We start from the raw sequence: 140346 nt of genomic DNA, 5'->3' as shown, positions 1-140346 counted from the left end.
GTGGTTTTAACCAATCAGCTTTCAGGATTAGACCCAACTGTTGTATAATATGTCATAAATAATTGTAATATTATAGAATAATGGGTAAAATGCAAAGAAATAATAAGGAAAATATGAATTTGCAGTATGTAAACCTAACATGAACAGGAATTACATTTACTCTCACGGGTGGCCAATAGGATCTCTCTGAAAGCCACACCTCCTGAAAATAACCTATGGATTACACTCAAAAAGACCCAGCTGCTGGGTCAACCCAGCATGAGAGTCAAAAATACACAATTGATGGTTAAATTAACCCATGTTTAGGTAATTCCAACAACCCAATGTATTGGGTTATTTACGTAACCAAGCTGGCTTGGTCAAAATAACCCAGTGTGTGTTCTATCGAATATTTACCAAATAACCTAAATTGGGTTGGTTTTAAACTAGCCTTTTTGTGTGTGAGTGTCATAGGTATTTGGACAAATTCAGTTATACGTGTAATAAAGTGAGAAAAGTGAGAAAGTTACAGAGGTATGAATATCATGTCCCCAAAAATGCTAACCTCCCCTGTTATTGGAAATTGTGAGAGGTTAGCATGTCTTGGGGTATGATATTTATGCCTCTTTAACTTTCTCCTTCATCGTTATTCACAATTCATGACTATCCGTAACCATGGTAGCATCCACATTAATGTAGATGTGTTCAATAAAATGTATTACAAAATTACACAATGCATTATTTACCATTAATTTCTATTAGGCACAAAATAATCTGAAACAGAACCAAAGCAAACAGCAAATGCATCCAACAGTATGTAGAATCACAAGCTTGATTTTGTCATTGTGTACTAGGAATATGGGACCAAATAGTAAACTTTTGACTACTTTAATACACATACGTTCATTTACACATACATTAATTTGTCCAAATACTTATGATACCTTCAAATGGGGGGACTAGATCCACAAACTGCTTTAATGTCTAAACGGTAAAACAGATATGAAAATACCCTCAAATTAAAGGTGACATTCTGTACTGTCACCTCATATGAAACATTTGATCTCAAATCCAAAATGGTGGACAATAGAGCCAAATTGAAAGCTATATTTTCACTTTCAAATAAATACATATAGGTGTATCCCAGGTATAGATAATGGTAACACACACACACACACACACACACACACACACACACACACACACACACACACACACACACACACACACACACACACACACACACACAGAGTGAGCAGAGAACAATAGGTTGGCCTTGAAGACTGATGATGTAGTGTGGTTGTGTCTGACAGTGGCGCAGTGAGGCGGGAGAAGGGGTCAATTTTATTCGGGCTTACTGTTGTTTTCATCAGGGACACACCACCTGTTATTGCTCTCTCCATCCGGAAACAGCATGACCCCCTCTGATCAGGAAAATTACCCTTACAGACACCTGACCTGTCTGCCCTTTCCTGAAGGAGCTTTTAAAAGAGCGAACTAATTGGAAATTAAATCATAACCAACTTGTCAAAATCTATACTTTGTGACTGGAATACAGAAGTCCAATGGTGTTGTGCACACACTTTCTCCATAAATTGGTAGATTACTGCTCAGGTAAACTATTTCCTCAACATCATATTTACGCATTTAATCAAGTTAATGTCCTATGTAGCATTATTAGCCTACTATAAATGTACAGGTGAAAAAGATTATGATCATGAGACCCTTTTCATGAGATTATATTACTCCATTTTCCAGCCTGATTTACAGTGCATTCGGAAAGTATTCAGACCCCTTGACTTTTTCCCAAATTTTGTTAAATTACCGCCTTTCTCTAAAATTGATTAATAAATACTTGTTTTCCCTCTTCAATCTACACACAATAACCCATAATGAAAGAGCAAAAACAGGTTTTTGAATTTCTTTGCAAAATTATTACTAATAAAAAACAGAAATATCTAATTTACATAAGTATTCAGAGCATTTGCTATGAGACTCGAAATTGAGCTCAGGTGCATCCTGTTTCTATTGATCATCCTTGAGATGTTTCTACAACTTGATTGGAGTCCACCTGTGTTAAATTCAATTGATTGGACATGATTGGAAAGGCACACACCTGTCTATATAAGGTCCCACAGTTGACAGTGCATGTCAGAGCAAAAACCAAGCCATGGGGTCGAAGGAATTGTCCGCAGTGCGCCGAGACAGGATTGTGTCGAGAGACAGGATTGTGTCGAGGCACAGATCTAAAGAAAGGGTACCAAAAAATATGCAGCATTGAAGGTCCCAAGAATAAAATGGCCAACATCATTCTTAAATGGAAGAAGTTTGGAACCACCAAGACTCTTCCTAGAGCTGGCCGCCTTCAGGGAGGTGACCAAGAACCTGATGGTGACTCTGACAGAGCTACAGAGTTCCTCTGTGGAGATCCTCCCAGAAGGACAACCATCTCTGCAGCACTCCACCAATCTGGCCTTTATGGTAGAGTGGCGAGACAGAAGCCACTCTTCAGTAAAAGACATGACAGCCTGTTTTGAGTTTGCCAAAAGGCACTCTCAGACCAAGCGTCACGTCTGGAGGAAACCTGGCACCATCCCTATGGTGAAGCATGGTGGTGGCAGCATCATGCATTGGAGATGTTTTTCAGCAGCAAGGACTGGGAGATTAGTCAGGATCAAGGGAAAGATGAATGGAGCAAAGTACAGAGAGATCCTTGATGAAAACCTGCTCCAGAGCGCTCAGGACCTCAGACTGGGGCGAAGGTTCACCTTCCAACAGGACAACAACCCTAAGAACACAGCCAAAATAACGCAGGAGTGGCTTCAGGACAAGTCTCTGAATGTCCTTAAGTGGCCCAGCCAGAGCCCAGACTTGAACCCGATCGAACATCTCTGGAGAGACCTGAAAATAGATGTGCAGCGACGCTCCTCATCCTACCTGACCGAGCTTGAGAGCATCTGCAGAGAGGAATGGGAGAAACTCCCCAAATACAAGTGTGCCAAGCTTGCAGCGTCATACCCAAGAAGACTCATGGCAGTATTCGCTGCTAAAGGTGCTTCAACAAAGTACTGAGTAAAGGGTCTGAATACTTATGTAGGCTGTGTCATTATGGGGTAGTGTGAAGATTGATGATCGAAAAAAAACAACTATTTAATCAATTTTAGAGAAGTCTGTTAAATAACATAATGTGAAAAAGTAAAGGGGTCTTAATACTTTACCAATTCACTGTACATTAAAAGGGCACCTTGGAGATCAAATTAGAGAGTAGTCGAAATTTATACAATTGTTTTCCAGGAGGAAAATGGAGGAGGCTCATGCTATATTTAATTTCAGTCACAGGGGATGGTTTAGTATTTTTTTATTTAGTCCAGGGGTAGGCTCATGTCATTTGTAATCGACTAATTGTCATATTGCTTAGTGTTAGAGAATTAGTTGCTTATTGTATCTTGATATTTGCCTCTCATCCCTGATTCTCTGCTCTGCGCACAATACCAAGTGTGCCTAGTTTGGTCTCAATCAAATTATGCTCGGAGAAGCACAGGGCAAAGTTCAATTTCTAATAAAATGTACTTCCTTTCCCAAGTTTTTTGCTCTGCCGGGATGGTGTATAAAAAAACAGCCTACACTGCATTACACACTGCAGTGGATAGGCTATCCCAATCATGAGCCCCGGCCTGCCCAGCTCTTGCTGGTGTAAACCCTTTGGTGCTGCCTACCCAATGACTACACTTCAGGAGGTAAATCAAAGGCTTGTTCTGAAGAAGAAAAAAATATGTCTGTCAAAAAATGTAATATCTGTGCGAATGGACTAGGCCTACTGATGTTCTGTCCAGTTTGAGAGGGAGAGCGTGAAGAGGAGAAGGAGGACCGGAGGTAAGCTTGCTACTGCTATAATTAATTTGAATAAAAACAATATATTTCGTCACCCGTAATGAAGTTATTTGTCAGAGTTATTGTCCTCACAGTTAGCTATATTCAAGTAATTTATATAAGATACATTACTACGAAGCGGCATCAGCGGAAAAGGACTGTGCATGGGTGCTGAACGTAGGCTAATTCGAGAAGGCCTAATTCATTTAAACTGTCTTCATTTTAATTTGACTTTAGGCTACTAACAACAAGAGGGCTTTGTGTTGGAGACAATTTCTTCCTATTCAAGAAATAAGAGGTAGGCCTACCTGTTTGACAGACTAAATTATAGTCTACTATCCATAGATTTTGTCAGCCAATTCCTTCAGTCACCATGCACTCGAATTGAGGGGCTATGTGAGGCTATCGTTGCTAAAAGCATAGACCTACCCTTTGTTAGCATCAGATTTTTTTTACTTATTAAATGGACTAGATTATATAAAGTGACCTATAACGACACTTTAGTCCGCAATGCTTTATGCTAGAAACAAACTACTAAATGCAGGGGAAAGACGTGACTCCAATGCATATGGGATATCTTAAGTTTGTCTCTTTGACAATCAGAGGCTGCGCTACAACTTTCTATAGCCAAGGAGACAAAACATGTACTTTTCTTGGGAAGAAGGATAATGTGTGATTCTGTCACTATCACAGGCGGCCAGTGACACCTTATTCGGGGAGGACAGGCTCATAGTAATGGCTGGAATGGAGTCAATGGAACCGTATCAAAAACATCAAACATGTTTTCCATGTGTTTGATACCTTTCCATTCACTCCTTTCCAGACATTATTATGACACGTCCTCCCCTAACCAGCCTCCTGTGCTTGCTAGCAATTGACGTTTGACATTTCAACAGGCTATTAAACAACATACTAACTCTAAATCAGTCACGTGCAAGCCAGGTAGCCCAAGAAGGAATGAAAATGTATGATTTAGGCTATATTAGTATTATGCCAAGGCTAGGCTATAGCCTGCAATTTGATAAATGAATTGTGAAACATTTGTAGCACACTACAGACTGGCAGGAGCACTCAGCATTTCAACAACACATCAGCATGTCCATACATTTCACATTTAAGTGGTATAAAAGAACATTTTTAAAAAACTATTACTTATAATGAAATAATAATGAAATGAGAAATGCCTTATTAGGTTACACAGTGCCTTTGAATTCACTTTTAGAAACACGAGTTTGACCAGTCTATGTTTTGAGGATCATGTGGTGAGTTATGCATGACTACAGTAGTTTGTTAATGTAGCCTAGCAGATGCTCTTATCGTCCCACGCCCTAATCACAGTCAACACAAATCTATTTTGTGACAACAATATCATGGAATAAAATAGAATACATTTGAAAATGATAGTTTCCCAAATTAAGATAGAATACCTGGTGATATGCGCCTGCTGTGGTAAAAAAAATATATATATAATATTTTTCTCTAATCTATTGGCGATCAGATACTTCAGTCATAACTGGCTCTGCTGCGCTCACATTTTACAGTTGAAAGACATTTTACAGTTGAAAGACAACTTTAGTATTGTTCTAAACAGACTGTCCTCTTTTTAAAAATAGCCTGTGTAGACATCAACACGTTTCATGTGCTGCTGCATGCGCTCATTCATTGTCATGCTCTGTTTTCGTACTAAAAAATATTCTGCTTGTCTCCATCATGTAACAGTAGAACTGCATGAAATGCGTTTATAAAAGGCAAAACAATTCAAAGACCACAAATAAGATGATAGATTCACACAGTGGTCTGCGAACCCACAACCTTGACTAAGTTGAAATGTAATGCTTACAAAATGATTTTCTCCAGGTATCTCTCCTTATAAATAATGTACAGTCCCTTAGCGATGGAGACAAGTCACTGTTGTGTTAATAACCCCGAATTTATGTGCGTAAAAGTGTCCCGCGCTCTGTCCTTGAAATGGGCGTTGTAAACATTTTACAATGAACTATAATGAATCTGTAGAAAGTGACTGCTGTTGAAGGGAGGAAGGCTCAAAATAATGGCTGGAATGGAGCGAATGGAATGGCATGGTTTTCATGTGTTTGATGTATTTGATACCATTCCACTAATTTCCCGCACCAGCAGTTAGCACGAGCCCGTCCTCCCCAATTAATGTGCCACCAACCTCCTGTGGTAGAAAGTCGACACTCAATTAATCTTCGTTAAAGAGTTTACCTTGCCTGCTAAAAATCATGCATGAAATTCAGCTTCTTGTTTCGCAAATTATATGTGATTTATTTTGTCACCTCTCATGGATGAACGCAGAATGAATTAAATGCAGTGTAGGCTACTATGCAGTGTACTATATGTAGTGTTATGTTTTTATATTTAATGCAAGACCCACGAGAGTGTGACTGGGGAAGAGTTCGATGACTGACGTCAGGAGAAGCCGAGAGAAGCAGAGGTAGCGCGCGCAGACCGATATCGCCAACGTTAACACACAACCTGCACCGGTGCGCTTCACTAGCAAACTAAACTGCTACGTCTTTTACAACTTCTCCACCATAAACACAAGACTGTTACAACAACGGAACGACATCGGAGAGGCTCTACACGGCGCGATGAACCACAACAGTACTGTTAACCAGAACGTCAGTCTGCCAGCTCCAAACAGCGGCTCGGGGAGCATTGTAGATGAGCTGGTTATCACCTCCACCTTCGGGACCTTGTTGTCGGTCGTCTACATAGTCGGCGTGACGGGGAATGTGTACACTCTGGTAGTGATGAGTCATTCTATCCGCTTCGCCACCTCTATGTACATCTCAATCATTAATCTAGCGCTAGCGGACCTCCTGTATCTCTCCACCATCCCGTTCGTGGTGTGCACCTACTTCCTCAAGGACTGGTACTTCGGAGATGTGGGCTGCCGCATTCTCCTCAGCCTGGACCTGCTCACCATGCACGCCAGCATCTTTACCCTCACTGTGATGTGCACGGAGCGATACCTGGCCGTCACCAAGCCCCTGGACACGGTCTGGCGCTCCAAGAGCTACCGCAAAGCCCTGGCCTGGGGGGTCTGGCTTCTCTCCCTGGTCCTCACCTTACCCATGACGGTCATGGTCACAGAGACCACCAAGAGCGCGCCCGACGGAGCAGTGAAGAGGATGTGCGCGCCAACCTGGGCACCCCGGGCGTATAAGATCTACCTGACCGTTTTGTTTGGCACGAGCATCGTGGCGCCTGGGTTGATTATCGGCTATCTGTATACAAAGTTAGCCGGCACTTACTTAGAGTCCCAGAAGAACTCAGTCGTCAACAAAAGGAACACGCGCTCCCCGAAGCAGAAAGTCTTGGTAATGATTTTCACTATAGTTCTGGTGTTCTGGGCGTGTTTCCTTCCGTTCTGGATATGGCAACTGTTCCCGTTGTACCACAACAAACCGTTAAGCCTAGCCTCTAACACGCGCACCTGTATTAACTACCTGGTGGCCTGTCTCACCTACACCAACAGCTGCATTAACCCTTTCCTCTACACCCTCCTCACCAAGAACTACAGGGAGTACCTGAAGAACAGACACAAGAGCTTCTACCGCTACACCTCGTCGTTTAAGCAGCGTACTCCCAGCTTGTATTCCTGCGGGAAGTCGGCATCCTCCTCGAATCAGTTTGAGTTTAACTCGGAGACGCTGGTGATGGGGACTGTGAGGGGACAGTGAGCGTTACAAAGGGAGAGTGTTTTTTTTAACCGCAAAAGGTAACCAGTCTATCTATTATCGTCCCTTTTACGAACGAATATCAACCCGTTTACGCACCTGTCAAGCGCAAAAAGTAATTTGCTAAGCTTTACATTGTGATTTGTCTGGATATATTATGGTTGCTGTGTTATCCTAGAAAAAAAGGAATGTCAGCAACTCTAGTATGGTATTTTATCAGACACACAAACAATACAACATTTTGATCCTAGTTGGATCTTTGTCAAGTCATACACCTTATACATAGCAGCGGGAAGTAGGGGTGCTACAGCACCCCCTGAGAAATCACAATAACAAAATATATATTAATAAATAAATATTTATTTATTTGGGGAAATAATACTTTTTTCACAAAAGTAGTGCACTGGGCCTTTAATAGTACTGTATGGACCGAAATAGTCTCCTGTGAAGAAAAAAAAATTGCAGCCAAAAACAACTTCTGTTGTATTTTCCTTCCTTCCTTCCTTCCTTCCTTCCTTCCTTCCTTCCTTCCTTCCTTCCTTCCTTCCTTCCTTCCTTCCTTCCTTCCTTCCTTCCTTCCCTCCATTTCTTTCTTTCTATCCCTCAAGTTAGATATGGCTGGACAGTGGACAGGTCAATCAGGGCCCGTGTCAACTCAGGGCAGAGCGAGGACGTTTTACATCTTTTTGAATCTGACTTTCTTGTGCTATATTCCTCCTGTTGTCTTTCAACGTGTAGTATCCGTGGCTCCAGTGAATGGCAGGTAGACTCTAATAAGTACTTTCATTGAATACCACCAGGGAGGAAGACACACTGTGGAGGTGGTAGATACAGCTCAGTAGACTCAACAGACAGGTGAAGTGTAAAATATAGAGGTAACTGCCAAAATAAACACCAGCATAGTGTTTTAATAAGGCATTGGGCCACCACGAGCCAGAACATCTTCAATGTACCTTGGCGTAGATTCTACAAGGGTCTAGAACTCTATTGGAGGGATGAGACACCATACTTCCACAAGAAATGTGGTGTTTTGTTGATGGTGGTGGAAAACGCTGTCTCAGGCGCCGCTCCAGAATCTCCCATAAGTGTTCAATTGGGTTGAGATCTGGTGACTGAGACGGCCATGACATATGATTTAAATAATGCTCATTAAACCATTCAGAGACCACTCGTGCCCTGTGGATGGGGGCATTGCCATGGTAGCCAAAATAATGGCCTTCCCAGCATTTCTATACATGACCCTAAGCATGATGGGATGATAATTGCTTAATAAACTCAGGAACCACACCTGTGTAGAAGCACCTGCTTTCAATATTACTTTCTATCCCTCATTTACTCAAATGTTCCCATTTTGTTGGCAGTTACCTGTTGATCAGTAGACTGAGTCACACAGGAGTAAAAGCACTTCCTCTCTCTGCCCTGGATTGTTGCTGTCTGTCTGGCTGAGAAGAACGGGTGCAACTCAGTAGTGGAACATAGCTTCATATTCAAACATTTCATTCCCAGCTATGAGGCAAGCCCGCAGCCTGCTCCAATGCATTACAGCGTAAGTCACTGTTGGAGTACACCTCTCCATCTCTCAATATTGGCTATTTGAGTGATATACATTTTTAAAAAGTGTACTATACCTGACAAGTATGTATGGTTTAGGTTTATGTTCCATTCATTGTGGGTTCTTCCTGTCAAGCAGCAAAAGGGCGCATTTGCCCATGTATCGCAGATAGAAAATGTTTGCAAGCTTGAGACTTTTAAAGGTCACCTAAAAATGACGGTAAGTTATTTGTACTTTTTTCCCTTCAGTGGGCCCCCATAGATTTTGTTTCTCTCACTCATATCATTAACATGGCATAAGTCTGGGCAAAATGTGTAGAATTGCAGGAAATTAAATTGAAAACCAAAAAATGTTCTCTCCGCCCTCAAGAGGCCACTAAAATGTTTTGCCCTAAGCAAATTAAGGCCCCCAAAAGTCTAGGGCCACCCCTGCCTTCTCTGATGAAGCAAGCTAAATGACACAAGTTTGCTTAGCTACATGTCAAATTGATCTGCTACATAGCCTATCTGAAATAGCATGAACACCGGTACTGTATGAACACTGGCCTTGGTGCTGACGGTCAGAATTTCGGAACACCGGTACTGTATGAACACTGGCCTTGGTGCTGACGGTCAGAACTTCGGAACACCAGTACTGTATGAACACTGGCCTTGGTGCTGACGGTCAGAACTTCGGAACACCAGTACTGTATGAACACTGGCCTTGGTGCTGACGGTCAGAACTTCGGTACACCGGTACTGTATGAACACTGGCCTTGGTGCTGACGGTCAGAACTTCGGTACACCGGTACTGTATGAACACTGGCCTTGGTGCTGACGGTCAGAACTTCGGTACACCGGTACTGTATGAACACTGGCCTTGGTGCTGACGGTCAGAACTTCGGTACACCGGTACTGTATGAACACTGGCCTTGGTGCTGACGGTCAGAACTTCGGAACACCGGTACTGTATGAACACTGGCCTTGGTGCTGACGGTCAGAACTTCGGAACACCGGTACTGTATGAACACTGGCCTTGGTGCTGACGGTCAGAACTTCGGAACACCGGTACTGTATGAACACTGGCCTTGGTGCTGACGGTCAGAACTTCGGAACACCGGTATGACCGCTGGCCATGGTGCTGACGGTCAAAACTTCGTAGAATGACTGCTGGCCATAGAGCTGAAATCTACGTGTTTAGCTTGGTTTGTTTACATCGGGCCTTCTACACATCACCACAATTCTCCTTAATCCTGATCATATATCAGTGTTTCATTGATCATCAATGGATGATCATCCTATCAGGGTGTGCTCCAGAAATGATCTGACTGGATCAATATCTTTGTTTCATCCAATATTTATGTATTTTACATTTTAAACTATTCATCAGGACAGGAGCGTCTGTTCTGGCTGTCCTCGTGGCAGCTACGATGGATAAATCATACCTCATGCTTTATGTACAGCACGGAATCTCGTTCGGTCCAATCTGCTTCATCAGGAACCGTATCAGTGTCACTTCACACCACCATCTGCCTTCACATCGCTAACCGTATCAGTGTCACTTCACACCACCATCTGCCTTCACATCGCTAACCGTATCAGTGTCACTTCACACCACCATCTGCCTTCACATCGCTACCCGTATCAGTGTCACTTCACACCACCATCTGCCTTCACATCGCTAACCGTATCAGTGTCACTTCACACCACCATCTGCCTTCACATCGCTACCCGTATCAGTGTCACTTCACACCACCATCTGCCTTCACATCGCTACCCGTATCAGTGTCACTTCACACCACCATCTGCCTTCACATCGCTACCCGTATCAGTGTCACTTCACACCACCATCTGCCTTCACATCGCTACCCGTATCAGTGTCACTTCACACCACCATCTGCCTTCACATCGCTACCCGTATCAGTGTCACTTCACACCACCATCTGCCTTCACATCGCTACCCGTATCAGTGTCACTTCACACCACCATCTGCCTTCACATCGCTACCCGTATCAGTGTCACTTCACACCACCATCTGCCGTCACATCGCTACCTTCTCAAACTCACTGATCGCCCACAGGGACTTTCCTGCCACTGAAACCCTTAGCTGGGCCACCTAACATTTTTTACTGTCCGAACAGTCAATCAAAATTAAAAAACATACTTTTCTTTTTATGATACATTTTCGTGATGGGAAAACGCTTTCAGTGTAAATTTAAACGACCAAAATCAGATATAAAAGTGTCTAGAAAATATAATGGACCTATATCTTTTCCAATAATCTAATCTTTGAGAACTAACAAGCACCAAAATAGACAGTCAAGGAGAATTGAAAATGTCTAAAACCATGAAGAAATGGCTTAAAAATGCTTACGTTTCTCTACACCGCCAAGATGGGGGCCTCTAAGATGTTTGTGTCCATGTGCTGACTGCACCCATTGCCACGCCCCCTTCCACACACACACCACCTAAGCCCCTTCTTGATAACCCCCCCCCCGAAATAAAAATACAATAAATTACATACACTTCCTTTCACACACCTGCATGCACACACAGGAACACTCTCTTTCTCTCTCTTTAAGTAACCACTCCCTCCTTATCTCTGGCTCTCATGCTCTCCCTGCCACTTCAGAAGACTCTCTCATTTGCATATGTCCTCAACGCTGAGGGAAGTCACAGCTCATAACTTATGACTCCCAGAATTAAAACCTAAACTGATTTAATGCACACTAATCATATGGAAATGACATCATATGACATCTGAAGCAGCTGCATTAGAAAGCACTATATGTCAAGACCTGAAAATCTCCCCCTCCATCCCCCCCTAATAATGGTCTAGTGGCCATTTACAGTGGCAGACACTCCTGATGTCCTTTCATTAAACATGGATTAGCTTGTCAGATCGCTGAGTCAGGCGGTCAGAGAGAGAGAGGCAGCGGTCACTGTGCCACTTTACCTCACAGAGCCGCCTGGCGCGCGCTCATCAATAGTAATGATCCAAATTAGTCACAGAGAATAATATACTAGGCCAGCAGACACCACCGGAGCCTTGTTGAATGTTTCTCTGATGTCATACTCTCAGATTGCAAGGTGTATTTTCCCTATATACTACTTTTGATTAGGGCCAATAGAGGAAGGGGGAAAAAAGTAGTGCATTAGATAGGGAATAGAATGCTATTTGGAGCGGAGCAGAGCCGAGTGGTTGCCTATCCCCCATCTCCGTTTGTTATGGCGGCGCAGGGCGAATAGGAAATTAGAACGCAACGCATCTGCCTCAATTGTAAACACTGGGCTGCGCTTTAGCCAATGAAGGCTTGTGTTACTCATAGCGCTCCAGAGACGCTGGGTCCAGCCCGTTACATACTCGGAGCAGGAATGAGAGACAGTTGGAGGTTTTACATTTGGAGGTTTCTTTTAATGACATTAAAGGGAATGGAAACATTAGAATTTAGAACGTGAGGTTTATTTCCTAAAGTGTTTCCATTCCCCTTTAAGGAAATGAAACTGGACTTACAGTGCATTGGGAAAGTACTCAGACCCCTTGACTTATTCCATGTTGTTACATTACAGTCTTATTCTAAAATGTATTCAATTGTTTTTTTGCTCATCAATCTACACACAATACCCCACAATGACAAGGAAAAAAACGTTTTTTGGTCAGTTTTGTAAATTACTAAAAAAATAAACAGTACTTTGTTAAAGACCCTTTGGCAGTGATTACAGCCTTGAGTCTTGGGTATGACGCTACAAGCTTGGCACCCCTGTATTTGGGGAGTTTCTTCCATTCTTCTCTGCAGAACCTCTCAAGCTCTGTCAGGATGGATGGGGAGCGTCACTGTACAGCTATTTTCAGGTCTCTCCAGAGCTGTTTGATTGGGTTCACGTCCGGGCTCTGGCTGGGCCACTCAAGGACATTCAGAGACTTGTCCCAAAGCCACTCCTACGTTGTCTTGGCTGTGTGCTTAGGGTTGTTGTCCTAAAGAAAGGTGAACCTTCGCCCCAGTTTGAGGTCCTGAGCGCTCTGGAGCAGGTTTTCAAGGATCTCTCTGTACTCCATTCATCTTTCCCTCTATTCTGACTAGTCTCCCAGTCCCTGCCGCTGAAAAACATCCCCACAGTATGATGCTGCCACCACCATGCTTCACTGTATGGATGGTGCCAGGTTTCCTCCAGACGTGACTCTTGGCATTCAGGCCAAAGAGTTCAATCTTGGTTTCATCATGTTCTGAGAGTCCTTTAGGTGCCTTTTGGCACACTCCAAGTGGGCTGTCATGTGCCTTTTACTGAGGAGTGGCTTCCGTCTGGCCACTCAATCATAAAGGCCTGATTGGTGGTGTTGAAGAGATGGTTGTCCTTCTGGAAGGTTCTCCCATCTCCACAAAGGAACTCTGAAGCTCTGTCAGAATGACCATCGGGTTCTTGGTCACTCTCCTTGTTCGGGCAGTGCTCGGCGGTCGGCGTCGCCGGCCTACTAGCCATCACCGATCCATTTTTATTTTTCTGTTTGTTTTATCTTTGGTTCATTCACATCTGGTTTTCATTTGCTTTAATTCCTGCGTGTATATTTACCCCTGTTTCCCCACTTAGGTTTGTGTGGGATTATTTTCAAGTTGCTTGTGGAGGCTTTCCTCAGTTTATTCACGTGTGTTTATTATAGTAAGAAGCGTTGGGTTTTTTTCTCCTTCCATGAGTAACTGTGAGTTCCCATTGTCTCTGGCGTTTTTTTTTTGTGATTGTACCTGTACCGGTTTTGGACTTGCCTATTAAAATACGCTACATCTACATCTCTGCTCTCCTGTGCTTGACTCCTTACCTACCTTCAGAACGAAGACGCAACACATGGGGTATTGTGTGTAGATTGATGAGGGAAATCCATTTTAGAATAAAGCTGTAATGTAACAAAATGTGGAAAAAGTCAAGGGGTCTGAATACTTTCCGAATGCACTGTATGTTTATCTTCCACTTTAGGGTCAAGTAACCGCAATAACTTTTTCATGGGACATTTTTAACCACTGATGGAGCTAAATCTAAATTAAGTTGATATTTTATTATGGAAAAATGATGATCAAAAGAGATTCATGATGAAATCTTTTGAAAACACAGCAATGTGGACAGCTGCTCTAGCAGGGTGGTGATGGTGGCCTTCAAGGTCCAGTCTGAACAGTCAGAATGTTTAAGTTTGTGTTTATTAAACCTTATATTATTTTGGTATTGATCAAAGTCCCTGTGTAGGGACACATTGAACTAAGTATTTTCAAAAACACTCTTCAAACAAGAGTGCATTGAATATAACTACTGAATCCCACAGGTTTCCTGTGTGACAACGTGGTAGATGTTTTATCTCTAAGGTGTCCTCAACTGGTTTTGTTACCAAAGATCAATTCAACAGACTTAAAGGAAACACATTCCCTAGTGTGAGCCACAAATGTTATGCACAGCACTTCACCGCCTCATGTCTAACTCTACACTTTCCACGGTTTCTTTCACAGTTTACTTAACATGTTTTTCCATCCTGTTGTTTCTTTCTTCCGGTCTCTCCTAATGTCACACTCCTCCATCCTCCCTCCCACTCCTCTCATCCGTCTCTCCTCAGAGAGGATAGCTGGCTCTAACGGGCCCCATATGAAGTGCCTGGGGGGTTGGGTTACACACCTACTATCATGCACTAATGAAAAGTACACTTCTATCCACTAATCAGAGCTTAAGGGAGAGATTTGTAGGTTCTAACTTCTCAGTAAGACACTCACTAACTTCAAACTTTCACAATGTTTATAACTAATACTGAAACGTGCAGTTCTTTTCAATCATCACTGTATTGATGTTTTCAACATGGCTTCCTGACAAGACAACAAACTGGATGCATCTGTTGTCCAAGACAGACAGACAGACAGACAGACAGACTGCTCTGATTGAGGATGAAATAAACTGACAGATGGGGAGCTGACTGAGGATTTAAGGATCAAGTTAAGACATAATGGGATTTAAACCGTGCCAAAAAAGCTTACTGGTCCTGTGTGCCAGCCTTCTGCTACGCAACCAGACAAATAGCAACAAATAGCGCTCCCTAGGCCACAGGAAGTTGGCGACACCTTCATTGGGGAGATTGGGCTCGGGGTACTGGCGGGAGCCGTCTACACCTCAACAGAGTACATGGTCCCTGGTCTACACCTCAACAGAGTAAATGGTGCCAGGCCTACACCTCAACACAGTACATGGTCCCAGGCCTACACATCAACAGAGTACATGGTCCCAGGTCTACACCTCAACAGAGTACATGGTCCCAGGCCTACACCTCAACAGAGTACATGGCCCTTGGTCTACACCTCAACAGAGTACATGGTCCCAGGTCTACACCTCAACAGAGTAAATGGTCCCTGGTCTACACCTCAACAGAGTAAATGGTCCCTGGTCTACACCTCAACAGAGTACATGGTCCCAGGTCTACACCTCAACACAGTACATGGTCCCAGGCCTACACCTCAACAGAGTAAATGGTCCCAGGCCTACACCTCAACAGAGTAAATGGTCCCAGGCCTACACCTCAACAGATTAAATGGTCCCAGGCCTACACCTCAACAGAGTAAATGGTCCCAGGCCTACACCTCAACAGAGAAAATGGTCCCAGGCCTACACCTCAACAGAGTACATGAGGTACCTGTGCCTTTGTCCTTTCCTTACTCTGCACTGAAAAAACAGCGGATGCATTTTTCGGTCAATTAGTGCACAAAGGACAAGATAAAGATGAGACACTTTCTAATATTTATATTTATTAGGATGCAGCCTGTTTAGAATGTACAGTGTTTTATGTATTGATTACCAACTGATCAATGTCATTATCAAATGACATTTGAGTTGGTTAGATTACATGGTTGTGGGAGTGGTAGGGACACACATGACACAACCATGAAATCTAACCAACTCAATTGTCTTTCTATGATGAAAGCCAGTTGATTATCAATATGTTGATATTTGGAATATAAAAGTGAATCTTCGGGAAATGTGCAGGAATTTCTGCTTTTTGAATTATGCCAACTGGCCTGGATTATAAGGCCCCTGAATGAGCATTACTTCTCCCTCTAATGGAACAGATCCGTATGCATATTCATGACTATTCATGACTCCTCCGTGTCAATATCTGTGGCACATGGAGCGCGATATACAACTACTGAATAAACACGATACATGCTGTACAGGGAAACACACTCATTCATCTTTCCCCGGTAAGATTTGATCTCAAATTGGTTGGGGAGTAAGTGGATGGAGGGGTGAAGAATAAAGAAGGGCTGCTGATTCGTTAAGGGGAGAAGGCGTCATAAACAGATGCATGAACCATGTCCCTAGCTACAGATTGGAAACACTGTGTCTTGTCCTGAGCGTCTGGGCGTAAAATGGGAAAAGGCTCGACATCCTTAAGAGCTTAATGTGTTTCAGAAAGCTAAGGGTGAGTCATAAGCCCAATTCCAAAAACAGGTTACTTCAGGACTTTTTATTTCTTCCAACAACAAAAAACAAACACACAGAGAGAATCTTCTCCTCTCACAGACACATCCCATTTGATCAATGATAAGCTTGACATATAAAATAGACAAATTGCTTTTCAACTGTAGCGTTTCTTCTCAGAAGAAAACACATGGTCCCTGGTGCCATTCCCTGTGTTAGGGAATGGCATGGGAGTGCTTCAACAGATTGATACTTACACATGAGGATTACCACCAGTCCACCTCTCCAAAACCCATTTCTCTAAAGCCTCTTTTTACTCTGAGCCATTCGGTATCTTGTGGTGCTGCAGAGCATAGGAATGGTCACAAGTGTAGAAAAACCATTGGTGCACAAACACAAAGAGACAAGAGAAACAACGAGATAGAAATAGAGGACACAGGCATTTGACCCATTCTGCAACACAATGAATACAGAGATACCAATGGGATGGAGACGACCCATTCTGCAACACAATGAATACAGATACCAATGGGATGGAGACGACCCATTCTGCAATATAATCAATACCGAGATACCAATGGGATGGAGACGACCCATTTTGCAACACAATGAATACAGATACCAATGGGATAGAGACGACCCGTTCTGCAACACAATGAATACAGAGATACCAATAGGATGGAGACGACCCATTTTGCAACACAATGAATACCGAGATACCAATGGGATGGAGACGACCCATTCTGCAACACAATGAATACAGAGATACCAATGGGATGGAGACAACCCATTCTGCAACACAATGAATACAGAGATACCAATGGGATGGAGACGACCCATTCTGCAACACAATGAATACAGATACCAATGGGATGGAGACGACCCATTCTGCAACACAATGAATACAGATACCAATGGGATGGAGACGACCCATTCTGCAACACAATGAATACAGAGATACCAATGGGATGGAGACGACCCATTCTGCAACACAATGAATACAGAGATACCAATGGGATGGAGACGACCCATTCTGCAACACAATGAATACAGAGATACCAATGGGATGGTAGACGACCCATTCTGCAACACAATGAATACAGAGATACCAATGGGATGGAGACGACCCATTCTGCAACACAATGAATACAGAGATACCAATGGGATGGAGACGACCCATTCTGCAACACAATGAATACAGATACCAATGGGATGGAGACGACCCATTCTGCAACACAATGAATACAGAGATACCAATGGGATGGAGACGACCCATTCTGCAACACAATGAATACAGAGATACCAATGGGATGGAGACGACCCATTCTGCAACACAATGAATACAGATACCAATGGGATGGAGACGACCCATTCTGCAACACAATGAATACAGAGATACCAATGGGATGGAGACGACCCATTCTGCAACACAATGAATACAGATACCAATGGGATGGAGACGACCCATTCTGCAACACAATGAATACAGATACCAATGGGATGGAGACGACCCATTCTGCAACACAATGAATACAGATACCAATGGGATGGAGACGAACCATTCTGCAAAACAATCAATATCAAATCAAATCTTATTGGTCACATACTGTATGTGTTTAGCAGATGTTATTGCAGTAATATCTAACATTATCACAACATATACCCAATACACACAAATCTAAAGTAAAGGAATCAAGAATATATAAATATATGGATGAGCAATGTCAGAGCGGCATAGACTAAGATACAGTAGAATAGGATACAGTATATACATATGAGATGAGTAATGCAAGATATGTAAACATTATTAAAGTTACTCGTGTTACATTTATTAAAGTGGCCAGTGATTTCAAGTCTATATACAGTATATAGGCAGCAGCCTCTAATGTGCTCGTGAAAGTCTGATGGCCTTGAGATAGAAGCTGTTTTTCAGTCTCTCGGTCCCAGCTTTGATGCACCTGTACTGACCTCACCTTTCTGGGTGATAGCGCAGTGAACAGGCAGTGGCTCGGGTGGTTATTGTCCTTGATGATATTTTTGGCCTTCCTGTGACATCGGGTGCTGTAGGTGTCCTGGAGGGCAGGTAGTTTGCCCCGTCGATGTAGATAGGGGGGTGCTCCCTCTGCTGTTTCCTGAAGTCCACGATCAGCTCCTTTGTTTTGTTGACGTTGAGTGAGAGGTTATTTTCCTGGTACCACACTCCTAGAGCCCTCACCTCCTCCCATTCTGCAGCACAATCAATACAAAAATACCAATGGGATGGAACCGTGACACAGAAGAACAAAAAGGATAAACATTGCATAAAACCTATTTACTTGTATATAACTTTATTTAGACTGAAGTACATACTGTATAGTAAGTGGAATGTGATGGAGTAGCAGTACAACCTTGTTTCCTTTGCCACTGATAAAACTGGCACGTAAAGACTGATCCAGAGACAGTTTTGGTTTTGTAGCCCATGATGAAGGAGGGTGGAACTGGAGTATGGAAAACTGACCAGTGTGTATTAAATAATTTTCATGATGTCCTCTCCTTTGTCCTTCTCCTCGCCTCTACCGTCAGTGATGTGATCAGCACCACATAAAAAAGTAAAAAACATACATTTCTGCTTTAATAAGACGCTATACAGTGGGGCAAAAAAGTATTTAGTCAGCCACCAATTGTGCAAGTTCTCCCACTTAAAAAGATGAGAGAGGCCTGTAATTTTCATCATAGGTACACTTCAACTATGACAGACAAAATGAGAAGAAAAAAAATCCAGAAAATCACATTGTAGGATTTTTAATGAATTTATTTGCAAATTATGGTGGAAAATAAGTGTTTGGTCAATAACAAAAGTTTATCTCAATACTTTGTTATATACCCTTTGTTGGCAATGACAGAGGTCAAACGTTTTCTGTAAGTCTTCACAAGGTTTTCACACACTGTTGCTGGTATTTTGGCCCATTCCTCCATGCAGATCTCCTCTAGAGCAGTGATGTTTTGGGGCTGTTGCTGGGCAACACGGACTTTCAACTCCCTCCAAAGATTTTCTATGGGGTTGAGATCTGGAGACTGGCTAGGCCACTCCAGGACCTTGAAATGCTTCTTACGAAGCCACTCCTTCGTTGCCCGGGCGGTGTGTTTGGGATCATTGTCATGCTGAAAGACCAAGCCACGTTTCATCTTCAATGCCCTTGCTGATGGAAGGAGGTTTTCACTCAAAATCTCACGATACATGGCCCCATTCATTCTTTCCTTTACACGGATCAGTCGTCCTGGTCCCTTTGCAGAAAAACAGACCCAAAGCATAATGTTTCCACCCCCATGCTTCACAGTAGGTATGGTGTTCTTTGGATGCAACTCAGCATTCTTTGTCCTCCAAACACGACGAGTTGAGTTTTTACCAAAAAGTTATATTTTGGTTTCATCTGACCATATGACATTCTCCCAATCTTCTGGATCATCCAAATGCTCTCTAGCAAACTTCAGACGGGCCTGGACATGTACTGGCTTAAGCAAGGGGACACGTCTGGCACTGCAGGATTTGAGTCCCTGGCGGCGTAGTGTGTTACTGATGGTAGGCTTTGTTACTTTGGTCCCAGCTCTCTGCAGGTCATTCACTAGGTCCTCCGTGTGGTTCTGGGATTTTTGCTCACCGTTCTTGTGATCATTTTGACCCCACGGGGTGAGATCTTGCGTGGAGCCCCAGATCGAGGGAGATTATCAGTGGTCTTGTATGTCTTCCATTTCCTAATAATTGCTCCCACAGTTGATTTCTTCAAACCAAGCTGCTTACCTATTGCAGATTCAGTCTTCCCAGCCTGGTGCAGATCTACAATTTTGTTTCTGGTGTCATTTGACAGCTCTTTGGTCTTGGCCATAGTGGAGTTTGGAGTGTGACTGTTTGAGGTTGTGGACAGGTGTCTTTAATACTGATAACAAGTTCAAACAGGTGCCATTAATACAGGTAACGAGTGGAGGACAGAGGAGCCTCTTAAAGAAGAAGTTACAGGTCTGTGAGAGCCAGACATCTTGCTTGTTTGTAGGTGACCAAATACTTATTTTCCACCATAATTTGCAAATAAATTCATTAAAAATCCTACAATGTGATTTTCTGGATTTTTTTTTCTCATTTTGTCTGTCATAGTTGAAGTGTACCTATGATGAAAATTACAGGCCTCTGATCTTTTTAAGTGGGAGAACTTGCACAATTTGTGGCTGACTAAATACTTTTTTGCCCCACTGTATATAGTATTTCAGGTGTTCTCGAATTATCAGAAAAATATTTCAGATGTTCCCGAATTATCAGGAAAAATCTGACCCCTCTCTCCCTCCCTCCCCTCCCCTCCCTCCCTCCTCTCCCTCTGTTGTAGGAGTCCTCCAGGTCTACAGGTGACACTGGCACACAGAGGTGATGGGCATGGCGGGGTCTGCGATGGCGTGGGCGGGGTCACAGGTGAAGGAGACAGTGATGGCGTAGAGCGTTCCCCACGAGACCTGCTCTACGTGGTGAAGGTTCTCTGACCCCGAAGAAAAGGATACGCACCCTGGAGGAGGAGGAAGACAAGGGAGGAAGAGAAGAGAGGGAAGGAAGAGAGATGGGTTGATGTCTCTCTGACCCTGGAGAGGAAGAGAGGACAGATGAGAGATGGGTTGATGTCTCTCTGACCCTGGAGAGGAAGAGAGGAAAGGAGGTAGGAATGAGGGATAGAAGAGAGGTGGGTTGATGTCTCTCAGACCCTGGAGAGGAAGAGAGGAAAGGAGGTAGGAATGAGGGATAGAAGAGAGATATAGGCTGGTGACCATCCTTGGAGAGCAGTTGTTTAGACAAGAGGGAGAGTTAGACCAGAGGGAGAGTTAGACCAGAGGGAGAGTTAGACCAGAGGGAGAGCAGTTGGTTAGACCAGAGGGAGAGTTAGACCAGAGGGAGAGTTAGACCAGAGGGAGAGCAGTTGGTTAGACCAGAGGGAGAGATAGACCAGAGGGAGAGTTAGACCAGGGGGAGAGTTAGACCAGAGGGAGAGTTAGACCAGAGGGAGAGCAGTTGGTTAGACCAGAGGGAGAGTTAGACCAGAGGGAGAGTTAGACCAGGGGGAGAGTTAGACCAGAGGGAGAGCAGTTGGTTAGACCAGAGGGAGAGTTAGACCAGAGGGAGAGTTAGACCAGACGGAGAGTTAGACCAGAGTGAGAGCAGTTGGTTACACCAGAGGGAGAGTTAGACCAGAGGGAGAGTTAGACCAGAGGGAGAGTTAGACCAGAGGGAGAGTTAGACCAGAGGGAGAAAGGAAAGAAGGATGGAAGAAACAGTGGATTATAAGGGAAGCGAGACATCGAGAGAAAAGGGTTCAGAGGACAAGGAGAGATGGGCTATAGGTAAAATATGGTATAGAAGCAGAGAGATAAGAGAAAGATACATTGGAGAAAAACAGAAGAGCCAAGAAGTTGAGATGGGGAACTAGATGAGGTGACAAGAAGTGGCAGAGAGGAGGTAACAATCTAGTAGTATGGAGAGATGAGGACTGGTGCAGAAGTTAAATAAAGGTAACATTTTTTTTTTAAGTATAAAATAGTAGTGAGCTCCCAAGCCAGCACTTTACAAGAAACAGAAAACACAGATGTTCTTGAGATGTCTGAACATAGACATAGTCACATGAGCTGGTTGGCCAACAGAGCTGATTGGCTGGGTCAGCTAACAAGAATTAGGCCTAGATGCAGGAGAAAGTAAAATGATTTAAAAGCTCCTTAAAATAGTTGATCCACTCCTACACCGTTTCTGCTACAGACTGTGCTGAGCTGTTTGCATAACCATGCAAGTGTGATTCTAGGGCAGAACTTTGTGTTTTTGTAAAAAAGTGAGTGGGTTTTGTCATTAAATTTTTAACATAAAGCTGAAATTGTTTTCTGGTTGTTTAAAAGAGCATTTCCTGGGAGGAAGGTTGTGTGTGTGGTGTGTGTTCTATAGAAATACCCCTAGCTGTCTAGCAAAGGATGGCAGGGGAAATCAGTGCCAGGCGTTAGGTAATAGAATTTACGCTCTGAAAAACAACACATTGAGAAAAAGGACAGAAACAGTAAGGTGACAGCTAAAAGAGACAGAGACAGAGAGACAGACAAATACAGAAAGACATACAGAGACAGAGAGACAGACAGAGACAGAGAGACAGACAAATACAGACCGAGACAGAGACAGAGAGACAGACAAATACAGAAAGACAGACAGAGACAGAGAGACAGACAGAGACAGAGAGACAGACAAATACAGACCGAGACAGAGACAGAGAGACAGACAAATACAGAAAGACAGACAGAGACAGAGACAGAGAGAGACAGACAAATACAGAGAGACAGACAGAGACAGAGAGACAGACAAATACAGAGACAGACAGAGACAGAGAGACAGACAGAGATAGAGAGACAGAGAGAGAGACAGAGACAGAGATACAGACAAATACAAAGACAGACAAAGACAGAGAGACAGACAGAGACAGAGAGACAGACAGATACAGAGAGACAGACAGAGACAGAGAGACAGACAGGTACAGAGAGACAGAGAGACAGACAGAGACAGATATACAGAGAGAGACAGAGAGGCAGGCAGATACAGAGAGAGACAGAGAGACAGGCAGATACAGAGAGACAGACAGAGAGAGACAGAGAGACAGGCAGAGACAGAGAGACAGACAGAGACAGAGAGACAGAGAGACAGACAGAGACAGAGAGAGAGAGAGAGAGAGAGAGAGACAGAGACAGAGCTAGTGGAAACACAATGACAAGAGCTATAATAGACAAACGGTTGCTTTTCCCTTAGCTGAAAAGGAGGGTATTTCAGCATGGCAGAAATTAATACATTCATAGTATTAGTCATAGATAATGGTAAAGAACACTTTATTGGAGAGTAATCCCTCGAGTCTGGGAAATGCCAAATATTCCTAAAAGTAATAAAGCCCAGAACACTCATAAGCTGCTCCACATACCTTTATTCATAAACAAACAGCCCAGAACACTCATAAACTACACCACATACCTTTATCCATAAACAAACAGCCCAGAACACTCATAAACTACACCACATACCTTTATTCATAAACAAACAGCCCAGAACACTCATAAACTACACCACATACCTTTATCCATAAACAAACAGCCCAGAACACTCATAAACTACACCACGTACCTTTATTCATAAACAAACAGCCCAGAACACTCATAAACTACACCACATACCTTTATTCATAAACAAACAGCCCAGAACACTCATAAACTACACCACATACCTTTATTCATAAACAAACAGCCCAGAACACTCATAAACTGCACCACGTTTCCATCCTGCAAGGATCTTGGTCAGAAATTAATAAAGGGGTGTGGTGAAGAAAGAAAGAAAGCATATTTCGCTAGTCTGCCCTGGCTAAACTGAAGGAGACAATGGCTGAGTTTACATAGGCAGTCGAATTCTGGAACCTTTGCCCAATTATTGGCAAAGTATCTGATCTGATTGGTCAAAAAGACCCAAAATTGGGCAAACGATCAAAATTCGGCTGCCTGTGAAAACTCAGTCATTGAACATGAAGGAGATAAGTGTTCTGTCTGACAGATAAAGTACAAAGGTGCATCTCAAAAGTGTCTGTGGTCTCTTCATCTACACTCATATGAACAGACCAAATAGGAGCAAGCAGTGTGGATGTAGAAAAGGAGACAAAGGAAGGAGGAAGAGAGCCTACTTCAGACTATTGACAGGCCGGTGTATGACTCATCTAACCATGTAGATAGTAGATGCTGCTTAACCTATCACCCTAACACCAGCCTATCATCCTAACACCAGCCTTATCACCCTAACACCAGCCTATCATCCTAACACCAGCCTTATCACCCGAACACCAGCCTTATCACCCTAACACCAGCCTTATCACCCTAACACCAGCCTTATCACCCTAACACCATCCTATCACCCTAACACCAGCCTATCATCCTAACACCAGCCTTATCACCCTAACACCAGCCTTATCACCCTAACACCAGCCTTATCACCCTAACACCATCCTATCACCCTAACACCAACCTATCACCCTAACACCAGCCTTATCACCCTAACACCATCCTATCACCCTAACACCATCCTAACAGACCAACACAGCCTATCACCCTAACACCAGTCTATCACCCTAACACCAACCAATCAGCCCAACACCAGCCTTATCACCCTAACACAAGCCTATCCCACTAACACCAGCCTTATCACCCTAACACCAGCCTTATCACCCTAACACCAGCCTATCACCATAACACCAACCAATCACCCTAACACCAGCCTTATCACCCTAACACAAGCCTTATCACACTAACACCAGCCTTATCACCCTAACACCATCCTATCATCCTAACACCAACCTATCTCCCTAACACCAACCTATCACCCTAACACCAACCTATCACCCTAACACCAGCCTATCACCCTAACACCAACCAATCACCCTAACACCAGCCGTATCACCCTAACACAAGCCTTATCACCCTAACACCATCCTATCATCCTAACACCAACCTATCACCCTAACACCAGCCTATCACCCTAACACCAGCCTATCACCCTAACACCAACCTTATCACCCTAACACCATCCTATCACCCTAACACCAGCCTTATCACCCTAACACCAGCCTTATCACCCTAACACCAGCCTATCACCCTAACACCAACCTATCCAACTAACACCAGCCTTATCACCCTAACACCAACCTATCACCCTAACACTAGCCTTATCACCCTAACACCAGCCTATCATCATACCACCAGCCTTATCACCCTAACACCATCCTATCACCCTAACACCATCCTAGCACCCTAACACCAACCTATCATCATACCACCAGCCTTATCACCCTAACACCATCCTATCACCCTAACACCATCCTAACAGACCAACACAGCCTATCACCCTAACACCAGCCGTATCACCCTAACACCAGTCTATCACCCTAACACCAACCAATCACCCTAACACCAGCCTTATCACCCTAACACAAGCCTTATCACCCTAACACAAGCCTATCCCACTAACACCAGCCTTATCACCCTAACACCAGCCTTATCACCCTAACACCAGCCTTATCACCCTAACACCAGCCTTATCACCCTAACACCAGCCTATCACCCTAACACCAACCTATCCAACTAACACCAGCCTTATCACCCTAACACCAACCTATCACCCTAACACTAGCCTTATCACCCTAACACCAGCCTATCATCATACCACCAGCCTTATCACCCTAACACCATCCTATCACCCTAACACCATCCTAGCACCCTAACACCAACCTATCATCATACCACCAGCCTTATCACCCTAACACCATCCTATCACCCTAACACCATCCTAACAGACCAACACAGCCTATCACCCTAACACCAGCCGTATCACCCTAACACCAGTCTATCACCCTAACACCAACCAATCACCCTAACACCAGCCTATCACCCTAACACCAGCCTTATCACCCTAACACCAGCCTTATCACCCTAACACCAGCCTATCATCCTAACACCAGCCTTATCACCCTAACACCAGCCTTATCACCCTAACACCATCCTATCATCCTAACACCAACCTATCTCCCTAACACCAGCCTTATCACCCTAACACCATCCTATCACCCTAACACCAGCCTATCATCCTAACACCATCCTATCACCCTAACACCAACCTATCACCCTAACACCAGCCTTATCACCCTAACACCAGCCTTATCACCCTAACACCAGCCTTATCACCCTAACACCATCCTATCACCCTAACACCAACCTATCACCCTAACACCAACCTATCACCCTAACACCAACCTATCACCCTAACACCAGCCTTATCACCCTAACACCAGCCTTATCACCCTAACACCATCCTATCACCCTAACACCAGCCTATCCAACTAACACCAGCCTATCACCCTAACACCAGCCTTATCACCCTAACACCAGCCTTATCACCCTAACACTATCCTATCACCCTAACACCAGCCTATCCAACTAACACCAGCCTATCACCCTAACACCAGCATAACACCATCCTAACACCAGCATAACACCATCCTAACACCAGCCTATCCGACTAACACCAGCCTATCCTACTAACACCAGCCTATCCGACTAACACCAGACTATCCGACTAACACCAGCCTTATCACCCTAACACCATCCTATCACCCTAACACCAACCTATCACCCTAACACCAACCTATCACCCTAACACCAGCCTTATCACCCTAACACCATCCTATCACCCTAACACCAGCCTATCCAACTAACACCAGCCTATCACCCTAACACCAGCATAACACCATCCTAACACCAGCATAACACCATCCTAACACCAGCCTATCCGACTAACACCAGCCTATCCTACTAACACCAGCCTATCCGACTAACACCAGCCTATCACCCTAACACCAGCCAATCAGACTAACACCAGCCTATCCTACTAACACCAGTCTATCCCACTAACACCAGCCTATCACCCTAACAGCACCCACCCATGCTCTCATCAGCAGAAACATATCGATATCCTTCAGACAATGAATCTATTCCTCTCACACCGCCATCATTAATTATCCCCCATTTTGTTTTCTTTCTCCACAAACTGTCGGGTGAGTTAGTCATCTGATTTTAAAGTTTACCTCTCTGAATCCCATTAATATATTTAAGTGTTTGGGTTGAATTATGTGTTAAAGTAATGGACTCTCGTTCTCTCCTTTTCTTCTCATCTTCCTTGCCCTTCAAAATATTTACCTCTCCCTCTTCCCTCCATCCTCCCTTCAATCTCTCTCAACCTGTTGCGGTTATCTGGTTGATCACTCTCTTTCTGTCGTGCTCTCTACCCCCGCTCTTCGCCCTTTCACACTCTTCTTCACTACACTCCCTCTCTTCCCTCCCTCCTCCTACCTCTCCTCCCTCCTCCTCCCTCTCCTCCCTCCTCCTACCTCTCCTCCCTCCTCCTCCCTCTCCTCCCTCCTCCTACTCCTCCCTCCTCCTCCCTCCTCCTCCTCCCTCTCCTCCCTCCTCCTCCCTCTCCTCCCTCCTCCCTCCTCCCTCCTCTCTCAACCTGCTGCTGCTATCCATTTGATCCCTCCGGTTTCTTCTCTTTCTGATTGCCTGTAGTCATAATTAAACTCTATTCAGCAGCACTACCTTCTCAAACAACCCTATTTATATCAGTGTGGGGTTCACAGCCTCATCAGACCACAGAAAAGGAGGGGTTATGGTCGTTCAACACAATGGCACGAGTCTCTTCCACGTCACCCACTTTGAGATTGTAGAGTTTGCTGTGATGTAATGTGGCATGGTTAGCCAACTTCCTCTCGTCAAGGCAGGAGGAAAAATAACTGTCAGTCCACCACCTCACCTCAAGGTGCCACTTGGATAAATCTGGTTATGAATCTCGGTCGAAGTGGAGGTGAAATTAGGAGGAGGAAAATAACTGATCCTGTATAACATCATGATTTATGTATGGCTTGACTCTCCTCTCCCTCTTTTTTATCCTTCTTCCTTTGTATCTCTCTTCATAAAGCAGTGGCACACTGACACTCCAAATCCCAGCGGTTCAGTTTCACGTTCTGCTCCATCTCATCTGTCATATGGAGATTCTCTCTTTAATAATGTGGCTCAGAGGACCTGGGAGGACTCTGAAGGTGTGCAGAGAAGGTACACAGCAGTCACTCTTCCAAACCGTTCAGGGCTCTCCCTCTCTTTTCTTCCCCCTTCTTTCTTTCTTTTCCTCCCCCTTAGCAGAGAATACATTAGATGTTATAGATACTCAATGCGCGGGCCTGATCTGGACCCAGAATGGGGACAGGGACTGGGACCCGGGACAGAGGGAGAGAGACGGGGACAGGGACATAGACCCGGGACAGAGGGCGAGAGACAGGGACAGAGGGAGAGAGACAGGTACCAGGACCCAGACCCGGGACAGAGGGAGAGAGACAGGGACCGGGACAGAGGGAGAGAGATGGGGACAGGGACTGGGACAGAGGGAGAGAGATGGGGACAAGGACAGAGAGAGAGACGGGGACTGAGACAGAGGGAGAGTGATGGGGACAGAGAGAGAGAGACGGGGACTGGGACAGAGGGAGAGAGACGGGGACAGGGACATAGACCCGGGACAGAGAGAGAGAGACAGGGACCGCTTTTAAAAGTGTGTTTTTTCCCGCGACTACATTAAAAACGTTGTGCATTGACTGGGCATGGGTGTTCATCTCCCTGTGCCACTCGCAATTAGAAAGCGCCTCTAGATGTATATTACATTCTCGCATAGAATGTGACAAGCTGACCAATTGAATAGGTCAACTATTATTCTATGGGTTTGTCTGCTGTTGATTGGCTGAGGAAATAATCATGTGTCTTCTGGATGATCATGGACAAAGTTCTGAATAAAAATCACACTATTGTACATTAGTTTCCCCATGTCTTCCTGTCAGACATTAGATTAGTCCTGGGCTGTAGAGAGAACAGTCACATTGCAGCAGAGAGGCCAGGGGTGTATGAATCTACCTCAGCAGTGTGATCGATTGGGGAGAGAACCAAAAAGACGCCGAAAGCCATTTACATTTAAATTAGGTTGGGCCAAATACACCTAGGATGGCGGAGGGGGAAGGGGATTAGGGGACAGATGGGGGAGAAGGCTGGGGTGTTTAGGATGACATTTTGTTTCTCCAGCTGTTGAGGAGCCGAGCGAGAGCGAGAGAGAGAGAGAGAGAGAGAGAGAGAGAGAGAGAGGGGATAAGGTGACATAAATTAATATTGCGGCAGACTCAGAGGGGATATGACCAGAAATGATTGAGGCACCAGAAAATAAATAATGGTGAGAAATACAAATGAACAATTCCCAGAGACACACACACAAACTGATGATGGAGCACTATCAAATGAACAACGCTCAAAGATGGTAAAACACACACGTTAGCGAACAGATAAGAAACATTCAGACATATCCTTCGGGGGCCGTTTTCTGTAGTGTTCAACGTGGATAAAAAGCGCTAACAGTCCTATAAATTGAATAACCCAATGAATTTCAAAGTTTGCTTTGCTGAGGTCCACAGTCGAGACAGGAAAAACAAATGGGAGGAATCTGGTATGAAATGATCGCTTCATTCTATTGCCCTGCTGGCTAAACAGTAATGAGATGCATTCACGTGGTGCAATCAAAGCCGCATTCAATCTCACAGAAAATACTGAACTTAGGATGACCTATGAACCTACCGTCAAGACCATATTTAAAATCACTTTATGGTGTGAAAAAAACCTAAACGAATGAGAAGTTTTACTCTTCCCCTCATCACATTTAATATGTTTTAGTGTTCATTCCATACGATTTACAAAGTCATTGATACTGAACTACTGTACAAAACAGTTTCAGCTTATTTACATGAATATCAAATCTGTTTCATAAATATTAAAGGGGATATTTAAACACAGCTAGGAGGAAGTGTTGCCTTTGGTTTAGAAGAGTCTGGCTACAGCCAGAGTGTCAGCTATTGTTTGAAATAGAAAAAGGGGCCTTCATTGCATTGTGGGATGCTATGAGGCTTGAATCCTTCTTGACTTCAAAACGTAAAGGTAATTCATGACACAGGATAACGCAGAAAAGTGTGTGTGTGTGTATGATATGTATAAAACCTTACCTTCTATAATATTATCTTACCTTGTCTATGTGAGGGTGCCAGTGCTCGTCATGCTGTGTCTTGGCCAGTGTGCTGTTGATGTGTGAGAAGAAGGTGGGCTTGGTGAGGTACAGAAGAGAAGGGTCCAGGTCAAACGTCTCTGCCTGGATAAGACCACACACCTCCCTGGAGGGTGGAAGTAGTCAATCAATCCCCAAATCAAATCAACCAATGAACCAGTCAGTCTATCTATTAAAGAAAATTGTATTTTATACAGGGCTTCTTATAAATGTGTTGAACAGTAACCTGGGCCTGTAAATTGTATTCACAGACACACACAAACAATTGAAATGCGAAGGAAACCAATTTCCATCGAAACTTTATTAATTTTTTATTTATATTCAGTAAATTTAACTGTAAAAGTAATTTTATGTGCACTACATCAAGACTCACAGACTTTTATTAGCAACAAGTCAATTTGATGGAAACACATATCTGGTTGGAAAATGAGCATTTTGTGTTTTATGCATATTTTCGAATATTCTCATTAAAATCTGTTGCAAATTGAATGGAAACCTAACTACACACACACACACACCTGTAGAGTCGGAAGTCCTTTTCAGAGAATACATCCATTATCTGCTCCCCAAAGTGCCTGTCACCAGCCGCCACCAACCACCAGCCAGCCAGAGAGAACAGAACAGGGATATTAGCATCTATTACCATCCAGCAACACAGACAGCACAGTGCACAATTACCCAAGAGGACATGACAGAGAAGCTATCCAAACAGAGCAGGATAAAGAAGCAGGCAGATTGCTATGCAGGAGATGCCACTGTTATGGAAGCCAGACGGAGTGAGTGACATCATTAATGGTTAGTTAGGGGAGAGAGAGAGCGAGAGACCTGTAGATGTTGACAAACTGCTTCCCCATCGACAGAGCCCCAGAGTGCAGGTCCAGGATGGAAGCCTGGCGAGGCCAAAAAGAGAATAAGAAAACAAGCAAACTATTAGGACTTATTTCAGTCTACCTCTCTGTCCTTTACTTGTTATTGTTGTTTTGTCAGCTACCCAGGGATACGCTGCTCTCTCTCACTAACCAGTAAATAAATCATGGTTATTTATTGTTGTTTTGTCAGCTACCCAAGGACACGCTGCTCTCTCTCTCACTTACCAGTAAATAATATATATATATTTTTTTAAATGTGCCCTGCTGCTTTCCCTCACAACAGTATCTTAACAGGCCATGAACAACAGGTCTACATAGGGTGGAGGGGAGAGAGGACGGAGAGGGGTCAACTAAGCAGCCAGGAACGATAGTATTACACAGGAACTACATCAGCCCATCGGAACTGAACTTTGGATATTGTGCTCATAGAACTATAGTTGAACAACCCTGACCTCTAGTGGAGATGGAGGAAAGATACAACTGGAGTCTGAGCAACGGTCTTCATCCTAGCTCTTCCCTGGTCCTGTTTAAGATCAAATATTTCTTACTAAAAGTAGATACTCACCCCTCCATCTGAACAACCTAAAGGAGTAGATAGATAAGTGACAGAGAAAGAGAGAGAGAGAGAGAGAGAGAGAGAGAGAGAGGGGGCGGGGGGGTGAGAGAGGTGGGGTGTGGAGAAAGAGATAGGAGGTGAGGGATTCTGAACTGAGGGCCATGGCCTCCTCCCTGGTCACTGAGTTGTCTGTGATGGCTCGGCCACACGTATGAGGTGTGCATCCTGGGGGGAAAGGAGTATCTTACATCAGCTGCAACATCCCAGTAGAAACTTCCGCCTGCCTGTTCATCTTTGTTCAAATCACCACTAGAGGGAAGCCAATGCAAAGGAATGGCAGAGCAGTTACAGTGGCAAGAAAGAGTATGTGAACCCTTTGGAATTACCTGGATTTCTGCATAAATTGGTTATCAAATTTGATCTGATCTTCATCTACGTTACAACTATAGACAAACACAGTGTGGTTAAACTAATAACACACACATTATTGTATTTTTGTGTCTGTATTGAATATATAATATAAACACTCACAGTGTAGGTTGGGAAAAGTATGTGAACCCCTAGGCTAATGACTTCTCCAAAAGCTAATTGGAGTCATGAGTCAGCTAACCTGGAGTCCAATCAATGAGACAAGATTGGAGATGTTGATTAGAGCTGCCTTTCCCTATAAAAAACACCCACAAAATTTGAGTTTGCTATTCACAAGAAGCATTGCCTGATCTGAACCATGCATCGAACAAAAGAGATCTCAGAAGACCTAAGATTAAGAATTGTTGACTTGCATAAAGCTGGAAAGGGTTACAAAAGTATCTCTAAAAGCCTTGATGTTCATCAGTCAACAGTAAGACAAATTGTCTATAAATGGAGAAAGGTCAGCACTGTTGCTACTCTCTCTAGGAGTTGCCATCCTGCAAAGATGACTGCAAGAGCACAGCGCAGAATGCTCAACAATTAGGTCAGGAAGAATCCTAGTGTCAGCTAAAGAAAGACTTACAGAAATCTCTGGAACATGCTAACATCTCTGTTGATGAGTCTTCGATACGTAAAACACTAAACAAGAATGGTGTTCATGGGACACCACGGAAGAAGCCACTGCTGTCCAAAAAAAACATTGCTGCACATCTCAAGTTTGCAAAAGTGCACCTGGATGTTCCACAGCGCTACTGGCAAAATATTATGTGGACAGATGAAACTACAGTTGAGTTGTTTGGAAAGAACACTATGTGTGGAGAAAATAAATAGTACAGCACACCAACATCAAAACCTCATCCCAACTGTAAAGTATGGTGGAGGGAGTGTCATGGTTATGGGGCTGCTATACTGCCTCAGGGCCTAGGCAGCTTGCTATCATCGCCGCAAAATGGTATTCCCAAGTTTATCAAGACATTTTGAAGGCTAATGTTAGGCTATCGGTCCGCCAATTGAAGCTCAACAGAAGTTGGTTGATGCAACATGACAACGACCCATGGCTTCAACAGAAGAAAATACACATTCTGGAGTGGCCCAGTCAGAGTGCTGACCTCAACCCGATCGAGATGCTGTGGCATGACCTCAAGAGAGCAGTTTTATAAAGGTTTTCAATTACAAAAAAGAAAATGCAATTGAAAACATTCCTGAAAGGCATCAGGTAAATGAATCCATGAATTTTGCATATTTAAATGACCATATTCATAGAGTATTACAGATTTTATTCTAGCCTTGCACTAACGCATCTAACTCAACTCTTTATATGGCATGCATAATTTACAGATGGCTTCAATACAAAACTGTTGTTTTAAACCCACCTGGGTAGCGTTTGTAGTTCTCATAGTCCTCAGAACACTCTACAGTGTAGACCCTGGGCTGAGCAACCACCTCAGCATGTCTGACCAGGGTCTCTGTGACATAAGGCCAGGTAGAGCCAGGAGAAGGTCCCCACCACAGCCAGGGCTGCCACCATCCCTACTAGCAGAGAGCCTAGTGGTTAGAGCGTTGGACTAGAAACCGAAAGGTTGCAAGATCAAATCCCCGAGCTGACAAGGTAAAAACCTGTCATTCTGCCCCTGAACAAGGTAAAAACCTGTCATTCTGCCCCTGAACAAGGTAAAAACCTGTCATTCTGCCCCTGAACAATGTAAAAACCTGTCATTCTGCCCCTGAACAAGGTAAAAACATGTCATTCTGCCCCTGAACAAGGTAAAAACCTGTCATTCTGCCCCTGAACAAGGTAAAAACCTGTCATTCTGCCCCTGAACAAGGTAAAAACCTGTCATTCTGCCCCTGAACAAGGTAAAAACCTGTCATTCTGCCCCTGAACAAGGTAAAAACATGTCATTCTGCCCCTGAACAAGGTAAAAACCTGTCATTCTGCCCCTGAACAAGGTAAAAACCTGTCATTCTGCCCCTGAACAAGGTAAAAACCTGTCATTCTGCCCTGAACAAGGTAAAAACATGTCATTCTGCCCCTGAACAAGGTAAAAACCTGTCATTCTGCCCCTGAACAAGGTAAAAACCTGTCATTCTGCCCCTGAACAAGGTAAAAACCTGTCATTCCGCCCCTGAACAAGGTAAAAACCTGTCATTCTGCCCCTGAACAAGGTAAAAACCTGTCATTCTGCCCCTGAACAATGTAAAAACCTGTCATTCTGCCCCTGAACAAGGTAAAAACATGTCATTCTGCCCCTGAACAAGGTAAAAACCTGTCATTCTGCCCCTGAACAAGGTAAAAACCTGTCATTCTGCCCCTGAACAAGGTAAAAACCTGTCATTCTGCCCCTGAACAAGGTAAAAACCTGTCATTCTGCCCCTGAACAAGGTAAAAACCTGTCATTCTGCCCCTGAACAAGGTAAAAACCTGTCATTCCGCCCCTAACAAGGTAAAAACCTGTCATTCCGCCCCTGAACAAGGTAAAAACCTGTCATTCTGCCCCTGAACAAGGTAAAAACCTGCCATTCTGCCCCTGAACAAGGTAAAAACCTGTCATTCTGCCCCTGAACAAGGTAAAAACCTGTCATTCTGTCCCTAACAAGGCAGTTGTCCAGCACCTCAATCTGTTTACATTGATATGTGTGTCTGCTGCAAGTCGCTCGTGGATTGTAGCCGGGGGGCGAGTTCATAGCTAGTCCTGGTATCAACTTTCAAATGTGTTAGTAGCAAGCTTGATAACGGATAAAGGCTTCTTCCATGGTTGACCTGTGAATCATTTATAGAACAAAAATTATTTCATGATTATCAAAAAGCTACTTTAATTCCCTTTAATTTTTTTTACCAAAAAAAATGCACAAATAAATGTATGAACATTTTTAAAAAAGAAGGTAAATCAGTACCTGCAGACATCCAGCAGAAACTGGACACATAAAAAAAAAAAAAAACTTACAAATCTCTCATTCATCGTCTTTCTTTCAAGCAACACAAGGCGTCGTCACTCACCTTCCTCTCATTAACAGACACAGTAGTTAATACTGTCCAGATGCAATGTAATACAGCATTCCTGTCAAATATACACATTATTACTAACACATTACAGTCTATGGACAGGAATGTTACCTGAGACAATCTGTAGCGTTCTCTATGAATATTAAACCATGTTAGATTAAGTCCTTTCAAGAGGTTTTTAAAGGTTTTGCCTTCCCGGATTCTGTTCGGCCCTGGCAATAAGACCTATGAATGCTGACAGACACATGAACATGCAAGTATTAACGTTCATAAATATTCTTAACTGATCCCTGGAAATCCTTCATGCTTGATTATAGTTTACGGTCACATGCATTCAGATGGATGGTTGTAGTGAGCAGAGTCATGCACTTGGGTGGTCTCAAACACACCAATGTGTTGCCTATCCTGTTGGCATGTTTGAATGAGTTTTTCCACACAAATACTGATTACATTTAAATAAAAGGCACTGTAACTATAAGGATAGGTGTGTAATGTAGATACTATACAGTAATGATCATTGTTTTTTTAAGAACAGGCCAGACACCAACCTATGATTTAGTTGAAATCTTCGGTGGAAAACGACCACTCGAGAGTATTTAAGGACATTTACAGTATCAGGGATAATACTACGAAATTCTGTAAAATATGTTTGTGTGCATTTCAAGTCTACAGTGGTTTCCTCTCCTCGTCACTACTGCACTGGGGGTTCAAAGTCCCCCTCTTCTTCTGAGTCAGTGCTGGGGTCCAGGTCATCTTCCTCCTCTTCCTCTTCTTCCTCCTCTTCCTCCAGCTCCCAGCGACACTGGAGCTCCTCCAGACCCAGGAAACGCTTGAGCAACGAAGCCAGTGCCTCCACATCACTGACAGAGGGAGAAATAAAATGATCAAACAACTAGTTTGTGATCAAGAATAGACAGCATGGCTGATTACACTTCTGCTCCATACCATTCTTGGAATATTCTACAATATTCTCCTATCCTGGGAAACCTGTGTTCTGATCCTTTAACACAACATCTTCCATGTTAGGTCTATTACAAGACCCTATCTCTTCCCCCTCCAGAACCCAGTCGTACCTGCGTCCCCCCATGGTGGCGCTCTGTGTGAGGGGGTAGGAGAAACCTGTTGTCAGCCGCAGCACCAGCAGGTAACCCTTTCCCAGGTAGCGCACCTTCTCCTCCTGAACACACACGGCACGCAGGTGCCTCATGTCCAGCACCACTGAAAGACAGAGACAGGATGAGGGGATGGGATGGGAAGGAGAGAGAGGCAGGGGATGGAGATGGGAGGATGGGATGGGAGGGAGACGGGAGGAGTGGGAGTGGATGGGAGGAGGTGGAGGGGGATGGGGATGGGAGGGAGACAGGAGGAGGTGGATGGGAGGGAGACGGGAAGAGAGAGGGTGAGTTTGTGGAGCAAAATTCCTGTAGCTCTCCAAGACCAGGGCTGAAGTCCTCTGGGTTTACCGGATCTGAAAATTCATCCCATCATCCTACCAGGGCTGAAGTCCTCTGGGTTTACCGGATCTGACAATTCATCCCATCATCCTACCCTTATTGTTAAAGGGGAGTGATAGTACAGGACACATTACGTGATGATGTTCCTCACCTTTCTCCTGGCCTCTCCTCCACATGGTGAGAATCAGAGTGTACAGACTGAAGGTCTTCAGCTCTATCACATTCTTGGTTTTATCAAACACTGCCTCCTCCCACTCCTCCATGTTCTGCATGGCCACGAACAGACAGCCCGTCACGTAGAACAGCTTCCACAAAATACTGTCTGGAAAGACAAGAAAACAGAGGGATCAGAGACAGGCAGGAAATCTGTCTTAATTATGTCAATGATGACTGGCCTAGGTACCAGACTGTTTCTGTATTCAACTAAAGCAGTGACAGGCTGACACTGTAAATTGGGTTATATCTGAGCTGTAGTATGGTGATGCCTGTAAATTGGGTTATATCTGAGCTGTAGTATGGTGATGCCTGTAAATTGGGTTATACCTGAAGTGTAGTATGGTGATGCCTGTAAATTGGGTTATATCTGAGCTGTAGTATGGTGATGCCTGTAAATTGGGTTATACCTGAAGTGTAGTATGGTGATGCCTGTAAATTGGGTTATATCTGAGCTGTAGTATGGTGATGCCTGTAAATTGGGTATATCTGAGCTGTAGTATGGTGATGCCTGTAAATTGGGTTATACCTGAAGTGTAGTATGGTGATGCCTGTAAATTGGGTTATATCTGAGCTGTAGTATGGTGATGCCTGTAAATTGGGTTATACCTGAAGTGTAGTATGGTGATGCCTGTAAATTGGGTTATATCTGAGCTGTAGTATGGTGATGCCTGTAAATTGGGTTATATCTGAGCTGTAGTATGGTGATGCCTGTAAATTGGGTTATATCTGAGCTGTAGTATGGTGATGCCTGTAAATTGGGTTATACCTGAAGTGTAGTATGGTGATGCCTGTAAATTGGGTTATATCTGAGCTGTAGTATGGTGATGCCTGTAAATTTGGTATATCTGAGCTGTAGTATGGTGATGCCTGTAAATTGGGTTATACCTGAAGTGTAGTATGGTGATGCCTGTAAATTGGGTTATACCTGAAGTGTAGTATGGTGATGCCTGTAAATTGGGTTATATCTGAGCTGTAGTATGGTGATGCCTGTAAATTGGGTTATATCTGAGCTGTAGTATGGTGATGCCTGTAAATTGGGTATATCTGAGCTGTAGTATGGTGATGCCTGTAAATTGGGTTATACCTGAAGTGTAGTACGCAGCAGCCAGGCCAATGGACGCAATACCTGTAATCAGAAAAATTACCAAGTGCTGGGTCAATTAATTTTATTACATTGCATTCAAATAAATAAATATTTACACAGAATGTGCGCACGCGCACACACACACACACACACACACACACACACACACAAACACCCTACCTACAAGCAGCGACCAGGAGCGGATGCCAGGTGACCTTTTCAGATGTAACATGTTGGAATTGTGCTCCTCTACCCGCATATACCCCATCTGACAGACAGACAATACAGTTGTATACAGGAAGAATAGGCAAAGGTAATATAGAAGAACCGTTGCTTACACTTGAAATTCTATGATAGGTCAGTGGTTACTTCAAGGAAACAGGGAGATGTCAGGAGTATGGCTTTTTGTATTTCAGATCTGCTTCCACATTCCCTCATCTCTAACTATTTCCCGGTTCAAACATCCGGCATTGCATTCATATGTTATCATACCTTATAATTCATATTAAACCTACATCCCCAGCGGGTAGTATCATTTTGTGTTGTTGTGCCAAAGCCTTAAAAGACAACCTTACCCCAAAGTATCCAAGTACCGTATGGTAGACTATTTAACGTTACGATCAATCATAATCTCGCCTATATGATACTTTGAATTAAATAATGTGCATTCATACCTATTAATTTCTGTCTTACCTTAGACTCTAAAACGAAATTCCTGAAAATGATACACACCGGAAACAATGTAACAAATCGGCTTGATGATAGTGAAATTTACAATTTTTAGAGAAGTTTCAATTCATTTCATTTTACAGCAACAACACACGGTGGGTGGGGTGTTGCTTCCTTCCGGGGTAAGTCTTCACTGATTGGATGTTGCAATGAGGGGATTCGATTAGTGTTTCGCGGGTGGCCGGTTAGGCGTGTCTGGCACCGGGTGAAGTTGATTGTATTCGTTTTGGAACCGAGATGCATCCCGGGCGTGAGTCAGGTGCCCCGTTCAAGAAGGCGAAATAAATCCATAACAAATGTACGTAATTAAGCACGTGTAGTAATGAGAAGGATTATGTGTTTTCAGGTGCAAAATGTATTGCTTTTGATAAAAAAAACGCTTTGACTGCCTTCCCAGTGAAACTAGTTCGAAAATTCTAACACATTTTATGGAAAAGAGACCTATCTTCCCGGACAGTGCACCATGCTGTCGTGTTGACAACATGACTGAGCAGGGCAAATTACTGTTCCATTTGAAACGGGCGCTCCCAAAGACAGTATAGTATGAAGATAGGCTAAAACTGCTTCTCCAATCACACTTGTAGGGGACGTTGGCAAACTGAACTCTTGCGTAGGTCATCTACACGTTTAACAGTGGTCTCAAGCCAAAGTGCGCATGTGCAAGCCATCCAACTAACTCAAAGGCACTCTTTCATAAAATGTTGTTTTAAACAAAAAATGAAAACGTGTAAGTTTATCACTTTCACGAGACTCGAGTAGTAACATGTTCAACTATTTAAGACATTGGCTTGAATCTAGGTCGTGCCTTTAGATTTTGAGAAAATTAACAAAGGAATATTTTTTCTCTCATTGATTTGTCAAAGGCTAAAAAGCAAACATGGTCTGTTTGGATTGTTTCACAAGCGTTCCCGGAAGTCTCGCAATATTGCGCCTCTGGGATTGAAACTGTGGCGCTCCTCCCTCGCCGCTTTTGACCGTTCACTTCACGCGCCATAGACCGTCGCATCGTAACACAATCGAATCGGCCCAATATTTCTAACACCTTGTGTCTCTGATATTTTAAAAATCACACAAAAACATAGAAGAAAAAACGCGTCGTCTCTTTTATTTTCTGTTTATTTGATGAAATACTATTTATGTCAAGTCTACGCATACAATTTGATGCATACGTTGGAAATCCAACGTGCAACACACAGAACACGCTACCACTGCTTCTGCAACGCAATGATGCAGGGCAAACGCAGCGTTCCATTGGATATGAATGTATTTCTTGTGTACCAAAAAGCAATGACGATATCTGTCGAGGTCGAGGTTTTACGCATGCGCTCTTCAATGACCGGTGAACACAATGGAGTCACGTATTCTGAAGTCAAGTCGTCGTGAAAACTTGTCTGGAACCCCCGACTCATTTCAACATTAGCTGGTCTTGTGACAGAAACCGTGGCCGAGTCGCATGTTGACCGTTGTTGCCTTTCAGCTGTATCGTAATCGCTCCAAATATTGCTGAGCAAGCTGTATGAGATCACCTGCTATCTAGAACACTGTTCTAACTCCCCCGTTCTTGAAATGTTTTTCAACTATTGTGTTTAAAGGCAGAACAGTAGAAAACGTCCAACCGGTGAGTGCAATGATATAATATTCACCTATTTATTGAAATTTACAATTTTACTAATACGTGGCTGACGATGGACCCTGGTATAGACGTCATAGATGTAGCTTGTGTTGCCTTCATATACGCTCGGGTTCTGGAGAGCAAGGTTGTCTTTTAGGCAAGCAAGAAATTACACATTTGATGATAAGAAAGGAATATTTTTCTCCTGCCTCCAATTACTGTTTAGTTAGGGATTTAAAACTTACCAGAAAGCATAATAATTTATCCTTTAACCATATTACCTATATAAAAATAGCAATTTCCAGCACAATTGCTGTTTAAATTTGTTCCTGAAAATAGGCCTATATGTCCTCACAGATGCTTCAACCGTTATTTACCATTTATTACATAATATATCAGACAATTATAATAGTAGATTATTATTATATATCGTTATGTTATTTGTGTCTATAGTTACTGTATGATATGTAAGCCAATATTGAGTACAGTAGCCCAGGGTTCTCCATCCTTTTCTAGCACGAGAGATACTTTATAAATAAATGAAACATGTGGCGAGCTACTCATTTTGTTGTTGTTTTAGTAGCCTACCAAGAGCACAGATGCTTTGGGTCTTCATCGACGTAGTTATCATAATGTACCTATGTAATAGCATATAACAAAAATAAGGCTTTATCGCCTGCCTATTCGCACATTTGGTGCAATTATGTGACGACAGAACACTGTTATGTCGCAACAGGCAGTTTAAAATCATAACAATATGCTGCTGTTGAGATAAGAAGAATGGTCCTGATTGGTTAGGACAGGGTTAACAATGTAGAAGTTGGGTGGACTTGAGTCACACACAGAAACAAATACTAGCAATTTAGTTTGGATCTTAGTAGTGGGCATGTCCAAGGAGAATGTGTAGAAGTGTTGTGAAGATTCAAGGTCTACTGTTGAGTTGGATGGATAATGCAGAGTAAGGTCTACTGTTGAGTTGGATGGCTAATGCAGAGTAAGGTCTACTGTTGAGTTGGATGGCTAATGCAGAGTAAGGTCTACTGTTGAGTTGGATGGATAATGCAGAGTTAGGTCCACTTTTGAGTTGGATGGATAATGCAGAGTTAGGTCTACTGTTGAGTTGGATGGAGGATGGATAATGCAAGGTTAGGTCTACTGTTGAGTTGGATGGAGGATGGATAATGCAAGGTTAGGTCTACTGTTGAGTTGGATGGATAATGCAGAGTAAGGTCTACTGTTGAGTTGGATGGATAATGCAGAGTTAGGTCTACTGTTGAGTTGGATGGATAATGCAGAGTAAGGTCTACTGTTGAGTTGGATGGATAATGCAGAGTAAGGTCTACTGTTGAGTTGGATGGATAATGCAGAGTTAGGTCTACTGTTGAGTTGGATGGATAATGCAGAGTTAGGTCTACTGTTGAGTTGGATGGCTCACTGACCTTGCTCTTGTGTTTGTGTGAAATCCAACAGTCATATCATATCATAAAAATGTCAGAAGTGAACATGGGAAGACGAAAGGAGAAGTGTGAGAATTGCACTAAACAGGTAAGCCCATGTAATGTTTGTGGTTTCACTGTGTAGTGCGGAAGTGGCTCTCTGCCACAGAAATTGTCATTCCGATCATATCTGGTGTTGCTGAGTGACTGTCCCAGTTGTTTGAGTGTGTTACTTCTAGCATATGATAGTCAAACATTTTATATTGTGTCCAATTCTAACCTTGATTGATGTATTGATTGATCATTTCCAGTGCAACAAGAAGCTGAGTGGTGAAGGCGTTAGCTCCCTTCCGGAGGAAGATGTAGCCAACGGAGAGGTCCCTGCCTCCTCGCCTCCCCTCCAGCAGCAGGTGTTGCTGAGTGCCTGTCTGTCCTGTGAGGGTTGTGTGTCAGAGGAGGAGAGCCTAAAGATCTCTCAACAGAACCTGGAGGAGGTGGCCCGGGTCCTGGGCCAAAACAAGGTACTACTGGACCACTAACCAGGCTACCAGGGTCATATTCAATAGGCACCAAACGGAAGAAAAGTTGCGGAAACAGGGAGGGACTACCTGGACTTATGAAGGAAAAAGGAAACCGCACACCGCTCTTGATAGTATCACTGATATTTAATAAGCTTTCGTATCGGCCTCACGGCCTTCGTCAGAGCGTTTGTGATTTTTTTTAAATGAGCACCCTTATGTAGACCTCGCCCCACCCACATCCGTTCCACGCATCGAAAGGAGTTGGAGGCGAAGGAAAAACAAATAAGTGCTACCAAATAGGTAGATTTTGTAGCATAGAGAAAGTTAAGATATCAGACAGGGGAGGTGATATTAATAATACTCTGAGTAAAAGAGAATGTTTTGTGATTTTCACCCTCCAGACATTATTTCCTAAAGGTTTTTAATGATGAAATGCCTATGTATATTATGTTGTGAATTTGAACATGAATTATGTCCCTATTTAAGATTACTCTGATGTTTTTCGTACGATGTACCCAATGACAAATGAAAACTTGCTATGTCCTCATTGTGGTTTTACAGACGTGTTTAATATGTCTTATTTATACACTTTTGTAATATTTATGAAATGCATACTGTTATATTTGGTAGCACTTATTTGTTTTTCCTTCACCTCCAACCCCTTTCGATGCTTGTAACGGATGTGGGTGGGGCGAGGTCTGCATAAGGGTGCTCATTTTTTTTAAATTCACAAAAGCTCTGACGAAGACCGTGAGGGCGATACGAAAGCTTATTAAATATCAGTGATACTATCAAGAGCGGTGTGCGGTTTCCTTTTTCCTTCATCTTGTTCAACTGTTGTCATGCACCTGCAAAAAAGATTGCTCAGATGTGTGAGTGCCTTTTGAATTTTGAACTATCTGGACTTATGAAATAAGAACCACTATGTTCCCCTCTTCTTTTTTACTAAATGTGTTGCTGAGATGGCCCCTAATGAAGTCAACCCTGGACACCTCGCATGATTAGTCTTCCTAAGCACTTGGGTCGTCATTAGTTACCACAGCCAAAAAGTCACAAACCTCAGCAATTTCTCTTCTCTTAATAAAATGTCATTTTAAAAACATAACCTTATAAGTGCAATATGCAGAAATCACTCTGCCATTTCCTGATTGCTAAAATTCTAATTGTTCGCCTAATTTCAGTTTGTGTAGATAATCATTGTACCATCTAAAATGCTCTGAAATAATATATTTTTTAAACCCCAAAATATAGTATTTTCATCTGTTTTAAGCTGGTGTACAAAACCAAAAGTAAAAGATGCAAAAAAGAAACAGGAAGCATAGAAATATGGCACATAGAACAGATCTACAAATGTTTAGGCTTGCTTTCAATGAGACTTTGTTTCACTTCACTGAAATGTATGGGGCATTGAATGTGGATGTCAGGAAAATGGTCTCTCTCTTCCTGGACGAAGTGTGACATCACTCTCTCCCTCTATGTACTATTACAGAAGTGTGACGTGTCTCGCCCTCTATGTACTATTACAGAAGTGTGACGTGTCTCTCTCTCCCTCTATGTACTATTACAGAAGTGTGACGTGTCTCTCTCCCTCTATGTACTATTACAGAAGTGTGACGTGTCTCTCTCCCTCTATGTACTATTACAGAAGTGTGACGTGTCTCTCCTTCTATGTACTATTACAGAAGTGTGACGTGTCTCTCCCTCTATGTACTATTACAGAAGTGTGACGTGTCTCTCTCCCTCTATGTACTATTACAGAAGTGTGACGTGTCTCTCTCTCCCTCTATGTACTATTACAGAAGTGTGACGTGTCTCTCTCTCTATGTACTATTACAGAAGTGTGACGTGTCTCTCTCCCTCTATGTACTATTACAGAAGTGTGACGTGTCTCTCCCTCTATGTACTATTACAGAAGTGTGACGTGTCTCTCTCCCTCTATGTACTATTACAGAAGTGTGACGTGTCTCTCCCTCTATGTACTATTACAGAAGTGTGACGTGTCTCTCTCTCCCTCTATAGACTATTACAGAAGTGTGACGTGTCTCTCTCTCCCTCTATGTACTATTACAGAAGTGTGACGTGTCTCTCTCTCCCTCTATAGACTATTACAGAAGTGTGACGTGTCTCTCCCTCTATAGACTATTACAGAAGTGTGACGTGTCTCTCCCTCTATGTACTATTACAGAAGTGTGACGTGTCTCTCTCTCCCTCTATGTACTATTACAGAAGTGTGACGTGTCTCTCTCTCCCTCTATAGACTATTACAGAAGTGTGACGTGTCTCTCCCTCTGTACTATTACAGAAGTGTGACGTGTCTCTCTCTCCCTCTATAGACTATTACAGAAGTGTGACGTGTCTCTCTCTCCCTCTATGTACTATTACAGAAGTGTGACGTGTCTCTCTCTCCCTCTATAGACTATTACAGAAGTGTGACGTGTCTCTCCCTCTATGTACTATTACAGAAGTGTGACGTGTCTCTCTCTCTATAGACTATTACAGAAGTGTGACGTGTCTCTCTCTCCCTCTATGTACTATTACAGAAGTGTGACGTGTCTCTCTCTCCCTCTATAGACTATTACAGAAGTGTGACGTGTCTCTCCCTCTATAGACTATTACAGAAGTGTGACGTGTCTCTCTCTCCCTCTATGTACTATTACAGAAGTGTGACGTGTCCAAACACCAGGTCCTGGTGGTGTCAGTGTGTTCCCAGTCTCTGCCTTTCTTCGCTGTCAAGTTCGGTCTGGACATTCCTGAGGCCACACGCAAACTCTGTGGCTTCCTCAAGAGCCTCGGTAAGGGAGTGTGTATCTATGTCTCTGTGGTAGATTTCCATTGGCATTTCCAGAGACAAACCCTATAGTTGCATTGGAGTGGGTGTGTGTGTGCGTCCGTTTTACTATAATTCTGACCAGAAGTCCTCATCAGAATAGTAAACCAAGGAGAAGGCTGACAGTTGAGGACATGTTTCCAGTCCTCACAAGGAACACGACAATTTTAGGTTTAGGGGTTAGGTTTAGGGTTAGGGGTTAGGTTTAGGGTCAGGGGTTAGGGTTAGGTTTAGGGTTAGGGATAAGATTTAGGGTTAGGGGTAAGATTTAGGGTTAGGGGTTGCTATTTATTGTGTTTAACTGTTATTTATACAGGGTGGATCACCAGTGTGTCATTCACAAGGGAGCCTTGTGAACATGAACATACACAATTTAATACACATCATGTAAGATGATACCAATACAATGAATACAACATGATGCATCAAATCAAACACAACTCTCATACATCCCTTATACCTGATCTGAACTGGCCAATGGAAAACAGCAAGTCTCATTTCAAGGTGGCCTTAACCTTAACACGGAACCCAAACCGGCTGCACGCGTGCGCCATCGTGCATACATTTATTTTGCCCCCCCACCACACCAAAACGCGATCACGACACGCAGGTTAAAATATCAAAACAAACTCTGAACCAATGACACTAATTTGGGGACAGGTCGAAAAGCATTAAACATGTATGGCAATTTAGCTAGTTAGCTTGCACTTGCTAGCTAATGTTAATTTGTCCTATTTAGCTAGCTTGCTGTTGCTAGCTAATTTGTCCTGGGATATAAACATTGAGTTGTTATTTTACCTGAAATGCACAAGGACCTTTACTCCGACAATTAATCCACACATAAAACGGCCAACCGAATCGTTTATAGTCATCTCTCCTCCTTCCAGGCTTTTTCATCGTTTAAATTATATGGTGATCGCATCTAAACTTTCATTGTATTACCACGACTACCGGCAAAACAGTTCGTCTTTCAATCACCCACGTGGGTATAACCAATGAGGAGATGGCACGTGGGTACCTGCTTCTATAAACCAATGAGGAGATGGGAGAGGCAGGACTTGCAGCTCGATCTGCGTCAGAAATAGGAATGAGTTCTATTTTAGCCCTTGGTGTCGCAGACGCTCGTTTGCGCTCGCGCAATAATTGAATAACATGGATTTCAAAATGTATTTTGCGACGTGTCCGATCTGGTCAGTATGTAAGGTTGATGTCCGCGCCCCGCGGAAATCCATTTGGCATAATACAAAAGTCTCCATAAAAATCTGTCAGTTTAAGCTAGAGATATGTCTTTTTTGCATTGGATGCGTCTCAATCCACCGCATCTGCCTATTTCACACTTCCGCGGTGAAAGATGACTGCGCTCGAGCGGTGTTTGTCAGAGCATGAGACACCCTGAAAATCAGTCTTCTCATCAAATCGTCTGCAGCGTCCGAACCTTCAGACGAGTCACAAGACTCGTCTGAATGTCCCGCGGTACCAGTTGAAAACAGTTACGGAAGTATACAGTACCAGTCAAAAGTTTGGACAGACCTACTCATTCAAGGGTTTTTCTTTATTTGTACTATTTTTTACATTGTAGAATAATAGAGAAGACATCAAAACTCTGAAATAACACACATGGAATCATGTAGTAACCAAAAAACAAATCAAAATATATTTTAGATTCTTCAAAGTAGCCACCCTTTGCCTTGATGACAGCTTTGCACACTCTTGGCATTTTCTCAACCAGATTCACCTGGAATGCTTTTCCAACAGTCTTAAAGGACTTCCCACATATGCTGAGCACTTGTTGGCTGCTTTTCCTTCAACTCATCCCAAACCATCTCAATTGGGTTGAGGTCAGGTGATTGTGGAGGCCAGGTCATCTGATGCAGCACTCCATTACTCTCCTTCTTGGATGGCGTATCGCTGCAGAATTCTGTGGTAGCCATGCTGGTTAGGTATGCCTTTTTAATTCCAGATAAATCACACAGTGTCACCAGCAACGCACCATCACACCACCTCCTCCTCTATGCTTCACGGTGGTAACCACACATGCAGAGACCATCCGTTCACCTACTCTACGACTCACAAAGACACAGTGGTTGGAACCAAAAATGTCAAATTTGGACTCATCAGACCAAAGGACAGATTTCCACCGGTCTAATGTCCATTGCTCGTGTTTCTTGTCCCAAGCAAGTCTCTTCTTCTTATTGGTGTCCTTTAGTAGTGGTTTCTTTGCAACAATTTGACCATGAAGGCCTGATTCACACAGTCTCCTCTGAACAGTTGATGTTGAGATGTGTCTGTTACTTGAAATCTGTGAAGCATTTATTTGGGCTGCAACTTATCCTCTGCAGCAGAGGGAACTCTGGGTCTTCCTTTCCTGTGGCTGTCCTCATGAGAGCCAGTTTCATCATAGCGCCTGATGGTTTTTGCTACTGCACTTGAAGAAACTTTGAAATGTTCCTGATTGAATGACGTTCATGTCTTAAAGTAATGATGGACTGTTGTTTCTCTTTGCTTATTTGAGCTGTTCTTGCCATAATATGGACTTGGTCTTTTACCAAAGAGGGCTATATTCTGTATACCACCCCTACCTTGTCACAATACAACTGATTGGCTCAAATTCGTTATGAAGGAAAGAAATTCCACAAATTAACTTTTACAAGGCACACCTGTTAAATGTAATGCATTCCAGGTGGCTCCCGAGTGGCGCAGCGGCCTAAGGCACTGCATCTCAGTGCTAGAGGCGTCACTACAGACACCCTGGTTCAATTCCAGGCTGTATCACAACCGGCCGTGATTGGGAGTTCCATAGGGCGGCGCACAATTGACCCAGCGTCGTCCAGGTTAGGTCGGGGTAGGCCGTCATTGTAAATAAGAATTTGTTCTTAATAACTGACTTGCCTAGTTAAATAAAGGTTAAATTAAAAGAAAAAGAAAAAAACATTACCTAATGAAGCTGGTTGAGAGAATGCCAAGAGTGTTCAAAGGGTGGCTACTTTGAAGAATCTCAAATATTGAATATATTTTGATTTGTTTAACACTTTTTTGGTTACTACATGATTCCATATGTGTTATTTCATAGTTTTGATGTCTTCACTATCATTCTACAATGTAGAAAATAGTAAATATAAAGAAAAACCCTGGAATGAGTAGGTGTGCCAACTTTCGACTGGTGTGTGTGTGATGTGTTAATGATTCTGCAATAACTGGGGAAGAAAGCTACAGCAAGAAGGCATCATGTAAGTCAGCCACAGTGGATTGTTTTACATCGATCTTCAATAAGGCACATAGTACATCATAGACATCAAATGAGCAATGTGTATCTGGGAGTGTATCGTTCTCTGCAACCTGGCTCGAGGTGAGTAAAGGACTCCCTCTACTGGAATCAGAGTTTTCAAAATATATTTCATCAAATAGGTGGCCCGAAGAGGCAGAGTGGTTATTAAATGCACCACAAATGTTAATCTTATCTGTTACGGGACCAGAGTCTGTCATAACCAGCTGGGGTAATGAGGGCGTGGAGTTTTGTTTCAGAGATTTGACTACCTTCTAGAAGGCAGCTGGATTCCCACCATTCTCAGATACACAGTTGAAGAAGTATGTCAATGTTGCTTTACTAACCAGGGATAGACCTCAATATGTCTGAAGCATCTGAAGGACTGCCAGTCAAACGTAGAATCAGTCAGGCTGAGCCCAAGCTAAATGCTTCTTCTGAAGTTTCTCTGGCAGTTTCATGTGTGAACCAGGAAGTATCTCTATCTTTCAGTTTCTTGAACGGTGCTTATCTGCAATAGAGTTGAGCAAGGAAGTTAAACAATTTAGGGCCTGATCCGAGTCAGATATCTGACACCCCCTCATTCTCAGACAGGAATTGTTGAAATTCCTGTAATTTCTCTTTGTAATAATGCGAGGGTGAGATTTAGGTAGCTTTTGCATCTCTTATGCAGGAAACGGAACAGTGGTCACTGAACTCATTAGCAAAAATTCCATTGGCCGTATACTCATGAGGGTCGTTTGTCAAAATAACATTTAAAACAGCTTTAAGCTAGGGGTATTTTTCAGGGTGTTTTTAAAGTTGGGACGGGTTGGTTGAGTTAGGCTGACAGATTTTGCTCAATGCAGATATCTATCAGAAGCTGGCATCAACCAATTCAGATTTAGATCACGAAGAATTCAGAATTCAGATTTAGAATTCAGATTTAGCGTAATTTGATAGGAAGTCAGATAATTGACTAAGAACACATATTGAGGCAGAGGGAGGGCGATAAATTCCCACTAGCACAAGTTAGGCATTATTACCAAGGCCCACATTTTAGGACTAGACATTAGGGTTTAGGGAAAATAGCATCTTGAGTGGGTATCAATTGTTGGTCACCAAAAATCCTCACAAGTATAGTAAAACAAACGCGTGTGTGTGTGTGCGTGTGTGTGTGGTGTGTGTGGTAAGTGAGAGATTCTGTGTGCGTCTGACTTAGTACAACACAGCGTGTGACTTAGTACAACACAGCGTGTGTGTGTGAAATATATGTGTGTGGTACATTCATAGGCATCTACCAGATTAATCATCATCTTCCCCTCCCTCTCCCACTCTGCTTCCCTCTGTAGGAGTGCAGTATGTGTTTGATACCACTCTAGCTGCAGGCTTCAGTATTCTGGAGAGCCAGAGAGAATTTGTCCAGAGGTACCGTGATAACCAGGCCCTACCCATGTTCACCTCCTCCTGTCCAGGTAATATTTACACCTTTACATATTTACAGTGTAGGGAGACATTGAACCATCTAAACCGCTGTGTTTGAAGCTGGTGTACAAAACCGAAAGTAAAAGACACAAAAATGAAACTTAATAACAGGAAGCATAGTAATAGTGTGCATAGAACAGATCTATCGCTTCTTAGACTTGCTTTCAATGAGAATGACAGATCTATAACTCACATTTCTATGTGAAAATGATCAGGTCACCCAAAAAGTGACATATTGCAGCTTTAAGCTACAGGTATTAATCAAATCAAATGTATTTATAAAGCCCTTTTTACAGTAGCATATGTCAAAGTGCTGTACAGAAACCCAGCCTAAAACCACAAACAGCAAGCAATGCAGATGTAGAAGCACGGTGGCTAGGAAAAACTCCTTAGAAAGGCAGGAACCTAGGAAGAAACCTAGAGAGGAACCAGGCTCTGAGGGGTGACCAGTCCTCTTCTGGCTGTGCCAGGTGGAGATTGTAGGAGTACATGGCCATTACGGCCAGATTATTCTTCAAGATGTTCAAACATTCATAGATGACCAGCAGGGTCAAATAATAATCAGTGGTTGTAGAGGGTGCAACAGATCTGCACCTCAGGAGTAAATGTCAGTTGGCTTTTCATAGCCGAGCATTCAGAGGTCAAGACAGCAGGTGGGGTAGAGAGAGAGTCGAAAACAGCACGTCCGGGACAAAGTAGCACGTCCGGTGAACAGGTCAGGGTTCCATAGCCGCAGGCAGAAAGTTGAAACTGGAGCAGTAGCATAACCAGGTGGGTTGGGGACAGCCAGGAGTCATCAGACCAGGTAGTCCTGAGGCATGGTCCTAGGGCTCAGGTCCTGCTGGAGGAGAGAATTAGAGGAAGCATTCTTAAATTCACACAGGACACCAGATAAGACGGGAGAATTACACCAGATATTAGACTGACCCTAGCCCCCTGACACATAGATTATTGCAGCATAGATACTGGAGACTGAGACAGGTGTGGGGGGGAGACGACGACACTGTGGCCCCGTCCGAAGATATGCCCGAGCAAGGCCAACCAGGCAGGATTTAACCCCACCCACTTTGTCAAAGCACAGCCTCCACACCACTAGAGGGATATCAACAGACCACCAACTTACTACCCTGAGACAAGAATGAGTATAGCCCATGAAGATCTCCTCCTCCGCACAAACCCGAGGGGGCGCAAAAAACGGACAGGAAGATCACGTCAGTGACTCAACCCACTCCTAGGGACGGCATGGAAGAGCACTAGTAAGCCATCCACAGGAGACGAACTGTCAGAGTGTGCGCAACTGGTCGAAGGAAGTCAGGTGCAGGAGGGCAGAGATGAGTGAACAGGCACACTTTAATCAGGCAGAAGAAAACAGCCGGACGCAACTGCGTCACAACACAACGGTCCAAGGAAAAAGCAATAGCGCACAAATCACACAAATAGGTACAAAATATCAAAACCACAGGTTACAACAATACCCGGCGCAAAACCAGCCTGTAGCGTCACACACGTAACGAACGAACAATACCACACACAGACATGGGGGGAACAGAGGATAATATACATGTAGAGTAATGAGGGGATGTAAACCAGGTGTGCGGGAAAACAAGACAAAACAAATGGAAAATGAAAGGTGGAGCGGCGATGGCTAGAAGACCGGTGACATCGACCGCCGAACGCCGCCCGAACAAGGAGAGGGACCGACTTCGGCGGGGGTTGTGACACGAACTGATATTTTTCCTACAGATAAGATCTAAACCAGGCAAGAACTTGTCCGTGTAGACCAATTAGGGTTTCCAATCTCTCCAAAAGAATGTGGTGATTGATGATGTCAAAAGCGGCACTAAGGTCTAGGAGCATGAGGACAGAGCCTTGGTCTGACGCCATTAAAAGGTAATTTACCAGTGCAGTCTCAGTGCTATGATGGGGTCTAAAACCAGACATTGCGCGTTTCATATACATTATTTGTCTTCAGGAAGGCAGTGAGGAAGACAGTTTTTTTTTTACATTTTGTTGAGGAATGGGAGATTTAATATAGGCTGATAGTTTTTACATAAGGGTTGGACCCAGCTCCCATTTGAAAGTAGAGACAGCTGGGCTGGGAGGGAGCGAGACCGAGATGGGAGGGAGAGAGAGAGAGCTACAGAAGGAGAGACTGAGCTGGGAGGGAGGGAGCGGGAGATTGGGCTGGGAGGGAGGGAGCGAGAGATTGGGCTGGGAGGGAGGGAGCGAGACATTGGGCTGGAAGGGAGGGAGCGAGAGATTGGGCTGGGAGGGAGGGAGCGAGAGATTGGGCTGGGAGGGAGGGAGCGAGACATTGGGCTGGGAGGGAGGGAGCGAGAGATTGGGCTGGGAGGGAGGGAGCGAGAGATTGGGCTGGGAGGGAGGGAGCGAGAGATTGGGCTGGGAGGGAGGGAGCGAGAGATTGGGCTGGGAGGGAGGGAGCGAGAGATTGGGCTGGGAGGGAGGGAGCGAGATAGATTGGGCTGGTAGGAAGGGAGTGAGAGAGAGAGAGAGAGACTGGGCTGAGAGGGAGGGAGGGAGCGAGAGAGAGACTGGGCTGGGAGGGAGCGAGAGAGACTGGGCTGGGAGGGAGGGAGGGAGGGAGGGAGTGAGAGAGACTGGGCTGGGCTGGGAAGGAGGGAGGGAGGGAGAGAGAGGGGCTTGGAGGGAGCGAGAGAGACTGGGCTGGGAGGGAGGAAGGGAGGGAGTGAGAGAGAGAGACTGGGCTGGGAGGGAGGGAGCGAGCGAGCAAGCGAGAGATTGGGCTTGGAGGAAGTGAGAGAGAGAGATTGGGCTGGGAGGGAATGAGAGAGAGAGAGAGAGAGAGAGATTGGGCTGGGAGGAAGCAAGAGAGAGATTGGGCTGGGAGGGAGGGAGCAAGAGAGAGAGAGATTGGCCTGGGTGGAAGCGAGAGAGGGAGATTGGGCTGGACTGGGAAGGAGGGAGGGAGAGAGAGGGGCTTGGAGGGAGATAGAGAGACTGGGCTGGGAGGGAGGGAGCGAGCGAGCGAGCGAGCAAGCGAGAGATTGGGCTTGGAGGAAGTGAGAGAGAGAGATTGGGCTGGGAGGGAATGAGAGAGAGAGAGAGAGATTGGGCTGGGAGGAAGCAAGAGAGAGATTGGGCTGGGAGGGAGGGAGCAAGAGAGAGAGAGATTGGACTGGGTGGAAGCGAGAGAGGGAGATTGGGCTGGGAGGGAGGGAGCGAGAGAGATTGGGCTGGGAGGGAGGGAGAGAGAGATTGGGCTGGGAAGAAGCAAGAGAGAGAGATTGGGCTGGGAGGGAGCGAGAGAGAGAGACTGGGCTGGGAGGGAGGGAGCGAGAGAGATTGGGCTGGGAGGGAGTAAGGGAACGAGAGAGACTGGGCTGGGAGGGAGAGAGCGAGAGAGACTGGGAGGGAGGGAGGGAGGGAGGGAGCAAGAGAGACTGGGCTGGGAGGGAGGGAGCGAGCGAGCGAGCGAGCAAGCGAGAGATTGGGCTTGGAGGAAGTGAGAGAGAGAGATTGGGCTGGGAGGGAATGAGAGAGAGAGAGAGAGATTGGGCTGGGAGGAAGCAAGAGAGAGATTGGGCTGGGAGGGAGGGAGCAAGAGAGAGAGAGATTGGACTGGGTGGAAGCGAGAGAGGGAGATTGGGCTGGGAGGGAGGGAGCGAGAGAGATTGGGCTGGGAGGGAGGGAGAGAGAGATTGGGCTGGGAAGAAGCAAGAGAGAGAGATTGGGCTGGGAGGGAGCGAGAGAGAGAGACTGGGCTGGGAGGGAGGGAGCGAGAGAGATTGGGCTGGGAGGGAGTAAGGGAACGAGAGAGACTGGGCTGGGAGGGAGAGAGCGAGAGAGACTGGGAGGGAGGGAGGGAGGGAGGGAGCAAGAGAGAGAGAGAGAGCTGGGAGGGAGAGAGGGAGAGAGACAGAGCTGGGAGGGAGAGAGACAGAGCTGGGAGGGATGGAGGGAGAGAGACAGAGCTGGGAGGGATGGAGGGAGAGAGACAGAGCTGGGAGGGATGGAGGGAGAGAGTCAGAGCTGGGAGAGAGAGAGACAGAGCTGGGAGGGAGAGAGGGAGAGAGACAGAGCTGGGAGGGATGGAGAGAGAGAGACAGAGCTGGGAGGGATGGAGGGAGAGAGTCAGAGCTGGGAGGGATGGAGGGAGAGAGACAGAGCTGGGAGGGAGAGAGATATGGCTGGGAGGGATGGAGTGAGAGAGATATGGCTGGGAGGGAGGGAGAGAGAGAGAGAGCTAGAGAACAAGGGAGGGAGGGAGAGAGAGCTAGGAGGGAGAGAGAGAGAGCTGGGAGGGAGAGAGACAGAGCTGGGAGGGATGGAGGGAGAGAGACAGAGCTGGGAGGGATGGAGGGAGAGAGACAGAGCTGGGAGGGATGGAGGGAGAGAGTCAGAGCTGGGAGAGAGAGAGACAGAGCTGGGAGGGAGAGAGGGAGAGAGACAGAGCTGGGAGGGATGGAGGGAGAGAGTCAGAGCTGGGAGGGATGGAGGGAGAGAGACAGAGCTGGGAGGGAGAGAGATATGGCTGGGAGGGATGGAGTGAGAGAGATATGGCTGGGAGGGAGGGAGAGAGAGAGAGAGCTGGGAGGGAGGGAGAGAGAGCTGGGAGGGAGAGAGATATGGCTGGGATGGACAGAGAGAGCTGTGTGGGAGGGAGGGAGGGAGGGAGGGAGAGCTGGGAGGGAGAGAGATATGGCTGGGATGGACAGAGAGAGCTGTGTGGGAGGGAGGGAGAGAGATATGGCTGGGAGGGATAGAGGGAGAGATATATGGCTGGGAGGGAGAGAGAGAGATCTGGGAGAGATAGAACTGGGATGGATGGAGGGAGAGAGAGAGCTGGGAGGGAGGGAGAGAGAGCTGGCAGGGAGGGAGAGAGAGCTGGGATGGACAGAGAGAGCTGATCGGAAGGGAGAGAGAGAGAGCTGGTAGGAAGGGAGCGAGCGAGAGAGCTTGCAGGGAGGGAGAGAGAGAGAGCTGGGATGGAGAGAGAGAGAGCTGGTAGGAAGGGAGAGAGAGAGCTTTGAGGGAGAGAGCAGGAGAGAGAGCTGGGAGGGAGGGAGAGAGAGCGCTGGGATGGAGGTAGAGAGAGAGTGAGAGAGCTGGCAGAGAGGGAGAGAGAGAGATCTGGGAGGGATGGAGGGAGCGAGAGGGAGAGAGAACTGGGAGGAAGGGAGAGAGAGCTGGGAGGGATGGAGGGAGCGAGAGGGAGAGAGAACTGGGAGGAAGGGAGAGAGAGCTGTGAGGGATGGAGGGAGAGAGAACTGGGAGGGATAGAGAACTGGGAGGAAGGGAGAGAGAGCTGGGAGGGAGGGAGGGAGAGAGAGAGAGAGAGAGAGCTGGGAGGGATGGAGGGAGAGAGAGAGAACTGGGAGGGAGGATGGGAGAGAGAACTGGGAGGGAGGATGGGAGAGAGAGAGAGCTTGGAGGGAGAGAGAGAGAGAGAGAGAGAGAGAGAGCTTGGAGGGATGGAGGGAGAGAGAGAGAACTGGGAGGGGGATGGGAGAGAGAGAGAGAGAGCTTGGAGAGAGAGAGAGAGCTTGGAGAGAGAGAGAGAGAGAGAGAGCTTGGAGGGATGGAGGGAGAGAGAGAACTGGGAGGGAGGATGGGAGAGAGAGAGCTTGGAGGGAGAGAGAGAGAGAGAGAGAGAGAGCTTGGAGGGATGGAGGGAGAGAGAGAGAACTGGGAGAGAGAGAGCTTGGAGGGAGAGAGAGCTTGGAGGGAGAGAGAGAGAGAGCGAGCTTGGAGGGATGGAGGGAGAGAGAGAGAACTGGGAGGGAGGATGGAGAGAGAGAGCTTGGAGGGAGAAACAGAGCTGGGAGGGAGGATGGAGAGAGAGAGCTTGGAGGGAGAAACAGAGCTGGGAGGGAGAGAGAGCTGCGATGGATGGAGGGAGAGAGAGAGTGACAGAGTGGAGGGAGAGACACATAGTCAGCCTGACGCCGCTCCCTTCCCTGGAGACAGGACCTGCAGGAAGGGAGTCGCTCTCCCTTTCCTGCTCTCTCATTCGCTCACTCTTGCACTCATCCACAGTTTCACATTTTGTCTGTTTTACTCTTGCTCTACATTTTTCTCTGACATTAATTAACCCTTTAGAAAAACATGAGCTTTAGGACTCAAATGAATTTCAGAAGGCTTTATCATGTATTCTATTTCTTCCAGGGTGGATCCGATACGCTGAGCGTGTCCTGGGCGGTCTGGTCACTCCTCACATCTGTACGGCCAGGTCTCCTCAACAGATCATGGGCTGTCTGGTCAAAGACTACTTCACCAAACAACAGGTTAACACTTTAATCTGTTATAACAACCCATCCAATATGATTCAATGAAACTCATTACAACATGTGAATACTGATTGACCCCACACTACTCATGTGTTATACCAGTGTTATATCACCTCACACAACAGGTGAATACTGATTGACCCCACACTACTCATGTGTTATACCAGTGTTATATCACCTCACACAACAGGTGAATACTGATTGACCCCACACTACTCATGTGTTATACCAGTGTTATATCACCTCACACAACAGGTGAATACTGATTGACCCCACACTACTCATGTGTTATACCAGTGTTATATCACCTCACACAACAGGTGAATACTGATTGACCCCACACTACTCATGTGTTATACCAGTGTTATATCACCTCACACAACAGGTGAATACTGATTGACCCCACACTACTCATGTGTTATAACAGTGTTATATCACCTCACACAACAGGTGAATACTGATTGACCCCACACTACTCATGTGTTATACCAGTGTTATATCACCTCACACAACAGGTGAATACTGATTGACCCCACACTACTCATGTGTTATACCAGTGTTATATCACCTCACACAACAGGTGAATACTGATTGACCCCACACTACTCATGTGTTATACCAGTGTTATATCACCTCACACAACAGGTGAATACTGATTGACCCCACACTACTCATGTGTTATAACAGTGTTATATCACCTCACACAACAGGTGAATACTGATTGACCCCACACTACTCATGTGTTATAACAGTGTTATATCACCTCACACAACAGGTGAATACTGATTGACCCCACACTACTCATGTGTTATAACAGTGTTATATCACCTCACACAACAGGTGAATACTGATTGACCCCACACTACTCATGTGTTATACCAGTGTTATATCACCTCACACAACAGGTGAATACTGATTGACCCCACACTACTCATGTGTTATACCAGTGTTATATCACCTCACACAACAGGTGAATACTGATTGACCCCACACTACTCATGTGTTATACCAGTGTTATATCACCTCACACAACAGGTGAATACTGATTGACCCCACACTACTCATGTGTTATACCAGTGTTATATCACCTCACACAACAGGTGAATACTGATTGACCCCACACTACTCATGTGTTATAACAGTGTTATATCACCTCACACAACAGGTGAATACTGATTGACCCCACACTACTCATGTGTTATAACAGTGTTATATCACCTCACACAACAGGTGAATACTGATTGACCCCACACTACTCATGTGTTATACCAGTGTTATATCACCTCACACAACAGGTGAATACTGATTGACCCCACACTACTCATGTGTTATACCAGTGTTATATCACCTCACACAACAGGTGAATACTGATTGACCCCACACTACTCATGTGTTATACCAGTGTTATATCACCTCACACAACAGGTGAATACTGATTGACCCCACACTACTCATGTGTTATACCAGTGTTATATCACCTCACACAACAGGTGAATACTGATTGACCCCACACTACTCATGTGTTATACCAGTGTTATATCACCTCACACAACAGGTGAATACTGATTGACCCCACACTACTCATGTGTTATAACAGTGTTATATCACCTCACACAACAGGTGAATACTGATTGACCCCACACTACTCATGTGTTATAACAGTGTTATATCACCTCACACAACAGGTGAATACTGATTGACCCCACACTACTCATGTGTTATAACAGTGTTATATCACCTCACACAACAGGTGAATACTGATTGACCCCACACTACTCATGTTATAACAGTGTTATATCACCTCACACAACAGGTGAATACTGATTGACCCCACACTACTCATGTTATAACAGTGTTATATCACCTCACACAACAGGTGAATACTGATTGACCCCACACTACTCATGTTATAACAGTGTTATATCACCTCACACAACAGGTGAATACTGATTGACCCCACACTACTCATGTTATAACAGTGTTATATCACCTCACACAACAGGTGAATACTGATTGACCCCACACTACTCATGTTATAACAGTGTTATATCACCTCACACAACAGGTGAATACTGATTGACCCCACACTACTCATGTTATAACAGTGTTATATCACCTCACACAACAGGTGAATACTGATTGACCCCACACTACTCATGTTATAACAGTGTTATATCACCTCACACAACAGGTGAATACTGATTGACCCCACACTACTCATGTTATAACAGTGTTATATCACCTCACACAACAGGTGAATACTGATTGACCCCACACTACTCATGTTATAACAGTGTTATATCACCTCACACAACAGGTGAATACTGATTGACCCCACACTACTCATGTTATAACAGTGTTATATCACCTCACACAACAGGTGAATACTGATTGACCCCACACTACTCATGTGTTATAACAGTGTTATATCACACAACAGGTGAATACTGATTGACCCCACACTACTCATGTTATAACAGTGTTATATCACCTCACACAACAGGTGAATACTGATTGACCCCACACTACTCATGTTATAACAGTGTTATATCACCTCACACAACAGGTGAATACTGATTGACCCCACACTACTCATGTTATAACAGTGTTATATCACCTCACACAACAGGTGAATACTGATTGACCCCACACTACTCATGTGTTATAACAGTGTTATATCACCTCACACAACAGGTGAATACTGATTGACCCCACACTACTCATGTTATAACAGTGTTATATCACCTCACACAACAGGTGAATACTGATTGACCCCACACTACTCATGTTATACCAGTGTTATATCACCTCACACAACAGGTGAATACTGATTGACCCCACACTACTCATGTTATAACAGTGTTATATCACACAACAGGTGAACCGTGTTTTCTCTGTGTGCATGTAGAAGCTGAGCCCAGACAAGCTGTACCACATGGTGGTGGCCCCGTGCTTCGATAAGAAACTGGAGGCAGTCCGAGAGGAGTTCTACAACAGTCTACTGGACAGCAGAGACGTGGACTGTGTCCTCACGTCAGGTACTGCTACTCCATCATCTCTACCTCTCTATCTATCCTCTCTACCTCTTTATCTGTCCTCTATACTAATATCTATCCTCTCTACCTCTCTATCTATCCTCTCTACTAATATCTATCCTCTCTACTAATATCTATCCTCTCTACTAATATCTATCCTCTCTATCTGTCCTCTCTGCTAATATCCACCCTCTCTACCTCTCTATCCTCTCTACTAATATCTATCCTCTCTACCTCTCTATCCTCTCTACTAATATCTATCCTCTCTACCTATTCTCTCTACTAATATCTATCCTCTCTACTAATATCTATCCTCTCTATCTGTCCTCTCTGCTAATATCCACCCTCTCTACCTCTCTATCCTCTCTACTAATATCTATCCTCTCTACCTCTCTATCCTCTCTACTAATATCTATCCTCTCTACCTATCCTCTCTACTAATATCTATCCTCTCTACTAATATCTATCCTCTCTATCTATCATCCTCTCTACCTCTCTATCTATCCTCTCTATCTATCATCCTCTCTACCTCTCTATCTATCCTCTCTACTAATATCTATCCTCTCTATCTATCATCCTCTCTATCTATCCTCTCTATCTATCATCCTCTCTACCTCTCTATCTATCCTCTCTACTAATATCTATCCTCTATCTATCCTCTCTATCTCTCTATCTGTCCTCTCTACTAATATCTATCCTCTCTACCTCTTTATCTGTCCTCTACTAATATCTATCCTCTCTACCTCTCTATCTGTCCTCTCTACTAATATATATCCTCTCTACTAATATTCAATTCAATTCAAGGGGCTTTATTGGCATGGGAAACATGTGTTAACATTGCCAAAGCAAGTGAGGTAGACAATACACAAAAGTGAAACAAACAATACAAATTAACAGTAAACATTACACATACAGAAGTTTCAAAACAATAAAGACATTACAAATGTCATATTATATATATACAGTGTTGTAACAATGTACGAATGGTTAAAGCACACAAGTTAAAATAAATAAGCATAAATATGGGTTGTATTTACAATGCTGTTTGTTCTTCACTGGTTGACCTTTTCTTGTGGCAACAGGTCACAAATCTTGCTGCTGTGATGGCACACTGTGGAATTTCACCCCCAGTAGATATGGGAGTTTATCAAAATTGGATTTGTTTTCGAATTCTTTGTGGCTCTGTGTAATCTGAGGGAAATATATGTCTCTAATATGGTCATACATTGGGCAGGAGGTTAGGAAGTGCAGCTCAGTTTCCACCTCATTTTGTGGGCAGTGAGCACATAGCCTGTCTTCTCTTGAGAGCCATGTCTGCCTACGGCGGCCTTTCTCAATAGCAAGGCTATGCTCACTGAGTCTGTACATAGTCAAAGCTTTCCTTAAGTTTGGGTCAGTCACAGTGGTCAGGTATTCTGCCACTGTGTACTCTCTGTTTAGGGCCAAATAGCATTCTAGTTTGCTCTGTTTTTTTGTTAATTCTTTCCAATGTGTCAAGTAATTATCTTTTTGTTTTCTCATGATTTGGTTGGGTCTAATTGTGCTGTTGTCCTGGGGCTCTGTGGGGTCTGTTTGTGTTTGTGAACAGAGCCCTAGGACCAGCTTGCTTAGGGGACTCTTCTCCAGGTTCATCTCTCTGTAGGTGATGGCTTTGTTATGGAAGGTTTGGGAATCGCTTCCTTTTAGGTGGTTGTAGAATTTAACGGCTCTTTTCTGGATTTTGATAATTAGTGGGTATCGGCCTAATTCTGCTCTGCATGCATTATTTGGTGTTCTACGTTGTACACGGAGGATATTTTTGCAGAATTCTGCATGCAGAGTCTCAATTTGGTGTTTGCCCCATTTTGTGAATTCTTGGTTGGTGAGCGGACCCCAGACCTCACAACCATAAAGGGCAATGGGCTCTATGACAGATTCAAGTATTTTTAGCCAGATCCTAATTGGTATGTTGAAATTTATGTTCCTTTTGATGGCATAGAATGCCCTTCTTGCCTTGTCTCTCAGATCGTTCACAGCTTTGTGGAAGTTACCTGTGGTGCTGATGTTTAGGCCGAGGTATGTATAGTTTTTTGTGTGCTCTAGGGCAACGGTGTCTAGATGGAATTTGTGGTCCTGGCGACTGGACCTTTTTTGGAACACCATTATTTTGGTCTTACTGAGATTTACTGTCAGGGCCCAGGTCTGACAGAATCTGTGCAGAAGATCTAGGTGCTGCTGTAGGCCCTCCTTGGTTGGTGACAGAAGCACCAGATCATCAGCAAACAGTAGACATTTGACTTCGGATTCTAGTAGGGTGAGACCGGGTGCTGCAGACTGTTCTAGTGCCCGCGCCAATTCGTTGATATATATGTTGAAGAGGGTGGGGCTTAAGCTGCATCCCTGTCTCACCCCACGACCCTGTGCGAAGAAATGTGTGTGTTTTTTGCCAATTTTAACCGCACACTTGTTGTTTGTGTACATGGATTTTATAATGTCGTATGTTTTACCCCCAACACCACTTTCCATCAATTTGTATAGCAGACCCTCATGCCAAATTGAGTCGAAGGCTTTTTTGAAATCAACAAAGCATGAGAAGACTTTGCCTTTGTTTTGGTTTGTTTGGTTGTCAATTAGGGTGTGTAGGGTGAATACATGGTCTGTTGTACGGTAATTTGGTAAAAAGCCAATTTGACATTTGCTCAGTACATTGTGTTCATTGAGGAAATGTACGAGTCTGCTGTTAATGATAATGCAGAGTATTTTACCAAGGTTACTGTTGACGCATATTCCACGGTAGTTATTGGGGTCAAATTTGTCTCCACTTTTGTGGATTGGGGTGATCAGTCCTTGGTTCCAAATATTGGGGAAGATGCCAGAGCTAAGGACGATGTTAAAGAGTTTTAGTATAGCCAATTGGAATTTGTTGTCTGTATATTTGATCATTTCATTAAGGATACCATCAACACCACAGGCCTTTTTGGGTTGGAGGGTTTTTATTTTGTCCTGTAACTCATTCAAGGTAATTGGAGAATCCAGTGGGTTCTGGTAGTCTTTAATAGTTGATTCTAGGATTTGTATTTGATCATGTATATGTTTTTGCTCTTTATTCTTTGTTATAGAGCCAAAAAGATTGGAGAAGTGGTTTACCCATACATCTCCATTTTGGATAGATAATTCTTCGTGTTGTTGTTTGTTTAGTGTTTTCCAATTTTCCCAGAATTGGTTAGAGTCTATGGATTCTTCAATTACATTGAGCTGATTTCTGACATGCTGTTCCTTCTTTTTCCGTAGTGTATTTCTGTATTGTTTTAGTGATTCACCATAGTGAAGGCGTAGACTCAGGTTTTCCGGGTCTCTATGTTTTTGGTTGGACAGGTTTCTCAATTTATTTCTTAGATTTTTGCATTCTTCATCAAACCATTTGTCATTGTTGTTCATTTTCTTTGGTTTTCTATTTGAGATTTTTAGATTTGATAGGGAAGCTGAGAGGTCAAATATACTGTTAAGATTTTCTACTGCCAAGTTTACACCTTCACTATTGCAGTGGAACGTTTTACCCAGGAAGTTGTCTAAAAGGGATTGGATTTGCTGTTGCCTAATTGTTTTTTGGTAGGTTTCCAAACTGCATTCCTTCCATCTATAGCATTTCTTAATGTTACTCAGTTCCTTTGGCTTTGATGCCTCATGATTGAGTATTGCTCTGTTCAAGTAGACTGTAATTTTGCTGTGATCTGATAGGGGTGTCAGTGGGCTGACTGTGAACGCTCTGAGAGACTCTGGGTTGAGGTCAGTGATAAGGTAGTCTACAGTGCTACTGCCAAGAGATGAGCTATAGGTGTACCTACCATAGGAATCCCCTCGAAGCCTACCATTGACTATGTACATACCCAGCGTGCGACAGAGCTGCTCTATCTAGCTGCTATCCTCTCTATCTGTCCTCTCTACCAATATCTATCCTCTCTATCTGTCCTCTCTACCAATATCTATCCTCTCTACCTCTATCTATCATCCTCTCTATCTATCCTCTCTACCTCTCTATCCATCCTCTCTACTAATATATATCCTCTCTATCTCTCTATCTGTTCTCTCTGCTAATATCTATCCTCTCTACCAATATCTATCCTCTCTACCTCTATCTATCCTCTCTACCTCTCTATCTATCCTCTCTACTAATATATATCCTCTCTATCTCTCTATCTGTTCTCTCTGCTAATATCTATCCTCTCTACCTCTCTATCTATCCTCTCTATCGCTCTATCTGTCCTCTCTACTAATATCTATTCTCTCTACTAATATCTATAATCTCTACCTCTCTATCTGTCCTTTCTATCTATCATCCTCTACCTCTCTATCTGTCTTCTATACCTCTATCCATCCTCTCTACCTCTATATATCTAGATCCATCCTCTCTACCTCTGTCCATCCTCTCTACCTCTCTATCCATCCTCTCTATGTCCTCTCTACTAATATCTATCCTCTCTACCTCTCTCTGTCCTCTCTACTAATATCTATCCTCTCTATCTATCCTCTCTACTAATATCTATCCTCTCTACCTCTCTGTCCTCTCCACCCATCCTCTCTAGCTCTCTATCCATCATCCATTCTAGCTCTCTATCCATCATCCATTCTAGCTCTCTATCCATCCTCCCTACCTCTATCCATCCTCTCTACCTCTCTGTTCATCCTCTCTACCTCTCTATCCAACCATTCTAGCTCTCTATCCATCCTCTCTACCTCTACCTCTCTATCCATCCTCTCTACCTATATATCCATCCTCTCTACCTATCTATCCTCTCTACCTATCTATCCATCCTCTCTACCTCCATCATCTCTACCTCTCTATCCAACCATTCTAGCTCTCTATCTGTCCTCCCTACCTCTGTCCATCCTCTCTATCTCTGTCCATCCTCTACCTCTCTGTCCATCCTCTCTAACTCTAAATCTATCCTCTCTATATCTTTCCTCTCTACCTCTATCTTTCCTTTCTAGCACTATATCTATATTTTCTAGCTCTATATCTATCCTCTCTACCTCTACCAATAGCCATCCTCTCTACCTCTCTATCCATCCTCTCTTCCTCTACCAATATCCATCCTCTCTTCCTCTACCAATATCCATCCTCTCTTCCTCTGTATATCTATATCCATCCTCTCTACCTCTATCCATCCTCTCTACCTCTCTATCCTCTCTACCTCTCTATCCATCCTCTCTATCCATCCTCTCGACCTCTCTAGCTCTATATCTATCCTTTCTTCCTCTACCAATATCCATCCTCTCTACCTCTGTATATCTATATATATCCTCTCTACCTCTATCCATCCTCTCTACCTCTCTATCCATCCTCTCTATCCATCCTCTCTACCTCTCTATTCATCCTCTCTACCTCTGTATATCTATATCTATCCTCTCTACCTATCTATCCATCCATCCTCTCTACCTCTCTATCTATCCTCTCTATCTCTCTATCTATCCTCTCTATCTATCTATCCATCCTCTCTATCTATCTATCCATCCTCTCTACCTATCCATCCATCCTCTCTACCTATCCATCCATCCTCTCTACCTATCCATCCATCCTCTCTACCTATCCATCCATCCTCTCATATATAAAAAAGTATTTAGTCAGCCACCAATTGTGCAAGTTCTCCCACTTAAAAAGATGAGAGAGGCCTGTAATTTTCATCATAGGTACACTTCAACTATGACAGACAAAATGAGAAAAAGATATCCAGAAAATCACATTGTAGGATTTTTAATGAATTTATTTGCAAATTATGGTGGAAAATAAGTATTTAGGCAAACAGCTTGGTGAGAAGGCAACAACTGTTGGTGCAATTATTAGAAAATGGAAGAAGTACAAGATGACGGTCAATCACCCTCGGTCTGGGGCTCCATGCAAGATCTCACCTCGTGGGGCATCAATGATCATGAGGAAGGTGAGGGATCAGCCCAGAACTACACGGCAGGACCTGGTCAATGACCTGAAGAGAGCTGGGACCACAGTCTCAAAGAAAACCATTAGTAACACACTACGCCGTCATGGATTTAAATCCTGCAGCGCACGCAAGGTCCCCCTGCTCAAGCCAGCGCATGTCCAGGCCCGTCTGAAGTTTGCCAATGACCATCTGGATGATCCAGAGGAGGAATGGGAGAAGGTTATGTGGTCTGATGTGACAAAAGTAGAGCTTTTTGGTCTAAAGTCCACTCGCCGTGTTTGGAGGAAGAAGGAAGAAGAAGGATGAGTACAACCCCAAGAACACCATCCCAACCGTGAAGCATGGAGGTGGAAACATCATTCTTTGGGGATGCTTTTCTGCAAAGGGGACAGGACGACTGCACCGTATTGAGGGGAGGATGGATGGGGCCATGTATCGCGAGATCTTGGCCAACAACCTCCTTCCCTCAGTAAGAGCATTGAAGATGGGTCGTGGCTGGGTCTTCCAGCATGACAACAACCCGAAACACACAGCCAGGGAAACTAAGGAGTGGCTCCGTAAGAAGCATCTCAAGGTCCTGGAGTGGCCTAGCCAGTCTCCAGACCTGAACCCAATAGAAAATCTTTGGAGGGAGCTGAAAGTCCGTATTGCCCAGCGACAGCCCCGAAACCTGAAGGATCTGGAGAAGGTCTGTATGGAGGAGTGGGCCATAATCCCTGCTGCAGTGTGTGCAAACCTGGTCAAGAACTACAGGAAACGTATGATCTCTGTAATTGTAAACAAAGGTTTCTGTACCAAATCTTAAGTTCTGCTTTTCTGATGTATCAAATACTTATGTCATGCAATAAAATGCAAATTAATTACTTAAAAATCATACAATGTGATTTTCTGGATTTTTGTTTTAGATTCCGTCTCTCACAGTTGAAGTGTACCTATGATAAAAAATTACAGACCTCTACATGCTTTGTAAGTAGGAAAACCTGCAAAATCGGCAGTGTATCAAATACTTGTTCTCCCCACTGTATATATATATCCTCTCTCCCTCTATATATCTAGATCTATCCTCTCTACATCTATCTATCTAGATCTATCCTCTCTACATCTATCTATCTAGATCTATCCCCTCTACCTCTATCTATCTAGATCTATCCTCTCTACCTCTATCTATCTAGATCTATCCTCTCTACCTCTATATATCTAGATCTATCCTCTACCTCTATATATCTATATCCATCCGCTCTACCTCTCTGCTCATCCTCTCTACCTCTCTATCCATCAATTCTAGCTCTCTATCCATCCATTCTAGCTCTCTGTCATCCTCCCTACCTCTATATATCCTCTCTACCTCTCTATCCATCATCTCTACATCTCTGTCCATCCATTCTAGCTCTCTATCCACCCTCTCTACCTCTCTGTCATCCTCCCTACCTCTGTCCATCCTCTCTAGCTCTCTACCCATTCTCCCTACCTCTGTCCATCCTCTCTACCTCTGTTCATCCTCTCTACCTCTCTGTCCATCCTCTAACTCTAAATCTATCCTCTCTATATCTTTCCTCTCTACCTCTATCTTTCTCGCTCTAGCACTATATCTATATTTTCTAGCTCTATATCTATCCTCTCTTCCTCTACCAATAGCCATCCTCTCTACCTCTATCCATCCTCTCTACCTCTCTATCCATCCTCTCTACCTATCTATCTATCCTCTCTACCTCTGTATATCTATATATATCCTCTCTACCTCTGTATATCTATATATATCCTCCCTCTCAATATATATACACTGCTCAAAAAAATAAAGGGAACACTTAAACAACACAATGTAACTCCAAGTCAATCACACTTCTGTGAAATCAAACTGTCCACTTAGGAAGCAACACTGATTGACAATAAATTTCACATGCTGTTGTGCAAATGGAATAGACAAAAGGTGGAAATTATAGGCAATTAGCAAGACACCCCCAATAAAGGAGTGGTTCTGCAGGTGGTGACCACAGACCACTTCTCAGTTCCTATGCTTCCTGGCTGATGTTTTGGTCACTTTTGAATGCTGGCGGTGCTTCACTCTAGTGGTAGCATGAGACGGAGTCTACAACCCACACAAGTGACTCAGGTAGTGCAGCTCATCCAGGATGGCACATCAATGCGAGCTGTGGCAAGAAGGTTTGCTGTGTCTGTCAGCGTAGTGTCCAGAGCATGGAGGCGCTACCAGGAGACAGGCCAGTACATCAGGAGACGTGGAGGAGGCCGTAGGAGGGCAACAACCCAGCAGCAGGACCGCTACCTCCGCCTTTGTGCAGGAGGAGCACTGCCAGAGCCCTGCAAAATGACCTCCAGCAGGCCACAAATGTGCATGTGTCTGCTCAAACATGTGCAAATGTGCATGTGTCTGCTCAGAAACAGACTCCATGAGGGTGGTATGAGGGCCCGACGTCCACAGGTGGGGGTTGTGCTTACAGCCCAACACCGTGCAGGACGTTTGGCATTTGCCAGAGAACACCAAGATTGGCAAATTCGCCACTGGCGAATGTCATGCAGTTATGCAACACCCAGTTGCTGTGTGAAAAAGTAATTTCCCCCTTACACTTAATAACTGGTTGTACCACCTTTAGCTGCAATGACTCCAACCAAACGCTTCCTGTAGTTGTTGATCAGTCTTTCAGCTCGCTGTGGGGGAATTTTGGCCCATTTCTTCCATGCAGAACTGCTGTAACTCAGCGATATTTTGTGGGTTTTCAAGCCTGAGCTGCTCGTTTCAAGTCCTGTCATCTCAATTGGGATTAGGTCTGGATTTTGACTAGGCCATTCCAAACCCTCACATTTGTTGCTTTTTAGCCATTTTCATGTAGACTTAATTGTGTGTTTTGGATCATTGTCTTGCTGCATGACCCAGCTGCACTTCAGCTTCATCTCCCTGACGGATGGCCTGACATCCTCCTGTAGAATTATCTGATACAGAGCAGAATTCATGGTTCCTTCTATTAAGGCAAGTTGTCCAGGTCCTGAGGCAGCAAAGCATCCCCAAACCATCACACTACCACCACCACCTCCATGCTTCACCGTTGGTATGAGGTTCTTACTGTGGAATGCAGTGTTTGGTCTTCGCCAGGCATAACGGGACCCATGTCGTCCAAAACGTTATACGTTTGACCCATTTGTTCATAGAACATTCTTCCAAGAGTCTTGATGATCATCCAGGTGCTTCCAGGGGCTTTTCGGCAAACTCAAGTCAACTTTTTGGATGTGATGGGTTCCATTTATGTCTGATAAAAATCAAACACTGCATTCCATATAAGTTGTCTGTTGATTTAATGTGAGACTGAATCGGTGTGTATTCCAGGGGAGGTGTTCCTCATGATGGAACAGATGAAGGTGTCCGTAGCAGACCTGGACTCTGTTCCTCTAGACCACCTGTGAGTGTTTCAATGTTCACTGGGCTCTTAACCAGGAAGTGTTTGTCAGTGCTCAATGTCAGGCTCATTGCTCAGTGAGGTGGTGATGTGTGTCTGTGAGTGTATTTCTGTCTGTTAGGTTCAGCTACTCCGAGTGTGTAATGTTCTTCTCTTTATCTTCATGTTAGGCTGAGTGAGGCAGGGGGCCAAGCCTTGGTGAGACATGAGGGCAAAGGATCGGAGGGCTTCCTGGAACACATCTTCAAATACGCTGCTACGAAACTGTTTGGTCTGGATGTAGACGAGATCACGTACAAGACTCTCAGGTGAGTAGGGGAGAGAGATGGAAGACCTTGAACTGAGACCGTTGGAGAGGGAAGAGCGCTGACCTGGGTTCAAATACATGGTTATTTGATTATTGTTTATTTAAATACTTATTTTCTGTGTCTTTTTTTATTTTATATTTCGATAATGTGGCCCGAATCAATGACATCTATTGAAAGCATTTTCAAATACATTATTTAAAACAGCAAAACAGATCTGCGCCCGCATCCACAAAGCGTCTCAGAATAGAGCATTGGCCCCAAGCGCTGAGAATAGAGACATTTTACTCTTCTGGGTCAAATAAAAAAACAGCTATGCATGAAGCCTCTTTAGTCATAAAAGTCACTCCAAGTCAACAGATATTTAGGAGAGAGCTGCCCTAACCAGTTAAGAGTTACCAGCAGGTGTCTTGGTCATAGAAAATCAGTGATTCCTGCATCACATGCAATTGCTTTTGAGTTGTTAAAATGATATTTCATCAATCCATAAATAATCTAGACCTGTAACATATCTCTTGTACTTTTGACAATTTCACAAGGCCAATTTCACATGATATGCCTAAATACTTATAACCACCAGGCTAATAAATAAACATGTTTTTCTTTTGATTATTTAATGACCTACTTCATGTTATTTCAAGTTATCCATTTGGAACGCAACATCACATTGTTTAAAAAATATCTCTAAATTGAGCGTACCTATAAATTGGGAATTGAAGGCATCTATAGTGTTAACTTTGATAGTGTTAGATGAAAATGACAGCTCTTTCAAAACGTTGCAGCGTTATATGCAACATTATGGGCAAGTGACTTGATGCCTACTGTGCCAAAGCCATTTAGAGTAGTTAAACGGGAGTGACGACGAGTGTGGTTGACAACGGTAATATTATACAAATTCTGCTTTTAACAACGTTCAAAATTTGTATTATCAAAAAAGGTTATGCATGCCAACATGTTAGGCAATAATTAAGAGTAGGCAAAGTGATCGTGTCAGGCAGAAATGATATCTAACTTTTTACCGTTACGTTTGATGTACAGTCACATTCACTGTAGTTGTCTGGAGCCTGCTATTGAGTTCACAGCTGGCGATGCCTCATCGTGATTGGTTATTCCCCATCATTTGCAACAATGTCAATGCACGTCATCACTATCTTTCCTTTGCGGCACCTCAAACTGTCGTGATTACCAGCTGAGATATACTTTTATAAGTCCATTTGACTCCTGGCTGGTAGTTTGGGAGTTTTTGTTGTTGTCTTAAAACAGGTTTTAACAGGATTTTTCTGATATGCTTTGTGGATACAGGCCCTGGCCCAAATGCATGGGAGTATATAAATACTTATAAATACTGTTTATTTGAGTATTTTCAAATACATGCCAATATTCAACTACTTGTGTGGTCGAATAAAAAATATCTGAATACTTACTTCCAAATGTCTTTGAAAGTAATTGAAATACCCTAAATAGTGTTTGAACTCAGGAGAGAGAAGGATGAGAGCAGAGAGGGGTAGAAAAGAGGGTACAGGAAGCAGGCTGTAAAAGAGGGAGTGAATATTTTTAAATATCCTATCTCCCTCTCTCCGACCTCCCTGCCTCCCTCCATCTCAACCCTTTCACCCCCGCCTCCCTCCCTCTCTCCGACCTCCCTGCATCTCAACCCTTTCACCCCCCCCTCCCTCTCTCCCCCCGCCTCCCTCTCTCCCTCCCTCTCTCCCCCTTGCCTCCCTCCTCTAGGAACCGTGACTTCCAGGAGGTGTGTCTGGAGCGGGATGGGAAGGTGCTGCTGCAGTTTGCATCCGTCTACGGCTTCAGGAACATCCAGACTCTGGTCCACCGCATGAGGACAGGAAGCATCCCCTACCAACTGGTGGAGGTGCTGTCATGCCCAGGAGGTAGGTCACATCTACTTCCTGGTCCTGGTTTGGTTTTGGGTTAATGTGACGAGGCAGCTGTCAACCTGTTTGTGTTGAACTGAACTGGATATAGAAACTAGAAAAGGGATTTAGTGTAATCTTTATTTTTGTATTTTATACTTTGACCGCCGTTCTCCCCCTCTCTCTCCCCAGGCTGTGTGAGTGGTCGTGGGCAGGCGGAGGGAGAGACAGGGGGTCGGGTGGACAAGGCCTTGGTTCAGCAGATGGAGGAGGCCTACAGCAGTCTAACAGTCAGGCTGCCTGACACCAACCCTGACCTACTCATACTCTACCAGGATTGGCTGGAGGGACAGGACTCCACGCACGCCAACACACTCCTACACACACAGTACACACAGCAGACCCCCAGCCAGACACAGACACACATACAGTGGTGAGACAGATACACAGAAACTCAAACACACCTTAACATCCAAAAGCCCAATCAATCACTGACTCTCTGTCTTCTACGGACCCACTGCAGTGGTTTCCATAGGAACCATTGTATAGGCGGGGATGGCCAGAGGGTCTGGATGCTGTGTTTGTGTTCCTTTGCACCCTGCCTAAAGAATCATCTCTGGAAAATACCCATATATCCAAGAGACTTGATTCTGAACTTCCTTAAATCAACCAGAAGGTGGTGCTGTTATTCCATACGATATACTGCTCTAGAGTGCTTTGGAGGCTGATCCACTGCTTTCACCATGGAGGGGAAACAGAACATATTTGTGCTACGTTCCAGAGGGACTTCATTATGTGACAGACACATTTGTGACACGGGAAAACAATTGTATCTGCCGGCAATAACCCTAAAATGAATAGTATTTGATCCAAGGGGATGAAGCAGGAAAACTATCAAACAAACTGTGTCCTGTTAACATGTAGTGAATGTGAAACCTGTAAGTAGGACGAACAGCATTCTTAGAAGTGATCCAAACGGCTCAAATAAAACCAGTTGTACTTGTTTCAACTGTGAAATGTACACATTGTTTTGTCTCCTGTGATTCCAACATGCTAAACGATCAATCAAGCGATTGAAAATGCTAGCTCTTCTCACGAATAATGCTGGTAGTGTGGCTGCCATTTGCAATGCACGTGTTCACCCATGTCATGAGCACTGGAATTATCTTAGCTATATGATGTCCATATGAGATCCACTCACTGGACAGTTTATTAGGTACACCACCCCGTTCACAAAATTGGATCACTTCTACAGACAGTGAGTCACGTGGCCTTGGCTTGCTATATAAAGCAGGCAGACAGGCATCGAGGATTTCAGTTACTGTTTGATTGAACGTTAGAATGGGCAAAACGAGTGACCTAAACGACTTTGAGCCAGGCACACCGGATTCAGTATCTCAGAAATGGCCGCCCTCCTGCGATTTTCCTGCACCATAGTGTCTAGGGCAAAGCTCTGCAACAGGTCGATCGCGGACTACCAGTAGCTCGCAGCCCACCTACCAGTAGCTCGCAGCCCACCTACCAGTAGCTCGCAGCCCACCTACCAGTAGCTCGCAGCCCACCTACCAGTAGCTCGCAGCCCACCTACCAGTAGCTCGCAGCCCACCTACCAGTAGCTCGCAGCCCACCTACGAGTAGCTCGCAGCCCACCTACAAGTAGCTCGCAGCCCACCTACGAGTAGCTCGCAGCCCACCTACCAGTAGCTCACAGCCCACCTACGAGTAGCTCGCAGCCCACCTACCAGTAGCTCGCAGCCCACCTACCAGTAGCTCGCAGCCCACCTACGAGTAGCTCGCAGCCCACCTACAAGTAGCTCGCAGCCCACCTACGAGTAGCTCGCAGCCCACCTACCAGTAGCTCGCAGCCCACCTACCAGTAGCTCGCAGCCCACCTACGAGTAGCTCGCAGCCCACCTACCAGTAGCTCGCCAAACAATTCCAAAAGTATATGAAATTTTCCATCGCAAGCTGTTTTAAACAAATCTCACAAGTATTCGACACCACAAGCTCCCAGCTACTGTCTAATCAACTCAACATTTACTGTGCATTCGGAAAGTATTCAGATCCTTTGACTTGTTACACATTTTGTTACATTGCACCCCATTATGTCAAAGCAAAAACAAGTTTTTAGAAATGTTTGCTATTTCTTTTTTTTTAAATCATACAGAAATATCACATTTACATGTTTTTAGACCCTTTACTCAGTAATTTGTTGAAGCGCCTTTGACAGCGATTACAGCCTTGAGTCTTCTTGGGTATGACGCTACAAGCCTGGCACACCTGTATTTGGGGAGTTTCTCCCATTCTTGTCTGCAGATCCTCTCAAGCTCTGTCAGGTCGGATGTGGAACGTTGCTGCACAGCAATTTTCAGGTTTTTCCAGAGATGTTCCTTACCTCCTCACTTCATTTGCACACACTGTATATAGACATTCTTTTTTTTCTATTGTGTTATTGACTGTACGCTTGTTTATTCCATGTGTAACTCTGTGTTGTTGTTTGTGTCACACTGCTTTGCTTTATCTTGGCCAGGTTGCAGTTGTAAATGAGAACTTGTTCTCAACTAGCTTTCCTGGTTAAATAATGGTGAAATAAAAACATTTTTAAATAAATGTTAGATCGGGTTCAAGTCCAGGCTCTGGCTGGGCCACTCAAGGACATTCAGAGACTTGTGCCAAAGCCACTCCGGACAGCTCTAGGGAGAGTCTTGGTGGTTCCAAACTTCTTCATGAACCAACATCCATGAGGAACGTTTTTGACTTGAAGAATCCATGCCCCAAAGATTTCAAGCTGTTCTGGAGACAAAGGGGTGTCCCATCCGGTACTAGATGGGTGTACCTAATAAACTATCTGGTGAATGTATAATCAGGGCCATGAGTTTTACCTGTACAGGAGCAACTCCTGATTCAGGCTATTTAGTGTAGCTAGCTCTTCAAAGCGATACAAAACACGTTTAAGTTGTGTTGTGTTTCGTTCATGTTCAAACAAGGAAGACCAACTTGTTTTTTAAAAGGGGTAATTTGCAGTTCGGACAATAACAAAGCCGCCACTGATTTGGTAAACAGATGAGGAATGGGGATGGAGAAATTGAACCACTCATAATATAACAATTATAGTTTTAACCATGTTTTGATATAGAGATTTTTACGTGTGCTTTGTTAACAAATAAATAAAACAACCTTATATTTGGAGTTCTGATGAGGTGTGACAGTTGAACTAAGCTCATGCGGCATCTATAAGTTATATTCTTCAAGAAATATTGGGTAGATTTCAATAATTTACAAGGCCAATAACAGAGGTACCAATTGCAGAATGCCATTTTTTTTAAAGTTTACTTATGGTGTCATTGTCACATGTTGAGCATTAATACAATTTGAATTAATTCTGAAATCAGACGGGGAATATCTCGCTCTCTCTCTAATGCTATAGAATCTAGATCCTAGAATTGAGAAAATGTATGGAAAATCATCCACATCAAATCAAACACCTCTGCTCTGACAAAAGTAAAGCGATGTAAACATTGCATTTTAGTAGTGTAGTCTGGGGCTCTTTCACCTCTGGAAACTCCACTTTAGTCTGGGGTTCTTTCCTGTTTGTAAAATCTAGCGCAGCCTAAGAAAAAGTCCAGGGGAAAAACCCTTGGTGAAAGTGAAATCACTAGCTTTGTCCTCCCTCAGTGCCCATATTAGGACTGTCGGGGATCTGTCAGGACAGAGAGAGAGAGAGAATGTGTTGCATGCCTTCTCCACAAGTAGGTTAGAGGTTGTGAAAGGGAGTATCCACTGTCTCCACTGAATCTCTTCTTCCACAGGTATTTTCTGGGACACTGCACTATACAACTTTATTTGATGGCAGAACATTCAGAGGCTGTAAGCTTGTAAGTACAGTAACTTATCTACTTAGATTATTGTGTGTGTGTGTGTGTGTGTGTCTGCCCTTAAGACACGCGTGTCAGGATTTGTTAGTCACGTCACCTCGACGGACATCTCATGATTACTCTCAGGGTCTCAATCTCAGAATGTTATTTTGTTTTCCTCAGCGCTAATGACAGTCTGTGTTAGATGGTGAATTCAGCTGAACTCTGGGTGTTTCTTTGGTAGGCCTACTAAGGCTGTGGAGAGAGGAAAATGCATAAATGTGAAAATTATTTTGGTGTAGTGTGGAAAAGTTCAGGCTTGCAGATTGCATGCAGGGGGGAAGAGTTTCGGGGCAGGTGAGCCCCAGGTTGCAAATCAGACCCCATTTTACAACGCCAAAGTATTTTTTTAACTCATTGATTTTCGCAGTTAAGTCTAAAAAGCTCTATTTTGCTCAATGTCGATTTTACAGCTTAAGTGTGTGTACATTACTGTATTTATACTTGGGATATTGTCTTTCAACTGGAAAATAAAAACAAACTCCTTGAGTGGGACTTTAAAACTATTCAGATTCACCCAGAATTTATCCTGACCTGTTCTTAAATATCACTACAACTCCACAGTTGCCATGACTACAGATCAGGGCTGTGGTTAATTCCAGTCCCTTCAAGACATAGACTGTATGATTCAAGCACTAGGCCTATGTCCAATCTGATGTAGGTTAATGTACGTTCATGTATAAGCTATTCATGTTTTGTGGTATTTGTTCTTTGTGCTTTAGGACACATGGCAAAATGCTTCTGCTGTTTCTGAGTCTCGGTTTGGTCACTTCTAACGTCCAGTCAGGAAGACAAGGTAAACTGCACACTTCATACATTATTATGGTTGTTATGAGTGAGAAAGTTACAGAGGGTCAAAGAACATACCCCCAAGACATGCTAACCTCCCCTGTTATTGGTACTGGTGAGGGGTTAGCATGTCTTGAGGGTAGGATCTTTGAGTAGCCAATTGTCATACAAGTAAAGATGCCTTTTAATAGAAAATGACTGAAGTAAAAGTGAATGTCACCCAGTAAAATACTACTTGATTAAAAGTATTTGGTTTAAATTATACTTAAGTATAAAAAGTAAAAGTTTAAATAATTTCACATTCCCTATTTAAGCAAACCAGATGTCACGATTTTCTATTATTATATTTTATTATGGCTAGCCAGGGGCACACTCCATCACTCAGCATATGCATTGGGGTAGAATTACCCTCTTACATTTTTGTGCATTGAATAAGGGGGGGTTACTAAGCTACAGTGCATTCGGAAAGTATTCAGACCCCTTCCCCTTTTCCACATTATGTTACGTTACAACCTTATTCTAAAATGACTTAAATAAATAAAAAATAATAATAAATCTATATACAATACCCCATAATGACAAAGCAAAAACTGTTTTAAATATAATATCAGAAATACCTTATTTACATAAGTACCCAGACCCTTTGCTATGAGACTTGAAATTAAGCTCAGGTGCATCCTGTTTCCATTGATCATCCTTGAGATGTTTCTACAACTTGATTGTAGTCCACTTGTGGTAAATTCTATTTATTGGACATGATTTGGAAAGGCAAACTTTTTTTATTGATTTTTTATTTCACCTTTATTTAACCAGGTAGGCCAGTTGAGAACAAGTTCTCATTTACAACTGCGACCTGGCCAAGATAAAGCAAAGCAGTGCGACAGAAACAACAACACAGAGTTACACAAACGTACAGTCAATAACACAATAGAATAATCTGTTTCCAGTGTGTGCAAATGAAGTAAGGAGGTAAGGCAATAAATAGGCCAAAGTGGCAAAGAAATTACAATTTAGCAATTAACATTGTAGTGATAGATGTGCAGATGAGGATGTGCAAGTAGAAAATACTGGTGTGCAAAAGAGCAGAAAAAAACAAAAACAAATATGGGATGAGGTAGGTAGTTAGTTGGATGGGCTATTTACAGATGGGCTGTGTACAGCTGCAGCGATCGGTAAGCTGCTCTGACAGCTGATGCTTAAAGTTAGTGAGGGAGAAATAAGTCTCCAACTTCAGTGATTTTTGCAATTCGTTCCAGTCATTGGCAGCAGAGAACTAGAAGGAACGGCGGCCAAAGGAGGTGTTGGGTTTGGGGATGACCAGTGAAAGTGTGCTACGAGTGGGTGTTGCTATGGTGACCAGTGAGCTGAGATAAGGCAGAGCTTTGCCTAGCAAAGACTTATAGATGACCTGTAGCCAGTGGGTTTGGCAATGAATATGTAGGGAGGACCAGCCAATGAGAGCATACAGGTTGCAGATGTAGGTAGTATATGGGGCTTTGGTGACAAAACGGATGGCACTGTGGTAGACTGCATCCGATTTGCTGAGTAGATTGTTGGAGGCTATTTTGTAAATGACATCGCCAATGTCAAGGATCGGTAGGATAGTCAGTTTTATGAGGGTATGTTTGGCAGCAAGAGTGAAGGAGGCTTTGTTGCGAAATAGGAAGCCGATTCTAGATTACATTTTGGATTGGAGATGTTTAATATGAGTCAGGAAGGAGAGTTTACAGTCTAGTCAGACACCTAGGTATTTATAGTTGTCCACATCCACAAGTCAGAACCATCCAGAGTAGTGATGCTAGTCGGGCGGGCGGGTGCGGGCAGCTATTGGTTAAAGAGCATGCATTTCGTTTTACTAGCATTTAAGAGCAGTTGGAGGTCACGGAAGGAGAGTTGTATGGCATTGAAGCTCGTTTGGAGGTTTGTTAACAGTGTCCAAAGAAGGGCCAGAAGTATACAGACTGTTGTCGTCTGCGTAGAGGTGGATCAAAGAATCACCCGCAGCAAGAGCGACATCATTGATATATACAGAGAAAAGAGTCGGCCCTAGAATTGAACCCTGTGACACCCCCATAGAGACTGCCAGAGGTCCGGACAACAGGCCCTCCGATTTGATACACTGAACTCTATCTGAGAAGTAGTTAGTGAACCAGGCGAGGTAGTCATTAGAGAAACCAAGACTGTTGAGTCTGCCGAAAAGAATAAGGTGATTGACAGAGTCGAAAGCCTTGGCCAGGTTGATGAAGATGGCTGCACAGTACTGTCTTTTATCAATGGTGGTTATGATATCGTTTTGGACCTTGAGCGTGGCTGAAGTGCACCCGTGACCAGCTCGGAAACCGGATTGCATAGCGGAGAAGGTACGGTGGGATTCGAAATGGTCAGTGATCTGTTTGTTCACTTGGCTTTTGACGACTTTAGAAAGGAAGGGCAGGATGGATATAGGTCTGTAACAGTTTGGATCTAGAGTGTCTCCCCCTTTGAAGAGGGGGATGACCGCGGCCGCTTTCCAATCTATAGGAATCTCAGACGATATGAAAGAGAGGTTGAACAGACTAGTAATATGGGTTGCAACAATGGCGACGGATAATTTTAGAAAGAGAGGGTCCAGATTGTCTAGCTCAGCTGATTTGTAGGGATCCAGATTTGCAGCTCTATCAGAACATCAGCTGTCTGGATTTGGGTGAAGGAGAAGTGGGGGGGTGCTTGGGCCAGTTGCTGCGGGGGGTGCGGAGCTGTTGGCCGTGGTTGGGGTAGCCAGGTGGAAAGCATGGCCTGCCGTAGAGAAATGCTTATTGAAATTCTTGATTTTCGTGGATTTATCGGTGGTGACAGTGTTTCCTAGCCTCAGTGCAGTGGGCAGCTGGGAGGAGGTGCTCTTATTCTCCATGGACTTTACAGTGTCCCAAAACATTTTGGAATTAGTGCTGCAGGATGCAAATTTCTGTTTGAAAAAGCTAGCCTTTGCTTTCCTAACTGACTGTGCATATTGGTTCCTGACTTCCCTTAAAAGTTGCATATCGCGGGGCTATTCGATGCTAGTGCAATACGCCACAGGATGTTTTTGTGCTGGTCAAGGGCAGTCAAGTCTGGAGTGAACCAAGGGCTATATCTGTTCTTAGTTCAATTTTTTTTGAATGGGGCATGCTTATTTAAAATGGTGAGGGAAGCACTTTTAAAGAACAACCAGGCATCCTCTACTGACGGGAGGAGGTCAATATCCTTCAAGGATACCTGGGCCAGGTCGATTAGAAAGGCCTGCTCGAAGAAGTGTTTGACACTGACGAGGGGTGGTCGTTTGACCGCGGACCCATAACGGACGCAGGCAATGAGGCAGTGATCGCTGAGATTTTGGTTGAAAACAGCAGAGGTGTATTTGGAGGGCAAGTTGGTCAGGATGATATGTATGAGGGTGCCCATGTTTACGGATTTGGGGTTGTACCTGGTAGGTTCCTTGATAATTTGGGTGAGATTGAGTGCATCTAGCTTAGATTGTAGCACGGCCGGGGTGTTAAGCATATCCCAGTTTTGGTCACCTAACAGTACGAACTCTGAAGATAAATGGGGGGCGATTAATTCACATATGGTGTCCAGGGCACAGCTGGGGGCTGAGGGGGGTCTATAACAAGCGGTAACAGTGAGGGTCTTATTTCTGGCGAGATGGATTTTTTAAAGTAGAAGCTCGAACTGTTTGGGCACAGACCTGGATAGTATGACAGAACTCTCCAGGATATCTCTACAGTAGATTGCAACTCCGCCCCCTTTAGCAGTTCTGTGTTGACGGAAAATGTTTTAATTGGGGATGGAAATTTCAGAATTGTTGGTGGCCTTCCTAAGCCAGGATTAAGACACGGCTAGGACATCAGGGTTGGCGGAGTGTGCTAAAACAGTGAATAATGCAAACTTAGGGAGGAGGCTTCTGATGTTAACATGCATGAACCCAAGGCTTTTACAGTTGCAGAAGTCAACAAATGAGAGCACCTGGGGACACACAGGGCCTGGGTTAACCTCTACATCACCAGAGGAACAGAGGAGGAGTAGGATGAGGGTAGGGCTAAAGGCTATTAGAACTGGTCGTCTGGTGCATTGAAAACAGAGAATAAAAGGAGCAGATTTCTGGGCGAGGTAGGATAGATTCAGGGCATAATGTACAGACAAGGGTATGGTAGGGTGCAAGTACAGTGGAGGTTAACCTAGGCATTGAGTGACGATGAGAGAGGTTGCATCTCTGGAGGTGCCAGTTAAGTTAGGTGCGGTCTCCGCATGTGTGGGGTGTGGGACAAAGGAGCTATTTGAGGCATATTGAGCGGGACTAGGGGCTCTGCAGTAAAATAAAACAATGAGAGCTAGCCCAAACAACAGTCTGCAAGGCATATTGACATTAGAGAGAGGCATAAAGCAATCCCAGGTGTTGATTGGGAGAGTTAAGACAACAATGGGTAAGACAACAACGGGTAAACAGCTAAGACAACAACAACGGGTAAATGGCGATGAATGGGCAGAGAGGGTCAGTTAGCTGCACACAGGGCCTGAGTTTGAGGCTGGGGCCGACAGAAAAACAAAATGAAGTACCGTGTTAATAAACAGTCCAGCAGGCATCAGCTGTGTAGCCGAGTGATCATAGGGTCCAATGAGCAACAATAGATGAAACAGGGAGCCGTTCTATGTAAGGTCCCACAGTTGACAGTGCACAGTGCATTTCAGAGCAAAAAACAAACCATGGGGTCGAAGGTCCCCAAGAACACAGTGGCCTCCATCATTCTTAAATGAAAGAAGTTTGGAACCACCCTTGACTGTTCCTAGAGCTGGCCGCCCGACAAAACAATCGGGGGAGAAGGGCCTTGGTCAGGGAGGTGACCAAGAAACCGATGGTCACTCTTAGCTCCAGAGTTCCTCTGTGGAGATGGGAGAACCTTCCAGAAGGACAACCATCTCTGCCGCACTCCATCAATCAGGACTTTATGGTAGAGTGGCCAGACGGAAGACAGTAAAAGGCACATGACAGCCCGCATGGAGTTTGCCAAAAGGCACCAGAAGGACTCTCAGACCATGAGAAACAAGTTTCTCTGGTCTGATGAAACCAAGATTGAACTCTTTGGCCTGAATGCCAAGCATCACGTCTGGAGGAAACCTGGCACCAACCCTACGGTGAAGCATGATGGTGGCAGCATCATGCTCTGGGGATGTTTTTCAGCGGCAGGGACTGGGAGACTATGCAGGATTGAGGGAAAGATGAACGGAGCAAAGTACAGAGAGATCCTTGATGAAAACCTGCTCCAGAGCGCTCAGGCCATCAGACTGGGGCGAAGGTTTACCTTCCAACAGGACAACGACCCTACGCACACAGCCAAGACAACGCAGATCTGGCTTCGGGTCAAGTCTTTAAATCTCTGAAAATAGCTGTGCAGCGATGCTTTCCATCCAACCTGACAGAGCTTGAGATGACCTGCAGAGAAGAATGGGAGAAACTCCCCGAATACAGGTGTGCCAAGCTTGTAGCGTCATACCCAAGAAGATTCATGGCTGTAATTGCTGCCAAAGATGCTTCAACAAAGTACTGAGTAAAGGGTCTGAATACTTATGTAAATGTAATATCTCCGTTTTTTATGTTTAATACATTTGCAAAAATGTTCCTAAAATGTTCTTGCTGTGTCATTATGGGCTATTGTGTGTAGATTGATGAGGGGAAAAAACTATTTAATCCATTTTGAAATAAGGCTGAAATGTAACAAAATGTGGAAAAAGTCAGGCGGTCTGAATAGTTTCTGAATGCTCTGTATATAGATTTGTTTTTAACCTCTACTGGATCGGTGTCCCCCCCGCAGTACAGTTGAGTTAACGTGTGCTAATGTGATTAGCATGATGTTGTAAGTAACAAGAACATTTCACAGGACATAGACATATCTGATATGGGCAGAAAGCCTAAATTATTGTTCATCTAACTGATACAAAATTTTGAACAGTAATGCAATGGTTCATTGGATCAGTCTAAAACTTTGCATGTACACTACTGCCATGTAGTGGCCAAAATCTAAATTGTGCTTAACTGCAATAATACATTGTGGCCTTTCTCTTGCATTTCCAAGATGTTATCTTTTACCAGATCGAATGTGTTATATTCTCCTACATAAATTTCACGTCCACAAACTTCAAAGTGTTTCCTTTCAAATGATATCAAGAATATGCATATCCTTGCTTCAGGTTCTGAGCTACAGGCAGTTAGTTTTGGGTATGTCATTTTAGGCGAATATTGAAAAAAGGGGTCCGATCCTTAAGATATTTTTAAAAAGGTCATACCAAGGATGATTTTGCTATTTGATTTTGAATTTTAATACCACTAGAAGTATCGACAAAAAATATTTTTTTAAATGTCAAATTCTTTTTGGCCTTACTGCTATTACCAATACAAAAGCATTCACTACATCGAACAGCAGATAGTCCTCCAAAATATCAAAAGTAAGTTTGTTCTTAAAATGTCTGTCCTATATCTGAGAGATATAAGAAAGATCAGTAAAAATTTGTTATTTAAAAAAAATATGTATTTAACCCCAAACAATTCGGACTCTACAGATGATTGTGTGAGAACTGGTTTCGGGATGTCTCATGTTCTTCCAAAAAACGCTCTAGCTTCAAATCAAATCAAATCAGCTATTTTGTTACCTTTCACCGCAGATGCTGTAGTGTTACGTAGGCGGCTGCAGTGGATTGAGATGAATCCAATGCAAAAAAAAAATGAATATAACTAGCTTAAACTGATAGATTTTTATGGGGACTCTCACGAAAACTTTGGTGTTCTCCGTTTTGCTCTATGACCCCCACAAGCATATTGGGACTCGTCTGAAGTCGGTACAGCTGATCTGCCAACTTCTGTCTGTAGCTTCCGAAAGGTTTGGGCTACACACTAATATGACTCATCTCTGGAAAGGTGAACTTTCACGAACACGTACACGTACATGCCACACAAGACTCGTCTGAAGGTACCAGTTGAAAAAATGTATGGAAATGAATGGAAAAATACGGGGTAAAATACATGTTATTTTTTAAACTAAATGTTTCCTGATCTTTCTTATGTCTCCCAGATATAGGACAGACAGATACTTCAGAACAAACTTCCTTTCAATTGTTTCAGGGGGACCATCTCTTGTTCCGTATAGTGAATCTGTTATTCAGTGCGTTTGTACGGGCTAATAGCAGTAAGGCGAAAACAATTTTTTCATCAAACAATTGTTTTATATATTTTTGGAAAATACTTCAAGAAGACTTAAAATGCCAAATCAAAATTATCCTTGGTTTGACCTTCTTAAAACAATTCCATATAGCTTAATAGAATCCCCCTCACCCCTGGCTTAGACAACTTTATTTATTGCGCAAAAATGTAAGAGGGTAATTCTACCCCAACGCATGTGCTTAACACAACTTTTCTTTAACTCTACAAACGCTTCCTCACCCTCTTGACTCCACTTTATTCTCTCGTGATAACCCTCCTCCCCTTTGTCAATTCTGTAAATGAATGAGATGGAATAAAGTGTTTCACGAAATTGAAAACCCCCATTTTTTTCTCTCTGAGCTTGCGAGTTTGCTTGTTTGCTCTTGCCAGCTTTAACTTGTTACCTTTTAGAATCCCTTCCCCTGGCATTTCACACAGACAATCCAAACCCGAAATCGGTTCTATCCCAGACACCATAAAGAATGAGTCCAATATTGCTGCTGACCCTTCTGTAAACGGCAAGGGAAGTAACTGCATAACTCTTGATTCTGTCCCTGTTAGACCACGTGCTCCACATCTGAGACACAGCTGCAAAGATTTGCGGTTTAGGACACTGTCGTCAACCCCCCCCCCCCTGCATCTTTGTCCTTCCCTGGCCTGTGGCACCGCTGTTGGTTATCTGTACCACCGCGGTATTGACCACTCGCACGGCTGCAAGGTGAGCAGAATTTGATTTGACTCTCAGAGCAGCCTGCACTATTTCGTTCCAGTAAGAATGCTGAGCCACTACAAGGCAAAAGCACAATGCCAAATCTACACTGGACCGTGAATGTTCCTGAGTGAATGTTCCTGTTGTGAAATTGTTACATTACTTGTTAGATATTACTGCATGGTCGGAAATAGAAGCACAAGCATTTCGCTACACTCGCATTAACATCTGCTAACCATGTGTATGTGACCAATAACATTTGATTTGAGTTGAGTGGCCGAGTTACAGTTTTGACTTAAATCTACCTGAACATCTATGGCAAGACCTGAAAATGGTTGTCTAGCAACAACCAACTTGGCAGAGCTTGATGGTTTTGAAAATAATAATGGGCAAATGTTGCACAATCCAGGTGTGGAAGCTCTTAGAAACTTACCCAGAAAGACTCACAGCTGTAATCACTGCCAAAGGGGCTTCTATTATTGACTCAGGGGATACTAATGTAAATTTGATATTTCTGTATAAAATGTTCAATACATTTACTGAAATGTCTAATAAAATGCGTTCACTTTGTCATTATGAGGTAGTATGTGTAAAAAATATATTTAATAAAATAGTAAAACAACAAAATGTGAAATAAGTCAGGGGGTATTAAACATTTCTGAAGGCACTGTACATGATAATTGTTTGCTCTAGTATGCCCACAAGACTTACAAGACTTGTCTGAAGGTAACCCGGTACCACTGCTCTAATATCCATAAACACTCAATATTATTAAAATGATGAACCGGAATGACATTTACGCTAACGGGTGGCCATAAAGAACTAGCTAAAAGCCACATCTCCAATAAGCCACGCCTCTAATCTGACAGTCTGTCACCTCTACAATATATTAATTTAAAGGTTCAAACCCCTCCCCAAACCCCTTAACCCCTCACATTACAAAAAGTTTCCAGTTTGAACTTTTACACAGAGGTTCTTCTGAGACCCTTTTCAGAGGGGACCTGCAAAGGTTCCGCTGGTGTGGCAAACCAAAAGGTTCTTCCAGGCAGCTTTACTTCTAGGAGTGTACAGTCATTATTGCTCATCTTTATGAAGGGTGTTAATCATTTCAGGACACCACTGAATGATAATGTACATATGAATGTGAATGTACACGTTTGTCATTGTATGTACAGTATATGAACATGTTTATCATAATGTAAAATTGTACTGGAACAATGCTATGACATTATGTTGCATGTCCATTCCTTGATATAGTTTGATACCCGATATTATCCATTGATATCCTTTCATTCATTGATATCAGATATTATGTTGCTTGTTCATTCATTCATGTCCCTGTTTGTTTTCCAGGGGTTAATGTAATGTGTGAAAATCAATCGGTTGTAGCAGGACAGAACCACAACCTGACATGTAGAGTGGATTACCGTAATGCTGATCAGAAGAATACAGGATGTAAAACTGAACGGTATTTCTGGAAGCATAAATCAAAAACAATAAAAAATATAGATACATTTGACCGTAAAGTGAAGATAACGACCAACACCTACTCTTGTGAGATAGAAAATGTTACCAAAGCTGATGAGGGAAACTACACTTTTACCATTAACACAAACTGTGGCGCAGGAAATGGCAAATTTAGTGTTTCCGTTACGTGTAAGTACAACGCTAAAATACAGTGACCAGTGTTAAATAGGTTAACTGGGTTGATGTGATATGACCAGGAAAAGGTCCAGTAATTCAAAATAAATGTGATAATACAGTATTCATATACAGTTTAAGTCAGAAGTTTACATACACCTTAGCCTCCCAAAGTACAATCATTGTCCCCATGTGCAGTTGCAAACCGTAGTCTGGCTTTTTTATGGCGGTTTGTTAAGTTTGTTAACAAGACATTTATGGAGTGGTTGAAAAACAACTTTTAATGACTCCAACCTAAATGTATGTAAACTTCTGACTTCAACTGTACACTGAGTGTACAAAACATTAGGAACACCTGCTCTTTCCATGACATAGACTGACCAGGTGAATCCAGGTGAAAGCTATGATCCCTTGTTGATGTCACTTGTTAAATCCACTTCAATCAGTGTAGATGAAGGGTTAGGAGACAGGTTAAGAAGGATTTTTATTTATTTAGCCTTGAGATTAATGAGACATGGATAGTGTATGTGTACCATTCAGAGGGTAAATGAGCAAGACAAAAGATTTAAGTGCATTTGAACGAGGTATGGTAGTAGGTGCCAGGAGCACTGGTTTGAGTGTGTCAAGAACTGCAATGCTGCAGGGTGTTTCACGCTCAAATGTTTCCCGTGAGAATCAAGAATGGTCCACCACCCAAAGGACATCCAGCCACCTTGACACAACTGTGGGAAGCATTGGAGTCAAGATGGGTCAGCATCCCTGTGGAACGCTTTCGACACCTTGTAGGGTCCATGCCCCAACAAATTAAGGCTGTTCTGAGGGCAAAAGGGGGTGCAACTCAATATTCGGACGGGGTTCCTAATGTGTTGTACACTCAGTGTATAAATTCCATATGGGGCTTGATACTTTACCGTTTGTGCTAAATTTTCTTTCTTTTCTCAGTGGGAAATGACAGACCAGAGCCGCCACAATATGTATCGTCAGGTCCCATATCGTCATTATCATCACTGTTCTGGGTGTTCTACTGTTTCTCATCACTTCTGATTATGGCAGAAGATTGATGGGTCGACTTCCTTGAGAAGAATGCTGACAAGAGCCCTGAAGCTACCGGAGATGCCCTAAACCTGGAGCCTGCATAACATTCAGTTCATGGAGGAGACGTGTGTGTTAATTATTCTATCCTTGTGGGGACATATCCTAAGTCCCCATAAAGACAAAGGCTATTTTAAGCTTAGGTTTAGGGTTACAATTAGGGTTAGGAGTTAGGTTTGGGTTAGTGTTAGGGGTTAAAGTTATGGTTATGGTAAGGGTTAGGGTTATGGTAAGGGTTAGGGTGAGGAATTAGGTTTGGGTTAGTGTTAGGGGTTAAAGTTAGGGTAAGGGTTAGGGTTAGGAGTTAGGGAAAATATGATTTTGAATGTATATAAATGTTAGTTCCCCACAAGGATAAAATAATGTGTGTTTGTGGCTTGTTAGCAGTTGTTTTCAAAAATATTTTTTGCACCAAAGTTAGTGGAATTAGTTTCTGTTTCAAATCACTAATAACAGTTATTCACTGACTTGACTAGTGTAAATACCACTACAGTACATTGCACATTTATATTGACTAATGCATTGTTACATATAGCCTGTTCACTACCATACAATAACTGAGAATGTGAATTAATCAATATAAATAACGTTACACAAATTTTAAAAAGCCTTAAAGGACAATATTCCTCTGTATAATCAACACCAAAGCTGGAAGATAACAGATCGGTCTGCATAAACTGCATTGTCCTAACTTTCACTAAGCTTGTTTAAAAAGGCAGTTGGTTTTGGTCTGCACAGTGCCTTCAGAAAGTATTCATACCCCTTAACTTAATGAATTCAAAATGGATTAAATCGAAGTATTTTCTCACCCATCTACACACAATATCCCATAATGACAGAGTGAAAACATGTTTTTAGAAATGTTTACTAATTTATTGCAAATGAAATACAGAAATATCTCATTTACATAAGTAATCACACCCCTATGTCAATACTTTGTAGAATCACCTTTGGCAGTGATTACAGCTGTGAGTCTTTCTGGGTAAGTCTCTAAGAGCTTTCCACACCTGGATTGTTCAACATTTGCCCATTATTCTTTTCAAAATTCTTCAAGCTCTGCCAAATTGGCTGTTGATCATTGCTAGAGAACCATTTTCAGGTCTTGCCATAGATTCACCCCCTTCTTGGTATGCAACTCCAGTGTAGATTTGGCCTTGTGTTATTGTCCAGCTGAAAGGTGAATTCATCTCCCAGTGTCTGATATATTTGCTTTGCCTAAAAAAATAACACTTTGTATTCATTACAAAAACGTAATTGCTTTGCCATGTTTATTGCAGTACTACTATAGTTCCTTGTTTCAAACATGATGCATGTTTTGGAATATTTTTTATTCTGTACAGGCTTCCTTTTCACTCTGTCAATTATTATTATTTATTTACCTTTATATAACTAGACAGGTCAGTTAAGAACAAATTCTTATTTACAATGACAGCCTACCAGGGAACAGTGGGTTAACTGCCTTGTTCAGGTGCAGAATGACAGATTTTTACCTTGTCACTGAGTTAGGAACCTATTGGTTAATGGCACAACACTCTAACCACTAGGCTACCTGCCGCCCCATCAAACTAGTCAATTCGGTTAGTATTGCGTAGTAACTACAATGTGTTTGATCCATCCTCAATGTTCTCCTATCACAGCCATTAAACTCTGTAACTGTTTTAAAGTCACCATTAGCCTCATTGTGAAATCCATGAGCGGTTTCCTTCCTGTCTGACAACTGAGTTAGGAAGGCCGCCTGTATCTTTGTAGTGACTGGATGTATTGATACACCATCCAAAGTGAAGTTAGTAACTCCACCATTCTCAAAGGGATATTCAATGTCTGCTTTTTGTTTGACCTAACTACCAATAGGTGCCCTTTGCAAGGCATTTGGAAAACCTCCCTGGTCTTTGTGTTTGAATCTGTGTTTGAAATTCCCTGTTCGTCCGAGGGACCTTATAGATAATTGTATGTGTGGGGTACAGAGATGAGGTAGTCATTAAAAAATTATGTTAAACAGTATTATTGAGCACAGAGTGAGTCCATGCAATTTATTATGTGATTTGTTAAGCAAATGTTTACTCCAGAACTTATTTAGACTTGCCATGACAAAGGGGTTGAATACTTTTTGACACAAGACATTTCAGATTTTCATTTTTGATTCATTTGTAAAACTTTTGAAAAACATAATTCCACTTTAACATTATGGGCTATTGTGTGTGGACCAGTTACCCAAACATCTCAGTTGAATCCATTTTCATTTCAGGATTTAAATCACAGCAGAACACAATTTATTTCATATTGGAATTGTCATTTGTGAGTGTAATTCCCCTTTAATTAACCTTTCAGTGATACCCATCCCGGATCCGGGAGCATCCTCATCAAAAAAGCTGACTAGCATAGCCTAGCCTAACGGGACAGGGATATCATATAATATAATTTTCATGAAATCACAAGTCCAATACAGCAAACGAAAGATAAACATCTTGTGAATCCAGCCATCATTTCCGATTTTTAAAATGTTTTACAGCGAAAACACAATATGTATTTATATTAGCTAACCTGTTACGGATACAAATATTCTGTGTGTATCCTGTGTGTTTCTTTTCTCTCCTTCTCCCCTACTCACAGGTGACAATCATCATTCCCCAATCAGTCATCAATTAGTCGCTAATCAGAAGACACCTGCTCCTTTTCACTTACCCAATCACAGTTCCTTTCCCTTGGTTTAAAAACCCTGTCAGTTGTTTTCTCAGTAGCTCAATCTGTCTGTCAATGCCTTCTGTCTGTAGATCTCTTGTTTGTTTTGCATCTACATGTCATGTTGTCCCCACCTGTGAGTATTGTTTTGGTTATGGTGTTTGAGTGTTTGTTTGATGGTGGGAAAAGGGGGTAACCAGACAAGTCGCCCTTGGGCATACACTACCCGTAGGTAAACGTTGTTAAAAACACTAGTTAGAACTGGGCGGACCACCCCCTGTATTTATTGGTTAGTTACTTAGTTGTTGTTGGAATAGGCTAGTCTAGCTTAGGGGTGTTTTTGGATTATTATTGTTTCATTCCTTGGGTCCAGCTCAGCCCCTTTTCCTGCTCCCCCCATTACCGTGTGTTTATAAATAAAACTTGAGTGTTTGTCGGTAGATCTTAGTTGTCGTGGTTATTTCGTTTTCACTCTTTGTCACTACTATAATTTGCATGAGTTATGTTACGGGTCCCATTACCATCCCCCCTAGACTGTCGGGCCAAAGGGATTTGTAACATAACCACAATAGCCAAAGACTCAACTGCATATTTTCACCATGTTTCTACCGCATAGGTAGCTATCACAAAACCGACCAAATAGAGATATTAGTCACTAACCAAGAAACAACTTCATCAGATGACAGTCTTATAACATGTTATACAATACATTTATGTTTTGTTCGAAAAATGTGCATATTTGAGGTATAAATCATAGTTTTACATTGCAGCTACCATCACAAATAGCACCGACGCAGCCAGAATAATTACAGAGAGCAACGTGAAAAACAAAAATACTCATAATAAAACATTTATGAAAAATACATGGTGTACAGCAAATGAAAGATAAACATCTTGTGAATGCAGCTAATATTTCTGATTTTAAGTGTTTTACAGGGAAAACACAATATAGAATTATATTAGCTTACCACAATAGCCAAACACATAAAACGCATTTATTCACCACAAAGATAGCTTTCGCAAAAACCAGCAAAAGATATAAAATTAATCACTAACCTTGAACAACTTCATCAGATGACAGTCTTATAACATCAGGTTATACAATACACTTATGTTTTGTTTGAAAATGTGCATATTTAGAGCTGCAAACCGTTGTTATACATTGTGAATATGTAGCAACATTTCCCCAGAACGTCCGGAGCTATTTTGGACACTCACCTAATCTGACCAAAGAACTCATAAACTTTACATTAAAATACTTGTTGTATGGCAGATGAAAGATACACTGGTTCGTAATGCAACCGCCGTGTTAGATTTAAAAAAAAAATAACTTTACCATAACATACAGCTTGCGTTATTACGAGACAGCGCTCACCAAAACGGCAGAGAATAGGAATCAACATTTTCCACAAATACGAAATAACATCATAAATTGTTCTTACTTTTGTTGAGCTTCCATCAGAATGTTGTACAAGGAGTCCTTGGTCCAGAATAAATCGTTGTTTGGTTTTAGAATGTCCTTTTCTTCTGTCGAATTCGCGCCACAATGCTAGCCAAGGTTGATAACGTTCCCATCTTCTCTCGATGCAAAGAACGGAAAACTGCAAAAGTCCCAATAAACGTTGAATAAACTGATAAAACTCGGTTGAAAAAACCTACTTTACGATGCTATTATCACATGTATCAAATAAAATCAGAGCCGGAGATATTCGCCGTGTAAACCGAATGCTTATCAGAAGACAATGTCGAGGTATTTCGCGCGCCTTGGTAGACAAAGAAAATTCCTGACCTACCACTCCAAAAGCTCTCATTCGACCTCAGATCAAGCTAGACACCCCATTCCACCTTCCACTGCCTGTTGACATCTAGTGGAAGGCATATGAAGTGCATGCATATCGATAAATATAAGGCAATTGAATAGGCAGGCCCTGAAACAGAGCCTCGTTTTCAGATTTTTCACTTCCTGCATGGAAGTTTGCTGCTAAATGAGTTCTGTTTTACTCACAGACATAATTCAAACAGTTTTAGAAACTTCTGAGTGTTTTCTATCCAATAGTACTAATAGTATGCATATTGTATGATCTAGAAAAGAGTACGAGGCCGTTTAATTTGAGCACGATTTTTTCCAAAGTGAAAACAGCGCCCCCGTATTGACAAGAGAGACAAGGCAAGAAGGGCCTTCTATGACATCAAAATTAATATTAAATTCAATATACCAATTAGGATCTGGCTAAAACTACTTGAATCAGTTATAGAACATATTGCCCTCTATAGCTGTGAGCTCAACAACCAAGAATTCACAAAATGGGACAAACATCCAATGTAGACTCTGCATGCAGAATTCTGCAAAAAATATCCTCAGAGTACAACGCACAACCCCCAAATGATGCATGCAGAGCAGAATTAGGACTATACCCAATAATGATCAAAATCCAGACAAGAGCCGTTAAATTCCACATCCACCTAAAGGAAAGCAATATCCAAACCTTCCATCACAATGCCCTAACCTACAGAGAGATGAACCTAGAAAGAGTCCCCTCAGCCAGCTGGTCCTGGGGCTCTGTTCACAAACACAAACAGACCCCACGGAGCCTCACGACAGCAACACAATTAAACCCAACCAAATTATGAAGAATAAAAAACAAACTACTTGACACATTGGAAAGAATCAACCCCAAAAAATTAGCAAACTAGAATTATTAAATTACTGAATTATTTTGTACATAATGTTTCTGCAACCGTATCTTACACCAAAAACGTGCTTCTGGATATCAGGACAGCGATCACTCACCTCGGATTAGACTAAGATTTTTTCAACAACAAGCATGACTCACACGATATTCTCTAAACACCCCACAGGGCAGACATCCCAATTATTCGCAAAAGGAAGCGGAGGACGAAGAGCCGGATGCCTCGTCCGGACCCGCAGAAGGCGAGTAGGAAAGCTGCCATTACCGTCAATATTACTCGCCAACGTGCAATCATTGGACAATAAACTAGACGAGGTACGATCACGAATATCCTACCAACGGGACATCAAAAACTGTAATATCCTATGTTTCACGGAATCGTGGCTGAATGACGACATGGATATTCAGCTAGCGGGAAATACGCTGCACCGGCAGGATAGACGAGGGGGGCAGTCTGTGCATATTTGTAAACAACAGCTGGTGCACGAAATCTAAGGAAGTCTCTAGATTTTGCTCGCCTGAAGTAGAGTATATTGTGATAAATTGCAGGCCACACTACTTGCCTAGAGAGGTCTCAGCTATACTTTTCGTGGCTGTTTATTTACCACCACAAACAGAGGCTGGCACTAAGACCGCACTCAGTCAGCTGTATAAGGAAATAAGCAAACAGGAAACCACTCACCCAGAGGCGGCGCTCCTAGTGGCCGGAGACTTTAATACAGGGAAACTTAAATCAGTTCTATCAAATCTCTATCAACATGTTAAATGTGCAACCAGAGGGAAAACAATTGTAGATCACCTCTACTCCACACACAGAGACGCGTACAAAGCTCCCCCTCGCCCTCCATTTGGTAAATATGACCATAATTCTATCCTCCTGATTCCTGCTTACAAGCTAAAATTAAAGCAGGGAGCACCAGTGACTCGGTCTATATAAAAAGTGGTCAGATGAAGCAGATGCTAAAATACAGGACTGTTTTGCTATCACAGACTGGAACACGTTCCGGGATTCTTCCGATGACATTGAGGAGTACACCACATCAGTCACTGGCTTTATCAATAAGTGCATTGAGGACGTCGTCCCCACAGTGACTGTACGTACATACCCCAACCAGAAGCCATGGATTACAGGCAACATTCTCACTGAGCTAAATGGTAGAGCTGCCGCTTTCAAGGTGCGGGCCTCTAACCCGGAAGCTTACAAGAAATCCCACTATGCCCTGCGACGAACCATCAAACAGGCAAAGCGTCAATACAGGGCTAAGATTGAATCATAGTACACCAGCTCCGACGCTCGTCGGATGTGGCAGGGCTCGCAAACTATTACAGACTACAAAGGGAAGCACAGCCGCGAGCTGCCCAGTGACACGAGCCTACCAGACAAGCTAAATCACTTCTATGCTCGCTTCGAGGCAAGCAACATTGAGGCATGCATGAGAGCATCAGCTGTTCCGGACGACTGTGTGATCACGCTCTCCGTAGCCGACGTGAGTAAGACATTTGAATAGGTCAACATACACAAGGCTTAGGGGCCAGACGGATTACCAGGACATGTGCTCCGGGCATGTGCTGACCAACTGGCAGGTGTCTTCACCGACATTTTCAACATGTCCCTGATTGAGTCTGTAATACAAATTTGTTTCAAGCAGACCACCATAGTCCCTGTGCCCAAGAACACAAAGGCAACCTACCTAAATGACTACAGACCCGTAGCACTCATGTCCGTAGCCATGAAGTGCTTTGAAAGGCTGGTAATGGCTCACATCAACACCATTATCCCAGAAACCCTAGACCCACTCCAATTTGCATACCGCCCCAACAGATCCACAGATGATGCAATCTCTATTGCACTCCACACTGCCCTTTCCCACCTGGACAGAAGGAACACCTATGTGAGAATGCTGTTCATTGACTACAGCTCAGCGTTCAACACCATAGTGCCCTGAAAGCTCATCACTAAGCTAAGGAACCTGGGACTAAACACCTCCCTCTGCAACTGGATCCTGGACTTCCTGACGGGCCGCCCCCAGGTGGTGAGGGTAGGTAGCAACACATCTGCCACGGTGATCCTCAACACTGCAGCTCCCCAGGGGTGCGTGCTCAGTCCCCTCCTGTACTCCCTGTTCACCCACGACTGCATGTCCAGGCACGACTCCAACACCATCATTAAGTTTGCAGACGACACAACAGTGGTAGGCCTGATCACAGACAACGATGAGACAGCCTATAGAGAGAAGGTCAGAGACCTGCCCGGGTGGGGCCAGAATAACAACCTATCCCTCAACGTAACCAAGACTAAGGAGATGATTGTGGACTACAGGAAAAGGAGCACCGAGCACGCCCCCATTCTCATCGACGGGGCTGTAGTGGAGCAGGTTGAGAGCTTCAAGTTCCTTGGTGTCCACATCAACAACAAACTAGAATGGTCCAAACACACCAAGACAGTCGTGAAGAGGGCACGATAAAGCCTATTCCCCCTCAGGAAACTAAAAAGATTTGGCATGGGTCCTGAGATCCTCAAAAGGTTCTACAGCTGCAACATCGAGAGCATCCTGACCGGTTGCATCACTGCTTGGTATGGCAACTGCTCGGCCTCCGACCGCAAGGCACTTCAAAGGGTAGTGCGTACGGCCCAGTACATCACTGGGGCAAAGCTGCCTGCCATCCAGGACCTCTACACCAGGCGGTGTCAGAGGAAGGCCCTAAAAATTTCAAGGACCCCAGCCACCCTAGTCATAATCTGTTGTCTCTACTACCGCATGGCAAGCGGTACCGGAGTGCCAAGTCTAGGACAAAAAGGCTTCTCAACAATTTTTACCCCCAAGCCATAAGACTCCTGAACAGGTAACCAAATGGATATACCTACATATACCTATACCTACATGTACATACTACCTCAATAAGCCTGACTAACCGGTGTCTGTATATAGCCTTGCTACTCTTATTTTCAAATGTCTTTTTACTGTTGTTTTATTTCTTTACTTACCAACCTACACACACACACACAAACACACACACACACACACACACCTTTTTTTTACACTATTGGTTAGAGCCTGAAAGTAAGCATTTCACTGTAACGTCTACACCTGTTGTATTCGGTGCACGTGACGAATAAACTTTGATTTGATTTGGGTAACATTTGAAATGTTATATTACATTTTAAACGCTGTTATTCTCTTGAATGGATTGTTGTTGTTGTGTTTCTTTGTTTATTTCGGTTTTGTTGGTTGTTGTTGTGTTTGTTTTGTTTATTTCGGTTTTGTCCGTTGTTGTTGTGTTTCTTTGTTTATTTCGGTTTTGTTGGTTGTTGTTGTGTTTGTTTTGTTTATTTCGGTTTTGTTGGTTGTTGTTGTGTTTGTTTTGTTTATTTCGGTTTTGTCACGTTCCTGACCTGTTTTCCTTTTTCTTGTATTTATTTAGTTGGTCAGGGCCTGAGTTGGGTGGGTTTGTCTATGTTTGATTTTCTATGTTGGGATGTTTGTGTTCGGCCGGGTATGATTCTCAATCAGAGACAGCTGTCAATCGTTGTCCCTGATTGAGAATCATACTTAGGCAGCCTGGGTTTCACGTGTGTTTTGTGGGTGTTTGTATCTCGTGTCAGTGTTCGTGCCACACGGGACTGTTTTCGGTTTGGTTACGTTTGTTGTTTTGTATCTTGAAGTGTTCTGTTTTACTTTCATTAAATATGAACACTAACCACTCTGCATTTTGGTCCTCTCCTTCTGTCAGCGAGGACAGCCGTTACAGGTTTTGTCGGTTGTTATTGTGTTTCTTTGTTTATTTCAGTTTTGTTGGTTGTGTTTGTTTTGTTTATTTCGGTTTTGTTGGTTGTTGTTTGTTTTGTTTATTTCGGTTTTGTTGGTTGTTGTTGTGTTTTTTCACTTGCTATGGCAATGTGAACATATGTTTCCCATGCCAATAAGGCCTTTTGAAATGAATTGAGAGAGAGAGAGATGATGAGAAGATGTGAAAAGGAAAAAGGGATGATGGACAAGGAGGAATACGAAGAAGAATATAAAGAATACGAAGAAGAAGAAGAAGAAGAAGAATATAAACACTAAAAAGCTGCCTGACTGATTGAAGGCTGTGTTCCCAAGCAATTTAGCTAAGAAGACAGTTATGGGTGGACCAAAATTACATGAAAAACTGCATGCTGAAAAGGACTTATTATGTGTCCCATCATGTCTTTTAGGGTGCTGGTGATGTAAGTGTGGTACGTGAAGTATGCGTCAGTGTGTATATACAGTTCATGTTTGTGTGTGTTTCTTTGTGTGTGTGTGTGTGTGTGTGTGTGTGTGTGTGTGTGTGTGTGTGTGTGTGTGTGTGTGTGTGTGTGTGTGTGTGTGTGTTTGTAAGTGAGCGTGGCAGTCTTGCTTTTGATTGCTTTGGATAATTGCAAAAGAGCTTGACCAAAATAGCATTAAAAAATGACATAATTGTTGTATAAACAAAATAGTTGTATGTCACCAGTCAAGGTGATAATGCAAAGACTATGCATTAGATTGTACATAAAAGTGTACAGCTCCAGTTCTCATGGACCACAGTCATGCTGATTTCTGTCCTGTGAGTGTCTGTACTCTTAATCATGTTAATTATGTGTAAATGTGTATATACTGTACGTGTGCGTGTGTGTGTACATGTGTGGTTATGTGTGTGTGTGTGTGTAAGTGAGCATGTGTAAAAAGCCTATAGCACTCATAAATATTATTTGAATCGGAAGAACACGTTCCCTTTATCTTGTGGTCATTGTGGATGTGAGAAGTGTGTGTGTTTGTTTCTGGGTGCTGTGCGCAGAACAGTGTATATTTTTATGTGTATGTGGAAATCATTGGTTCCAGCCATGCATCGAACTGTTTTTCCAACTATTGGTTACCCAGCTCCAGTTTCTAGCTAATATGCAGTTCTTAGCTTTTTGGAAACAGCACTTTTAGTCCCCGTATGTGTGTGTTTTGAGTATGAGTGTTACTGTGACAGAAGTGTTTGCTGCTTTAAGAGAAATGTGTGTGTGTGTGAAGGTCTGAGTAATTTGTCTGAATAGGCAATTCATTTCCTCTCATCACAACCTGTGTCTCTCTCTTTGAACCTCTGTGTTCCGGGACAAAGTGAGTTAAATGAACCCTATGTTCTTGTAATTCACATAAACGTTTGCAGGTCTGATGGACCCACAACTTTATTGGGTTTTTAAAACAATACAGCCATAACAATTCATGTAAAAAATACTTAATACTTAGATGTTGACTTAAATGATTAATATTTGCCATTTACCTCTGCTAGATCACATTTATCAATAAAAACGCAATTAACGCTATCAATAAAATACTATTTTTTTGTAAACCAAAATTAATTATAATCAAGACATGGGTGGAATAATAATGTTTATCCTGTCTAGGACTGGGGTTCCGCTAGCGGACAACCAATGAATTTGCAGGGCACCAAATTCAATCAACAGAAATCTCATAATTCAGTTCTCAAACATACACTGCTCAAAAAAATAAAGGGAACACTTAAACAACACAATGTAACTCCAAGTCAATCACACTTCTGTGAAATCAAACTGTCCACTTAGGAAGCAACACTGATTGACAATAAATTTCACATGCTGTTGTGCAAATGGAATAGACAAAAGGTGGAAATTATAGGCAATTAGCAAGACACCCCCAAAACAGGAGTGATTCTGCAGGTGGTGACCACAGACCACTTCTCAGTTCCTATGCTTCCTGGCTGATGTTTTGGTCACTTTTGAATGCTGGCGGTGCTCTCACTCTAGTGGTAGCATGAGACGGAGTCTACAACCCACACAAGTGGCTCAGGTAATGCAGTTCATCCAGGATGGCACATCAATGCGAACTGTGGCAAAAAGGTTTGCTGTGTCTGTCAGCGTAGTGTCCAGAGCATGCAGGCGCTACCAGGAGACAGGCCAGTACATCAGGAGACGTGGAGGAGGCCGTAGGAGGACAACAACCCAGCAGCAGGACCGGTACCTCCGCCTTAGTGCAAGGAGGTGCACTGCCAGAGCCCTGCAAAATGACCTCCAGCAGGCCACAAATGTGCATGTGTCAGCATATGGTCTCACAAGGGGTCTGAGGATCTCATCTCGGTACCTAATGGCAGTCAGGCTACCTCTGGCGAGCACATGGAGGGCTGTGCGGCCCCACAAAGAAATGCCACCCCACACCATGACTGACCCATCGCCAAACCGGTCATGCTGGAGGATGTTGCAGGCAGCAGAACGTTCTCCACGGCGTCTCCAGACTCTGTCACGTCTGTCACATGTGCTCATGTGCTCAGTGTGAACCTGCTTTCATCTGTGAAGAGCACAGGGCGCCAGTGGCGAATTTGCCAATCTTGGTGTTCTCTGGCAAATGCCAAACGTCCTGCACGGTGTTGGGCTGTAAGCACAACCCCCACCTGTGGACGTCGGGCCCTCATACCACCCTCATGGAGTCTGTTTCTGACCGTTTGAGCAGAAACATGCACATTTGTGGCCTGCTGGAGGTCATTTTGCAGGGTGCTGGCAGTGCTCCTCCTTGCACAAAGGCGGAGGTAGCGGTCCTGCTGCTGGGTTGTTGCCCTCCTACGGCCTCCTCCACGTCTCCTGATGTACTGGCCTGTCTCCTGGTAGCGCCTGCATGCTCTGGACACTACGCTGACAGACACAGCAAACCTTTTTGCCACAGTTCGCATTGATGTGCCATCCTGGATGAACTGCATTACCTGAGCCACTTGTGTGGGTTGTAGACTCCGTCTCATGCTACCACGAGTGAGAGCACCGCCAGCATTCAAAAGTGACCAAAACATCAGCCAGGAAGCATAGGAACTGAGAAGTGGTCTGTGGTCACCACCTGCAGAATCACTCCTGTTTTGGGGGGTGTCTTGCTAATTGCCTATAATTTCCACCTTTTGTCTATTCCATTTGCACAACAGCATGTGAAATTTATTGTCAATCAGTGTTGCTTCCTAAGTGGACAGTTTGATTTCACAGAAGTGTGATTGACTTGGAGTTACATTGTGTTGTTTAAGTGTTCCCTTTATTTTTTTGAGCAGTGTACAAGTATTAGGCACCATTTTATAGATAAAATTCTCATTAATCCAACCACAGTGTCCGATTTCAAAAAAGCTTTTCGGCGAAAGCAGAACATATCATTATGTTAGGTCAGCAACTAGTCACAGAAAGCATACAGCGATTTTCCAAGCAAAGAGAGGAGTCACAAAAAGCTGAAATATTGATAAAATGAATCACTAACCTTTGATATTCTTCATCAGATGACACTCCCGGGACAACATGTTACACAATACATGTATGTTTTGTTCGATCAAGTTCATATTTATATCCAAAAACCTCAGTTTACATTTGGCTTTGCCTCCAAAACATCCCGTGAATTTGCACAGAGCCACATCAAATCACAGATATACTCATAATAAACATTAATAAAAGATACAAGTGTTATTCACAGATTTAAAGATATACTTCTCCTTAATGCAACCGCTGTCAGATTTTAAAAAAACTTTACGGAAAAAGCAAACCATGCAATAATCTGAGTACGGCGCTCAGAGACATTCCCAACCCAAGAAGATATGGTGTCTGGGATGAATAGTTCAAAAGAAGACTTTATGTCCTGCACATGAGTAACCGCCATCCGCGTTGGCCCTGGTTGCATCCTTACCACATTGGCAGCCATGCAGGGTGGCTCACTCCTTGGGCAAGAAGACCAATCAACTTCCCAAAAAGATTTACATCTGTATTTCTCCTCCTGCAGGCTGCTGATGAGCTGGTTGCTGACGGGCTGGTCCTGGGGCTGGCTGCTGAAGGGCTGGTACTGGGGCTGGCTGCTGAAGGGCTGGTCCTGGGGCTGGCTGCTGAAGGGCTGGTACAGCTGGCTGCTGAAGGGCTGGTCCTGGGGCTGGCTGCTGAAGGGCTAGTCCTGGGGCTGGCTGCTGAAGGGCTGGTACTGGGGCTGGCTGCTGAAGGGCTGGTCCTGGGGCTGGCTGCTGAAGGGCTGGTCCTGGGGCTGGCTGCTGAAGGGCTGGTACTGGGGCTGGTTGCTGACGGGCTGGTCCTGGGGCTGGCTGCTGAAGGGCTGGTCCTGGGGCTGGTTGCTGAAGGGCTGGTCCTGGGGCTGGCTGCTGAAGGGCTGGTCCTGGGGCTGGCTGCTGAAGGGCTGGTCCTGGGGCTGGCTGCTGAAGGGCTGGTCCTGGGGCTGGTTGCTGAAGGGCTGGTCCTGGGGCTGGCTGCTGATGGGCTGGTCCTGGGGCTGGCTGCTGAAGGGCTGGTCCTGGGGCTGGCTGCTGAAGGGCTGGTACTGGGTCTGGCTGCTGACGGGCTGGTCCTGAGGTTGGCTGAGAGTCAATCTCATCCTCTTCTTCCAACTAACTGTCAGACTCCGAATTGACAGAGACATGATCGTCATATTCTGGAAAATCTTCGTCTTCCAAAGTGAAAGATTCTCCTTCTACACTAGCTTCTCTCTCTGCAAAAAAAGCAGAGATTATTTTTGCCATCTGATTGATTGTGGAAAGGACACATATGCAAAGCTATTTATTTATTGTGTCCCTCCCCCAATTTGCACCTGGCTGGGGTAGAATGTGGGAAAATACTGCTTTTTTTACAATGTAGCAAAATCATTTATAGAAATAATGTGTTGTAATAACATTTTGCAGGTTCCTGCAATACATTGTGTAGTTTCACTCACTACAAAGGGTAAAGAGTGGGAGAAAAGCGGTGTGGCAGGCAGACAGTTGGGAGACAGTGTAACGGCAGTCTAAGTCGTCCTCCTCCTCAGACGAGGAGAGGCGAGAAGGATCTGAGGACCAATGTGCAGCGTGGTAATTTTCCATGATTTAATTCACACAAAACAAGACACTATACAAAATGACAAAACAAACTAACCGTCACAGTCCTATCTGGTGCAGAACACAAACACAGAGACAGGAAACAACCACCCACAATCCCCAACACAAAACAAGCCACCTATATATGATTCTCAATCAGGATCAACGATTGACAGCTGTCTCTGATTGAGAACCATATTAGGCTGGACACAGAAACAGACAAACTAGACACACAACATAGAATTCCCACCCAGCTCACGTCCTGACCAACACTAAACAAGCAAAACACATAAGAACTATGGTCAGGACGTGACAGACAGACAGGTTATTGGTGCTTTGTTAAAACAGCAGGCCCAGGGAGGAGGAAGACAGAGTGAAGGCACACATCAAACCTTTTTGTTTCATTTGAACTCGTTTTCACCTACACACACACTTTTCCACACTTTTATTACCCTCAGGTCCATTGAACCCGAACACCACATATGTCATATAAATGTGTAGGGGGGTGCACAGTGTGCACACAATGAAAATGTATTATTTTACATGTTCTTCACAGAAAATGAGCCAAGGCCAATGAGTCTCTGGTTGATTTTTTATTTATTTTAGTAAACATAAAAAATGGGTCCCACAGACCCGAACACAACACAAGGGTTAAGTGGAATTATAGCTTATATAATTAAATAATGATCAGGTTGAAGGATAATGAGTACATGGAGTTATGTAACACTTAAGTTACCACTTTTGCACTCACTATTTGGTTGAGAAAATGTACTGTGTTAAGTAATGCATAAGTACCTGTCCTTACACGAGACCAGAGATGGAAAGTGATTCATCTGACCCAGAGATTCAGAGACACAGAGAGCAGATCTAGAGACTCAGAGAGAGAGAGAGATAGACAGAACATCCAGATACTCAGAGAAGCAGACAGGAGGAGATATTTGGTTCTATCAAATCAAATTAAATCGCATTTTATTGGTCACATACACATGGTTAGCAGATGTTAATGAGAGTGTAGCGAAATGCTTGTGCTTCTAGTTCCGACCATGCAGTAATATATTGTGGCCTGCTGGAGGTCATTTTGCAGGGCTCTGGCAGTGCTCCTCCTTGCACAAAGGCGGAGGTAGCGGTCCTGCTGCTGGGTTGTTGCCCTCCTACGGCCTCCTCCACGTCTCCTGATGTACTGGCCTGTCTCCTGGTAGCGCCTCCATGCTCTGGACACTACGCTGACAGACACAGCAAACCTTCTTGCCACAGCTCGCATTGATGTGCCATCCTGGATGAGCTGCACTACCTGAGCCACTTGTGTGGGTTGTAGAGTCCGTCTCATGCTACCACTAGAGTGAAAGCACCGCCAGCATTCAGAAGTGACCAAAACATCAGCCAGGAAGCATAGGAACTGAGAAGTGGTCTGTGGTCACCACCTGCAGAACCACTCCTTTATTGGGGGTGTCTTGCTAATTGCCTATAATTTCCACCTTTTGTGTATTCCATTTGCACAACAGCATGTGAAATTTATTGTCAATCAGTGTTGCTTCCTAAGTGGACTGTTTGATTTCACAGAAGTGTGATTGACTTGGAGTTACATTGTGTTGTTTAAGTGTTCCCTTTATTTTTTTGAGCAGTGTATGTACACTCAGTTTACAAAACATTAAGAATACCTTCCTAACATTGAGTTGCATCAACATCTGCAACCTTGTCTATGTTTTACCTTGATGGACAATGTTACCCTCCAGTGGTATACATGCAGGACTATAGCAGAGAGAGAGAGTCACCCTTACTCAAAACATACATTTCAAATAATCATTCAACTTTCAGAAAGGAGTAGACATGACTGTGTTTTACTAATTTTATTAACTTGTTAATTTAAATCTAATCAGGTGAATACTACCACGACAGATAGCAGGATCAACCAACTGCAAATGGGTCTTGCAGATGCTCTGCTCAAGTCACAGCTGCAGTCTTTTCCCCTTGGATGAGGATTGGCTGGAAGGTGGGGTGTAGGTGTGGGTACATGTGGACACCTGAGCCAATCCACCGCAATGGATTTTGGAGTGACATTATCTTGGTCCAGTCCTCCTCTCTGCATGACCCAATAGAGGTTGTCCTTGAAGAAGTAAGCATCTCCTAGAAGGTAACATAATCAAACAATTGGTTTAAAATGCTTTGAAATGAGGGTGGGCTGTTTAATGATTGCGTATGACATTGCAAGCTAAGATGCAGACTTAGATAATATATTTGGTTGGACTTAAAGCAGAGTTGAGGTCTCGAAAGTATTTTGCTCACTAGTTTCAACCAACTGAATAATAACTAACTATAGTTTTAAAGCTCAACGGTGGTTACATGTGATCAAGGTGTCCAAGCAGAGACCTTCCCTGACATGTCACATGGCCCAGAAAAACAACTGGCCCTAGCAATGTAGAACAACACTGAACTACACTTTCTCTACATTAACACTGCAGCCCACCTTCATCTCATCAAGGCTCAAGTCTTTCTCAAGGCCTCACCTTCTCCCCAGCTGATGATGTCATCGGGGTCCGTTGGCACCCCTCTCCAAAGGGCTGCGTCTTTGGGGTAGCCCCCCTCCGGTTTCCTCCCCTCCTCCTTGCGGCCCTCGTCGAACTTCCAGAACTCACCCATGCTGAATAGATAGGTCTTCCCGTTGTGGGCCCACACGAAGGCAGCCTCCACTCTTTCCACTTTCCCGCCGTCCTTGGTGCTCATCCCCCACTCTGCCAGAGGCCTGGGGTAGCCGGGGCGGGCCACATTGTCTTTGAACACCCAGTACTGAGCCCCTGCACAGGAAAAGATAGGAGGAGGAAATCACCTTTGTTTTACATCACAACAACAATGACATTCATAAGGATATTAGCCACTGTAGCATAGTTCTTATGTTTTCAATTCTAACTAGGGACATGTTCATTAGGCACCAAACAGAAGGAAAAAGACTGAAACAGGGAGGGAGTACCTCCAATAAGAAATGCTTATTTTCATTTTCCTTTGCAAAATGTTTCCGTTGCATCCCATAATGAACATGACATAAGGCTACAACAGTGCTGTTGTCTTTCCCACCAATGAAGAAGATGATGATGCCGTCGCTCTTCCTCTCGTAAACGGCATCGATCTTGTTGGTTTCAGGGGGGAGCCCCATCCAGAAGTTTCTAATCAGGGCTGGGTTGAGGGAGACAAGATTACCTGTCCTCTGCATCCTCCAGAAATGTGGACCTGACACAAACAACATAATAATTAAAGAGGCTGTGTGGAAAATTAGATGCTAATTCTTTACGTCTAATTTGGGCTTGAGTGTTGCCTGTATGGTTCATATACAGGTCGTTCTTGAATTGCGGTGGCATTTGGGCACGGCAACAACAACAAAAATGACTTCCAGATGCTGTATTTTATTTAAATGTATTTGGGTACGTTTTGCCCTTCGAAATCAACTAATATGGCAGCTAATATAAGCGAATATATTTTATATTTTAGATTCTTCAAAGTAGCCACCCTTGCCTTGATGACAGCTTTGCACACTCTTGTCATTCGCTTAACCAGCTTCATGAGGTAGTCACCTGGAATGCATTGCAATTAACTGGTGTGCCTTGTTAAACGTTCATTTGTGGAATGACTTTCCTTAATGCGTTTGAGCCAATCAGTTGAGTTGTGACAAGGTAGGGGTGGTTTACAGAAAATAGCCATATTTGGAAAAATACCAAGTCCATATCATGGCAAGAACAGCTCAAATAAGCAAAGAGAAATGACAGTCCATCATTACTTTAAATCAGTCAATCTGGAAAATTTCAAGAACTTTAAAAGTTTCTTCAAGTGTAGTCCAAAAACCATCAAGCGCTATGATGAAATGGGCTCTCATGAGAACCGCCAAAGGAAAGGAAGACCCAGAGTTACCTCTGCTGCAGAGGTAAAATTCATTAGAGTTAACTGCATCTCAGATTGCAGCACGAATAAATGCTTCACAGAGTTCAAGTAACAGACACATCTAATCATCAACTGTTCAGAGGAGACTGTGTGAATCAGCTCTTCATGGTCAAATTACTGCAGAGAATCCACTACTTAAGGACACCAATAAGAAGAAGAGACTTGCTTGGGCCAATAAACACGAGCAATGGACATTAGACTGATGGAAATCTGATGAGCCCAAATTTGAGATTTTTGGTTCCAACCGCCGTGTCTTTGTGAGACGCAGAGTAGGTGAACGGATGATCTCCGCATGTGTGGTTCCCACCGTAAAGCATGGAGGAGGAGGTTTGATGGTGTGGTGGTGCATTGCTGGTGACACTCTCAGTGATTTATTTAGAATTCAAGGCACACTGAATCAGCATGGCTACCACGGCATTCTGCATGCACCTATAAAGAAAATCACTTTCAAAACTACTAAATCCTTGTGGTTTGATGAGGAATTGAAAAATTGTATGGTTGAGAGGGATGAGGCAAAAGGAAAGTCAAATAAGTCTGGCTGCACAACCGATTGGCAAATGTATTGCAAATTGAGAAGTCATGTGACTAAACTGAATAAAAAGAAGACAAAACTATGAAACAAAGATAAATTACAAAAATAATGATAGTAAAAATCGTTGGAGCAGCTTAAATGAAATGTTGGGGGAAAAAATAACTCAGCTCTATCATTCATTGAATCAGATGGCTCATTCATCACAAAACTAACTGATATTGCCAACTACTTTAATGATTTTTTTCATTTGGGGTGGCAGGTAGTCTAGTGGTTAGAGCGTTGGGCCAGTAACTGAAAGGCTGCTGGATTGAATCCCCAAGCTGACAAATTAATCTGTCGTTCTGACCCTGAACAAAGCAGTTAACCCACTGTTTCTTGGTAGGCCGTCATTGTAAATATAAATTTGTTCTTAACTGACTTGCCTAGTTAAATAAAGGTTAAATAAAAATTGGCAAGATTTGCAAACAGGCATGACATGCCAGTAACAAACATTGACACTACACATCCAAGTATATCTGGACAAATTCTGAAAGAAAAGCATTGCAATTTTGAATTCCATAAGTGAGTGTGGAAGAGGTTAAACAATTATTGTTGTCTATCAACAATGACAAGCCACCGGGGTCTGACAACTTGGGTGGAAAATTACTGAGGATAATAGCAGACAATATTGCTACTCCTACTTGCCATATTTTCAATTTAAGCCTACTAGAAAGTGTGTGCTCTCAGGCTTGGAGGAAAACAAAAGTCATTTCGCTACCTAAGAATAGTAAAGCCCCCTTTACTGGCTCAAATAGCCGACCGATCAGCCTGTTACCAACACTTAGTAAACTTTTGGAAAAAATGTTGTTTGACAAGATGCAATGCTATTTTATAGTAAACAAATGGACAACAAACTTTCAGCATGCTTATAGGGAAGGAGATTCAACAATTTATAATACAAAGATTGTAGGGGCTGTTTTGTTAGACTTCAGTGCGGCTTTTGACATTATTGATCATAGTCTGCTGCTGGAAAAACGTACGTGTTATGGCTTTACACGCCCTGCTATATTGTGGATAAACTGTTACCTGTCTAACAGAACACAGATGATGTTCTTAAGGGAAGTGTTGGGGTTCATTCCTTGTTCCTTGTCAATCATAGGCTCATTGGGGAAATCAGCAATTAGACAATATCTTTATGTAAATCAATCAAACCTTTATTAATGCAATTGCAGACAGAAGTTGACAACGGGAACATAGCACACATGTTTCCGAGTAAGTTCTGCAAAATAGCAAATGGTCCAAGTTGTTTTATTATGCTTGCAGTCAACCCCTAGTGATGTCACTGCCTATGTCATTACCTTCTACTCATGAGACCAAGCCCATGCATACACAGCTATACAAACACTAGTTCCAGTGTTATCTAAAGGCTCAACAGTAAATGTCCACTCCCCATGTTGATTTATAGTGGTATGTCTGACTAGTCTCTTATTTCTTTCACTCCCCTGCAGGGTTCTGTGTCTTATGAATCTCTTTTATCTTTGAGGCGCTTTCTCACAGACACCCTGTTTTGACTGCTATAACTCACACATCTCTCAGACCGTTTCGTATAAGAGGCAGAGACTAGAAAATAACTGTGAAACAATATTAACAACGAGTTGCAGTTAGTTTCAGAGTGGATGGCAAAGAATCAATTAGTTGTAAATATTTCTAAAACTAAAAGTATTTTATTTTGGGACAAATCATTCACTAAATCCTAAAACTCAAATAAATATTTTGCTTGCAGTAATCCTGGATTGTAAACTGTCATGGTCGAAACATATTGATACAACAGTTGCTAAGATGGGGAGAAGTCTGTCCATAATAAAGTGCTGCACTATGAACAAGGCATGTCCTACAGGCTCTAGTTTTGTCGTACCGGAGAGGAGGAGCGGGAGTGGACGTGACAAGCATTCCGCTCAAGAGGAAGCTTCTCACTGTAACCAGTGCCTGTAATCTGGTTCAGGTTATTTATCAACCTACCAGGGTGTTTACAAACAATACAGGAGCAAGATCATCCGCATGTATCGATCAAATCTTTATCAATACGAACGTTGTGCAAAAGCTGTATCTGTACCCATTGGATGCAGTGATCACAATACAGTGGCTATATACAGGAAAGCCAAAGTTCCAAAAACTCGGCCTAAAATAGTGTACAAGAGATCATACAGTCATGAAACTCTTATGTAGATGATGTTAAAAATATTTGTTAGTCTGATGTGATTAATAAGGAGCATCCAGATGCTGCACTTAATGAATTTATGAAAATTGCTTCTTTGAATTTTTGATAAACATGCACCTGTTAAGAAACTGACTGTTATAACTGTTAAGGCTCCATGAATTGATGAGAAATTTCAAAACTGTATGGTTGAAAGAGATGGGGCAAAAGGAGTGGCTAATAAGTGGCTGCACATCTGACTGGCTAACTTACTGAAAATTGAGAAATTAAGTGACTAAACTCAACAAAAAGAAGAATAAACTATTATGAAGCCCAGATCAATTATATAAATAATGATGGAAAAATACTCTGGAGTACTTGAAATAATGGGCAGAAAGACAAATTCAACCTCATCTTTCATCAAATCAGATGGCTTATTCATCACAAAACCATTTGATGTTGCCAATTATTTTAATAATTACTTCATTTGCAAAGTGGGCAAACTTAGGCAACAAATGCCATCGTATTCATGTATAAAAAAATAATAATGAAAGACAAGCATTGCAAATTTGAATTTTGTAAAGTAGGTATGGGAGAGGTGTAAAAAGTATTGTTATCGATCAATAATGACAAACCTCCTGGCATTTACAACTTAGATGGAAAGCTACTGAGGCTGGTAGATGGGTTCATGAGTTTAGTAGTTTATGTGTCGGGGGGCTAGGGTCAGTCTGTTATATCTGGAGTATTTCTCCTGTCTTATGTCCTGTGTAAATTTAAGTATGCTCTCTCTAATTCTCTCTCTCTTTTCTTTCTCTCTTTCTTTCTTTCTTTCTCTCTCTAGGAGTACCTGAGCTCTAGGACCATGCCTCAGGACTACCTGGCCTGATGACTCGTTGCTGTCCCCAGTCCACCTGGCCGTGCTGCTGCTCCAGTTTCAACTGTTGTGCCTGCGGCTATGGAACCCTGACCTGTTCACCGGACGTGCTACCTCTCCCAGACCTGCAGTTGTCAACTCTCTAGAGACAGCAGGAGCGGTAGAGATAATCTGAATGATCAGCTATGAAAAATGCCAACTGACATTTCCTCCTGAGGTGCTGACCTGTTGCACCCTCGACAACCACTGTGATAAATATTATTTGACCCTGCTGGTCATCTATGAACATTTGAACATCTTGGCCATGTTCTGTTATAATCTCCACCCGGCATAGCCAGAAGAGGACTGGCCACCCCTCATAGCCTTGTTCCTTTCTAGGTTTCTTCCTAGGTTCTGGCCTTTCTAGGGAGTTTTCCCAGCCACCGTGCTTCTACACCTGCATTGCTTGCTATTTGGGGTTTTAGGCTGGGTTTCTATACAGCACTTTGAGATTTCAGCTGATGTAAGAAGGGCTTTATAAATATATTTGATTTTATTTGATATGACTCTATAGCCACTCTTATCTGTTATATCTTTAATCTGAGCCTAGAGGAAAGTCTTTGTCCTGAGGCCGGAAGGGAAGCCAAAGCACTCTAGGCCCTCTACTCTTTCCTATTTTTACCAATGACCTGCCACTGGTATTAAAGCATGTGTGTCCATGTATGCTGATGATTCAACCATATACGCATCAGCAACCACAGCTAATGAAGTCACTGAAACCGTTAACAAATAGTTGGAGTCTGTTTTAGAATGGGTGGCCAGTAATAAACTGGTCCTGAACATCTCTAAAACTAAGAGCATTGTATTTGGTACAAATCATTCCAGAAGTTCTAGATCTCAGCGGAATCTGTTAATGAATGGTGTGGCTGTTGAACAAGTTGAGGAGACTAAATTACTTGGCGTTACCTTAGATTGTAAACTGTCATGGTCAAAACATATAGATTCAATGGTTGTAAAGATGGGGAAAGCGCTGTCAGTAATAAAGAGATGCTCTATTTTTGACACCACACTCCAAAAAGCAAGTCTTGCAGGCCCTAGTTTAGTCTTATCTTGATTATTGTCCAGCTGTGTGGTTGAGTGCTGCAAGGAAATACCTAGTTAAACTGCAGCTGGCCCAAAACAGAGCGGCATGTCTCGATCTTCATTGTAATCAGAGGGCTGATATAAATACTATGCATGCCAGTCCCTCTTGGTTAAGAGTTGAGGAGAGACTGGTTGCATCACTTATTTTTATAAGAAACATTCATGTGTTGAAAATCCCTAATTGTTTGCATAGTCAACTTACACAGAGCTCTGACACACACACTTACCCCACCAGACATGCCACCGGGGGTCTTTTCTTTTACAGTCCCCAAATTCAGAACAAATTCAAGAAAGCGTACAGTATTATATAGAGCCATTATTGCATGGAACTCTGTTCCATCTCGTATTGCTCAATTGAACACAAATCTGGTTTAAAAACAGATAAAGCAACACCTCATGGCACAACTTCCCTATTTGACCTAGATAGTTTGTGTGTATGTATTGATATGTAGGCTACGTGTGCTTTTTGTAATTATTTTACATTCATGTAGTTCTGTCCTTGAACTGTTGTCTATTAATATTCTGTATTATTTCACATTTCATGTTTTGTGTGGACCCCAGGAAGAGTAGCTGCTGCTTTTGCAACAGCTAATGGGGATCCTAATAAAATACCAGAAGACCAGAGGTATGGAAAGAAATGAAGCAAATCCACCTTGACTGACACAAGGCAAGGTACCCATCCAGTTCCTCTGTACCTTATGACCATTTGGGCATCAGTGATGATAAGAAATCATCTTCATCAGATTAATGTTGCGTCCGTTGCTCTGTCTCGTCACCTGTCAATGTGTCAAATGATGCTTCAGGTAGACTAAACCTTTATAGTGGCAAATGCACAACATACACATATTGAATATTTCAGCAAATTCTGCTTTATGTTGTCATTTAGATCGTCATATCACTGACATTGCAATAGCTCAAACACACACTTTCCATACTTGTTATTCTCAGATATTGAGACTGAAGTAAGTTTGTCAGATGTTCTCCAACCTAAAAAGTTGTCTAATGTTGACACGAGTCCATGTTTAGCTGTACCTATTGTGTAGACTCACACAGTTGCATGCAAGGTTAGACTTACTGATTCTCTGGCTTTTAGGTTAACGTTATCCTAATTTACACACACAAAGCTAAAAATCCTAGGTCTCTCTAAATCCTATGTCTCTCTAAATGCATTAGCTAGCTAGCTAGCTAGTTATTTCACTTAACTAGCTAGCTCACTTGCTGACTTTAGTCTAATGTTGTTAGCTAGCCCAGATAACCTTATTCGATAGCTAGCTAGCTAGCCATCACCACACATAGGGACATGCTAGCCACAACGGCTATCATCATCAGGTGATAGTTAAACATTTAGCTAACTAGCTAACTTAGCTGCAAGCAGAGATGTATTTGAAATACGTATTTTAATTACTTCATTTAATTTAATTACAAACTTTGTTATGCACATGCACTGTATGAGCCTTAAACCTGTACATTTCCACTGTCTGTTTCTCTCATGTAAGAAGAAGCCAGTGTTTTTCCTCTCTTGTTTCTGAGTAACTTAGTCAGGCGGCCAAAGACAAAGGGCCATTTGAGAGTCACCAGTTTTTGGTTCCTCCTGTTCTTTTCATATCTTTCAAGGGCATGGCTGTGTGGAGATATGAAGAGAACAGAGGCTAGTTTGAGTAGAAGTGGCAATTCTATCAGCAGAAAGGTTGAACAAAACTGTCACTATCACTTGTTTGTACTCTTTGTTCACATCGTGATCTCACACACCTGCTAAACTGCCACGTAGACTACGGTTATAAAAGCTGAGACCCAACTCTGTTCGTTGGGCTCTTAACTCCACACTGTTGAGTGGATTGTTCACTGCTCCAGATTTGACAATCTTATAATAAAGTTTGAACAATCTACAGTCTCTCTTCCTTTTGATTTGAATTTCCACGCCATTTTGAAATTGGAATTACACTGGGATGAACTACACTCCAACGTATTTTGTATATTGTATTTTCAAAATACTGTAATTTGTATTTTCAAAATGCAAAATATTTTCCAGACCATTTTTTTTAAAGCATTCAAATTTTGTGGCCCACCCTTTTACCCGTCCATTAGTATAAGAAGTCTGATAGCACTATGGTCTGATAAGAGCATCTGGGAAATGAACAAAATATAAATGTATATTGTTGAGGGAAAATGTAATTGATCCGATTGTGATATGTTGTTGTCTCACCTAGCAAAAATCAATGCACTAATTGTAAGACGCTCTTGATAAGAGCATCAGCTAAATGAGTACAATGTTAATGTAATGTAAAAATTGACAATTGCAAAGCACGCTGAGTATTATTGAAATGAGCTCCACCCCGAAACGAGGCCAAAAATAATACCCAGTGTGCTTTGTAGGTAATTTTGGAATGTTAATTTTCACATACACATTTACTTTGGTCATTTTGCAGACACTCTTATCCACTCTTTTTAAAGTAAATAAACAACAACATATCACAGTCACAACAAGAAAAATGTTTTTGTAACTGTTACTGAGAATGTTCGGGCCTGCTACTTGCAAATATATTTTTTATACTTTAAAATACAAAGTCTCCTCCATCTCCATCGGTTTCACACATATCACTTTGATAAAAACGTTTCCTCTTTTTCACGATACATCTCGAACTCAATCAGTTATTTTTGCCTTTTTGAAAACCTTCCGACCATCATCACTCATATTGTATGCATAGCTTGATTTGATTGGCCTGTACTGGTGCGATGTGTGAAATTTGATTTGATTGGTCACTGACTAAACAACGATGAGCAGTTTTTTTCTGGCTCCGAAGGGGATCTACTGTACTATTATGGATAACGTACAAAATTGCATTCTGTAACAGATGGTTTTAAAAAGGTAGCGAAGTACTTCATTCAAAACGTACTTAAGTGAAAGTTAAATTACTGACTTAGAAAAATCCTCTTAAAAGTACAAGCACTCAAAAAATATCTCAATTACACTAATGAGAGTATTAGCAATTTGTTACTTCCACCCCTGGTAACTATTTTGTCATTTTAAAGTGTTTTTCATGGATGTAAAGGTGAGAGACGCAAATGCCACCGCAAGAATGTCCCATACACATAAGATATAACATTTATCAATGTTTTAAATCATGAAACCACACAATCCTTAGTTATTAGGCTAGTTATCATGGCCATGGGTATGTGTGCCCTTTTCTGTTCAAGTAAGTCATTTCTGGGCAATATTTCTGTCAATGTAGGGGATCCCTTTTAGCTGAAGAGCACTGCCGTTTAAAAACTCTTTACTGTTAAGAAAAACCCTCCCCTCTGAAGATTTATTTTGTGACGATGGTAATTCTGCAGACAAAATAGAACATTCAACAAAGCATTTATGTTTGTGTAATTGTGTAAACACATTGTCACTGCTGTTGTCACTACTGTTGTATTTCTCTTACCCTTAAAAAAGAAGACCTCTCCTCTGATATTTGCCACAGCATCAAAGCCGCCCTCACAACGATTTTGGAAAGAGCGGTCCGAACTGGTCATGGAAGAAAGACAGGGAAGCATGAGTAAAGACACTGGACTTCAGTGGCAACCTGACACTCAGTACTGTGAGTGGTTTTAGTGATTGATTAAGGACATAGTTACTCTATACCCTGATTATACAAAACATGAAGAACAGCTGCTCTTTCCATGACTGACCAGGTGAATCCAGGTGAAGGCTCGGATCCATTATTGATGCCACTTGTTAAATCCACTTCTATCAGAGTTGATGAAGGGGAGGAGACAGGCTATTAACAAAGACTTTTAAGCCTTGAGACAATTGAGACATGTGTTGTGTATCTGTTCCATTCAGAGGGTGAATGGGCAAGACAAAAGATTTAAGTGCCTTTGAACGGGGTATGGTAGTAGGTGCCAGGTGCACCGGTTTGTGTCAAGAACTGCAACGCTGCTGGGTTTTTCACGCTCAACAGTTCTCCGTGTGTATCAAGAATGGTCTACCACACAAAGGACATCCAGCCAACACAACTGTGGGAAGCATTGGAATCAACATGGGTCAGCAACCCTGTGGACCGCCTTCGACACCTTGTAGAGTCCATGCCCCAATGAATTGAAGCTGTTCTGAGGGCAAAGGGGGGGTGCAACTCAATATTACGAATGTGTTGTGTCATAATGACAACATCAGCTACACTTATGAAATATCTAATAACGATTTTCTTATCAGGTTAAATCTCAACAGCTACAGTATCATCTATGTATCTAGCTAGGTAACATTTTGGATTTATGATGCACGTGAAAAATTCTGGACAAAAATGTTGATGTCTGTCCTTCGTGTCCGTCACACATCAGCATATGAGAACCATGGAGAAACAATTAGCTTAATCCTGTTTGGACAGATAAGAAATATTGTACCCATTTCACACTACTCAGTCAAACCGAGCTGAGCCAAGCCAAGCGGTACTGGGATGACCTGGTTAACATTGTTGCTGGAACCGTGCTGGAAAGGACAATGTGAAAAGAAACCATTCGGACCAGCACAGTATGGTTCCAGTCTGGTCTATAGTGTGAATCAGGCTTAGAAATGTCTGAGACCTGACTCTCTCTGGCTCCACTCACTGTTTAGTTGGCCTTGGAGGTGGAGGACTGGGCAGGCGAGGGTGACTGGGAGTTGAACCACTGCCACGAGGGTGCACTGTAGGCTTGCTCTCCTTCCTCCCTGGGGAGAGAGAAAGGGTGAATCGTACTCTCTCCTCGCCTCCTTCTCAAAACGCATTGGCTAGAGTTATGACTTAACTCTTTACACTCATATCAAATCACTTTTTGTTGCGGCACACACACCTGAATGCACTCAGGACTCCTTTCTATGTGCACCAAAATGATGATCTGTTTCCCTGAATTGCATTGTGAAATCCTAACACTGTAATATCCTATTTTATAACTAAAGCCAGTGCGTAAACAACAACAGTAGTGTAAGGGCAGGAAATAACCCCACAACTGTTAAGCGGTTTGGGTTATGCAAATAGAGGTGCAGTAAAAGCCGTGGACGGATGTGGCACCAAGGGGAAAAACTAAGTGACATGACTGACCAAGAAACCTACATTGACTTTCCCAATTAGTTATGGTTAGGTTATGTTGGTTTATGGTTAGTGTTAGGGTGCTGGGGTTAGGGTTAGAATTAGAGTTGGGGTGTGTTTAGGGTTAGAGTTATGGGTTGGTGTGGCCTGGGTGGCCTAGCGGTTAGTGCCACTGCATACTGCATACTTAGATTCCGGCGTGGGTTTTGAATCCAGCCCACTGCCTTAGTGACACATTTGCTGTCTATCTTTCCCACAACTCTCAACATAATATAGAATCCTTAAAGAACATATATATTTTTGAAAGAGTCCAGTAAATAAGACACCCTACCGTAGAGCTCTTGAATGGCCATCCTGTCATCCAGAGGGAGGTTGTAGGATGAGATGTCTTTCACAGCTCCCTGGTAGTAGGGCCTCATAATGGAGGGATCCGAGGAGGAGTGGGACAGACCAAGGGCGTGGCCAAACTCATGCACTGCCACTGTGAAGAGGTCTGTGCTACTGCTGTCCCCTGAGAAACCAGCAGGTGCTGTGTTAATCAGTCAGTTAATATCATCTCTCTCTCTGTCTGTATTTATTGCGGTAATTGAAGATCCATCCATCCTTCCATCCATGCATCCATCCATCCATCTGACTATCTTTAAATACCTCCATAGCTCCAGTACTCATCGTCATCGAAGTGCGTGTCCCCGGCGACGTCATCCCTCCCCGGGAAGAAGGCGTGGGCAAGGGTGCCCCCTCTACCGTCGAAAGGGTACCCGTCGTCATGGAGCGAGCGGGTAAAAGACACTCGGATGTCCCCTCCGGGCCCCATATCTTCTCTGTCGTTCCCAGAGAGCTGTCGGAAGCTGAGGGGGGCCACGTCACTCCAAGCCTTGAAGGCCTGAGTCAGGATCCCCTTCACCATGTCCGGTTGGAAGACAGAGGTCGAGCGGGAGGGGTTTGGGTAACTGTGGACACTGGATACGGGAAGGACATCAGTAGTACAAACAAATAAATAAAACACACTATTATACTGCTTACCAGGTATGGCACAGTACCTGGTGCAAAGGAACCAATGGAATTTCCCCAAATGTAAAGAAAAACGCCCATTTGACACTCCAGGCAGGCTCAATCAAATGCTCAAAGTATTTGAAAGATGACAAATACAATTTGAACCCAGGTCTGCGCAGTACTACACTACACAGAAGAATACTCAAATGTGTGAAACTGTTTGTCCCAATGACAAATTTTGCACACCTCCATGTTAGGTCGGTCCTATCCCAGCGAAGGCCTGACAGGGCGTATCTCTTCCTCCTCCTCTTCCTTTTCAACATGTCCTCTGATCCCACAATGTCAGGGAGAGAGCATCTAGGCGTCTGCATGAGATTGAGAGTGTCTTTATCTGAAAATACAGAGGCAAGACACTCACACATGACACCCGGTGACTTAAAGCATCCATGTATAATGCATTATAATACTGTTATAACGCATTATAAGACTCATCATGAGCATGTATGACCCATTTATAATGTTTTATAAGCATTTTATAATGATCCAAACAGTCAGTTTGAGACGGTGGAACCCTTTATGCGTAGAGACATAGAGATGCATAGAGACATAGAGATGCATAGAGATGTTATAAGACATTGTAAAAGCTCATACATGCTTACCCCTGCAGGCTTAATGACTTAAAAATGTTAAAGTGTTTCCAATAGTTTCAAGCATCTTAATGTTCATTGAAAAACCTTTTTTTGTTTTCAAGGCCCTTCACAGAATATCACCAGTGTCTGTGCACACACAAGTCACAATGAAAGACTTTACAGTTGGCTTAAAGGGTCAAGTGACGAAGCTTTACTGTAAGTTGACAGTGGGTTACCCAGTCTGCCCGTTTCCTCGAGCCCTCCGAATCTCTGCATCTCGCGGATCGCCCGCTCGACCCCATCCTTCGTCTGCAGCTTGCTCGTGCGAGGGTCAGGAGGAGGGAGGTACCCATACCGGCTCAACCAATCCTAACAGAGAGCAGAGGTAGGAGAGCAGACTGATGTCAGTTGTTGTGATACTAAGGAGCATCACAGCTGATGAAAGCCACCCCCTGCACACGGCACTCCAGGGACAAACCACCCCAGGGACTTTTTCCTCCCCAGTGTTATACACCTTTTTAACCAGAGACATTCCCGGTATCACGTAAAACAGAGAATATGGCCTGAGACAATATCTCAATAATAAAGTGCACTTTGATATTTGAAGGACTTTTAGATTTGATGTATTTTGATGTTTTTTTTAGTTCCTGTCTTAAATTCCTGTCATTTCATGTTTTTAAATATGACTAATAAAAACCCTTGAACCTTTGTCAAGGTCATATGGTATGTGTTCAGCCTCCAGATGTTCTAGCACCACACAATTACCATCAACAGAGTGTTTCTCTCTTCAGGTCTTGCTGTAATTCAGTGAATCCTGAGTGAAACCAGACAGTGAATCCCTGATCACTGAAGCTGATCATGCTCAGGATAGCCAACTAGCTAGCTGATCGCGCTCAGGATAGCCAACTAGCTAGCTGATCGCGCTCAGGATAGCCAACTAGCTAGCTGATCGCGCTCAGGATAGCCAACTAGCTGATCGCGCTCAGGATAGCCAACTAGCTAGGCCTAGCCCTGTTGGCTTACACTTATAACTGACGTAGCTTCAACGCATTAGACACAACGGCGGTGATACAAGGGGTATTTGTATTGTTTTGTGTGGCTCTTAAGTGATGAAGAATCTGTCAGAGAGAGGGTTAATAAGGTTATGCAGGGTTAATGCTATCTCTGACCCAGGGTGTTATATTGCACGTTCCGTTTCTCTAGTCCAGGTATTCCCAGGTATTCCTGCGCCATGCTGTCGGGGGTACGCCAACTAAAAATGTGATTCACATTTTCTAAATATATAATTTTTTATTTAACTTTTTTTTCTCACATTTTCGAACAGTCCATTTATATTTTCCACGGGGCTATTGTTAGGCGGGGCGGAGCAGGTGAACCCAACAGGGATAAGGTAACTAAGGTATTTATTGAGAAGCGGGGGTGGGGGTGCAGGCCAGTGGAAGCTTGGGCAGGTAGCAGGGAACCAGTAAGGCAAGGGGAGTAGGAGCCAGGTGAGCAGGTCGGGAGCGGAATTCAAAGAAGCAGTAGAACGGGAAGCAGGACTGACGAGACGAGGGAGACAGGGACCAGAGTCAGAACAGACGGCACTGTAGCGGAGAGAAAAGCAGCCTCAGCCTAGGGAAAACATGCACAACGGGATAACAAGATCAATGCCTCGTTCACTGCCAAAAATAAAATTAAACCATCTAGTGTTCAGCGAAATAACAACACAATGTCAAATACAGGTAGCCTAGTCAAACAATTAACATCCAATCACATTAACCGTTACTCTCTCGCGGGAATTCCACCAAATGTAGCTGCTGCTCATGTTGGTATCTGTATTGAAGGCACAAAAGCCATGACAGGGAGACATAATGGAGTGGTAACGCGCGTGCAAGCAGTTGCTCCTGGCGCCCCTTGGGTACACTGCAGCATCCACCGAGAGGCTCTTGCTGCCAAGGGAATGCCTGACAGCTTGAAAGACATTTTGGACACTACAGTGAAAATGGTTAACTTTGCTAAAGCAAGGCCCCTGAACTCTCTTGTATTTTCTGCACTTTGCAATGATATGGGCAGCGACCATGTAACGCTTTTACAACATACAGAAGTGCGCTGGTTATCAAGGGGCAAAGTATTGACGCGTTTTTTTTAATTGAGAGACGAGCTTAAAGTTTTCTTCACTGACCATAATGTAAACTTGTCTGACCGCTTGCATGATGACAAGTTTCTCACACGACTGGCCTATCTGGGTGATGTTTTTTCTCACCTGAATAGTCTGAATCTGGTATTACAGGGACTCTCCGCAACTATATTCAATGTGCAGGACAAATTTGATCTCCTCTCTGTCTGCATTAACAAGGACAACACACAGGTCTTTCCATCATTGTATGATTGACAATGCCAAATGTGATATGGCGAAGCACCTGTGTTAGTTGGATGTGCAATTACGCAGGTACTTTCCCGAAACGGATGGCACAAACAACTGGATTCGTTATCCCTTTCATTCTCTGCCTCCAGTCCACTTATCGATATCTGAACAAGAGAGCCTCATCGAATTTGCAACAAGCGGTTCTGTGAAAATTGAATTTAATCAGAAGCCACTGCCAGATTTCTGGATTGGGCTGCGTTCAGAGTATCCCGGCACTTCGCGCTGTTAAGACACTGTTGCCCTTTGCAACCACGTACCTATGTGAGAGTGGATTCTCGGCCCTCACTAGCATGAAAACTAAATACAGGCACAGACTGTGTGTGGAAAATGATTTTAGACTGAGACTCTCTCCAATACAACCCAACATTGCAGAGTTATGTGCATCCTTTCAAGCACACCCTTCTCATTAACCTGTGGGGAGTTATTCACAATTTTCGATTAACAAATAAGGTTTTATATATAAAGAGCAAAATTATAGATTATTATTATATGATTATTTGTGCATTGGTCCTATCAGAGCTCTTTGTCACTTCCCACGAACCGGGTTGTGACAAAAACTCACACTCATTCTTATGTTTAATAAATGTATCGTATGGCAGGCTGTGGCAGGCTTACAATGATGGCAAAAAAATACATTTGAGAGTGCGCTGACCCTGGTGCTAGAGGACGCAGCTGGAGGTTGAATGTCGGAAGGGGTACAGGACTATAACACATTTGGGAACCACTGCTCTAATCTATGTGCACTAACTCGCTGGAGCAGAGCGAGTTAATGCAGAGGCCTACTGTGTATTGTAGCGATTCTTGGCAAGTGCACTACAGCACTGAGGGAGGTAAATCCCAGGACTGTTCAGCAGTCATATGAAATTTTGGTTTGTCAACTGTCAAAAGAGGGTGTGCCCCATAGTGGTTTACCACACATTGTCCCTAAAGTCAATAACGTTTAACGGTTGATTACATTTTAGATTTCAAACACTATGGGTGGTATTAATATAGGTTTATTTCCCCCAAAAAAATATAGGCTATACATTTTCTAAATATCGTTGTGGCTATGTCTGAAATTCCAAACAATGATTTATATACATAGGCTATAAGCGAAACAAAAAAAAGTCTACAAGCAAAAATATACGAATGGTTTCGATGGAGCACATCTATTTTATACTAAGTAAAGCGGCTATGATAAGATAAAAAATGAAGACAACATAGGACAACTCACCAGTCCTCTGGCATACTGGTCAGGCATCGGTGCGGGCGAGGGATGTCCCGTTGAGATGAACAAGCTCGTGGTAACGGTCATCCATATCAGTCCATACACAGTGCCAAACATTTTCCTGTGAATATCAACCCTGTATCACACACTTACCATTAGAAATCTGTCCAAACGTTTCCAAACTCAGCACAGGTCGACATCCTATAGAAACTTAAAACAACCATGCCTTTTCACTTTACTGTTATGTTGCTTCTGATGATATTTTGTGAATCGCTGTACTATACCGTTTCTTTATCTCCTGCTGTGTTAGTTTCTTCTAAGGACTAGGCAGGGCAAAAAGGAATCGATCAATGTGGTTAGTGGTTCTCCACCCTCACTTCCTCTTTGTCATTGCACACACACACACAATAAAACTGCCAAAAACATCTCCGTTTGTTCAAAGTATTTCATACCACATTCTGTAGAAAGTCAGTTAAACGTGCTTAAAGAACGTTTTTGCATGAGATGAAGTTACAATATGATCAGTCATTTTTGTTTTGGTCTCATCATCATTAAGAACTAGATACTGTGTATCTATACTTCAGACAGAAATGCCAATTTTTTGGGATGTTTTAAAGATCTTGTATCTGTATCATCACAATCTGGCAACAAAATGTGCCTTTGTCCATTGTTTTGAAGTGTAGCACTTGAATGTCTGTTGCTGCTCAACAGGTTTTGGAGGTGAGAGATTGCATCATAAGCGAAAGAAGTAAAAAATCACATTTGCCTTTTCCGCATTGTGAAACTTTGCTACTTACACCATTGTGAAACTTTGCTACTTACACCATTGTGATTTTGTCAATCGTGCAATGGGAGAATGTTGTATCCCATAAATAATGCTGCATGGATGATAATAGCTAGAAATGAACAATTAGCTGACTCCAGTTCAACCTGAGAAGATTTTCACCATAAGGAAATACACTGTATTAGGACAACATCTATCTAATCAAAGTCACAGGTTCATTTAAGGAAACAGTCTGAGACAGATATAACAAACAAGCAAAGTTGATTAAATAATGCAGGTGTAGGTTTGCTTGTTTAGAAACGGATTTACAAGGAAACACATCGATACGATTAAACGAATGGCTTTTCAGTTCTTAGTTACTTTCTGTATGGCTCTACGGCTCCCTATACTAGGCCTACCCAGTGCTTTCACAGAGACATCTGACCAAGTTCACTAAACTCATCAAAAACAGTGACAAAAAACATCAATGCAGAAAGAATAGAAAGGGCGTTTTTTTCACAGCATTACAAATAAACAGTACATATTAATTGAAATATAAATGCACAATATAAAAAACTTCACCTTAAGGGAGTGGAAGGGTCAATAAACTGCTTGGACCTAAAAGGCAGCAAAGCCCCTACAAACACATGAAAACCAAAAGGCATAAATGTATATACCCTGTAATAATAATTATCATCTTGAATACTGGTAAACTCAATTAAACATTGATGCCAATAAAACTAACATACTTTCAACACGTTTGACCAGTTTTTGTGAGGGGTTCAGATCACAGACAGGCAATAATATTCAAACAGTACACAGATCCTCACGCCCGCTCCCGACGATCAAAGAAAACCCTCCCCATACCACCTCTTCCCTGTGGGCCTGATTGAGAACCATATCAAGCCAAACATAGAAACAGGAAAACTAGACACACAACATAGAATGCCCACTCAGCTCACGTCCTGACCAACACTAAAACAACGAAAACACAAAAGAACTATGGTCAGAACGTGACAGATCAAAGAAAACTCTCCCCATACCACCTCTTCCCTGTGGGCCTGAAAGCAAGGAAAGTAACAAGATGAACGTATAAAGATATATATTCAATTAACAGGTGTGCCTTGTTAAAAGTTAATTTGAGGAATTTCTTTCCTTCTTAGTGCGGTGGAGCCAATCAGTTGTGTTGTGACAAGGTAGGGGTGGTATACAGAAGATAACCCTATTTGGTAAAAGACCAAGTCTATATTATGGAACGAACAGCTCAAATAATTGAAGAGAAACGACAGTCCATCATTACTTTAAGACATGAAGGTCAGTCAATCCGTAAAATTTCAAGAACTTTTAAAGTGCAGTTGCAAAACCATCAAGCGCTATGATGAAACTGTCTCTCATGAGGACAACCACAGGAAAGGAAGACCCAGAGTTACCTCTGCTGCAGAGGATAAGTTCATTAGAGTTACCAGCCAAAGAAATTGCAGCCCAAATAAATGCTTCACAGAGTTCAAGTAACAGACACATCTCAACATCAACTGTTCAGAAGAGACTGCGTGAATCATGACTTTATGGTTGAATTGCTGCAAAGAAACCACTACTAAAGGACACCAATAAGAAGAAGAGACTTGCTTGGGCCAAGAAACACGAGCAATGGACATTAGACCGGTGGAAATCTGTCCTTTGGTCCAAATTTGAGATTTTTGGTTCCAACCGCTGTGTCTTTGTGAGACGCAGAGTAGGTGAACGGATGATCTCTACATGTGTAGTTCACACCGTGAAGCACGGAGGAGGAGGTGTGATAGTTTGGGCGTGCTTTGCTGGTAACACTGTCTGTGATTTATTTAGAATTCAAGGCACACTTAAGTAGCATGGCTACCACAGCATGACTCAACACACCTCCAGGTCATTGTCCTGTTGGAAGGTGAACCTCCGCCCCAGTCTGAGGTCCTGAACACTCTGGAGCAGGTTTTCATCAAGGATCTCTCTGTACTTTGCTCCGTTCATCTTTGCCTCGATCCTGACTAGTCTGCCAGTCCCTACCGCTGAAAAATATCCCCACACCATGCTTCACCATAGGGATGGTGCCAGGTTTCCTCCAGATGTGACGCTTTGCATTCAGGCCAAAGAGTTCAGTCTTGGTTTCATCAGACCAGAGAATCTTGTTTCTCATGGTCTGAGAGTTTTTAGGTGCCTTTTGGCAAACTCCAAGCGGGCTGTCATGTGCATTTTACTGTCTTCCGTCTGGCCACTCTACCATAAAGGCCTGATTGGAGGAGTGCTGCAGAGATGGTTGTCCTTCTGGAAGGTTTTCTCATCTCCACAGAGGAACTCTAGAGCTCTGTCAGAGGGACCATCAGGTTCTTGGTAACCTCCCTGACCAAGCCCCTTTTCCCCCGACTGCTCAGTTTGGCTGGGTGGCCAGCTCTAGTAAGAGTCTTGGTGGTTCCAAACCTCTTTCATTTAAGAATGACGTAGGCCACTGTGTTCTTGGGGACTGATGGGGTCAAATTGGGGTCACGATAGGGGTTGCACCAAATGTTTGATGTTTTACAATAATTGATTATAATATGTTGTATTAATAGAAGGGGAGGGGCTATGGGACCCCTCCTCTACATTTATAGGGTCTTAGACTACAGATTAACAATATATATATTCATTGTAAGCATTTAGAATTGTTCCACAGTCTTTAAGTCTGTGCCTCTTATAAAGAAATGGGGGGGGGGGGGGGGGGGGGGGGTCTGTGAGAAAGCATTTCAAAGATAAACAAAGAGCCCTGTAGGGGAGTAGAAGAGATAAGAGGCTAGTCAGACATACCTCTATAAATCAACTTGGGGGAGTGGGCTTTTACTGCTGAGGCCTTAGAACTATTGTATTGTATGGGCTTGGTCTGAGGAGTAGCAGGTAATGACATCACAGGAGGTTGACTACAAGCATGATAAAAGCAACTTGGACTTTTCCTATGGGGCAGAACTCAGGACAGACATCAGTTGTATGTGTGATGTTTCATCTTTGACTTCTGTCTACAGCTGTACTTTGATTAAAATTGTTATGCTTTATAAATGCACATTTTGAGTGTTCCTTCTTTGTTAAGTAAATAAAACGGAGCACAGAAAAACGGAACCAACGTCCTGTTTCTGCACCTTCAATGGTGCAGAAATGTTTTGGTACCCTTTCCCAGATATGTGCCTCGACACAATCTTGTCTCGGAATTCTTTCAACCTCATGGCTTAGTTTTTGCTCTGACATGCACTGTGGGAATTTATATAGACAGGTGTTTGCCTTTCCAAATGATGTCCAATGAAATGAATTTACCAGAGGTGGACTCCAATCAAGTTGTATTTGTACTTATTATGGATCACCATTAGCTGCTGCCAAAGGGTCCAGCAAAATTTAGGCAGTTCATACAATTTTAAAAACATGACAGTACATTCACAAATTTCACAACACACTCTGTGCCCTCAGGCCCCTACTCCACCACTACCACATATCTACAGTGCATGTGCAAAATCCATGTGTACGTGTGTGTATAGTGCATATGTTATCGTGTGTGTGTATGCATGTGTCTATGTTTGTGTTGCTTCACAGTCTCCGCTGTTCCGTAAGGTGTATTTTTATCTGTTTTTAAATCAGTTTTTACTGCTTGCATCAGTTGCTTGTTGTGGAATAAAGTGCCATGTAGTCATGGCTGTATGTAGTACTGCGTACCTCCCAACGTCTGTTCTGTTTAGGTTGGTGTGTAGTCATGGCTCTATGTAGTACTGTGCACCTCCCAACGTCTGTTCTGTTTAGGTTGGTGTGTAGTCATGGCTCTATGTAGTACTGCGTACCTCCCAACGTCTGTTCTGTTTAGCTTGGTGTGTAGTCATGGCTCTATATAGTACTGCACACCTCCCAACGTCTGTTCTGTTTAGGTTGGTGTGTAGTCATGGCTCTATGTAGTACTGCGTACCTCCCAACGTCTGTTCTGTTTAGGTTGGTGTGTAGTCATGGCTCTATGTAGTACTGCGTACCTCCCAACGTCTGTTCTGTTTAGGTTGGTGTGTAGTCATGGCTCTATGTAGTACTGCGTACCTCCCAACGTCTGTTCTGTTTAGGTTGGTGTGTAGTCATGGCTCTATGTAGTACTGCGTACCTCCCAACGTCTGTTCTGTTTAGGTTGGTGTGTAGTCATGGCTCTATGTAGTACTGCGTACCTCCCAACGTCTGTTCTGTTTAGGTTGGTGTGTAGTCATGGCTCTATGTAGTACTGCGTACCTCCCAACGTCTGTTCTGTTTAGGTTGGTGTGTAGTCATGGCTCTATGTAGTACTGCGTACCTCCCAACGTCTGTTCTGTTTAGGTTGGTGTGTAGTCATGGCTCTATGTAGTACTGCGTACCTCCCAACGTCTGTTCTGTTTAGGTTGGTGTGTAGTCATGGCTCTGTGTAGTACTGCGTACCTCCCAACGTCTGTTCTGTTTAGGTTGGTGTGTAGTCATGGCTCTATGTAGTACTGCGTACCTCCCAACGTCTGTTCTGTATAGGGTGGTGTGTAGTCATGGCTCTATGTAGTACTGCGTACCTCCCAACGTCTGTTCTGTTTAGGTTGGTGTGTAGTCATGGCTCTATGTGGTACTGCGTACCTCCCAACGTCTGTTCTGTTTAGGTTGGTGTGTAGTCATGGCTCTATGTAGTACTGCGTACCTCCCAACGTCTGTTCTGTTTAGGTTGGTGTGTAGTCATGGCTCTATGTAGTACTGCGTACCTCCCAACGTCTGTTCTGTTTAGGTTGGTGTGTAGTCATGGCTCTATGTAGTACTGCACACCTCCCAACGTCTGTTCTGTTTAGGTTGGTGTGTAGTCATGGCTCTATGTAGTACTGCGTACCTCCCAACATCTGTTCTGTTTAGGTTGGTGTGTAGTCATGGCTCTATGTAGTACTGCGTACCTCCCAACGTCTGTTCTGTTTAGGTTGGTGTGTAGTCATGGCTCTATGTAGTACTGCGTACCTCCCAACGTCTGTTCTGTTTAGGTTGGTGTGTAGTCATGGCTCTATGTAGTACTGCGTACCTCCCAACGTCTGTTCTGTTTAGGTTGGTGTGTAGTCATGGCTCTATGTAGTACTGCGTACCTCCCAACGTCTGTTCTGTTTAGGTTGGTGTGTAGTCATGGCTCTATGTAGTACTGCGTACCTCCCAACGTCTGTTCTGTTTAGGTTGGTGTGTAGTCATGGCTCTATGTAGTACTGCGTACCTCCCAACGTCTGTTCTGTTTAGGTTGGTGTGTAGTCATGGCTCTATGTAGTACTGCGTACCTCCCAACGTCTGTTCTGTTTAGGTTGGTGTGTAGTCGTGGCTCTATGTAGTACTGCGTACCTCCCAACGTCTGTTCTGTTTAGGTTGGTGTGTAGTCGTGGCTCTATGTAGTACTGCGCACCTCCCAACGTCTGTTCTGTTTAGGTTGGTGTGTAGTCGTGGCTCTATGTAGTACTGCGTACCTCCCAACGTCTGTTCTGTTTAGGTTGGTGTGTAGTCGTGGCTCCATGTGGTACTGCGTACCTCCCAACGTCTGTTCTGTTTAGGTTGGTGTGTAGTCGTGGCTCTATGTGGTACTGCGTACCTCCCAACGTCTGTTCTGTTTAGGTTGGTGTGTAGTCGTGGCTCTATGTGGTACTGCGCACCCCCCAACGTCTGTTCTGTTTAGGTTGGTGTGTAGTCGTGGCTCTATGTAGTACTGCGTACCTCCCAACGTCTGTTCTGTTTAGGTTGGTGTGTAGTCGTGGCTCTATGTAGTACTGCGTACCTCCCAACGTCTGTTCTGTTTAGGTTGGTGTGTAGTCGTGGCTCTCTGTAGTACTGCGTACCTCCCAACGTCTGTTCTGTTTAGGTTGGTGTGTAGTCGTGGCTCTATGTAGTACTGCGTACCTCCCAACGTCTGTTCTGTTTAGGTTGGTGTGTAGTCATGGCTCTATGTAGTACTGCGTACCTCCCAACGTCTGTTCTGTTTAGGTTGGTGTGTAGTCATGGCTCTATGTAGTACTGCGTACCTCCCAACGTCTGTTCTGTTTAGGTTGGTGTGTAGTCATGGCTCTATGTAGTACTGCGTACCTCCCAACGTCTGTTCTGTTTAGGTTGGTGTGTAGTCATGGCTCTATGTGGTACTGCGTACCTCCCAACGTCTGTTCTGTTTAGGTTGGTATGTAGTCATGGCTCTATGTGGTACTGCGTACCTCCCAACGTCTGTTCTGTTTAGGTTGGTGTGTAGTCATGGCTCTATGTAGTACTGCGTACCTCCCAACGTCTGTTCTGTTTAGGGTGGTGTGTAGTCATGGCTCTATGTAGTACTGCGTACCTCCCAACGTCTGTTCTGTTTAGGTTGGTGTGTAGTCATGGCTCTATGTAGTACTGCGTACCTCCCAACGTCTGTTCTGTTTAGGTTGGTGTGTAGTCATGGCTCTATGTGGTACTGCGTACCTCCCAACGTCTGTTCTGTTTAGGTTGGTGTGTAGTCATGGCTCTATGTAGTACTGCGTACCTCCCAACGTCTGTTCTGTTTAGGTTGGTGTGTAGTCATGGCTCTATGTAGTACTGCGTACCTCCCAACGTCTGTTCTGTTTAGGTTGGTGTGTAGTCATGGCTCTATGTAGTACTGCGTACCTCCCAACGTCTGTTCTGTTTAGGGTGGTGTGTAGTCATGGCTCTATGTAGTACTGCGTACCTCCCAACGTCTGTTCTGTTTAGGTTGGTGTGTAGTCATGGCTCTATGTGGTACTGCGTACCTCCCAACGTCTGTTCTGTTTAGGTTGGTGTGTAGTCATGGCTCTATGTGGTACTGCGTACCTCCCAACGTCTGTTCTGTTTAGGTTGGTGTGTAGTCATGGCTCTATGTAGTACTGCGTACCTCCCAACGTCTGTTCTGTTTAGGTTGGTGTGTAGTCATGGCTACTATGTAGTACTGCGTACCTCCCAACGTCTGTTCTGTTTATGTTGGTGTGTAGTCATGGCTCTATGTAGTACTGCGTACCTCCCAACGTCTGTTCTGTTTAGGTTGGTGTGTAGTCATGGCTCTATGTAGTACTGCGTACCTCCCAACGTCTGTTCTGTTTAGGTTGGTGTGTAGTCATGGCTCTATGTAGTACTGCGTACCTCCCAACGTCTGTTCTGTTTAGGTTGGTGTGTAGTCATGGCTCTATGTAGTACTGCGTACCTCCCAACGTCTGTTCTGTTTAGGTTGGTGTGTAGTCATGGCTCTATGTAGTACTGCGTACCTCCCAACGTCTGTTCTGTTTAGGTTGGTGTGTAGTCATGGCTCTATGTAGTACTGCGTACCTCCCAACGTCTGTTCTGTTTAGGTTGGTGTGTAGTCATGGCTCTATGTAGTACTGCGTACCTCCCAACGTCTGTTCTGTTTAGGTTGGTGTGTAGTCATGGCTCTATGTAGTACTGCGTACCTCCCAACGTCTGTTCTGTTTAGGTTGGTGTGTAGTCATGGCTCTATGTAGTACTGCGTACCTCCCAACGTCTGTTCTGTTTAGGTTGGTGTGTAGTCATGGCTCTATGTAGTACTGCGTACCTCCCAACGTCTGTTCTGTTTAGGTTGGTGTGTAGTCATGGCTCTATGTAGTACTGCGTACCTCCCAACGTCTGTTCTGTTTAGGTTGGTGTGTAGTCATGGCTCTATGTAGTACTGCGTACCTCCCAACGTCTGTTCTGTTTAGGTTGGTGTGTAGTCATGGCTCTATGTAGTACTGCGTACCTCCCAACGTCTGTTCTGTTTAGGTTGGTGTGTAGTCATGGCTCTATGTAGTACTGCGTACCTCCCAACGTCTGTTCTGTTTAGGGTGGTGTGTAGTCATGGCTCTATGTAGGTACTGCGTACCTCCCAACGTCTGTTCTGTTTAGGTTGGTGTGTAGTCATGGCTCTATGTAGTACTGCGTACCTCCCAACGTCTGTTCTGTTTAGGTTGGTGTGTAGTCATGGCTCTATGTAGTACTGCGTACCTCCCAACGTCTGTTCTGTTTAGGTTGGTGTGTAGTCATGGCTCTATGTAGTACTGCGTACCTCCCAACGTCTGTTCTGTTTAGGTTGGTGTGTAGTCATGGCTCTATGTAGTACTGCGTACCTCCCAACGTCTGTTCTGTTTAGGTTGGTGTGTAGTCATGGCTCTATGTAGTACTGCGTACCTCCCAACGTCTGTTCTGTTTAGGTTGGTGTGTAGTCATGGCTCTATGTAGTACTGCGTACCTCCCAACGTCTGTTCTGTTTAGGTTGGTGTGTAGTCATGGCTCTATGTAGTACTGCGTACCTCCCAACGTCTGTTCTGTTTAGGTTGGTGTGTAGTCATGGCTCTATGTAGTACTGCGTACCTCCCAACGTCTGTTCTGTTTAGGTTGGTGTGTAGTCATGGCTCTATGTAGTACTGCGTACCTCCCAACGTCTGTTCTGTTTAGGTTGGTGTGTAGTCATGGCTCTATGTAGTACTGCGTACCTCCCAACGTCTGTTCTGTTTAGGTTGGTGTGTAGTCATGGCTCTATGTAGTACTGCGTACCTCCCAACGTCTGTTCTGTTTAGGTTGGTGTGTAGTCATGGCTCTATGTAGTACTGCGTACCTCCCAACGTCTGTTCTGTTTAGGTTGGTGTGTAGTCATGGCTCTATGTAGTACTGCGTACCTCCCAACGTCTGTTCTGTTTAGGTTGGTGTGTAGTCATGGCTCTATGTAGGTACTGCGTACCTCCCAACGTCTGTTCTGTTTAGGTTGGTGTGTAGTCATGGCTCTATGTAGTACTGCGTACCTCCCAACGTCTGTTCTGTTTAGGTTGGTGTGTAGTCATGGCTCTATGTAGTACTGCGTACCTCCCAACGTCTGTTCTGTTTAGGTTGGTGTGTAGTCATGGCTCTATGTAGTACTGCGTACCTCCCAACGTCTGTTCTGTTTAGGTTGGTGTGTAGTCATGGCTCTATGTAGTACTGCGTACCTCCCAACGTCTGTTCTGTTTAGGTTGGTGTGTAGTCGTGGCTCTATGTAGTACTGCGTACCTCCCAACGTCTGTTCTGTTTAGGTTGGTGTGTAGTCGTGGCTCTATGTAGTACTGCGTACCTCCCAACGTCTGTTCTGTTTAGGTTGGTGTGTAGTCGTGGCTCTATGTAGTACTGCGCACCTCCCAACGTCTGTTCTGTTTAGGTTGGTGTGTAGTCGTGGCTCTATGTGGTACTGCGTACCTCCCAACGTCTGTTCTGTTTAGGTTGGTGTGTAGTCATGGCTCTATGTGGTACTGCGTACCTCCCAACGTCTGTTCTGTTTAGGTTGGTGTGTAGTCGTGGCTCTATGTAGGTACTGCGTACCTCCCAACGTCTGTTCTGTTTAGGTTGGTGTGTAGTCAGTGGCTCTATGTGGTACTGCGCACCCCCCAACGTCTGTTCTGTTTAGGTTGGTGTGTAGTCGTGGCTCTATGTAGTACTGCGTACCTCCCAACGTCTGTTCTGTTTAGGTTGGTGTGTAGTCGTGGCTCTATGTAGTACTGCGTACCTCCCAACGTCTGTTCTGTTTAGGTTGGTGTGTAGTCATGGCTCTATGTAGTACTGCGTACCTCCCAACGTCTGTTCTGTTTAGGTTGGTGTGTAGTCATGGCTCTATGTAGTACTGCGTACCTCCCAACGTCTGTTCTGTTTAGGTTGGTGTGTAGTCATGGCTCTATGTAGTACTGCGTACCTCCCAACGTCTGTTCTGTTTAGGTTGGTGTGTAGTCATGGCTCTATGTAGTACTGCGTACCTCCCAACGTCTGTTCTGTTTAGGTTGGTGTGTAGTCATGGCTCTATGTAGTACTGCGTACCTCCCAACGTCTGTTCTGTTTAGGTTGGTGTGTAGTCATGGCTCTATGTAGTACTGCGTACCTCCCAACGTCTGTTCTGTTTAGGTTGGTGTGTAGTCATGGCTCTATGTAGGTACTGCGTACCTCCCAACGTCTGTTCTGTTTAGGTTGGTGTGTAGTCATGGCTCTATGTAGTACTGCGTACCTCCCAACGTCTGTTCTGTTTAGGGTGGTGTGTAGTCATGGCTCTATGTAGTACTGCGTACCTCCCAACGTCTGTTCTGTTTAGGTTGGTGTGTAGTCATGGCTCTATGTAGTACTGCGTACCTCCCAACGTCTGTTCTGTTTAGGTTGGTGTGTAGTCATGGCTCTATGTAGGTACTGCGTACCTCCCAACGTCTGTTCTGTTTAGGTTGGTGTGTAGTCATGGCTCTATGTAGTACTGCGTACCTCCCAACGTCTGTTCTGTTTAGGTTGGTGTGTAGTCATGGCTCTATGTAGTACTGCGTACCTCCCAACGTCTGTTCTGTTTAGGTTGGTGTGTAGTCATGGCTCTATGTAGTACTGCGTACCTCCCAACGTCTGTTCTGTTTAGGGTGGTGTGTAGTCATGGCTCTATGTAGTACTGCGTACCTCCCAACGTCTGTTCTGTTTAGGTTGGTGTGTAGTCATGGCTCTATGTAGGTACTGCGTACCTCCCAACGTCTGTTCTGTTTAGGTTGGTGTGTAGTCATGGCTCTATGTAGTACTGCGTACCTCCCAACGTCTGTTCTGTTTAGGTTGGTGTGTAGTCATGGCTCTATGTAGTACTGCGTACCTCCCAACGTCTGTTCTGTTTAGGTTGGTGTGTAGTCATGGCTCTATGTAGTACTGCGTACCTCCCAACGTCTGTTCTGTTTAGGTTGGTGTGTAGTCATGGCTCTATGTAGTACTGCGTACCTCCCAACGTCTGTTCTGTTTAGGTTGGTGTGTAGTCATGGCTCTATGTAGTACTGCGTACCTCCCAACGTCTGTTCTGTTTAGGTTGGTGTGTAGTCATGGCTCTATGTAGTACTGCGTACCTCCCAACGTCTGTTCTGTTTAGGTTGGTGTGTAGTCATGGCTCTATGTAGTACTGCGTACCTCCCAACGTCTGTTCTGTTTAGGTTGGTGTGTAGTCATGGCTCTATGTAGTACTGCGTACCTCCCAACGTCTGTTCTGTTTAGGTTGGTGTGTAGTCATGGCTCTATGTAGTACTGCGTACCTCCCAACGTCTGTTCTGTTTAGGTTGGTGTGTAGTCATGGCTCTATGTAGTACTGCGTACCTCCCAACGTCTGTTCTGTTTAGGTTGGTGTGTAGTCATGGCTCTATGTAGTACTGCGTACCTCCCAACGTCTGTTCTGTTTAGGTTGGTGTGTAGTCATGGCTCTATGTAGTACTGCGTACCTCCCAACGTCTGTTCTGTTTAGGTTGGTGTGTAGTCATGGCTCTATGTAGTACTGCGTACCTCCCAACGTCTGTTCTGTTTAGGTTGGTGTGTAGTCATGGCTCTATGTAGTACTGCGTACCTCCCAACGTCTGTTCTGTTTAGGTTGGTGTGTAGTCATGGCTCTATGTAGTACTGCGTACCTCCCAACGTCTGTTCTGTTTAGGTTGGTGTGTAGTCATGGCTCTATGTAGTACTGCGTACCTCCCAACGTCTGTTCTGTTTAGGTTGGTGTGTAGTCATGGCTCTATGTAGTACTGCGTACCTCCCAACGTCTGTTCTGTTTAGGGTGGTGTGTAGTCATGGCTCTATGTAGTACTGCGTACCTCCCAACGTCTGTTCTGTTTAGGTTGGTGTGTAGTCATGGCTCTATGTAGTACTGCGTACCTCCCAACGTCTGTTCTGTTTAGGTTGGTGTGTAGTCATGGCTCTATGTAGTACTGCGTACCTCCCAACGTCTGTTCTGTTTAGGTTGGTGTGTAGTCATGGCTCTATGTAGTACTGCGTACCTCCCAACGTCTGTTCTGTTTAGGTTGGTGTGTAGTCATGGCTCTATGTAGTACTGCGTACCTCCCAACGTCTGTTCTGTTTAGGTTGGTGTGTAGTCATGGCTCTATGTAGTACTGCGTACCTCCCAACGTCTGTTCTGTTTAGGTTGGTGTGTAGTCATGGCTCTATGTAGTACTGCGTACCTCCCAACGTCTGTTCTGTTTAGGTTGGTGTGTAGTCATGGCTCTATGTAGTACTGCGCACCTCCCAACGTCTGTTCTGTTTAGGTTGGTGTGTAGTCATGGCTCTATGTAGTACTGCGTACCTCCCAACGTCTGTTCTGTTTAGGTTGGTGTGTAGTCATGGCTCTATGTAGTACTGCGTCACCTCCCAACGTCTGTTCTGTTTAGGTTGGTGTGTAGTCATGGCTCTATGTAGTACTGCGTACCTCCCAACGTCTGTTCTGTTTAGGTTGGTGTGTAGTCATGGCTCTATGTAGTACTGCGTACCTCCCAACGTCTGTTCTGTTTAGGTTGGTGTGTAGTCATGGCTCTATGTAGTACTGCGTACCTCCCAACGTCTGTTCTGTTTAGGTTGGTGTGTAGTCATGGCTCTATGTAGTACTGCGTACCTCCCAACGTCTGTTCTGTTTAGGTTGGTGTGTAGTCATGGCTCTATGTAGTACTGCGTACCTCCCAACGTCTGTTCTGTTTAGGTTGGTGTGTAGTCATGGCTCTATGTAGTACTGCGTGCACCTCCCAACGTCTGTTCTGTTTAGGTTGGTGTGTAGTCATGGCTCTATGTAGTACTGCGTACCTCCCAACGTCTGTTCTGTTTAGGTTGGTGTGTAGTCATGGCTCTATGTAGTACTGCGTACCTCCCAACGTCTGTTCTGTTTAGGTTGGTGTGTAGTCATGGCTCTATGTAGTACTGCGTACCTCCCAACGTCTGTTCTGTTTAGGTTGGTGTGTAGTCATGGCTCTATGTAGTACTGCGTACCTCCCAACGTCTGTTCTGTTTAGGTTGGTGTGTAGTCATGGCTCTATGTAGTACTGCGTACCTCCCAACGTCTGTTCTGTTTAGGTTGGTGTGTAGTCATGGCTCTATGTAGTACTGCGTACCTCCCAACGTCTGTTCTGTTTAGGTTGGTGTGTAGTCATGGCTCTATGTAGTACTGCGTACCTCCCAACGTCTGTTCTGTTTAGGTTGGTGTGTAGTCATGGCTCTATGTAGTACTGCGTACCTCCCAACGTCTGTTCTGTTTAGGTTGGTGTGTAGTCATGGCTCTATGTAGTACTGCGTACCTCCCAACGTCTGTTCTGTTTAGGTTGGTGTGTAGTCATGGCTCTATGTAGTACTGCGTACCTCCCAACGTCTGTTCTGTTTAGGTTGGTGTGTAGTCATGGCTCTATGTAGTACTGCGTACCTCCCAACGTCTGTTCTGTTTAGGTTGGTGTGTAGTCATGGCTCTATGTAGTACTGCGTACCTCCCAACGTCTGTTCTGTTTAGGTTGGTGTGTAGTCATGGCTCTATGTAGTACTGCGTACCTCCCAACGTCTGTTCTGTTTAGGTTGGTGTGTAGTCATGGCTCTATGTAGTACTGCGTACCTCCCAACGTCTGTTCTGTTTAGGTTGGTGTGTAGTCATGGCTCTATGTAGTACTGCGTACCTCCCAACGTCTGTTCTGTTTAGGTTGGTGTGTAGTCATGGCTCTATGTAGTACTGCGCACCTCCCAACGTCTGTTCTGTTTAGGTTGGTGTGTAGTCATGGCTCTATGTAGTACTGCGTACCTCCCAACGTCTGTTCTGTTTAGGTTGGTGTGTAGTCATGGCTCTATGTAGTACTGCGTACCTCCCAACGTCTGTTCTGTTTAGGTTGGTGTGTAGTCATGGCTCTATGTAGTACTGCGCACCTCCCAACGTCTGTTCTGTTTAGGTTGGTGTGTAGTCATGGCTCTATGTAGTACTGCGTACCTCCCAACGTCTGTTCTGTTTAGGTTGGTGTGTAGTCATGGCTCTATGTAGTACTGCGTACCTCCCAACGTCTGTTCTGTTTAGGTTGGTGTGTAGTCATGGCTCTATGTAGTACTGCGCACCTCCCAACGTCTGTTCTGTTTAGGTTGGTGTGTAGTCATGGCTCTATGTAGTACTGCGCACCTCCCAACGTCTGTTCTGTTTAGGTTGGTGTGTAGTCATGGCTCTATGTAGTACTGCGCACCTCCCAACGTCTGTTCTGTTTAGGTTGGTGTGTAGTCATGGCTCTATGTAGTACTGCGTACCTCCCAACGTCTGTTCTGTTTAGGTTGGTGTGTAGTCATGGCTCTATGTAGTACTGCGTACCTCCCAACGTCTGTTCTGTTTAGGTTGGTGTGTAGTCATGGCTCTATGTAGTACTGCGTACCTCCCAACGTCTGTTCTGTTTAGGTTGGTGTGTAGTCATGGCTCTATGTAGTACTGCGTACCTCCCAACGTCTGTTCTGTTTAGGTTGGTGTGTAGTCATGGCTCTATGTAGTACTGCGTACCTCCCAACGTCTGTTCTGTTTAGGTTGGTGTGTAGTCATGGCTCTATGTAGTACTGCGTACCTCCCAACGTCTGTTCTGTTTAGGTTGGTGTGTAGTCATGGCTCTATGTAGTACTGCGTACCTCCCAACGTCTGTTCTGTTTAGGTTGGTGTGTAGTCATGGCTCTATGTAGTACTGCGTACCTCCCAACGTCTGTTCTGTTTAGGTTGGTGTGTAGTCATGGCTCTATGTAGTACTGCGTACCTCCCAACGTCTGTTCTGTTTAGGTTGGTGTGTAGTCATGGCTCTATGTAGTACTGCGTACCTCCCAACGTCTGTTCTGTTTAGGTTGGTGTGTAGTCATGGCTCTATGTAGTACTGCGTACCTCCCAACGTCTGTTCTGTTTAGGTTGGTGTGTAGTCATGGCTCTATGTAGTACTGCGTACCTCCCAACGTCTGTTCTGTTTAGGTTGGTGTGTAGTCATGGCTCTATGTAGTACTGCGTACCTCCCAACGTCTGTTCTGTTTAGGTTGGTGTGTAGTCATGGCTCTATGTAGTACTGCGTACCTCCCAACGTCTGTTCTGTTTAGGTTGGTGTGTAGTCATGGCTCTATGTAGTACTGCGTACCTCCCAACGTCTGTTCTGTTTAGGTTGGTGTGTAGTCATGGCTCTATGTAGTACTGCGTACCTCCCAACGTCTGTTCTGTTTAGGTTGGTGTGTAGTCATGGCTCTATGTAGTACTGCGTACCTCCCAACGTCTGTTCTGTTTAGGTTGGTGTGTAGTCATGGCTCTATGTAGTACTGCGTACCTCCCAACGTCTGTTCTGTTTAGGTTGGTGTGTAGTCATGGCTCTATGTAGTACTGCGTACCTCCCAACGTCTGTTCTGTTTAGGTTGGTGTGTAGTCATGGCTCTATGTAGTACTGCGTACCTCCCAACGTCTGTTCTGTTTAGGTTGGTGTGTAGTCATGGCTCTATGTAGTACTGCGTACCTCCCAACGTCTGTTCTGTTTAGGTTGGTGTGTAGTCATGGCTCTATGTAGTACTGCGTACCTCCCAACGTCTGTTCTGTTTAGGTTGGTGTGTAGTCATGGCTCTATGTAGTACTGCGTACCTCCCAACGTCTGTTCTGTTTAGGTTGGTGTGTAGTCATGGCTCTATGTAGTACTGCGTACCTCCCAACGTCTGTTCTGTTTAGGTTGGTGTGTAGTCATGGCTCTATGTAGTACTGCGTACCTCCCAACGTCTGTTCTGTTTAGGTTGGTGTGTAGTCATGGCTCTATGTAGTACTGCGTACCTCCCAACGTCTGTTCTGTTTAGGTTGGTGTGTAGTCATGGCTCTATGTAGTACTGCGTACCTCCCAACGTCTGTTCTGTTTAGGTTGGTGTGTAGTCATGGCTCTATGTAGTACTGCGTACCTCCCAACGTCTGTTCTGTTTAGGTTGGTGTGTAGTCATGGCTCTATGTAGTACTGCGTACCTCCCAACGTCTGTTCTGTTTAGGTTGGTGTGTAGTCATGGCTCTATGTAGTACTGCGTACCTCCCAACGTCTGTTCTGTTTAGGTTGGTGTGTAGTCATGGCTCTATGTAGTACTGCGTACCTCCCAACGTCTGTTCTGTTTAGGTTGGTGTGTAGTCATGGCTCTATGTAGTACTGCGTACCTCCCAACGTCTGTTCTGTTTAGGTTGGTGTGTAGTCATGGCTCTATGTAGTACTGCGTACCTCCCAACGTCTGTTCTGTTTAGGTTGGTGTGTAGTCATGGCTCTATGTAGTACTGCGTACCTCCCAACGTCTGTTCTGTTTAGGTTGGTGTGTAGTCATGGCTCTATGTAGTACTGCGTACCTCCCAACGTCTGTTCTGTTTAGGTTGGTGTGTAGTCATGGCTCTATGTAGTACTGCGTACCTCCCAACGTCTGTTCTGTTTAGGTTGGTGTGTAGTCATGGCTCTATGTAGTACTGCGTACCTCCCAACGTCTGTTCTGTTTAGGTTGGTGTGTAGTCATGGCTCTATGTAGTACTGCGTACCTCCCAACGTCTGTTCTGTTTAGGTTGGTGTGTAGTCATGGCTCTATGTAGTACTGCGTACCTCCCAACGTCTGTTCTGTTTAGGTTGGTGTGTAGTCATGGCTCTATGTAGTACTGCGTACCTCCCAACGTCTGTTCTGTTTAGGTTGGTGTGTAGTCATGGCTCTATGTAGTACTGCGTACCTCCCAACGTCTGTTCTGTTTAGGTTGGTGTGTAGTCATGGCTCTATGTAGTACTGCGTACCTCCCAACGTCTGTTCTGTTTAGGTTGGTGTGTAGTCATGGCTCTATGTAGTACTGCGTACCTCCCAACGTCTGTTCTGTTTAGGTTGGTGTGTAGTCATGGCTCTATGTAGTACTGCGTACCTCCCAACGTCTGTTCTGTTTAGGTTGGTGTGTAGTCATGGCTCTATGTAGTACTGCGTACCTCCCAACGTCTGTTCTGTTTAGGTTGGTGTGTAGTCATGGCTCTATGTAGTACTGCGTACCTCCCAACGTCTGTTCTGTTTAGGTTGGTGTGTAGTCATGGCTCTATGTAGTACTGCGTACCTCCCAACGTCTGTTCTGTTTAGGTTGGTGTGTAGTCATGGCTCTATGTAGTACTGCGTACCTCCCAACGTCTGTTCTGTTTAGGTTGGTGTGTAGTCATGGCTCTATGTAGTACTGCGTACCTCCCAACGTCTGTTCTGTTTAGGTTGGTGTGTAGTCATGGCTCTATGTAGTACTGCGTACCTCCCAACGTCTGTTCTGTTTAGGTTGGTGTGTAGTCATGGCTCTATGTAGTACTGCGTACCTCCCAACGTCTGTTCTGTTTAGGTTGGTGTGTAGTCATGGCTCTATGTAGTACTGCGTACCTCCCAACGTCTGTTCTGTTTAGGTTGGTGTGTAGTCATGGCTCTATGTAGTACTGCGTACCTCCCAACGTCTGTTCTGTTTAGGTTGGTGTGTAGTCATGGCTCTATGTAGTACTGCGTACCTCCCAACGTCTGTTCTGTTTAGGTTGGTGTGTAGTCATGGCTCTATGTAGTACTGCGTACCTCCCAACGTCTGTTCTGTTTAGGTTGGTGTGTAGTCATGGCTCTATGTAGTACTGCGTACCTCCCAACGTCTGTTCTGTTTAGGTTGGTGTGTAGTCATGGCTCTATGTAGTACTGCGTACCTCCCAACGTCTGTTCTGTTTAGGTTGGTGTGTAGTCATGGCTCTATGTAGTACTGCGTACCTCCCAACGTCTGTTCTGTTTAGGTTGGTGTGTAGTCATGGCTCTATGTAGTACTGCGTACCTCCCAACGTCTGTTCTGTTTAGGTTGGTGTGTAGTCATGGCTCTATGTAGTACTGCGTACCTCCCAACGTCTGTTCTGTTTAGGTTGGTGTGTAGTCATGGCTCTATGTAGTACTGCGTACCTCCCAACGTCTGTTCTGTTTAGGTTGGTGTGTAGTCATGGCTCTATGTAGTACTGCGTACCTCCCAACGTCTGTTCTGTTTAGGTTGGTGTGTAGTCATGGCTCTATGTAGTACTGTGCTACCTCCCAACGTCTGTTCTGTTTAGGTTGGTGTGTAGTCATGGCTCTATGTAGTACTGCGTACCTCCCAACGTCTGTTCTGTTTAGGTTGGTGTGTAGTCATGGCTCTATGTAGTACTGCGTACCTCCCAACGTCTGTTCTGTTTAGGTTGGTGTGTAGTCATGGCTCTATGTAGTACTGCGTACCTCCCAACGTCTGTTCTGTTTAGGTTGGTGTGTAGTCATGGCTCTATGTAGTACTGCGTACCTCCCAACGTCTGTTCTGTTTAGGTTGGTGTGTAGTCATGGCTCTATGTAGTACTGCGTACCTCCCAACGTCTGTTCTGTTTAGGTTGGTGTGTAGTCATGGCTCTATGTAGTACTGCGTCACCTCCCAACGTCTGTTCTGTTTAGGTTGGTGTGTAGTCATGGCTCTATGTAGTACTGCGCACCTCCCAACGTCTGTTCTGTTTAGGTTGGTGTGTAGTCATGGCTCTATGTAGTACTGCGTACCTCCCAACGTCTGTTCTGTTTAGGTTGGTGTGTAGTCATGGCTCTATGTAGTACTGCGTACCTCCCAACGTCTGTTCTGTTTAGGTTGGTGTGTAGTCATGGCTCTATGTAGTACTGCGTCACTCCCAACGTCTGTTCTGTTTAGGTTGGTGTGTAGTCATGGCTCTATGTAGTACTGCGTACCTCCCAACGTCTGTTCTGTTTAGGTTGGTGTGTAGTCATGGCTCTATGTAGTACTGCGTACCTCCCAACGTCTGTTCTGTTTAGTTGGTGTGTAGTCATGGCTCTATGTAGTACTGCGTACCTCCCAACGTCTGTTCTGTTTAGGTTGGTGTGTAGTCATGGCTCTATGTAGTACTGCGTACCTCCCAACGTCTGTTCTGTTTAGGTTGGTGTGTAGTCATGGCTCTATGTAGTACTGCGTACCTCCCAACGTCTGTTCTGTTTAGGTTGGTGTGTAGTCATGGTCTGTTCTGTTTAGGTTGGTGTGTAGTCATGGCTCTAATGTAGTAACTGCGTACCTCCCAACGTCCTGTTCTGTTTAGGTTGGTGTGTAGTCATGGCTCTATGTAGTACTGCGTACCTCCCAACGTCTGTTCTGTTTAGGTTGGTGTGTAGTCATGGCTCTATGTAGTACTGCGTACCTCCCAACGTCTGTTTCTGTTTAGGTTGGTGTGTAGTCATGGCTCTATGTGAGGTGGTAACTGGCGCACCTCCCAACGTCTGTTCTGTTTAGGTTGGTGTGGAGTCATGGCTCTATGTGGTACTGCGCACCTCCCAACGTCTGTTCTGTTTAGGTTGGTGTGTAGTCATGGCTCTATGTGGTACTGCGTACCTCCCAACGTCTGTTCTGTTTAGGTTGTGTGGTAGTCATGGCTCTATGTAGTACTGCGTACCTCCAACGTCTGTTCTGTTTAGGTTGGTGTGTAGTCATGGCTCTATGTAGTACTGCTACCTCCCAACGTCTGTTCTGTTTAGGTTGGTGTGTAGTCATGGCTCTATTAGTACTGCGCACCTCCCACCGTCTGTTCTGTTTAGGTTGGTGTGTAGTCATGGCTCTATGTAGTACTGCGCACCTCCCAACGTCTGTTCTGTTTAGGTTGTGTGTAGTCATGGCTCTATGTATGTACTGCGCACCTCCCACGTCTGTTCTGTTTAGGTTGGTGTGTAGTCATGGCTTCTATGTAGTACTGCGCACCCCAACGTCTGTTCTGTTTAGGTTGGTGTGTAGTCATGGCTCTATGTAGTACTGCGCACCTCCCAACGTCTGTTCTGTTTAGGTTGGTGTGTAGTCATGGCTCTATGTAGTACTGCGTACCTCCCAACGTCTGTTTCTTTTTAGGTTGGTGTGTAGTCATGGCTCATGTATACTGCGTACTCCCAACGTCTGTTCTGTTTAGGTTGGTGTGTAGTCATGGCTCTATGTAGTAGCGTGCTACCTCCCAACGTCTGTTCTGTTTAGGTTGGTGTGTAGTCATGGCTCTATGTGTATGCGTACCTCCCAACGTCTGTTCTGTTTAGGTTGGTGTGTAGTCATGGCTCTATGTAGTACTGCGTACCTCCCAACGTCTGTTCTGTTTAGGTTGGTGTGTAGTCATGGCTCTATGTAGTACTGCGTACCTCCCAACGTCTGTTCTGTTTAGGTTGGTGTGTAGTCATGGCTCTATGTAGTACTGCGTACCTCCCAACGTCTGTTCTGTTTAGGTTGGTGTGTAGTCATGGCTCTATGTAGTACTGCGTACCTCCCAACGTCTGTTCTGTTTAGGTTGGTGTGTAGTCATGGCTCTATGTAGTCCTGCACCTCCCAACGTCTGTTCTGTTTAGGTTGGTGTGTAGTCATGCTCTATGTAGTACTGCGTACCTCCCACGTCTGTTCTGTTTAGGTTGTGTGTAGTCATGGCTCTATGTAGTACTGCGTACCTCCCAACGTCTGTTCTGTTTAGGTTGGTGTGTAGTCATGGCTCTATGTAGTACTGCGTACATCCCAACGTCTGTTCTGTTTAGGTTGTGTGTAGTCATGGCTCTATGTGTACTGCGTACCTCCCAACGTCTGTTCTGTTTAGGTTGGTGTGTAGTCATGCTCTATGTAGTACTGGCGTACCTCCCAACGTCTGTTCTGTTTAGGTTGGTTGGTAGTCATGGCTCTATGTAGTACTGCGTACCTCCCACGTCTGTTCTGTTTAGGTTGGTGTGTAGTCATGGCTCTATGTTGTACTGCGTACCTCCCAACGTCTGTTCTGTTTAGGTTGGTGTGTATAATGGCTCTATGTAGTACTGCGTACCTCCCAACGTCGTTTCTGTTTAGGTTGTGTGTAGTCATGGCTCTATGTAGTACTGCGTACCTCC

General features: G+C 43.8%; 4 protein-coding genes, 1 long non-coding RNA gene and 1 pseudogene across 7 annotated transcripts; 3 read left to right on the top strand and 3 right to left on the bottom strand.

The window, feature by feature from the left end:
* Window positions 1–6461: 6461 nt before the first annotated feature.
* Window positions 6462–7556, top strand: LOC120045333 (urotensin-2 receptor-like). Its single transcript, XM_038990214.1, has one exon. The coding sequence runs from the start codon at window positions 6462–6464 to the stop codon at window positions 7554–7556; it is 1095 nt and encodes a 364-aa protein (XP_038846142.1).
* Window positions 7557–20891: 13335 nt separating this feature from the next.
* Window positions 20892–35079, bottom strand: LOC120045332 (annotated as a pseudogene).
* On the bottom strand, window positions 34865–38887 carry LOC120045423 (cytochrome b-245 chaperone 1 homolog). Of its 2 annotated transcripts, none has more exons than XM_038990301.1 (6): window positions 38561–38887; window positions 38009–38096; window positions 37829–37870; window positions 36680–36850; window positions 36148–36292; window positions 34865–35934 (listed from the first exon to the last, which is right to left on the bottom strand). In XM_038990301.1, the coding sequence occupies exons 2-6, from the start codon at window positions 38094–38096 to the stop codon at window positions 35766–35768; spliced, it is 615 nt and encodes a 204-aa protein (XP_038846229.1). In that variant the 5' UTR covers window positions 38561–38887; the 3' UTR covers window positions 34865–35765. The 2 variants fall into 2 exon arrangements, with proteins under 2 accessions (XP_038846229.1, XP_038846228.1); XM_038990300.1 differs by having other exon boundaries at window positions 38522–38883.
* An 819-nt stretch (window positions 38888–39706) lies between these two features.
* On the top strand, window positions 39707–71506 carry LOC120046100 (nuclear prelamin A recognition factor-like). The gene is made up of 11 exons (XM_038991051.1): window positions 39707–40175; window positions 41640–41714; window positions 41917–42126; window positions 44786–44918; window positions 49547–49669; window positions 55827–55945; window positions 58857–58986; window positions 68236–68308; window positions 68476–68613; window positions 70342–70499; window positions 70674–71506. The coding sequence occupies exons 2-11, from the start codon at window positions 41658–41660 to the stop codon at window positions 70916–70918; spliced, it is 1386 nt and encodes a 461-aa protein (XP_038846979.1). The 5' UTR covers window positions 39707–40175; window positions 41640–41657; the 3' UTR covers window positions 70919–71506.
* Window positions 71507–74180: 2674 nt separating this feature from the next.
* LOC120045422 lies at window positions 74181–86018 on the top strand. 2 transcript variants are annotated; one of them, XR_005476705.1, is made up of 5 exons: window positions 74181–74356; window positions 75118–75191; window positions 82953–83109; window positions 84454–84568; window positions 85684–86018. It is a non-coding gene; the product is annotated as an uncharacterized LOC120045422 (long non-coding RNA). The 2 variants fall into 2 exon arrangements; XR_005476706.1 differs by lacking the exon at window positions 82953–83109 and having other exon boundaries at window positions 74185–74356.
* Window positions 86019–101648: 15630 nt separating this feature from the next.
* mmp25b (matrix metallopeptidase 25b) lies at window positions 101649–119253 on the bottom strand. The gene is made up of 11 exons (XM_038990299.1): window positions 119228–119253; window positions 118950–119079; window positions 115566–115698; window positions 114947–115091; window positions 114356–114666; window positions 114039–114218; window positions 113250–113349; window positions 112088–112170; window positions 103104–103256; window positions 102539–102826; window positions 101649–102158 (listed from the first exon to the last, which is right to left on the bottom strand). Exons 2-11 carry the CDS (start codon window positions 119058–119060, stop codon window positions 101908–101910), a joined length of 1755 nt encoding a protein of 584 aa, XP_038846227.1. The 5' UTR covers window positions 119061–119079; window positions 119228–119253; the 3' UTR covers window positions 101649–101907.
* Between the last annotated feature and the right edge of the window lie 21093 nt (window positions 119254–140346).

The sequence above is a fragment of the Salvelinus namaycush genome, chromosome 4, assembly GCF_016432855.1.
Source record: "Salvelinus namaycush isolate Seneca chromosome 4, SaNama_1.0, whole genome shotgun sequence".
Taxonomy (NCBI): Eukaryota; Metazoa; Chordata; class Actinopteri; order Salmoniformes; family Salmonidae; genus Salvelinus; species Salvelinus namaycush.
Note: the sequence above shows the minus strand (reverse complement) of the source record. Positions and strands in the feature narration are given on the sequence as shown.

Coding starts and splice junctions, on each gene's coding strand:
- LOC120045333 (XM_038990214.1), top strand. CDS start 6,462: ATGAACCACAACAGTACTGTTAACCAGAACGTCAGTCTGCCAGCTCCA.
- LOC120045423 (XM_038990301.1), bottom strand. CDS start 38,096: ATGGGGTATATGCGGGTAGAGGAGCACAATTCCAACATGTTACATCTG. Junction 37,871..38,008: donor CTCCTGGTCGCTGCTTGTAG/GTAGGGTGTTTG, acceptor TTCTGATTACAG/GTATTGCGTCCATTGGCCTG. Junction 36,851..37,828: donor TGCTGCGTACTACACTTCAG/GTATAACCCAAT, acceptor TTGTCTTTCCAG/ACAGTATTTTGTGGAAGCTG.
- LOC120046100 (XM_038991051.1), top strand. CDS start 41,658: ATGTCAGAAGTGAACATGGGAAGACGAAAGGAGAAGTGTGAGAATTGC. Junction 58,987..68,235: donor GGACTGTGTCCTCACGTCAG/GTACTGCTACTC, acceptor TGTGTATTCCAG/GGGAGGTGTTCCTCATGATG. Junction 68,309..68,475: donor TCTGTTCCTCTAGACCACCT/GTGAGTGTTTCA, acceptor TCTTCATGTTAG/GCTGAGTGAGGCAGGGGGCC.
- mmp25b (XM_038990299.1), bottom strand. CDS start 119,060: ATGTTTGGCACTGTGTATGGACTGATATGGATGACCGTTACCACGAGC. Junction 115,092..115,565: donor CGAGGAAACGGGCAGACTGG/GTAACCCACTGT, acceptor CTGTATTTTCAG/ATAAAGACACTCTCAATCTC. Junction 103,257..112,087: donor AGAGGTCTTCTTTTTTAAGG/GTAAGAGAAATA, acceptor TGTTTGTGTCAG/GTCCACATTTCTGGAGGATG.